The sequence below is a fragment of the Lissotriton helveticus genome, chromosome 9, assembly GCF_964261635.1.
Source record: "Lissotriton helveticus chromosome 9, aLisHel1.1, whole genome shotgun sequence".
NCBI classification, from domain to species: domain Eukaryota; kingdom Metazoa; phylum Chordata; class Amphibia; order Caudata; family Salamandridae; genus Lissotriton; species Lissotriton helveticus.
Window position 1 is genome coordinate 212,768,352 of NC_136070.1, and position 144,179 is coordinate 212,912,530.

The 144,179-nt window shown below is 42.3% G+C and overlaps 1 non-coding gene across 1 annotated transcript; it reads right to left on the reverse strand.

Moving 5' to 3' along the window:
* Nucleotides 1-120,719: 120,719 nt before the first annotated feature.
* LOC144783510 (5.8S ribosomal RNA) lies at nucleotides 120,720-120,873 on the reverse strand. Its single transcript, XR_013601482.1, has one exon. It is a non-coding gene; the product is annotated as a 5.8S ribosomal RNA (ribosomal RNA).
* Nucleotides 120,874-144,179: the final 23,306 nt, after the last annotated feature.

Consider the following 144,179-nt stretch of genomic DNA (forward strand, 5'->3'; position numbering starts at 1 on the left):
AATTGTTGCATGTATCTGCAATAAGATCTGGATCGCGTAGCGAATATGATATTATGATATATGTACACATAATACATCTCAATGGATTGCACCACAGTAAGGCAGTCAAATCATTAATCCTTACACGGTTATACAGTAGAAGTAAAAGACTGGAAGATGTGTAGGTATGCTGCACATTCATAATGTACATGACGTTTCCGGCTGTTTTGCCAGTGCACAATTAACCCAAACCCAGGCAGTGTCTAAATTATGTGCTTTCTGTATAAACAAAGTAATATATTGTGGTGCATATGGCGATACATGGGGTTGGTGCGGACCCACGTCCAAAGTCTTTCGTAGTACCAAGCTCAGATCAGACCGTTAGCTTAAATCATAATACTATGTCTCTACAGTTACTGACGAGATATGCCAGTCGTCCAAATATCTAAATGATAGGGCTCAAGTTGATTACTGGATCTTGCACCTACCAGTGAACTGCTGGTGAATATAAGTTACAAAGGTGATGTTCAACTCGGAGTAAAAGGGTAGGTACGCCCGTGCTGGTGAATACTTGTGATTGGGTCCCTTCCTTTTATCCTGCATAGACAAAAACATATGGAAACATTATTATTAAAAGATTAAAAACAATTTGTGATATACAGTTATTTTGAGTAGTATATCCAATGGGGACATACATTATTTACGATATCAATATCAAAACCATATATCAAAATCAAGAAAGAAAAACAAGGAAGAAAACATGATTCAGAATCACTCCAGTAGGGACGACAACAGTGAAAATCAGCATGCAGGCTCGCATTGTTATGACCCTTCTTTTAAGTGAATTGCTAATTCTTCATCGGTGTTTAATCCTCCCGGGAATTAAGTTTGCAAATCTATTATGTAGCGTGACTCACGCTGTCTGAGGGTTAGTACTCTATCTCCCCCTCTCGGATGTCTGGGAACATGTTCGAGGATCAAGTAGCTAAGATCAGATACATTGGAAAAGTGTTTTTTTTCAAAGTGGCGAGCAACTGGGTACTTGGGGTCATGGTTGGTGATGGCCCTTTAATGTTCTAAAACCCTCTTTTTTGCTGTACAGGTAGTGCTGCCAATATACCATAAGTTGCAGGGGCACTCAATTACGTAGATAACAAAGTTAGTGCCACATGTCAAGAATTGGGTAATCTTTTTGGTTCTCCCTTTGTAATCAAGATCCCCCTGTATTTACTGTTTCTGCAAGCTTTACAGTGGCCACAGGTGTAACAACCTATGGCTGTTGGCGGGATAATGAGTGATGTCATTTTTGACCACCATGTCACGGGTGTTCCTATTTCGCCTGTACGTGATGTTAGGTCTGTCACGTACACTTGATCCTAGGACATTGTCGCTCTTAAGAATCTCCCAGTGTTTGATAAGTATATGTTTAATCTTCTGTGCCTCTGAGTTGTAGGTAGGATCATGCGTGTTGTTTCACTACCATCCCTGTATCTTCTGAGTTCTCCGTAAGTGTTGTGCTTCTCTCTACACATTCTGCCCTTTCTTTGGCCTTATTGAGTACTCAATTAGGATACCCTCTACTGCAAAACCTTTCGATGATATTGGTTGTCTCTTTTGTGTATGCCTCACTGTTATTACAGTTCCTTTTTGCCCTCAGCAGCTCGCCATAAGGAATGCTCCATTTGAGAGCTTCTGGGTGGCTGCTGAGGGCATGTAGGTCACTGTTTCCTGCTGCGGCTTTCCTGAATTGAGTGGTTCACACTTTGTCATCCTTAATCTCCCAACTTACATCTAGGTACTCAGTTCTCTGTGCGTCAATGCTGCCCGAAAGGAAAATATTGTACCGGTTGGTATTTAATTTGGAAATGAATCTTTCTGCCTCCTCTTTATACCCCTCCAGATGATGAACAAGTCATCAATGTAGCGTAGCCACATGCTTTTTCGAGGTCCTCTTTAAGGGTGGTGCTTGCAAAGATCTCTTGCTCCCAGTAGCCCATAAAGAAATTCGCAAAACTGAGAGCAAAGCATGAACCCATTGCAGTACCATTGACCTGCCTGTAGAGGGCGCCATTAAAAGCAAAAATTTTATTTTTTAGAAAGAATTCCATCATATCAATGATCATTTTACTGTGTTCTCGATATCTGAGTGGTCTATTTTTCAGAAAATGCTCATATGCCTCTAAATCTTGTTTGTGGCCTATGATGGTATATAGTGACTGCACATCTAAAACCAAAAAGAGAAATTCGGCATTCCAAATCAGGTTATCAATTTTGCAGAGAAAATCTTCGGTGTCTCTCAGACAGCTGGACAATTGTGTGACAAAGTCCCTAAGCAAATGATACACATATTTCGAAATGTGCTCACTGACGCTCCCAATAGAGGAGACAATTGGACGTCCCGGTGGTCTAGTGCTGTCCTTGTGTAACTTGGGTAAAAGGAAAAGGATAGGAAGTTTAGGGTGGTCCCTTTTAAGGTAATAGTATTCCTCCCATTCCAGGAGTCCCTTATCCCTCCAAGTGGTCAGTTTCTCCCAAATATCAGTGATACTATGATTGTAAACCTCATTGGTTATGGATATGTAGAATTTGGTATCCCTCAGTTGGCGTAGAGCTTCATTAATGTAATCCTCTTTGTCTAAGATGACAATGTTTCCCCCCTTATCAGATGGACGGATTACAATGTTGGTATCCTCATGTAGTGATTTTAGAGCTTGTCTTTGGGTGATGGAAAGATTTTGCTACATCTCTGTCTGATATCCATAAGTCCTTTAATGGTACAATCATGGAATGTATCTATGTTGTCTTGTGGGAGAAGGGGAATAAAAGTGGATTTGGTTCTAAACTCAGTCCTCACCGTTGCATCTTGTTCTAATTCCATACTGTCTATAACCTGAGTTGTACTGATGTAATCTTCCCTTAACTCACTTCCTTCATCTAGTTCTGCTAACCTAAGCAGATTGTCAGCATCTCCGATAACAAGATTGTCCTCCCTCGCTGTGTTCCTGTATACATTTTTTTTTTTTTAAAGTTGCGGGGTGCACGCACCCGATCGCGCACCCCATCTCAAAATGGCGTTTTACTCGATTTAAATAAAAGTATTAAAACATGAGAAGGAGGCTTGGTAGACAGTCCCTGACCCCCTTGGTATTCTCAGGGGGTCCATAAAGGACCCCCAAGGCCGAAAAAAACCTTTATTTTTTTCTGAAAAGTTGCGGGGTGCGCGCTCCCAATTGCGCACCCCATCTCAAAATGGCGTTTTACTCGATTTAAATAAAAGTTTTAAAACATGAGAAGGAGGCTTGGTAGACAGTCCCTGACCCCCTAGGTATTCTCCATTAAGGACCCCCAAGGCCCAAAAAAATCTTTATTTTTTTTCTAAAAAGTTGCGAGGTGCGCGCACCTGGTCGCGCACCTCGATTTACAAGACTGTTAAAAGCTATAGCGGAGATCGTGGAAAGGGGTCAGGGTGGAGACTCCCTGACCCCCTAGGTTTTCGCAGGGGATCCATTAAGGACCCCCAAAGCCAAAAAGAAAAAAAAATGTGTTTTCTCCTCGCAAAAAAGTTGCGAGGTGCGCGCACGGTGGGCGCACGGCGACAAAAAAAGATTTTAAAAAATGGAGTTAAATTACAAGTTTGAGTGTTTAGATGTTAGATGGCTCTAAAAAGAGCTGTTGTGTTTATTGGGTGTTTTTGGTACTTACAAGTAAGTACCGATGCAGAGTCTTATATTACAGAGGAAGACTCTATTCCCCTCATCGGTGAAATGTACACGATCTCTCCTATATATGCCTTGCATGTTGTAACGCAAGTTGTTGTGGTATATACTACCCATTCCATAGTATCTCATGTAAGCAGAAACAGATTTATTTACATGTTTCCTTGCTTTCTCAATCTGTGGACAAAATTGGTTGGACCAGTTCCATTTTTGCCTTTGGCATGTATTAGAATATACCAAGGCAGTTTTGGGAAAAAGTGACATCAATTGCCAAAAGATGTCCTTTAAAAGCATTTCCAGACCTACACCAGTCAATGTGCCTAAATCATTTCCACCACAGTGCACAATTATAAGGTCAGGTTGTGGAAAATGCATAAAGGATTTTACCAATGGTATCAATTGGTGACATGTCAATCCTCTCTGTCCAATCCATACAATGTCCACATTTGGTAAATCAAGGTTGTAATTACCTCTGTTAGCTGTGTATTTTTGACTCTAGTGGACAAAGCTATGACCCACAAACCCGACTTTTGGCATCTTGAAGGTAGATGTGCTTGTATTCAGATGAGTTGTGGAAATGAAATGGCAGTTTGAAAGTAGGAGTTATGAAAAAAACTGGTTGAGATTCAGTGCACTTGAAAAACAAGAAATGATTGGTGCTTTCTTAAAATTCAGCACTGAAAATTAGGGTGCATGCTTTTTTTTTTTTAAAGAAGTCATTTCAATGGTTGAGAAAAAGTCATTTAAACAAACATTGGACATGATTAGCTAGTACAGTGAGAGGTCAAACACCCTTGATGGATTCTTTTACAACATTGTATGATGAACTTCTGCACTGTGTGCTGGGTTAGGAGGGAGTTACCATGGTTACAGGGGAAAGAGCACTGGGGGGATGGGTGAATGTTATGTGACTTTCAAAGTGTTCAAATGTACAACCAATTAAAATGTGCAGTTTGGTTTTGAATTTGTGTGGGAATCATTTTTATTGGCTATGTACAAGAATATGGGTCTGAAATGAAAAATAATCTGTGCCATTATTCTCAGGCTCCAGTGTCATAAGCATAATTCAGAGATTCTGCTTACGAAAATCTGTTGACTGTGATTGACACTGTTTTACATCTTCCAAAGCCTTTTTAAAGGTGAGTAATTATTATTTTAATAAAGACAGACTGCTGAATGCACTATGGGGAAGATTAAGAAGCTTATTGTGCTTCTTTATTCTTGTATTTTGTGTCATTTGTTTTGTAATGCTGTTTAAAAATAGAATGGTGCATAATGGAAATGTATTTTGAAAATGAGTTAGATTTCTGCTTTGTTTCTGTAGTGGTCATTTAAATGAGCTGTGCTTTGTGTCAAAAATGATTTAGTATGCAAAATGTTTTCTGGTAAAAAGTCTGGTGTTTAAATTTTGGTCAAGGATTACTCTGAGTGTCTGTTTAAAGTCAGAAATTATATTTTTATAATTTTAATAATGTCACATGTGCCTTGTAACAGTTTGCCTCTTTTAGCTTAAAGGGTATTCTGTGCCTGTGTCTCATCTTACTCTGTGCCTGTGTGGTATCTGAAATATGATTCATTTAATGAAGATACACTGCTGTATGCAGTATGGGGAAGATTAAGAAGCATATTGTGTTTTTTTAATTTTAGCATTGTGTGTCATGTTGTTTTGTAATGCTGTTTAAAAATTGTATGGTGTATATTGGAAATGGATTTTGGAAATGTGTTAGGTTTCTGCTTTGCTTTGTAGTGGTCATTTAAATGGGCTGTCCTCTGTGTTAAAAACGATTTACTATGGAACATGTTTTCTGGTAAAAAGTCTGGCATATATATATATATCTATATATATGCTTATATATAGGTGGGCTGTTTTTGGACAGTAGAGACAGTGAAATATTATGAGCAGAGACACACATACTGCTTGCAGAGACAGAGATGGTAAATTACATGTAACATGCTGGTCATGTGTTTAAGGTGACACTGCGAGTCAAGCTTGATTTTAAATGAATGTGGGTGAATAATATGCTTACTTGATGTCTTTAAAAATATGGAAGTACATGTTTTTTAAAGACATGGTAGATTACATGTAACATTCTGGTCATCTGCCTAAGATAACACTGATGGGTGAATCAAGCTTCAGTCACAGTGTGATCTTAAGCACATGAGCAGGATGTTACATGTAATGAGACATTAATGTTATGTGTTGCTTATATATAGGTGGACTGTTTTCGGCCAGTAGAGACAGTGAAATATTATGACCAGAGACACACATACTGCTTGCAGAGACAGACATGGTAAATTACATGTAACATGCTGCTCATGTGTTTAAGATGTCACTGTGAGTCAAGCTTCATTTTAAATGAATCTGGGTGAATAATATGCTTAATTGATGTCTTTAAAAATATGGAAGTACATGTTTTGTAAAGACATGGTAGATTACATGTGACATTCTGGTCATCTGCCTAAGATCACGCTAATGGGTGAATCAAGCTTCAGTCACAGTGTGATATTAGGCACATGAGCAGGATGTTACATTTAATGAGAAATTAATGTTATGTGTTGCTTATATATAGGTGGCCTGTTTTTGGCCAGTAGAGACAGTGAAATATTATGAGCAGAGACACACATACTGCTTGCAGAGACAGATATGGTAAATTACATGTAACATGCTGGTCATGTGTTTAAGGTAACACTGTGAGTCCAGCTTGATTTTAAATGAATCTGGGTGAATAATATGCTTACTTGATGTATTTAAAAATATGGAAGAACATGTTTTTTAAAGACATGTTAGATTACATGTAACATTCTGGTCATCTGCCTAAGATCACACTGATGGGTGAATCAAGCTTCAGTCACAGTGTGATCTTAAGCACATGAGCAGGATGTTACATGTAATGAGAAATTAATGTTATGTGTTGCTTATATATAGGTGGGCTGTTTTTGGCCAGTAGAGACAGTGAAATATTATGAGCAGAGACACACATACTGCTTGCAGAGACAGAGATGGTAAATTACATGTAACATGCTGCTCATGTGTTTAAGATGACACTGTGAGTCAAGCTTCATTTTAAATGAATCTGGGTGAATAATATGCTTAATTGATGTCTTTAAAAATGTGGAAGTACATGTTTTTTAAAGTCATGGTAGATTACATGTAACATTCTGGTCATCTGCCTAAGATCACACTGATGGGTGAATCAAGCTTCAGTCACAGTGTGATCTTAAGCACATGAGCATGATGTTACATGTAATGAGAAATTAATGTTATGTGTTGCTTATATATAGGTGGGCTGTTTTCGGCCAGTAGGGACAGTGAAATATTATGAGCAGAGACACACATACTGCTTGCAGAGACAGACATGGTAAATGACATGTAACATGCTGGTCATGTGTTTAAGATGACACTGAGTCAAGCTTGATTTTACATGGATCTGGGTGAATAATATGCTTACTTGATGTCTTTAAAAATATGGAAGTACATGTTTTTTAAAGACATGGTAGATTACATGTAGCATTCTGGTCATCTGCCTGAGATCACACTGATGGGTGAATCAAGCTTCAGTCACAGTGTGATCTTAGGCACATGAGCAGGATGTTACATGTAATGAGAAATTAATGTTATGTGTTGCTTATATATAGGTGGGCTGCTTTTGGCCAGTAGAGACAGTGACATATTATGAGCAGAGACACACATACTGCTTGCAGAGACAGAGATGGTAAATTACATGTAACATGCTGCTTATGTGTTTAAGATGACACTGTGAGTCAAGCTTCATTTTAAATGAATCTGGGTGAATAATATGCTTAATTGATGTCTTTAAAAATATGGAAGTACATGTTTTTTAAAGACATGGTAGATTACATGTAACATTCTGGTCATCTGCCTAAGATCACACTGATGGGTGAATCAAGCTTCAGTCACAGTGTGATCTTAAGCACATGAGCAGGATGTTACATGTAATGAGAAATTAATGTTATGTGTTGCTTACATATAGGTGGGCTGTTTTCGGCCAGTAGGGACAGTGAAATATTATGAGCAGAGATACACATACTGCTTGCAGAGACAGACATGGTAAATGACATGTAACATGATGGTCATGTGTTTAAGATGACACTGAGTCAAGCTTCATTTTAAATGAATCTGGGTGAATAATATGCTTAATTGATGTCTTTAACCCCTTCCATGCTCATGACGAGCTCAGCTCGTCATGAGGTACACCTCTCGTACACTCATGACGAGCTGAGCTCGTCATGAACAATGGGTTTTTGCAATCTTCAGCACACAGTGTAAATCTGCACAGCACTAAAGGTGTTAAAAATATGGAAGTACATGTTTTGTAAAGACATGGTAGATTACATGTGACATTCTGGTCATCTGCCTAAGATCACGCTAATGGGTGAATCAAGCTTCAGTCTCAGTGTGATATTAGGCACATGAGCAGGATGTTACATTTAATGAGAAATTAATGTTATGTGTTGCTTATATATAGGTGGCCTGTTTTTGGCCAGTAGAGACAGTGAAATATTATGAGCAGAGACACACATACTGCTTGCAGAGACAGCCATGGTAAATGACATGTAACATGCTGGTCATGTGTTTAAGATGACACTGTGAGTCAAGCTTGATTTTAAATGGATCTGGGTGAATAATATGCTTACTTGATGTCTTTAAAAATATGGAAGTACATGTTTTTTAAAGACATGGTAGATTACATGTAACATTCTGGTCATCTGCCTGAGATCACACTGATGGTTGAATCAAGCTTCAGTCACAGTGTGATCTTAGGCACATGAGCAGGATGTTACATGTAATGAGAAATTAATGTTATGTGTTGCTTATATATAGGTGGGCTGTTTTCGGCCAGTAGGGACAGTGAAATATTATGAGCAGAGACACACATACTGCTTGCAGAGACAGAGATGGTAAATTACATGTAACATGCTGCTCATGTGTTTAAGATGACATTGTGAGTCAAGCTTCATTTTAAATGAATCTGGGTGAATAATATGTTTAATTGATGTCTTTAAAAATATGGAAGTACATGTTTTGTAAAGACATGGTAGATTACATGTGACATTCTGGTCATCTGCCTAAGATCACGCTAATGGGTGAATCAAGCTTCAGTCACAGTGTGATATTAGGCACATGAGCAGGATGTTACATTTAATGAGAAATTAATGTTATGTGTTGCTTATATATAGGTGGCCTGTTTTTGGCCAGTAGAGACAGTGAAATATTATGAGCAGAGACACACATACTGCTTGCAGAGACAGATATGGTAAATTACATGTAACATGCTGGTCATGTGTTTAAGGTAACACTGTGAGTCCAGCTTGATTTTAAATGAATCTGGGTGAATAATATGCTTACTTGATGTATTTAAAAATATGGAAGAACATGTTTTTTAAAGACATGTTAGATTACATGTAACATTCTGGTCATCTGCCTAAGATCACACTGATGGGTGAATCAAGCTTCAGTCACAGTGTGATCTTAAGCACATGAGCAGGATGTTACATGTAATGAGAAATTAATGTTATGTGTTGCTTATATATAGGTGGGCTGTTTTTGGCCAGTAGAGACAGTGAAATATTATGAGCAGAGACACACATACTGCTTGCAGAGACAGAGATGGTAAATTACATGTAACATGCTGCTCATGTGTTTAAGATGACACTGTGAGTCAAGCTTCATTTTAAATGAATCTGGGTGAATAATATGCTTAATTGATGTCTTTAAAAATGTGGAAGTACATGTTTTTTAAAGTCATGGTAGATTACATGTAACATTCTGGTCATCTGCCTAAGATCACACTGATGGGTGAATCAAGCTTCAGTCACAGTGTGATCTTAAGCACATGAGCATGATGTTACATGTAATGAGAAATTAATGTTATGTGTTGCTTATATATAGGTGGGCTGTTTTCGGCCAGTAGGGACAGTGAAATATTATGAGCAGAGACACACATACTGCTTGCAGAGACAGACATGGTAAATGACATGTAACATGCTGGTCATGTGTTTAAGATGACACTGAGTCAAGCTTGATTTTACATGGATCTGGGTGAATAATATGCTTACTTGATGTCTTTAAAAATATGGAAGTACATGTTTTTTAAAGACATGGTAGATTACATGTAGCATTCTGGTCATCTGCCTGAGATCACACTGATGGGTGAATCAAGCTTCAGTCACAGTGTGATCTTAGGCACATGAGCAGGATGTTACATGTAATGAGAAATTAATGTTATGTGTTGCTTATATATAGGTGGGCTGCTTTTGGCCAGTAGAGACAGTGACATATTATGAGCAGAGACACACATACTGCTTGCAGAGACAGAGATGGTAAATTACATGTAACATGCTGCTTATGTGTTTAAGATGACACTGTGAGTCAAGCTTCATTTTAAATGAATCTGGGTGAATAATATGCTTAATTGATGTCTTTAAAAATATGGAAGTACATGTTTTTTAAAGACATGGTAGATTACATGTAACATTCTGGTCATCTGCCTAAGATCACACTGATGGGTGAATCAAGCTTCAGTCACAGTGTGATCTTAAGCACATGAGCAGGATGTTACATGTAATGAGAAATTAATGTTATGTGTTGCTTACATATAGGTGGGCTGTTTTCGGCCAGTAGGGACAGTGAAATATTATGAGCAGAGATACACATACTGCTTGCAGAGACAGACATGGTAAATGACATGTAACATGATGGTCATGTGTTTAAGATGACACTGAGTCAAGCTTCATTTTAAATGAATCTGGGTGAATAATATGCTTAATTGATGTCTTTAACCCCTTCCATGCTCATGACGAGCTCAGCTCGTCATGAGGTACACCTCTCGTACACTCATGACGAGCTGAGCTCGTCATGAACAATGGGTTTTTGCAATCTTCAGCACACAGTGTAAATCTGCACAGCACTAAAGGTGTTAAAAATATGGAAGTACATGTTTTGTAAAGACATGGTAGATTACATGTGACATTCTGGTCATCTGCCTAAGATCACGCTAATGGGTGAATCAAGCTTCAGTCTCAGTGTGATATTAGGCACATGAGCAGGATGTTACATTTAATGAGAAATTAATGTTATGTGTTGCTTATATATAGGTGGCCTGTTTTTGGCCAGTAGAGACAGTGAAATATTATGAGCAGAGACACACATACTGCTTGCAGAGACAGCCATGGTAAATGACATGTAACATGCTGGTCATGTGTTTAAGATGACACTGTGAGTCAAGCTTGATTTTAAATGGATCTGGGTGAATAATATGCTTACTTGATGTCTTTAAAAATATGGAAGTACATGTTTTTTAAAGACATGGTAGATTACATGTAACATTCTGGTCATCTGCCTGAGATCACACTGATGGTTGAATCAAGCTTCAGTCACAGTGTGATCTTAGGCACATGAGCAGGATGTTACATGTAATGAGAAATTAATGTTATGTGTTGCTTATATATAGGTGGGCTGTTTTCGGCCAGTAGGGACAGTGAAATATTATGAGCAGAGACACACATACTGCTTGCAGAGACAGAGATGGTAAATTACATGTAACATGCTGCTCATGTGTTTAAGATGACATTGTGAGTCAAGCTTCATTTTAAATGAATCTGGGTGAATAATATGCTTAATTGATGTCTTTAAAAATATGGAAGTACATGTTTTTTAAAGAAATGGTAGATTACATGTAACATTCTGGTCATCTGCCTAAGATCACACTGATGGGTAAATCAAGCTTCAGTCACAGTGTGATCTTAAGCACATGAGCAGGATGTTACATGTAATGAGAAATTAATGTTATGTGTTGCTTATATATAGGTGGGCTGTTTTCGGCCAGTAGGGACAGTGAAATATTATGAGCAGAGACACACATACTGCTTGCAGAGACAGACATGGTAAATGACATGTAACATGCTGGTCATGTGTTTAAGATGACACTGAGTCAAGCTTGATTTTACATGGATCTGGGTGAATAATATGCTTACTTGATGTCTTTAAAAATATGGAAGTACATGTTTTTTAAAGACATGGTAGATTACATGTAGCATTCTGGTCGTCTGCCTGAGATCACACTGATGGGTGAATCAAGCTTCAGTCACAGTGTGATCTTAGGCACATGAGCAGGATGTTACATGTAATGAGAAATTAATGTTATGTGTTGCTTATATATAGGTGGGCTGTTTTTGGCCAGTAGAGACAGTGAAATATTATGAGCAGAGACTAAGCATGGGCGGATCTAGCGGATCTCGCGTACGCGAAATTGCGGATTTACGGATTCGCAATCCGCGAAGATACGCGAACTCTAGCGGATTTGCGGATTTCCCGTTTTTTGTGTTGGCGCGCGTTCGCGCCGATTTTGGGACAAGTTCGCAATTGCGAACTTACTTTTCGGCTCGCAACGGCCGCGACTATGTTGTTTCTACGTCTGGTTTATCATCACAGGTTCACAGCACCCTCTGTTTCACCACTGCCACCCTCTGGGACACCCATGCCACCCTCTGGTACATCCTCACTGCCACCCATTAGGTTTATTTATCACTGTAGATTATGGTGGTTGAAAAAAGCAAGCACACCTGCCCTTCTTCAACTGCCATCAATTAATTTGTGGGTCATTAATGTGTCAGTAATTTTGAAAGTTCAAGTCTGGCTGGCACCTGCTTCCTTCCTTATCTGTAATTTGCTTTTTGTTGCAGTGAAATTTTTTTTCACAGGACCTTTATGGTCTACTTGTAGCTATTCTATGAGCCTGCTGTTTGGGTCATAGCAGGGTCATAGAATAGTTGCAAACTCTGGAGGGGCCCCTCAGGAAGCACTACCTTGAATGTTACTAATGTTAAGTTTGAACTTTTGCACCTGCTCATTGCTTTCAGTTTAGCTAAAATCGTTTTTTCTGCAATTTCGCGCGTTTTTTGGGGCGCGAATCCGTGCGAGATCGATTTGGGAAGCCGCGAATGCGTGCGAATACAAAATTGTTTTTTTTGCGACGTGTATGTTCGCGTGATCTTGCGCGTGTTCGCGAGGCGCTTCTAGCTATACGTTTGCCAAGTTACCCTATCGGTCGTACACGGGCGCGGCCATCTTGTTTGCGTGACGTAATTCCGTTTCCGGCCGCTATGTGTAATCTCGCAAAGTGTGCTGCTCGCTAGTACAATTTCGCGCGTGCTCGCGAGGAAAATCTCGCGCGAACTTACCCACGCGGTCGTGAACGGGCGCGGCCATCTTGTTTCTCATTCATTGCTATGGTTCTGGGCATGCTTTCTCTATCCTCTCTCAATCTCTGCCATCCTTTGCTTGTTTGAAGTTTATTTGATCTAATTTTACTTATTATCTATCCCTCTATTTTTCTAGCTCTATATTTTTGTGTTTTCTGCTTCTTTTAGTTACTTTTAAACTACTTTTTTAAACTCTTTTCTTTTCTTCTTCACTATTCTATTTCTTGTTTATCATTTAACTGTATTTCTGCCCGGACCATGGTAAAGGGAGCCGGGAAGCACCCTGAGAAGGGGAAGGGTCCCGCACCCCGTGCCCGGCTCCCGTGCGGGCGTTTGAGGGGCGAGCAAGTGGTCCCGCAGGAGATCTTCAGCGCGGAGGAAGTGGCGGCACTCATCTTCCACGTCCAGCGCCGCCTCCCCAAGACGATCCTGGGAGGCGGCAAGATCGCGACTGGCTATGGCATCCGGGAGCGCCGCAAGCGGTGGGAGAAGGTGTGCCGGGCCATGTATAAGCTCTCTGGGGTCCGGCGCACATATAACCAGGCCACCCACCGCTGGACCGATGTCATGGACCGGGAACGGGACTTGCTGGACGCGCTCGGCGTAGAGGTCCCCGGGCTTGGTGAGTAGTAGTAGCTATTCATTTACTACTCTGTTTTATCCGGCTCTGTTATTTGCAAATCTTTGTTCTTTACCAAGAGCAATAATGCTGCCGATTACATTGAGGTAAATTATATTTCAAAATCTTCTATGCATTTCAGGTGCACTGCTCTCCTTCTCAGTAGCCTTGCTTGCTACTATGCTTCTTTGTTTTGTATGTTGTGTTCAGAAGCATTTCATTGGCCTGAGAAATTATGTATGAGTGTAGTGTAAAGATAAGAACTGCGTAATGCTAGACACTAAGGGTCATATTTTCAATTACCGGCGCATCCCTGCAAAGTAGCAGGGATGCGGCAGTAATTGTGTGCCATGCCACCACCACCCATTGGCCCAAAACGTCACAGAAGCCTTACGCATCTGTGCCGTAAAGGCAGCGCATTGCTGGAGTTGCGTGCCAACGATGGCGCAGCTCCAGCAATGCTCTGGGGTACCCTATCTCCCCAATGCTGCATCAAGCCGTACGTCGGCTTCAAGCGCGCAGGGTTTGAGTCATGCATCATTGTCCTAAAAGTGACTGATTGACATCTTGTAGATTTCCCTCAGCCACTTTTAGGATTCGTTCCTGCGCAGGTACGCCCTCCCTTGCGCCGGAACGCCCCCTGATGGCGCAGGGCTTTACAACGTGATGCATCGCCCATATGCCCATATGTGTTTTTTTTTAATATATACGCCGCACCAACACCATGGCGAGTCTTTTGTTCTGCCGCTGCGTCACAAAAGGCACGCAACAATGGAGGAAAATGAGCCGCAAGGGACTTCTAAATCAGCCCCAATAGACTGAAGTCCAGTCCTTCCTTTAGACACATGGCTATAAGAAGAAATAGTGGCGGTGGTGGGTGGATTGATAGTTTGAGTATTCACTGATCTGCAAGCAGGATGGACTTTGTCTGTCACTTCGCGTGCTGCGGACTGCTGCCTGCAGTGCCAGGCCTAGGCAAACCTCTTTAGTAGTCTGTTTATTGAGTTACATAGGAACTTTCTAAGTCAACGTTCCGCAAATCAGGCAATACGAATAACGTAGTATACCACATGAGATAGATCCCGTGGAATAGTTGTCTATCTATTTGCTATTTCTCCAAAATATTTTGTTATTGTTCTTTTGAAATGTTTGATTTGGTTGAAAAATCTCATCCATGTTTTCTGGTTTTTCTTTCTTTCATGTTGTACATCAGCTCCCCCCAAGGGCAAGAGGACACAGGAGGAGGGTGCTGAGGATGCAGGCCAGGATCGGGCAGGTGAGGGCTCCTTTGCTGGCCCCAGTAAGTTTACATTTTAATAAAGAGTACCTATTTTTTCCTAGCGTTCCTCATTCGATTTTTTCTAAATCGTCTTTGATCTTCTTGTAGACTGGATATAAATTCTTATCCTGCCTCAAATATGACTCCCTGTGGTATTACTAGACTATTCTTATTAGTCTGTCTGTGTAGCTAACTAAGATTGGACATTTGGCAATTCCATTGGACTCCCATTCTATTCAGCAATAGCTCTATGCACTGTCTCCTTACTGACTAGATAGTGTGGCAGAGTCATTCAGCTCTCGAAGTCACCGATTATTGATCCCCAATGATCTCTAGATTATCGTACGCAGGACAAGAGAGTACGGAGTCACAGCACAGTCAAGAAGTGTCAGAGGCACTCGTGCTTGCAAAAATTCCAAAACCTTTAGCTCATCCACTCAAGTCTGGAGGAACAAAAACCACAGAGTCTATTTAAGTTTAAAAGCTTTATTAAAAGTAAACACATTTATTAAAATCTACTTTGTCATAAAACTATTTAACTGAAAACGGAAAAGTGGTCAGTGCTGACGATTAATTGGACACATTTCTTGTGGTCGAGCCGAGCTCTCACCTGGTTTGAACTTGATCCTGGTCGTGTTCTTAGGAGTCAAGCTTCTGTCTGTTAGGAGAAAAAAGTGGTGCGTGTTAAAAATCAAAAGCAAGCATTCATCAGTTGTGCATAAAAGTGCAGCAAGACAACAGCCTTCCCTGGAAAATGGGACATTTTTACTTTGGAGTAGACAGTCACAAATTATTACATTGTATTCAGTTTTTTTAACATTTCTCCTAGACCAAATATTATATAGTAGTGAATGGTGTATTCTAACATTCTTAAATGTACTTTGTAGGTGTAACATCTGGTGACGGGGCCAGCGCGGAGGTGGCTGTGTTGGGCGAGGACTCGGCGGATTCTGGGGAGGAGGCGGTGCAAGAGCCGGCGGACGGTCTTGTGGGGGTTCAAACGGTGGTGGCGGAAACAGGTAAGCTATATATTCCTTACTTATTGAGATTGAAGACTGCATAGTGTGCTTTCTGCACGGGTGTATTACAAATCAACCAGGTAGTAGCCTCCTCGAAATGTACTTCGACTTAGCTGTGAAGTTTTTGGTGAGAAGAATCCCAATAAGTTCTTAGACGAACGTGATGGATGGGATGAACGAAAAGCGAAAGAAGGGTGTAAGTAAGTGGGACGCGAACTTGTATGATGGCTGGCAAAGAAGAACGATATGTGTTTGCTTGGCCCCCGAGGTGGCTGGGAAGGAAAGAATATGGTATGGTGCATGGCTGGGTCAATGATGAAGCAAGGATGGGTGGAAGGACAGCAGCCTGGGTGGGTGAAACAGAAACTGTATGTGTGTGTATACTTTGACTGAATGGATGCCTGGAGCATGGTATTCTCTGACTCTTAGATAGCACATGTGTATCTAGAGAGAGTAGATGGTCGCCAGATGAAGTAAGTGTTACCTTGAAGAGCATGTACCACCGCACCCGCACGTCCGTTCCAGTGCAGGGAAGGCAAGGAAAAGAAATTGTAAATGTGTCCAATACTACCATGAATAGTAGCAGTACTTTGTATTGCGTCTGCAATCACAGCATATATCTGGTTATTACGGTGGACACTCCGTACCTCTCTTAATAACTTTAGTTTACTTGTAGTACGTCATTCATGTGTGGGTGTATCACTGTTCACTCAATATTAAGCAAAGCACCTAAAGTCATCCCATATGTCATCAAATACGTCCCATGTGAAGTGATAGATAATCAAATTAGTTAGCTTCTTCATTTTCCTTTTCTAGTACTCATTTGCACTGTAGGGTGAAAGGTAAATTAATTAAGCAGTAGCCCTTGTAACAGAGTATTCTCAGTGCCACCCGTAATAGAAAAGTAATAGCTTCACCACCTGCATGTACTGGACCGGTACAGTAACGCAAGTCTGTCTCACTCATCATGGTGTGCAACTTTTTTTCTCGGGTGCAAGTTCACTGTGCTGTCCATGTCATTCTGCCGGCTTGCATAAGATAACGTACCAATTTCCCTAAACAAGAGAGAAGAAGAAGAAGAAGACTGGTGTACTGTCATAGTCGACTGTAATGGAAGTCCATAGTGGTCGTAGAATTTGTTCTTTAAACTACCACTAATGTTAGAGCAAGGATGCAGAAGTGGGAGGTTACATAGATACTGTCCTCAATAGTTATGTACTGTGCTTTCAATTTGCTACTTGTACTGTGACCCAACTTTCGGCTCAATCACTTTGTGTTATTAATGCTAAGGAGCATTGGTTACAGACTATGTCTTTCTTTCTTCATATAGTTGCTCCTTCCAAATCAACAACACGGAGGGAGCAAGCTAGAATGGCCCGGCAACGGAGCCTGGAGGCCACTGTCGCCGAATATCGGCGGCTGGTGGCCCTGGAGGAGGAGGAGGACACGCAGTCGAGCGGGGCAACAACAACATCCTCGACTGTGACCACTGCATCCTCCTCCGTGACTAAGCCAGCGGGACCGAGCCGGGCTAACAAAGACAACCGCCACCGCCAAGCAACAGAAATACCAGCTGCCCCCCACAGGAGCTGCAAGGAACGCCAACGCCGCCTACGAGTCCGAATGTCCAACCTGGAGCAGGAGGTCCTGAAGTATAAGAACTTGGTTAAGGGCCTCCGCTCCGAGCTTGCCACCCTCCGCAAGGAGTATGATGCCCATGCCGCAAAATGCACCAGCACCAGCACCCTCCAGTAGTGGAGTGTCCCTTGCCCTTTTTTTATAGACTTTTGGGGGTGGGATTTGGGAGTTGGGATCGTTTTGGGACGTTTCAAAGACAATCGTTGGGCTTAGGGTTGGTGAGGGAGATTATTTTGTTAGGGCTACATAAATATATTTTTAAACTTTATCTGACCATACCTGTTTTTTACTGCTTTTCAGTCTGGTGGGTGGGGGGCGGGGGTGTAACAGTAACTTTGTTTTCCTGAACAGTCGTAGGACTTTAGTAGTACAACCGTCAATCTCTTGTCTACTCCGAAATAATACTCCATTATACTACCTCCCACCAAACGCTTATCTTACCTGTAATTTGTGTTAGAAATTAGGGCTAGGCCCAGGGCTGGCTCCACGTGAAATGGGGATTAACGTTGTCAATCCTGGGCGGGTGACATTTCCTCATTGCGGTGGTACTAGTGGTGTGACACAGTGGCAGTTGCATGCCTATGGAAAAAAAGAAAACGAAACCTTGTTTGTCCTTACTGTAGCATTACAACGGTTACGGTACGATCGAGAATATAGCAGGTGACAGACAGAACAGTGCCATAATGTAGCCTAACAAATGGTAAAGTATTTGCTTGCAAGTATAACTAGTACTTGCGTTGAATTTATTTGACATTGGCTACTACTACTAGAAGATATAGTACTGAAGCTGAGTAAGTCTAGAAGATATCCTCGTATTCCTTCACCAGCCTGTTGCTATGACCTTATCCTCCCCAGCAAGTGTGTGGAATTATTGATGTCATTTTAGTCAGATATCAAGCAAAACAACACAGCCCGGGGGAAGAGGGTTAGGGTTTGTAAAATGGATGGGAATGGGGGTTTCTTTTTGGGTAGGTTTTGTTGAGAGAAGAAAAGAAAAGCAGAGCATGGACAAACAATAATTGAAGATAAAGACAATCTTTGGTTACAAAGTAAAGCTAAGCACATGCAGTCACACTCATAGAATAAAACAATGGATACTGTATCTGTATTGCGTATGTTGTTGGAGTTGTCCTTGAATTTGGTAAGTAAGTTGCATGCAGCAAACAATTCCTCTATTGGCGGCACTCCTCCATTCCAGCTGACGCTTCGTCCATCAATGTTGGTGACCACTGACAGAAGACACCCTGTCCACTGCCTGCCTGGCGGATGTTGACTGAAACCCGGCCTGTATTTATTGAACGGAAAACAGGAAGTGCTATTACAATACCACTGATAAATAAATAAAAGGTATGTACGCTGTGTGGTTCAAAATGTGACACTTTGATTTCCCTAATAGACAGTACAATATTTTTGAAATTGCGTGCTCTGTCTGAGTCACCTTTTTAAGGATAAATAAGTATGGCCAAAATATTATAGCGGATCTTTCCCCTCAAGGTAGGTGTACTGTAAACTGTGTTTTAGAACAAAATTTGACCTTCCCAGCAATGCTCCCACCAAGACCCTTACTAAAGCCAGTCGCAAAAATGTAGAAGAACCCCAATCAGATCTCCAAAAACGATGCCTAGCAGAAAAATGGTTACAAAACGTACTTTGAAAGTAACAGTAGGCCCAAATACAGACCGTGGATTGTATTCAAACCACTTGCAAGCAAGCAAAAGTATCCATAGCCAGCATCGCTCCAACAGTGCTCTACAACACCAGAACTGCGTTGCAATAGAACCCCCCGAAACACATGCAATCCTGCTGCTAGGGCTAACCCTAACGAACCCTAACTTACAAAAAGTGCCAAAACTGGTGTTTCCTTCAGGATTTTGTCCAAAACACTTCTATCCGGTATTAGACCTTCCCAGGAATGCCCCAGGCAAGACCCGCCAACCCACCCGGAAAAAACCACCCGACAACACCCCCAAACAGCGAAAAAGCTAAATCTCATACTTACAATATCTCTCGGCCTTCGGTCCAAACGCGGCGCTGTGCAGCTAGGTCATCATCATCATCAATCATCATAACTCCTGTTTTCCACCACGGATTTCCTGAAAAGCAAATGCAATCAAGATTAGATTGTCGCAGCAGTGCTTCGACAGAGACCCCGGCCGCAACCCACCCACGAACAGCAGGAAGCCCCCCAAAACGCTACATTGAGCAAGATGACAGAAGAAATAGCAAAAAAAAGGCTGTTCCTTCAGGATTTTGTCCAAAACACTTCTATCCGGTATTAGACCTTCCCAGGAATGCCCCAGGCAAGACCCGCCAACCCACCCGGAAAAAACCACCCGACAACACCCCCAAACAGCGAAAAAGCTCAATCTCATACTTACAATATCTCTCGGCCTTCGGTCCAAACGCGGCGCTGTGCAGCTAGGTCATCATCATCATCAATCATCATAACTCCTGTTTTCCACCACGGATTTCCTGAAAAGCAAATGCAATCAAGATTAGATTGTCGCAGCAGTGCTTCGACAGAGACCCCGGCCGCAACCCACCCACGAACAGCAGGAAGCCCCCCAAAACGCTACATTGAGCAAGATGACAGAAGAAATAGCAAAAAAAAGGCTGTTCCTTCAGGATTTTGTCCAAAACACTTCTATCCGGTATTAGACCTTCCCAAGAATGCCCCAGGCAAGACCCGCCAACCCACCCGGAAAAAACCACCCGACAACACCCCCAAACAGCGAAAAAGCTCAATCTCATACTTACAATATCTCTCGGCCTTCGGTCCAAACGCGGCGCTGTGCAGCTAGGTCATCATCATCATCAATCATCATAACTCCTGTTTTCCACCACGGATTTCCTGAAAAGCAAATGCAATCAAGATTAGACTGTCGCAGCAGTGCTCCCAGACACCAAAAATTACCCACAAACACCCGGAACCCCGCCAAAGAGCACCTCAAAGGCAAGCAAGTCAGCAAAAACGGCAAGAAATTTCCACCTCATATTTGGTCCAAAACACTTTTGTCCATTATTAGAGCTTCACAGCAATGGGCCCAAATCCGTCAACTCACCCGCAAAGAAGTACAACACCCCCACAAGTGCTGAGTCTTTCTTCATTGGGCGTAATCCAGCACTCTGCTTTGAGGGAAATCGCATTCTGGAGGAGGAGGATAGAGGAGCATGTCCTTCAGAACTTGTGAACCTGAGGAATGTAGACTGCGGCACCTTCAAATCAATTAGCAAACAAGTGAAGACAGTTCTGATGATGGTCTTGTTTTTGGGATTAGGTGATTAAAGTTTGAATTAAATTAACTGTGCAAAACAAAGAAAGAGAGACACAAAGCACACAGAAATAAAAGTGAATAAGGACGAAAAAGAAAGTTCTTGATTGATTGTCTCATTTTCAGGGCTCGGTGTCAGGGAATAAGAACAAGATTTCGTCATCATACTCTGCGAATTCAGGCTGGATGAGGTCAGTGCCACCGAACAGAGAACAAATCCCCTCATCTATGTTGCCGTCCTCCTCGTCTTCATGCGGCGTGCTTTCTCGTACTTTGTAATCTGGTGGTATGAGGTGCTGATTCATCTTGATCATTGTCAGCCGCTCCACATTTTTGGGTGAGAGGCGGCTCCGTTTGGGAGTTACAATGCCACCAGCAGCACTGAAAACACGTTCAGAAGACACACTTGCGAGTGGGCAAGACAAATAGTTTATAGCCAGGTTGGAGAGCTGTGGCCACAATTGTTTTTTGCCATGCCAATACTGCAATGGCTCATCATTAAGAAAGACCTCTGTTGAGTCATTCAGATAGTCCTGCACCATCGACTCAAGGTCATCAGCGGTTCCTCCACTTTGCTTACTTTTTGCTGTGCCTGTGACTTTTTTTCGAGAACCATACCCAAGCAAACTTAGCCAATCCTCTACAGCAGCCACTGTTTTTGTTGTGTGTGGTGCAGATGATCCAGTTGCCGGTGTCTTTAACGGCTGAGAGGTCACTTCAGCCACAGGTGCAGAAGTGGATTCTTGTGACTGGGGATGGCCTGCTGATGCTGATGCTGATGTACTGGCTTCTCCTTCAATAACCTGCCGTTCTTTTTCAAACCTCTTGGCTGACCAGGCTAACCAATGTTTGTACTTTTGAACATCTGCATCAGCAAAAGGAAAGAATGCTTCGTCTTCCAGCGCCTTTTTGTAGCGTGGATCCAGAATAGTAGCACAAATGTAATGCTGTTCTGAGTTGATCATTTTAAGACGTTCATCACCACGTAGGCGCTCTAATAATTTCTCAGACAAAATAAAATGGTCTTTTTTTTTTTCATCTTTTTCAAACTCAGAAGACACCGCCATCAGTTGGTGCTCCAGCATGCACAACAATGGGATAGCTTTTCCCAAATTACAGTCCTCCTGGCTGACTGCACGCGTGAAGAACTCAAAAGGACGAAGCATGTCTGTCAGGCTCTTAACCGTCCCATTGCGCCGCACCCATCCGCATGTCCTCCTTCTGAGATGTAGCCTCTGTGAAGAAATAGTGATCGAGTACCGTATACTGCTCATACAGACGCTCAAGCATGTAGAAGGTTGAGTTCCAACGTGTTGCCACCTCCTGGATGAGTGCTTTCACTGGCATTCCACGTTGAAGTAGCAGTCTCCGCAGATGCTTCAGGGCCTTAAAAGAATGGCTGAAATGGTTGCACATTTTGCGGCAGGTGGCCATTACCTCGAACGCTGGACTCTGTTTATCACTCAAGAATTTTTGAACTACCAGGTGATACTCTAAAATGGTCACCCTTCAACATGGCCTTAACTACATTGGCGCCATTATCCGTGGAAACATAACCAATCTTGCGTTTTAGGGGGGATAGCATTTTCAAGACCTTTTTGTTAAACTCTTCCAAAAGGTTTTCTGCTGTGTGACTTTTCTCCAAGCCAAACATGGCTAGTGTTGCATGTTTCCAAGCAGCTTTGAAAACTTTGTCCGGGTCAACACCTGCGTTTAGCTTTGCTTTAACACCTGAAAAAGAGACCCAGTGTGCAGTGATGCACATGTAATCAGCGCCTGCGCCACTGGTCCACATGTCTGTTGCCAGATGTATTGTGTGAACAGCACTCTTCTGCAAAGCTGCCCCAATCGCCTCCAGCACATCTTCATGTAGTGCTGGAACCGCAACTCTGGCAAAATAGAACCGGCTCGGAACCTTCCATTTAGGGCAGAGCGTTGCCACTAATTCAAGAAAACCTACCGCTTCTACAAAAGAAAAAGGTAGAAGGTCCACAGCTAGCATTTTAGCCAGCTTAGTGTTATACAGACGCGTCAGTGGGTGGTTGCGTTCATATGGCACGTCTGAAGTAAGCATTGTTCTAATGTTGCCCTGGACCAAGCATTTACGGGCTGAGAATGACTTCGTTGACCCAATTTTGCTCGCTGGTGAACTTTTGTGCGTTGGTGTCTCACTCGCTCCAACACTCTTAGTGTGCCTCACATTGGGTGTGCTGCTGACAGGGGTACTGGGTGTAAGGGAAGTGTTTGACACGTCTTCTTCCTGCTCGTCATCATCAGATGAAACATCAACGTTTCCTTGAATTCGGCCTTTCTTGATCGCATCTAGGTGCGCAAACCATTTGACAGTGTGCTGTCTCCTAAGATGACCTCTCTGGCCTCCGCTACCATAGTTGGTACCTGGCTTACCACGACTAACTGCTTGCTTACAAATGGTACAAATGGCAAACTTTGGATTTTTTGGACAAACAGTAAAGAAGTCCCAAACTGGGGACTTGAAGTGTCTGTGGGACATGGAGGAGGCGGCGATACTGGTGGTGGTGGTCATGAAGCTAATGCCAGATGAAGTGGAGGATCTGGATTGCCCAACTTGTGTACGTTTTGCACTTTCACCGCCACTAATTAAGGTCGAGGTTGACGGAGGTCTCTTCTTGCCAGAAAGAAATATGGAAGCGGGACGAGTTGGTGTACTACTTAACTCCAATGATTGTGGTGTTTCCACTGCCTCCTCATCGACAACATCATCATCATCATCACGCTCAGCAGCTCTTTGGGCTAGGGTCAAAATGTCTGTTTGCTGCATGCCCGCTGGGGCTGCAGTGACCTTTATGATGACTGGGTCGTCGTTGGCAGAGTCTTCATCAGCAGCAGTATCCGCCACTTCTTGTTGAGACTCATCACACTCCATAACTCTGAGACTTTGGACGAGCTTCCTTTTACGCTTAACTACCTTTGTCGGATCATGGTGTGCCTCACTCTCAGACGGCTGTGGTGCTGGTTCCCAAGTTTGATCCGTATCATCAGAAGGAGGTGTGCTTGAAGAAGATGTAGACACCACCCTTGATCTCTTCCTTGCTAGGGGTGTGGAAGACAATGAAGGATCATCAGGAGGAGTGGCTTCCTCAAATGATACCTCGCCTTGATTGTCGATTTCCTGATGTGCCCCTACTTCGGGAGGAACAACTATTGTGGGCACTTGTGACCCTCCATGCACCTCTGCTTGCGCATCTCCTTGCGCTGCCTCTCCTTCCACATGTACTTGGGCTTGTACTTGCACATGTGATTGTTGTTGCGGCTGTGGTTGTTCAACACTCGTCAGATGAGCTACAACAACCTGTGTTGATTGAGGGACATTGCTGCTGCTTTCTTGCGATGAGCCAACATCACTGGTCGATGGTGATTGAACAACTATACTGGCTGCCTCTGCAGCACTCAAGGGCTTGGACTTAAGTTGGCGTGGTGGTGGTGGTGGCACTGAGCCCAATGGAGCGGGGGTGCTGCTGCCAGCTTGGTCCCCAGCAGATCCCGCTGCTGCTGCTGCAGGCATACTTTTTTTTTTACTCCCAAAAAAAGGGGCGGGCAGCACACCAGTGTCCTTGGTAACTTGCTTCTTCTGCTCCTTACTGGCACCTTTCTTGCTAGAGGAGCTACGGGTTACTTTTTTTAGGGCCATCTTCTTCAGAGCAGGTCAGCAGGCAGCAGTTGCACGAGTTGCAGAGGGTTCTGTGTCCAGACGTGACGTCGCGTGACGTTATGCTGCACACACACACCGCTGCAGGACTTCTTCCTGGCACTGGTGGTTCTCTTGAGTCTTCTTGTGCACCTAAAAGCAATGGAAGACAGAGGAACATCAGTTCAGTTATACACCCCAAAAAATCGAAAAAACACAGAAAAATGAGCACAATCCCATGCCATCCATGATGTTTACATTGAAGACACCCCACAGAAAGACTAGGGACATGCAAGTATGCAACACTCACTACCCCTGGGCATAATGGATGAAAAGTAGGCAAAATAAGTGCAGGCCTCAGACACTGCCTCTTCTCAAAATGGCCCCTTACACCCCAAGCACATGTTGCCTGTACCAGCCAGCACTCAAGATGGCCACCACCACCACCCACATGGCCAGTCCACATCAACAGTACACCCCCAAAAAACAGAAAAACAGCCAGAAATCACCACAATCCAATGCCATCCATGATGTTTACATTAAAGAGAGTGAGACCACACCACAGGCACACTCAGTCCATGCACCACCACCCCTGGGCAAAAGGCCACACCAGCAGCCCCCCAAAAACGACAAAAAACAATAAAATAAGCACAATCCCAGCCCATCCATGGCCTCAATTATGTTTAAATTCAAGAAGACACCCCACAGAAAGACTAGGCCCATGCAACACTCACCACCCCTGGGCAAAGGGCCCCACCAGCAGGCCCAAAAAAACGACAAAAAACAATAAAATCAGCACAATCCCAGCCCATCCATGGCCTCAATGGTGTTTAAATTCAAGAAGACACCCCTCAGAAACACTAGGCCCATGCAACACTCACTACCCCTGGGCATAATGGATGAAAAGTAGGCAAAATAAGTGCAGGCCTCAGACACTGCCTCTCCTCAAAATGGCCCCTTACACCCCAAGCACATGTTGCCTGTACCAGCCAGCACTCAAGATGGCCACCACCACCACCCACATGGCCAGTCCACATCAACAGTACACCCCCAAAAAACAGAAAAACAGCCAGAAATCACCACAATCCAATGCCATCCATGATGTTTACATTAAAGAGAGTGAGACCACACCACAGGCACACTCAGTCCATGCACCACCACCCCTGGGCAAAAGGCCACACCAGCAGCCCCCCAAAAACGACAAAAAACAATAAAATAAGCACAATCCCAGCCCATCCATGGCCTCAATTATGTTTAAATTCAAGAAGACACCCCACAGAAAGACTAGGCCCATGCAACACTCACCACCCCTGGGCAAAGGGCCCCACCAGCAGGCCCAAAAAAACGACAAAAAACAATAAAATCAGCACAATCCCAGCCCATCCATGGCCTCAATGGTGTTTAAATTCAAGAAGACACCCCTCAGAAACACTAGGCCCATGCAACACTCACTACCCCTGGGCATAATGGATGAAAAGTAGGCAAAATAAGTGCAGGCCTCAGACACTGCCTCTCCTCAAAATGGCCCCTTACACCCCAAGCACATGTTGCCTGTACCAGCCAGCACTCAAGATGGCCACCACCACCACACACATGGCCAGTCCACATCAACAGTACACCCCCAAAAAACAGAAAAACAGCCAGAAATCACCACAATCCAATGCCATCCATGATGTTTACATTAAAGAGAGTGAGACCACACCACAGGCACACTCAGTCCATGCACCACCACCCCTGGGCAAAAGGCCACACCAGCAGCCCCCCAAAAACGACAAAAAACAATAAAATAAGCACAATCCCAGCCCATCCATGGCCTCAATTATGTTTAAATTCAAGAAGACACCCCACAGAAAGACTAGGCCCATGCAACACTCACCACCCCTGGGCAAAGGGCCCCACCAGCAGGCCCAAAAAAACGACAAAAAACAATCAAATCAGCACAATCCCAGCCCATCCATGGCCTCAATGGTGTTTAAATTCAAGAAGACACCCCTCAGAAACAATAGGCCCATGCAACACTCACTACCCCTGGGCATAATGGATGAAAAGTAGGCAAAATAAGTGCAGGCCTCAGACACTGCCTCTCCTCAAAATGGCCCCTTACACCCCAAGCACATGTTGCCTGTACCAGCCAGCACTCAAGATGGCCACCACCACCACACACATGGCCAGTCCACATCAACAGTACACCCCCAAAAAACAGAAAAACAGCCAGAAATCACCACAATCCAATGCCATCCATGATGTTTACATTAAAGAGAGTGAGACCACACCACAGGCACACTCAGTCCATGCACCACCACCCCTGGGCAAAAGGCCACACCAGCAGCCCCCCAAAAACGACAAAAAACAATAAAATAAGCACAATCCCAGCCCATCCATGGCCTCAATTATGTTTAAATTCAAGAAGACACCCCACAGAAAGACTAGGCCCATGCAACACTCACCACCCCTGGGCAAAGGGCCCCACCAGCAGGCCCAAAAAAACGACAAAAAACAATAAAATCAGCACAATCCCAGCCCATCCATGGCCTCAATGGTGTTTAAATTCAAGAAGACACCCCTCAGAAACACTAGGCCCATGCAACACTCACTACCCCTGGGCATAATGGATGAAAAGTAGGCAAAATAAGTGCAGGCCTCAGACACTGCCTGTCCTCAAAATGGCCCCTTACTCCCCAAGCACATGTTGCCTTAAATTCAAGAAGACACCCCACAGAAAGACTAGGCCCATGCAACACTCACCACCCCTGGGCAAAGGGCCACACCAGCAGGCCCAAAAAAAGGACAAAAAACAGCACAATCCCAGCCCATCCATGGCCTCAATGGTGTTTAAATTCAACAAAACAGTTGTATCATGCACCCCTAACCAACCCTGGTCCTACTGGATACTGTGGCTACCCACAATATAATTTATTTAATGTTCTGAAAAAGTTCCAAAATTTTACTTGCAGCAACTGTAATGCCCCAAACAAACTTACTTGTGAAAGTTGATTTCTAATCCAAAAGTGATCCAAAGACAGTCAAAAAGGCCTCAAATCCAAATATCCAGCAGCACCCACAAAAAGTAATCCTTCCAGCTCCAGATCCAAATGAAAGTGACCAGGAGATGGACAAAGCACTGGGAGGAGCCTGCTGGACAGGAACAGGAAGTTGGAGACTGTGGGGCACTTCCTTCCTCCCCCCCCCCCAAAATGGACTCCTTGCAAAAAAAAAGGCCATGCAAATGTCAACCTGAGGAGTGATTCTGATAAAAATCATAATTTTCTGAAGGTTTATCCTGTTTGCTGGTGATTTTCTTGTGCGAAATTGCAAAATCTCTATTTCGCAAGTGCGAGATTGTTCCTTTCCGCCGCAACTACGTGTTCGCAATTGCGAACTCTCGCGAGTTGTGCTGTGCAAGGTGGCAAGCCGCGAGTACGTATTCGCGGGCGCCAAACTCCCGCGGGAACACGCAGCAAGATCTAAAATGGCGCGTCACTTGCAAAGAAAAACAACTCGGCAAACGCTAAATGACGGAAAGTGAACGCCGTGCACCACGCCGCGCGCCGCAACCAAGCAAAAAATCCGCCGCGAGCGGATTCACGGATTTTCGACAAATTCGCGAGCGTTCGCGGATTGCGAATTTGCCAAAAATCCGAAAAATCCGCGAGCGGAGCGGATTTTACGCCCATGCACACATACTGCTTGCAGAGACAGAGATGGTAAATTACATGTAACATGCTGCTCATGTGTTTAAGATGACACTGTGAGTCAAGCTTCATTTTAAATGAATCTGGGTGAATAATATGCTTAATTGATGTCTTTAAAAATATGGAAGTACATGTTTTTTAAAGACATGGTAGATTACATGTAACATTCTGGTCATCTGCCTAAGATCACACTGATGGGTGAATCAAGCTTCAGTCACAGTGTGATCTTAAGCACATGAGCAGGATGTTACATGTAATGAGAAATTAATGTTATGTGTTGCTTATATATAGGTGGGCTGTTTTCGGCCAGTAGGGACAGTGAAATATTATGAGCAGAGACACACATACTGCTTGCAGAGACAGACATGGTAAATGGCATGTAACATGCTGGTCATGTGTTTAAGATGACACTGAGTCAAGCTTGATTTTACATGGATCTGGGTGAATAATATGCTTACTTGATGTCTTTAAAAATATGGAAGTACATGTTTTTTAAATACATGGTAGATTACATGTAACATTCTGGTCATCTGCCTGAGATCACACTGATGGGTGAATCAAGCTTCAGTCACAGTGTGATCTTAGGCACATGAGCAGGATGTTACATGTAATGAGAAATTAATGTTATGTGTTGCTTATATATAGGTGGGCTGTTTTTGGCCAGTAGAGACAGTGAAATATTATGAGCAGAGACACACATACTGCGTGCAGAGACAGAGATGGTAAATTACATGTAACATGCTGCTCATGTGTTTAAGAGGACACTGTGAGTCAAGCTTCATTTTAAATGAATCTGGGTGAATAATATGCTTAATTGATGTCTTTAAAAATATGGAAGTACATGTTTTTTAAAGACATGGTAGATTACATGTAACATTCTGGTCATCTGCCTAAGATCACACTGATGGGTGAATCAAGCTTCAGTCACAGTGTGATCTTAAGCACATGAGCAGGATGTTACATGTAATGAGAAATTAATGTTATGTGTTGCTTATATATAGGTGGGTTGTTTTCGGCCTGTAGGGACAGTGAAATATTATGAGCAGAGACACACATACTGCTTGCAGAGACCGATATGGTAAATTACATGTAACATGCTGCTCATGTATTTAAGATGACATGTAACATGCTGCTCATGTGTTTAAGATGACACTGTGAGTCAAGCTTGATTTTAAATGGATCTGGGTGAATAATATGCTTACTTGATGTCTTTAAAAATATGGAAGTACATGTTTTTTAAAGACATGGTAGATTACATGTGACATTCTGGTCATCTGCCTAAGATCACACTAATGGGTGAATCACGCTTGACTCACAGTGTGATCTTAGAGACATGACCAGGATGTTACATGCAATCTTTATGATATGTACTGCTAGAAAATCTTAGGCAGCATGTCTGTTAGGCCTCTTAGTTGCCAAAGGAACCATGGTGATTCCTTTTGGCAACTAAGAGGCCTAACAGACATGCTGCCTAAGATTCTGTAGCAGTAAATATCATAAAGATTGCATGTAACATCCTGGTCATGTCTCTAAGATCACACTGTGAGTCAAGCGTGATTTTAAATGAATCTGAGTGTATAATTTGCTTACTTGATGTGTTTAAAAATCATTTCTTGAAGTCAGTTAGGCTTTATGATATGTACTGCTAGAGAATCTTTGGTAGCATGTCTGTTAGGCCTCTTACTTGCCAAAAAGGCTCTATGCTGTGTAATAAAGATGTGTGTAACATGGTAATAAAATGTGTGTTTTTTTGTTTTTTTAGTGTTTGGTGCTCAAATCCAAGAATCTAGAGTGTAATTGAGAGTGTTCTGAACCTTCAAAACAATTTTTAATGGTGAGTTGCTAATTTGTAAAGGGGATCTATTTTTGTGTAGTTTAAAATAATAAGAAAAAATTCTTTCAATGTTTCCACCATTTGTTCTGTGTTGTACCATTTTATCTTTTATGTGCACCATGTCTGTATCTGCTTGCACTATTTATGTATGTTCTCATACTATTTTACTGTCTCTCGGCACTATCTTTTTATGGGACTGCTCCATGTGTTGTATTCTTTGCAGTCCTGCTTTATCTATCCTCTGCTTGTAACAGTTTACTGTCTGCGTGCATTATTTCTTCTAAATCTGCATTATCTCTCTAACTCTGGCTGTACCATCTGTCTGGAACCCATTCTTGTGTATTTGCAGAGGCCTATTATGATATGGCTGTTGGTGTGTGTTATGCAGTTCTACCATGATAAATATTTTCCCTCTCTGTCTGTAGTTTCGCACTCTCTGGTTGTACTGTTTTCTCTCTGTCTTCTCTATCTGCGCCTCTGTGTGCTTTTTGTAGCCTCTGGATGTAACATTTCAGTGTCTGTTTCTAGTATGATTTCTCTATTATACTATTTTATCATCTGTGTCTACCATGTCTGAGTGTGCTTGCACTATCTGTGTCTGTTTTCATACCATTTCACCGTCTCTACTGGCAAAAAACAGACCATATACATGTAAGCTAGAAATAACATTCCTTTTTCATTTCAACAGCACGCCCTGGATCTTTATTGCACAACATAGAGCCTTTTTAGCAAATAAGAGGCCTAACAGATATGCTGCTTAAGATTCTCTAACAGTACATATCCTGAAGCCTAATTGTCTTCCAAACATGATTTTAAAACACATCAACTAAGCAAATTATTTGCCCAGATTAATTTAAAATAAAATTTGACTCACAGTGTGATCTTAGACACATGACGAGCATGTTACATGCAATCTCCTATGTCTGTCTCTGCCTGCACTATGTGTCTCTCTGCTCATACCATCTCACTGTGTCTCTACACCTTCTTTTTTGTAACTGCTGCATCTGTTCTTTTACTTGCAGCAGTGCACCATCTATTCTCTGACTGTAACAGTTTACTGTCTGCCTGCGTTATTTCATTTTTCGTCAGCACCATCTCTCTATATCTGTGCCTGTACCATCTCTCTACACCCTTTTATATGCATTTGCAGAGGTCTATTATGATATGATTGCTCATGCTTAGCATGAAATTTTGTACATGCTGTGCAATTTAGATGCTGAGTGTGCTGTTCAAAGGCAAAAGCAACTGTCTCTGTGGCAAGTGTAATCTTTTTAGTGAATTTACATTTCTGCACTGTGAGTTCCACCTTCAGTCTGTACACAGTTTAAACACCAGTTTATTGTGCTAAACTCAGAAAATCCATCCCTAGAAATAAATTATAACGTCTTTCAACAGTTCTATAAGACCTCCTTTGACTGCAGTAATTGCAAGGGATAGTGTTATGTGACTAGGATCACAGTGTGAGTCTGTTTTCAAAAAAGAGGAAGGTGGCAGATTAATTTGTGTAGTTAATGTGTTTAAAAGTATGGTAATGTATGTACTTAGAAAATTGGTAAAGGTAGTTTTTAATTATCTATTTGTGAAAAAGATATAAAATCTTTATATTTTTTTGGAAGGACCAGCAACATAATATTATTGATACAATGGAAGAGCATCAAGAAAACGTTGCTTTGAATTTTGACATCTCAAGTGATTTATTGGAGGAAGTGAAAGATGGACTTTTTCCAGAGGAAAATGATACTGGAAATGAAGATTTTATGGATGAGAGTTTGGACAGTGCTTTTGTTGAAGTGGTAGAAGATTTTGAATTGGAAAAAGAAAATTTTGTTTATGATGAAAATTAAATACCGGATGAAGTCATGTTGCAAGTTTTTTGGGACTATGAAATGTTTGACGAATACATTTTTAATTTATAATAAAACATTTTTCGAGTCAGTCTTCTTGTAGTATTGATCGTTCATGTTTTTAATTAACATGAGATTAAATGTTTTAATGAAGTGTGTTAGAGATTAGGGTCAAAAACATTAATTCCACTATGACCCCCTACACCGCCTGAAAACTACTGTACTATTCTTAACCCTGAAATATTATTCTCAGCAAATACGTCTATAATGTTGACACACCAATGCACTGCCATCAAGTCACAAACAGCACTCACTACATGATTTCCTACTCTGTTCAGAGACTGTTGCTATGCCTTAATTTTACTTATAAACTGAACCAGTGTTTACATTATTTAGTGGTTATAATTTCTATGTTATATGTTAGTAGAGGTCTATATTATTTTTTTTCTTTATTCATAACAGATTATAATTTTGAACAGAAAGAAAAATCAACATGCTGAACAAAAATGAAAAAAGAAAAAAACAAAAACAGACATACTATTCGAAGAGAAAACAATAAGAAGAATTACGTAATCAACAAAGGACGGACAAAAAGAAGAGTGCTCCTGGTAAGACAACCAAGGATTTTATTAATAAAATATGTCAAAGTAAAAAAAAAATTGGATAATGTGGGAAAGGAAAAACATTTGGCAGTATCTACAAGGAGAAATCAGAGAAAAAAGAAAAATGTTTCCCAACTCTGCGGTGAACAAATTAATAGACGTACTAATCAGTTTGCGGAAATCAGGAAACGTATGTTTTATAATAGAGTAGTTTCGAATTTATTAAAAAATGAAAACATTTCTCAAAGGAAATCTTCTATTTATATGAAAAAAAGTATATTGAGAATATTGTTGAACGCGCATTTGAGACAAAAAAAGTTATTTGTTTTAGTAATTAATAGAATAAATACACTGAATAAGGGAATCAAAGTTCTAAAAGCTAAGTGTAAATGGAAAAGAGTAATTAATCGGACTAATTTTTGTGATGTTTTTTCTGGAAAATGGATGCATAGTTCAAGTTGTGAGCCATTTTTTAATGAAGAGAGTTACTTTCAAACTAATGATTTGTTGCATGCAGTTGACACCAGTGGTCGAGCATATGATGTGAAGGACGGTTGTCCTATTGAAAAAGAGAAAATTGTGCCTAGAAATACAGAATAGGTGATAGCTGATGAAGTTTTAGGGAGACGTCCTAAGGCTCCTGTGTACACTTGGAATTGTAGTAGTATTTGCAGTGTACGACAGGATTCAATTGATTTCTTTCGCAATTTCTTACGTAAGTGTGCTAAGAAAAGTCTTAAACAAAAAATTAAAATGTTGCAAGAATTAGACCCTTGCAGAGTGAGAGAAAAAACAGGTCTGCAAGGGCATTCTCTGGCTTGTCTTTCTAAAAAAGTATGCCAGAGTGTTTTTCACCATTTCAGGATGTTAGCAGTGCATCACACCGAAGTAAGGAAATTAGTGAGAAGGTTGTATTATGCAAAAAGTCCAGCACTTAAGCTCAAACAGTTAAATAGTGCTCTTTTGCATGGATCTGAATTAGATGTTAAGAAGATATGTGAAGAAATTGAGGTTAGTTACTTTGGTCCAGAAGAAGACAGTGCAGAAACTGATACAGTAATAGATAGAAATGTGGTAGAAAATGTACGGAATTTTAATACTGAAAATTTTGAACAGATAATTACAAAGTTTAAGGTTATTGCAGGTGAAAAACCAAATTTTCCTTGTGTGTTGTCGACACACTCATTACAAAAATCAAACCAGGTTAGTTGATTTATATTTAAAAAGTGAAGAGGAAAATAATAGTGAGTAGAAACATTTTGCAACCTATTTGTTGGTAGAAAATTGTTTTGATTTGGGTTCTGTAAATATTGTTATAATAAATTAAGTGATAATAGAATGGCTGCTAGAGCTGTACATAATAATCTTGAGTTGGTGAGTATTCCATCTGAACTGAAGGATTTAAATACCTATGAGACTATTCTGATTCAATGTGTGCATCCATTTCAGGCTATTGTTCCTATGGAGCCTAAGACAGGGAAATTAAATCCTTCAGATTTACAAAGAGGATTAAAGGGAAGAGTTGTATATTTGCCTCTTGATTTAAAGAAAAACATTGAGACAATTGGTGTTGAAAATGTAGGAGAGGAACCTTTAGTTATTGTAGTTAATGGTGTGCCTACAAAGAGTAAGAAAATCTGGCAAGATTTAGTGGATGTTAGAAAAGTCAAAAAGGCAACGTTGTATTTGGTCAAAAACAATAAATACTATAAAAATGTATACGTAGGACAAGAAGATATAAATGAAGAGGAAAATGATGTGTCTGCTGGACAAATTGAAAAAGTGGATGTGTCCAGAAGTGAAGAAATTTATGAACATTACAGTGTTCATCCACTGCATTCTAAAGAAGCAATGGGGAATGCTATTGAATGATTTCAGATGAAAAAAGCAGAAGGAACTCCCATTAGTGTATGGGAAGAGAGCTTGGAAGCTTATTGTTTTTCTCAGTTATTTCCAACAGGTCAAGGTGCACGATATGATGACCGACCTATGCAGATTCCTGCATCTGAATACTGGACAACAAGATTATATGCAGAAGATCCGAGATTTCGTCAATGTATTCCATATTTGTTTCATCCTGTGTTTGAGAGTGACTTATCTGGACTTTCTTATGCAGTAAACCATATACTAAAAAGTGGAGTGCATCTGCAAAATGTTTCAGCAAGGGAGTTTATGGATAAAGTCCAACAGAAAGACACTGTTTTGGATTCTCACCTAATTAATCTAATGGCATGTCAGAGTGGTACTAATGAGTATTGGTACCGTCGTCATGGGGATTTGAAATGTATGCTAAGAAACTTAGGAGCACCTACATGGTTTCTAACTCTAAGCTGTGCTGAGTATGCTTGGAAAGATTTACTTGAATTTCTTCGAGAGGCAAATGCAAATATCGAAAGTATAGAGTACAAGACACCTGGAGAACTGTGCTCTTTGGATCCAGTTAATGTGTGCAGATATTTTAATCATAGATTTGAAGCTATGATGTCTTTTATTACAAACAAAGAAAATCCTTCTCTTGGCGAAGTTCTGGATTTCTTTTGGAGAAAAGAGTATCAAGCGAGAGGTGCTCCTCATATTCATATGCTATTATGGATCAAAGATGCTCCCAAATTTGGAAAAGACTCAGATGACACTGTACTGTCTTTCATTGAAGAATATGCAACATGTGATATACCCAAAAGTACAATTGATAAGGACTTAAGAGGGAAAGTGTTACGATTTCAAAGCCATCGTTGTGGCAAATATTGTCGACGAAAATTCAAATCAAAGGATAAATTTCTATAACAAATGTCGTTTTGGATTTCCACGAGCAGTAATTCCAAAAGGAAGAGTGAACAATTTTATGTCGTCTTTGCGACATACTGTCACAAGAAAATCACCAAAAAATACGTACAATGTAAGAAGAAACGAAGAGTCAAAATACATAAATGACTATAACCCAGTCATTTTGTCCATGTGGAATGCTAACATGGATATTCAATATGTTTCAGACAACTCTATTGCTGTGGCTCGATATGTAACGTCTTACATCACCAAATCTGAAAAGACGGAACTAAAGGATATGTGGGAAGACATTTCTCATGAAAAGAGTAAGTAAGAAATTGTATACCTACAGTTTGAAGATGTTACCTCATCGAGAAATTGGAGCATATGAAATTTGTGATCGATTATCATCAGCAAGTCTTTACGCAAAATCTCGAACAATCATTTGGGTGAGTTTAGGTCTTGCAAGAACACGAAACCGAGTTTTGAAACCTGTTCAAGAAATTGAATATTTAGCAGAGAAAGAACCAAACAGTACAGACATTCTGAAGACGAACATGTTGGATACATACTATCCAAATAGAAGTAATCTGCTTGAAAACATTTGTCCGTATGAAATACTACAAAACTACACTTTTAAAAGGAATATTACAGAGGATATTGATAAAGGTGTATATGATGTGGTTGGATGTGAAGGATGTCTGGTGAAACAAAGAAAAGGATATTTGATTAATCACCGAAAGCTGAGTGGTGGAACTCCTGACAAAAGAGAATTTTACTATTTAGCTCTTTTGCAACTCTTTAAACCATGGCGTAAAGAAGAGGAACTACATGGTGACTTTGACAGTTATGAAGATTCATTCAACGCATCTAAAAATAGTATAGAATGTCCTGTTTTTAGTAATTATCTGCAAATGTTGAAGGACGAAATAGAGCAAGAAGCAACAATAGCAGCGGAGATGACTAGGGACAGTTCTCAAGATAGTCAAAGTTCTGCTTTGTTGAGTCAAGATCCACTAGGACAACCAATTATCCAAAATGAAGCAGCCACTGCCATGGATGAGGTTGAAAGAACAATGGAACAAGTTAAAGAAGATGTAATAAACTTAGAAGAATTGGAAAAGCAACTTAATCTTGAGCAAAAACAAATATATGATGAAGTGACAGAGCAGATTGAGCATGGTTTTCGTCATGAGAAAAAAGAATGCTCATGTATGTCATTTCAACCTGTCCAACTATATGTGAGTGGAGAAGCTGGAACAGGTAAAAGTTTTCTAATTAAAGGAATTGCCACATATCTACAGCAAAGAGTCATCACTCTCTTGTGTTGTTACTGCTCCAACTGGGTTGGCAGCACACAACATTAAAGGGATTACTTTACATCGTTTATTGATGCTGCCAGTTGAACATGAAAATAAATTACAATACCACAAGCTATCTGGAGAAGTTTGCTGTGAAGTTTCTAGAGTCCTTAAAAAAATGAAACTTCTCATTATTGATAAGGTAAGCATGGTATCAAATTTAATACTTGCCTTTGTGCATTTAAGAATGCAACAGATTCTTAAAACAGAGTATGATGTGTTATTTGGAGGCAAACACGTCATAGTTTTTGGAGATGTACTGCAGCTAACTCCTGTAAAAGGACAACCTGTACTTAAAACTGTTACACATGAAGACACCAGAAAGAGCCTGGGAAGTATTGGAAACGTTAATATATGTGTGGATCTCGCGGGAGTCAAGATGGCAGATTGACACCGCCAGGTGAAGGAGGCAGCATGTCGGCGCTCTCCTACTCGCCGAACAATTTTTGAAGAAAGTGACTTGGCAATAATGGGTTCGGAGCCGCTATTGAAGGGAAGGGAAAGTAACAATGGGCAAGTTCTACGCCGGATTTGAGCCGCTTTCCATTTTCGCTTTAAAAAACTCTGCTTGGAGTCAAAAAAGACTTTAGGTACTAACTACAAAATAACGAGCTCTAGCCTAAAAACGCTACATTGTATCTAGCGTACTTATCGTTACCGCCGCCTCAGATGTTTCAGATCTTCACTCGACTGGGCGGGAGGACTCTGCCGGCTTGGAGATTCCTGCGGACTTGCTCGCGGCGACCTCTTGGGGCCAGCTGGGCGGGTCTAGACTCAACATTCGCTCAGCTGTGGAGGGACTCGGCGGATCACCAAACACAGAGAGGTGCGGTTAAGCTGGAGCGGGAGCTGCAATCTGACACGATGGCTCCGAAATTGAACACTCGGTCGATGAGGGCGGGAAAATCGGCGAAATCAGAGACTCTTAACGCCACTGCAGTAGCCCCATTGAAGACACCAGCAGGAGGTACGAATTCTCCCATAATTAAGCAACTGCTTCGCCCTGCTATGTTTGACTCTAATAAGAATAAGAATTCTAGCAATATCCTCTTTGAAAACGCTGAGGAGTTGCTTCACGATAATGGCAAGGGGGGCGAAAGAGGGCTAACAGAGCAAAAGAGCAAAGTGCCTGTTTCTGCCCCACTTAAAGATGACACGGTAGCGCCTGAGAGCCATGGCTGCTGCGAGAGGCGGTAATCGATTGCACGCTTTGCTCTTCAATATTGCTTGGTAAGGAAATGGGGATGGCTGCTTTAGGAGAGCTGGTCTTCAATGATCTTGCCTTAACTAGTGTTGACGGAAACGGCACTCTCGAGGGGCAAAGAGGCGAATGTGGATCGGACTACAGCGGTGAATGATTGTGCTTTAGCTGAGCATCTAACCACTATGGATATTATGGAAACTACTGGTACCAGCTTACTTGGTACCGATTCTACGGATTCAAGTTCAGCTATTCAACCATCAGCACAACTACAATTGGAAGGCTGTTCTGTGCACCTTGGGATTGATAAGGGAGATGGGAACTGTTCTACAGAGTACTTCAGCCCCGAATTGACTCAAGCTCACTTGGTAATATCAGAGGATGAAAGCTTAAATGCTGAGTACGAAGAACTATCAGAGGAGGGCGAGAGTGAAGCGGAGATTACTGGCAATAGATTCAATACGATTAAACCACCTGGGGGAAGGAAAACTAAATATAAAACTAAGATCAAAATAAAGAGAAATCTTGGCAACTTAATGGCTCAGGACCTATCAGTTAATCGATCAATTAATAGACCAGTTAGAAAGGTGAATGTCGATGACAGTCCCCTGTGCAAATGGATTCAAGCTAAGGGCGGGGTCAAGAACATGGCGTTGAGGCTATCTGGTAATAGTCTCGAGGAAGACGTGGCTCAAAGGAATAAAACAACTGTTTTGAGAAGCGATAAGGATAAATCGCCAACGCCTGAAAATGCCGATGTATTAATCCTATACACAACTGAGAGGCCTAGTAATCCAGATGTGGGGACAACTATAGTATCCAGTACTTTAGTTTTAGACGACTTGGTGGGCACTACTAGTAATTTGGCAATTAATTCCTCCACTAACCTAAATTTGAGTGGTACACTAGAAGATTCAACAAAAGACACTAGACTGCAAGACACGCGGGTTACCTATCAACTTGACTTGAATACAACAGATTGTGCACCTCCAGTTACTATTCCACTCTCTGGACCCGACTTATGCCCATCACCAGAGCTGGTATCTGAGCAGCTAAAGACACAAGATATAGTTAAAGAAAACTATCAAAGTATCTTAAATCCATCTTCTATCGATTTGATTTGATTATGTAGACTCTTACTGCTCAGAGACAAGAAAGTCAACAAAATGTTCTACATTTAAGAGAGGATAGTTCCAAACTTCAGATGTCTTTGGGCGAAATATGTAAGAAGCTGGGGGGGGTCACTCAAGAGGTGGAGGAATTAAAGCAGAGAGTGGGGGTAGTGGAAGAAGGTGCCACTCGATCTGAAACGCTTACTAATTCTCACGCATTAAGAATATCTAAATTGGAAGCTAAGGTTGAAGATATTGAAAACAGGGCTCGGAGACACAACCTCAGAATTTTGGGGATCCCTGAGGGGGCTGAAGGTGCGGATCCTATGTGGTCAATTTAATCAAAAGGGCATTTGGGGACCTATCCGATTGGGATTGGGATTCCCAGCTATAGCGAGTTCATAGGCTGCCCCTTTTTCAAAAAAACAAAGATAATACATTTCCAAGACCTTTTTTGATCTATTTCGGGAACTTCGTGCTGAGGCAAGCAGTAGCATTCAAAGCCAAGCCCAATAGACCTGTGACAATGGACAACATTACTTTTTTTGTACGCTCAGATTTGAGCAAAGGTACGATGGATAGACGCTGGGAACTGCGCAAGCTGATTGATTCATTTAAAGGTATAGGCTGTGTGGTTTACCTTCAGAAGCCTGCTCGCCTAAAGGTGATTAGGGATGGTCAGTCATTTTTCTTTACGGACCAAGACGAGGCAGTTCTGGCTTTAGAAAATTTCTCTCAGGGAAGGGGAAAATGAAGATGAAAATACCTAAGGTTACAATGTGATTATTCTCTTCTTGCAATTGCAGCAGGACATAGAGGGGGACTCCCCCTCCATGGACGGGAAGGGAGGAGGGGTGGGTGGAGTCTTGGTTTGGGGGGGAAAAAAAGGGGGAAAAACTTTTTATTGCGAGAAGGAAGGATTGTTTATGTATTTGTAAACTATATTTGTTTGTCTTAATAAACATTTTTTTGCAGAGGATAGACGATTGTATGACTATAGGAAATGTCTATAATTAGATTTTTAGTTTGGAATGTTGCTGGTCTCAACAATAAACAGAAAAGAAAATTGGTACAAGAAGAAATGGATTTGACTAACCTCACTTAGCACTTATGTCTGAAACACATATTAGCTATCAAGACAGAAAGCTATTGTCTCAGATGGGCTATGATCTGGTTGTTTGTTCGTCTTTAGCAGCTTCGATTCGTGGGGTTGCTATACTCAAACAAAGAAGATTAGCGATTGAAATTATCAAAACGGCTTCTGATATGCGGGGAAGATGGGTGATTGTGCAAATCCAATTGGAAACTAAGAAATTTGTTTTGTGTCTGGTTTATGGGCCTAATATTGATGATCCGAAACTGTATGAGCAGCTAAATATCGAGCTATTGGAGTGGGAGGGGGAAGTTTTGGTAATGGGAGACTTTAACTGTGCAATGGACAATAGAATGGATACTACTGGCTTAGGTAGTGCAAAGAGGATGCGCAAGGTTAGGGCTGCTATCAGAGACTTGGGTAGAATTCATAATTTGAAAGATGTATGGCGCTCAAAACACCCTAATGTAGCTGGTTTTACTTATTATTCTGCGCCTCATCGATCTTGTTCTAGAATTGATATGGTGTGGGCTTCAGATTATATAACTGAGAACTGTACAATAGAGTTATGCCCGAGGGTGACCTCCGATCACAATCCGATACGAATGGAACTCAAAATCACTGAGCATAGCCCGGCAGTACGACTTTTTACATTCTCTAGGTACTTGTTTGGTGACCCACACTTTGTCTTACTTTTAAAGGAACATATCAAGGAATATATAGAGTTCAATACCGACACGGCTTTGATAAGTTCAGTCTGGGATGCCTGCAAATGTAGTATTAGGGGCTTCGCTCAACAATATATTTTTATTAAAAATGCTGAAAAGCGCAGAGAAGCTAAGTCAACTACTTCTAACATCTTGCGGGTTGAACAACAACTAGCAGAAGCTGCCACTTTAAAAACACCAAATATTGAACCACTAAGGATGGAGCTGTTAAAACTACAATCTTCCATTAAAAAGTCATTAAGAGAAAGATACAGTGCAAAAATTCATAAATATAAATTGGCTCAATATGAGAGCAGGGATAGAATTGGCAAAGTACTTGCATACAAAGTTGCTGATAAAAAAGCCAGAACTAGGATTAAACAAATTAGAGGCCCAGATTTATGCAAATACGAACAAACAGATCAGATTCTAGACCAATTTACTAAATATTACAGTCATTTATATACTCCCGACATTGCCCCTACTACAGCTAAAATACTTCAGTATCTTGATGAGTACTCGCCTACACCTATAGATAAGGAAGCTCTGCTCAGCAGCTTAATTCTACAATAACAATGTCCGAAATAAACGAGACAACTCTCGCCCTACCTTCGGGCAAAGCTGCAAGAGAAGATAGTTTGCCTATAGAATTATATAAGGTATGTGCGCAAGAACTACTCCCTCTTCTGAAAACAGTGATGGATTCTACAACGAAGTCAAGAAAGGCCCCCAGTTCTTGGAAAATCGCTAAAATAGTTTTCTTTTTAAAGAAACACAACCCCCCGGAAGAATGTGGCTCATACCGGCCGATCTCGTTGATAAATTCTGATTTGAAAATGTTCGCCAAAATTCTGTCTAAACGCTAAGCCCCTATCATGCCGGCTCTAGTTAACTCCCAGCAGCATGGTTTTGTGACAGGGAGAGATACTACAGCCCATGTAAATATGGCAATCACGGATTTTGATGTCTCCTCAACTGCTCTCACCCCACTCGGTATGGTAATGTTAGATGCAGAAAAAGCATTTGACCGAGTGGGGTGGGAGTATTTGTGGGAGGTTATGAAGAAGATTGGCATTGAGGGCCCCTATCTTGACTGGGTATGTTCGCTTTATGATTCACCACGGGCGAAGATTAGCTATGGGGGAACTAAGTCAGCTATGTTCTTGATAGAGAGGGGAACAAGGCAAGGTTGCCCTCTGTCCCCCCTACTCTTTGCACCATCTTTGGAGCCTTTTTTAAATGCTTTGACAGCTCAGGATAGTATTATACCTGCACAACATCATGGTAAAAGTTTAAAGATAACTGCTTTCGCAGATGATATAGTGATTTACACTACTGATTTGGTTACAGCAATTCCGGCAATAATACAAGAAGCCGGAAAATTTGGATATGTCTCTGGGTACAAACTGAATGTAAACAAGACACAAGTTATTGCTAACTACAAACCATCTGAACCAATTCAGGGCTTATGTCAAAGCGCGACCTATCTTGGAATTAAGTTGGCAGCTAACATAGATAAGGTGATAACTATGAACTATGACTCCATGCTAAAGGAAATTACGTCAATTTTAAAAAAGTGGCACGTGATACCGCTTAGTCTAGTGGGGCGTATCAACTTAATCAAGATGAAGATCCTGCCCAAATTACTTCATTTATTTAGATCAATACCTTTACAAATTAATACTTTTTTTTTAAGAAACTAGAAGGCATTTGTAGCAGCTTTGTGTGGGGCTATAAAAAAGCGCGTAGATCTATCAAATTATTGGAATTACCAATTGAAAAGGGTGGTTTGATGTTTCCTGATTTTAGACTATATTATTTTGCTACTTTTTTTCAACGTATTCGAAGCTTGCTGAAAAATGAGAGTTCTTTATTCTATCATGAATATATGCTGGGACTTGATTGCAATCAATTTGTGTTTCGCGTACACGATCCTAATTACTTTAAAAGAGTACAATTTAAGACCGCAAGGCATATTAAGAAAATCTGGGACCACATCATGAATATAGATAAAATATCTAATTATAATGCTGAGCTTAGACTGTGGGGTAATCCTGGACTACCGGGTATTTTCTCAGATGGCTCAGGGAAGATATGGGCTAGGCACGGAATTACTGTTTTGGGAGACTTCTATGGCCCTAATGTCTTTTTAGATTTTGGCATACTTAAAACCATCTTCGAATTAAACGACGATATGTATTTTAAATACATTCAAATCAGGGATTTTTTACTTCGTAAAATGAAGATTGTAAAAGTGCCACATTCAGATGTGTTAACTTGTCTTTACTCATACAAAGTTAAATCAATTATAAGTCTAAGCTATGGCCATTTGATTGCAAGCAAAAGGGACGATAGTGGGAATCTAGCGGCTAAATAGTCAGCTAGACTAGGAGTTAACATTAATCCCAAACAGATTTCAACTTCACTATGCCAAATAAACCGGGTGCTCCAATCTTCTAATCTGAGACTCCAGCTATATTGCACAGTCACTCAGCTATACTATACCCCACAACGAATATCTTGCTGGATACGTGGCAATCAGACCAATGACCGAACTAAGTGTCCAAAATGCGATATGGAAGCAGCGGGTATTGAACATATGTTGGTTCTATGCCCAAAGCTATCAATATTTTGGAACGGGATAACTGATGCTCTTATGAGGAAACAAATTAACACTCCGCTGATATCGCCACAGCTGATATTACTTGACTTTATAGATAATTACTATCTGCATAGGGATATATTAACGATATTATATGCTTGTGCTAGGTTAGTTATAGCTAGATCCTGGATTCCAAAAGACCCTCCTAGCGTGATGGAATGGTGGTGCTTGATAAACGAAATCAATGTTATGGAACTCTCATTAGCAAGACTTAGAGGTCCTAAAGCCTTGAAAAAGAGAGAAAAAATTTGGGGAATTGTTTTTGAGTTGTAAATATGTCTTGAGACCAATGCTAAATTTGTTGTTTTAATTATGCTTTGCTATGCAGTGTTATTGGATCTACATAAGTCTGTTTTCTGCTCTAGCTGTCAAAGGAGAAACTGAATTATTTTTGTCTTTCTGTATGTAATTTCGATTAAGATGTTCTTCCTGCAATAATAAAAACTTTTTTTAAAAAAAAGGAAATGTTAATATATGGTCACATTTCAAATATACTGAACTCATTCAAAATATGCGACAGGCAAAGGATGCTAAATATGGAAATATTCTTCAAGATATAAGAATTGGAAAACTAAGTGAACATGCCAAAGAAACTTTCAAACACGATTACTTTCCAATTTGTTTCCAAATGAAAATAATGTGGTAGAGAAAATATATAGTAAAGAGGCAGAAGATAAATCAGTTAAATGCTTGATGCCAACTCCACAAGAATGTTCTATGTTCAATGAAAAAATGTTGAAGTTAGAAAATCAAGAAATTAAGAAACTGGAAGCTAAAGATAGAATAGAGCATGAAGGAAGTACTATTATTTTGTCAGAAAGGTTGAAGTTAAAATTGGATTCTTTAGAGAAATCAATATCTAAAACTGCTGGTTTAGAAAAGAATCTGTATGTATGTTTAAAATGTCGGATTATTTTACGAAGAAATTTACATGTGGAAAGAGGTTTGGTGAATGGAGCAATGGGTAATGTTGTTGGTTTTGTGAATTACCGAAATAGAGATGAGATTGAATTTTTAAAAATCAAATTTGATGGAATTGAAGAGGTACAACAAGTCAGTCGTTGTTCAAATCGATCTTTGCTCGTAAAAAATGTATATGTCCGACGAAAACAGTTTCCTGTTTGTTTGGCATATGCGGTGACTATTCATAAAGCTCAAGGTTTAAGTGTAGATAGTGCTTTGATAAATATTGGAAGTACTGTGTTCAAAGAGGGTATGGCTGTTGTTGCTTTATCTCGTGTTAGAACTTTATCTGGATTGTATCTGATTGATTTTGATGAGACAAAGATTAGTGCAGATCTAAATTGTGTGAAGGAGTATAACAGGTGAAGAAGAGAATATGCTCCAAGTTTACCTCAATATCCTTTAATTGAAAAGTGTGTGGTAGGTCGAAAAAGTAGATATGAGGAAAAATGTACTGAAGTAGCAGAGAAACGAAAAAAAATAGATGAACCTGTGATTGGTAGCAAAAAGCAAAAAGTTACTACTGAAGAGATTGTTGGATTTAAATTTGAAAACAGTTCTGGTGGCAACTGCTATGCAAATGTAGTGGTTAATGTTGTTTTTTTTCTTAAAAGTTTACAGTAACAGATTGTTGAAAAAACTTTTGTAGCTGCTGCTGTGTTTTTTCGTGTGAATGGATGTACATACTGATTGAGTGAATAGGTAGGTAGCGGCAAACCCTTAGATTTCTGGAGGAAGTGCTAATTCTAGAGGGACATTTCCGGCAAAAAATCCTCCACCATACAATTGTGTTGAAAAATCAGAACTGTGGATTCTCCTGGAGATTTATCATTTTTGCCGTAAATTGGAAAATGTTCTATTTCAGACAGAGTCTAAATAAGATCCTCATGTATTTTAAAGTGGTATAATTGATGAGAATTTAATTACGTGCTGAATGGAGTCCTGCTGCAGGTGGCTTAACCCAATAACTTTTGTGTGATGGCATCCCAAAATACAGGGGCCAGACTCGCAAAGATAATATTTTAAGTTGCCATGACTTATTCTTCACGCAGTCTTGAGTTACTCTTGAGCAGGGCCAATAGATTTATGAGGCATGAGAAAACTAAGTTATTTGGCTTTGTTGGCTAGTATATGTGGCAAAAAAAGGCAAATTGTGTGGCGTAATGCAGGATGTTTCTGTCAGTATCCATTATTGTATCGCTTTTATGCCTGGTAAAATTGTATATGAAAACATTTGACCTTATTGACCAGTTAAATACCCAAACACAGCCATCGTTTTCATTTCTCTTTCACGATTTGGCCACAGTATCGTGAGAGCTCGAATACAGGAGATAATAAGAATGACCTGCTATGGCATTCTCTTTTTTGTTACATGCTATCTCATGATATGTTACGTTACATTGTGCTGTAATAAAACACATTACAGTAAGATAGCTGTGATGTCACCTAGTATTATACTGCTTTACGTTTCATTATATCACCGCCCTTATGCTATCTTGTTACAATATGTTAAACTGTGCCATGCAATATTGTGAACATGCAAGTACAACACTGAGTTACCATATTGTATCGGTATTGAAAATGCACTGAACAGTACAATTAAAATATTGTTTTGAACATGAGATTGGTGGGCGGGTTGTAATGCCTCACACTGACTGGAATAAGATAAATGGTGAAACATGTACAACTGTACCCTTTCAGGGCGGGCATTATGCAGCCGTAATTGGGTTGTATTCGGACCCTCACATCGGAGGTCTCCGGTGCCACTACACCTGCTGTACTAATGATAGCAATACCCATGCTTAGGCAGAGGATTGGTACTTGTTGAAGTGTTGTTCATGCAAGGTACTCAGAGATTGCCTGTACAGTACAATTTGCTTACCTGTAAACCCATAAAATATAACCTGTGTTACTGGAAAAGAGTAGGGAAGCAAAATGCTACGCCAATTGAACACAAGGAACTAAAAAAAAAATAGTGATACATGCATATCTTTAGTTAATCACCTAATTTCTGCTGGTTAATCTTCACTATCGCTGGGGCATATATATTGCACTCTCCTTGCAGAACTCTAATCATTGAGTCAGTACCCAAGTACTCATGCAGTGACCCAGACCTTAGCACATGGACTGCTTCAAACCACTATCCACTATGCATGTAGTCCTGTAACCACATACACACTTGTCTTCACACCTTCAATTTCCCAGTCAGTATCCATACACTCAAGAAAACACCATGACCCAATCAGTACTATGTACTAATCCATTCACTACACCAAAACTCAAACACTTATAAATTCACCCAGGCACTCTCCTTGCAGTATTCTAATCATCAGGCAGTACCCACGTACTCATGCACTGAGCCAGGCCTTAGCACATGGACTGCTTCAAACACCTATCCACTATGCATGCAGTCAGTCCTCTAACCACCTACACACTTGTCTTTCACACCTTCAATTCCCCTGTCAGTATATATACACTCCAGCAAACACCCTGTCACTCCCCTTGCACTCCTCCAGTGACCCATTCAGCACCATGTACTAATCCATTCACTGCGCCAACACCCAAACACTTATAAATTCACGCAGGCCCTCTCCTTGCAGTACTCTAATCATTCAGTCAGTATCGAAGTACTCATGCAGCAAGCAAGGCCTTATCACATGGACTGCTTCAAACCCCTATCTACTATGCATGCATTCCTCTAACCACCTACACACTTGTCTTTCACACCTTCAATTCCCCAGTCAGTATGCATACACTTCCAGCAATCACCCTGTCACTCCCCTTGCACTCCTTTAGTGACCCATTCCGCACCACATACTATTCCATTCACTGTGCCAAAACCAAACCACTTATAAATTCACTCAGGCACTCTCCTTGCAGTACACTAACCATTCAGTCAGTATCCAAGTACTCATGCAGCGAGCCTGGCCTTAGCACAAGGATTGTTCAAATCCCTATCCACTATGCATGCACTCCTCTAACCACCTACACACTTGTCTTTCACACCTTCAGTTCCCCAGTCAGTATGCATACACTTCCAGCAATCACCCTGTCACTCCCCTGGCAATCCTGTAGCGACCCATTCAACACCATGTACTAATCCATTCACTCCGCCAAAACCCAACCACTTATAAATTCACCCAGGCACTCTCCATGCAGTACTCTAATCATTCAGTCAGCACCCAAGTACCCATACACTGAGCCAAGGCTTAGCACATGGACTGCTTCCAACGGTGCACAGTCAAAATATTGATTCCTAATTATCGACTTACATTAATATCGAGTTTAAAATATCGAAGGTGAAGAATATCGAGGTCAAGAATATAGTTGGACAGAATATCGACCCTAAGGTAAGTAATATCGACCATTTTTATATCGGTGTAAGTAATATCGAAGTTAGTAATATCGATATCTATTATATCGATGTTACTAATTTCGATGTTACTAATATCGATATTTGTTTGTTGTTATGTATTTTATATCTATGTGTTATATGTTTTTTAAGTATTTTATTTGTTTTAAATTATATGTGTACTATTTTTTGTATATTAAAAATGTTATTTTTAATTTAATTTTATGTTTTAGTACTGGAGCGGGTTGTGGGTTTATAGGGGAATAGGGTGGGAAGTAATTTAATATACTAAATTAATTATTAATTTTTAGTAATTGTAATTTAATTTTAATTAAATATTGCGTTTAAGTTCTGTAGCGGGTTGTGGGTTTATAGGGGAATTGGGTGGGAAGTAATTTAATTGTAATTAAGTAATTATTTATTTTTTATTGGTATTGATAATTTTTTTATTTCTAATTAATTATTAATTGGTTAATAATTATTTTAATTGTGAATTATTGTTTTTTAATTGGTAATTAAGGTTTGTAATTGGTAATTACATTTTGTAATTGGCAATTCATTTTTTTTTTGATAATCAAATTTATTGAAGTTTTCAACACAAAGTTCATTAATAGTAGATTACACAGTCCAATCAAATACGCCTGCCCCTCCCACCTCACAGTACATATTGTGGCAGACATTTAAAAATAAGTAACTAGTACCCCCATCAGTATATTGAAAGAATGAGTTAGGTCAAGAAGTTAACAAGCCAAACCATTTACCCCATACTCTACCAAACATCTCTGGGCATCCCCGGGCCTCATAGAGGGCGTCCTCCTACACCCCGCACCAGTCCACCCCCCTTCTCCACTTTCGTAGTGTCGGTGCCGCAGCCTGGGAATATTGAGCTGCAATGTCTCGTTTCGCTACTGCCAGTGCTGTCCCCAAGAAGCGCTTATCAGTACGGGAGCTGTCCAGGCCATCAAACACTCCCAACAACAAGTGTCTCGGCTCATGGGGGACCTCCCAGCCCAAGGCCCGCGTAAGGTCTGAATACACCCCTCTCCAGAATGGAGCTAAGGCCGGACAGAGCCACACCATGTGATAGAAGTCGGCTGGGGTATCAGCACACCGGGAACAGGCCGGGAAGGTTCTCCCACCAGCACGAAAGAGGCGGGCAGGCGTGAGATACGCTGTGTGGAGGAAATAGAGCTGCACCAGGCGTAATTTTGAAGATGTGGTTAAGGATTTGGGAGCCATAAGGGCATCCTGTCAATCTGCTTCTTCCAAAGGGCCCACCCAACCCTCCCATCGCTCTCTAAGGCCATCTAGGGAAGCAGGGCTAATCTAATGAGCTGCAGATGTGGACGTAAAAGCCTCTCGCAAGCCATCTAATGTGCAAGCTTGAATTGCTGCAAGTCAGAGAAGCTTTACCAAGCAGTCATTGCTCCATCTATCTTCACTTATTGCTAAACCCCCATCTCACTCTCCTTAAGGTCAAACTCTGCCAGGCACACCGCACGCTCCTTCAGACCCCTCATTCTATTCCCTTCACTCAAACTGACAAAGCCAGAAACCCTTCCCCACACTTTTTAAGCTTCAAAAATCAACCCTATTAAAAAAAAACACATGTGATATAAATCTTCTTTCAGGGATAAAATTCATTTAGTCCTATATTATAAAACATTTACTGTAAACAAGTTGCAGAACATAATAACATAGCAGACCAACTTTAAATTAAATGTTCGCTACCACCCTATGCGATGGTACTCATTTATCAACTCTAAAAAGATGAAAGAAAAAATAGGCCCCGCCGAAAATTAGAACCTTCAACTCTGATATTAAACATAAACCTCTGCATCAGGCACAGTGGCTCACTGAGCTATGAAGAACAACCTTGACTAATAACAACCCACAAGTTTGTAATATACACAAATATGCATCTTCTGAAAGCCAGAAACACTGCAAAGCTATTGTAAATGGCCAGAAAGCTGTGTTAAAAAAGGCCATTTTACTCAATTTCGACTTTTAACTTTGGGTCCCTTAAAAATGAAAATCCTACAATTGCATTACATAATAATCATCCTCAGAATGTGCTGTACATGTTGCAAAGAGCGAACACGAGGCATATCACATGTAATGCCTTAGAAAAATGAGCTTTTACGCCTGCGTCAAGTGAAAACCCAACATGCAAATGTCCTAATTATGCAGTCACACATTACTTAAATCAAATTTTAATTTTAGGGGGTCATAGTATGAGTACTAAGCTTTATAAATATCAAAAAACGATATTGAAAAGCACTTATTTTTTTCCCAGATAATTTTTTCATAATTAATAATTTTTCTTTCAATGAGACCAATTATCTTTTTATGAGAATTCCACATATAAGGATAAGCTGCATCCATGCTTATCATTTTAGATGCATTCATTTATGCGCCGAAGCACCAAAATCCTAACTTTAAACATGACATGTTTCGCGCCATAAAATTCTTTCATTTTAAAAGGACACGCAGTATTTTGCTAAAAAACGCAGTTATACTATGAAAAAAACAATGCATAAAAAGTTTAAATGTCTGCCATTGAAACAAAAAGGGTGAACCTTATTCATGTACGCCTCTAAGCCACTATTCTGAAATGTAAAAACCCACTGCAATTAACTACGGGCTCAGTCCCAGGCTAAGAAAAACATTCCATGGCTCTTGAACAACAACATCTGCTGCCTTTAACGGCAGGAAACAAGGCTCTCTGAAACGTGAGCCTTTTCAGTGTTACTGAAAAACAGACATTCCCAGAAAAACGTGTGCCACAAGATGCATTTAAACGTAGCAAAAATTCACTTTAGCTGAAGTTTTAGCATTTTACATATAGGAAAATGCATGTAAGTAAAAAAAAAACTACAATTCGTTTTCCCTACAGAACGCACAATGTAATTTTGAGGCCTTTCATATTCCCAGTGAATGTAATTTTAACTGTATCTAATTTAAGCCTGTAAAAAATTGGCACATATGCATTTTGCTTAATGTATAAATTAAATAGCAACATATAGCCATTCTAGCATGTCGCATGGTAAAGTGCTGCATGTTCACATAATTTCCACCAAATTTTAATTAATCTAACATTTTACTTAATAAACTGAAAAACATTAAGAATTCACGATACACACATTTTGAGCTCATTTCACACAGAAACATAAAGTGTTCAAAACATTCAGGACACGCAGGACAGCGCTGTAGACATTTCGTTTCATAAATTTGCGCCGACGCTATTCACAACAGAACTTACACTAACAGAAAAACCCACAGAAACATTTAGACACAATTTGAACCCACAAATCAACACATAGAACTGAACATAATGGACAGCTACAAAGACTGTACCCAAACCAAACCACTTTGTAAATATGAAATGTAGATCATATTTACAAGAACCATTTCTCAATAATGTTCCAAAAAACTGCAAAAAACACAGCCCAACAGACGGCTGTATAGGCACAGAGCCACAATACTCTTAATGCACTAACTGTAAGTGGCAGAACACCAAAAATCGTTCTGCATCTCTGCCATTCATAAAATTACGCAGAACAAAGGATCCTGACATGTAATATGTCATATTTTAAATTCCCTGTGGATACGAAATCACCAAGGAAGAAATATGTTTCATACCTAACCTATTTAGGTATCCCTTCTAAGGGAAAGCCGGCTAATTCCTTAAGTCAAAACTGGCGCCCATCAAATCAAGCAGCACATCCTTCGAAGTGCGCGGCAAACAGGCATTGCTTCAGAAATAGTGCAAAATATACACTATTTATATGGAAAGAGCGCTTAATCATTGCGCTATACAAACATTTTGAGGAAAAATCCTCGCATTTACCTGCCTATATGAGTTGCAACACATACATTTCAAATTCAAATTCAAATTCAAAAAGACTAGTCCCACAAATTCAAATCAAATAACCATAGCAAGCGTATCCTAAAACTGCCTTGCCAATCCCAGGCTTCAAAAAGCTCACAGCAAGTACCTTAAAAACGGTTCTTACCAATCAAGAGCGTCCAAATTCTAACTGCCAAGTTCTAAATGACCTAACGGTCTCTCTTTTTATTTTTTTCATTTTGTTACTCACGCCAAAAATGTTCTCAGTCAGGGGTGACAGCATGTGGAGGATCCAAATCAGGGATCAGAAACACAGTGGTGGGCTGCAGACAAAGAATCCTCAGAATCTCCTGTGCACAGGGTACCTCCTTGGCAGAATTCAGTCCTGAGCCCCTCTGTAGATATTCTGTCTCCTGACACCAGATCACCCCAGCAGACAGTCACCTCTCTGATGAGTCCCTTCGTGGTCGCCAATTGTGGTGTTTCAAAAACTGCTTCTCAGGGTAATAAGAAATTGGCAGACAAATCTGGAATATCAAAGTACAAGTTTATTAAACTTACATGAGGTGAGGCTGCGTCTCACAATAGCCGCAGCCATTGTAGGAGGCAGTCTGCCAGTTTCAGAAAGCTTCAGCGTTATATACATTTCAGAGTTACATAGGAACACAAAGTAAGGGGCGGTCCTGGCTCATGTGAACACACAAAACTACCTAATATGGACATGTAAGATCTGCTTGCTCAGCCAAGTGGGAGGAACTAACAGCTTCAGCACGAAGTGAACACATTCCTATTTGAGGCTAATTAGTAACAGATGCAGACCCTACCGGGCACTTCTGAGCATGCGTTAAAGTGGAGGAGGCTAAACATATCCTGTTACTGGGCAGACTTCAGGCGCAGCTAACAGAAAGGTAGGACAAAGCACATGGTGAGCACATGGCAGCTAAGATGGCTGCCAGAAATACAAAATGGCTTCTATAAAGCGGACAAGATAACTTCTAAATCCAAGATGGCTTCTGCTAACGCTAATCCATTAATGCCAAAATACAACATCATAATATTGCGCAAAGGTTTGCGCAATGGCCAGAGATGTCACATGGCGTGTCCCATGGGCCGTTCGGATCTCAGGAATGATGCGGTGGGCTCTAGGGTAGGATACCAGATTGTGGAGCAGTTTGCCGTTCTTGTCGCCCCAGCCGTAGATGCGCACCAGAGAGGAGCGCCAGAGCATTTTGGCCGCTTCCATGGAGAGCTGTAGAATCTCGTCCCGAACCAGCACGAGCTGTCTAGAGGAGTCAGCATCGTCATCAGCCAGTTGAGCCTGTTCCAAGTGAACAGCTCTGGATTCCAGCTGCGCCAGGTGGGCGGTTTGGGCTCCGCGCTTGGCATGTACGAGGCCCTTGGAGACTCCACAGAGGACAGCCTTGCCCGCCTCCCAGAGTGTTCCCTGTGAGGGGATCAACCCTACATTGGCAGAGAAGTAATGTCGGAGCTCCTGGCCGAGGGAATCCACCAGTTCGGGATCCTGCAGAAACCACGCGTTTAGATGCCAAGTTGTCTTAGGGCCTGTGGACGGGACCCAATGTGGATCAAGATGGAGAGTGATCAGAGATTCCCCTGGGAGAATCTCTGCCCCTGACATCAACTGGCAGTCCGTGGCAGGCATCAGCATCAAATCCACGCGTGAGTGGGTGTGGTGGGCGGCTGATGTGTGAGTGTACTGTTCCCTCGGGGGGAGTTCCACACTCGCCACACATCGCAAAGACCCAATGCCGAGGTCCATCTCACCAAGCTCTTCGCAGAGGCAAGCCGATGCGTCGAGGGAGGACCTGGAGGGTTGGAGGACCGCGTTGAAGTCTCCCCTGACGACGGTGAGGTCCTGGGGGAGGGAGGAAACTACCTGCGTGAGGCGCCGGAGAGTGGGTGATAAGAGCGCCGGAGGTACGTAGGTGCAGAGGAGATTCAAGGGGTTACCCTCAAGCAGGCCCGATACAGCCACGTATGTTCCCTGGGTATCAATGACGGTTTCAGTTACAGTGAAGGGAAGCCCTCGCCGCAGAAGAATGGCCACCCCGAGAGCCTCTGGTAAAGCCGGAGTGCCAGACACGTTCGAACCCGTGTCGGGCCAGGAATTGGCACTGGGTGCCCAAAAGATGTGTCTCCTGGAGGAGAAGGGCATCAGGCATGTGGCTGAGGGCTGCCCGCAGCACCGCAGTCTGTTTGATATGGTTGAGGAGACCGTTCACGTTCCAGGAAAGGATATGGAGGGGTTTGTCATAGGCACGAGTCATGGTTGGAAATGGGGTCTATCGTGTGGAACGTGGGCAAAGAGGAGCCCACCCCGTCAAGAGGAGGGACCCTGTTAGATCCTGAGCTTTGGGGCCTAGTGAAGGAAGACAGGGGTGTGTGCGTCATCTGAAGAGGGTAGTAGGACATGTGACCACTCCTAAGAACAAAAACAAGGCAGCCCGTGGGCGGCCAACAACAGCCAAGTCCAGAGAGACAAGGGAATCTCAAGGAGAACTGGGGTGTATGCGACAGCTGTAGATGAAAGTAGGACCTATGACTACACGTGAGAACAAAACAGGGCAGCCCATAGACGGCCAACAACAACCAAGGCTCGAGAGACAACGGTCTCTCCCCCCACCCTTGTCCCCCAACTCCCCCCACCCTATACTTCAGAACGGGAAGCATCTTTCGCCCTAAACCAAGTCACTAATTGTTAGTCGAAGAACCAATTTCCACGGGAGCGAAGAAGAATCCCCACACCTCCAGGACACAGAAGCAAGAACGCGAAAGGCACACACTCTTGTCTACTGTCCCCTAAAAGTATGAGGGAATTACCCAAGGAGTGTCCACCACTCTCCTCATACGAGGGGGTTGGCAGGGTAGGCAGGGTCCAGCAGGAATCTCAGGTGTATGTCCAGGCTAGAAAACAAAACAGTAATACACGTAATAATACCCTTGTTATACTGACCCCAATACAGAACACATTGACATGCGTGAGATACCAGACAAGCTTACCCCAACTGCAGGTCGGGCGCGTCTTAACGACGAGTTCAGATAAGAAGGGAACAGGATACTCAGTCCAAAAGGCAGGAGGGTTAGAACTCTCGTGGGACACACACTCCAGTCACAAAAATAAATAATAATGGGAGTGAGGAGCACCGACCGGCTGTCTAGGGCTGTAACAGCAGAGCAGCACTCACACACGTGGAGAGACACCCGGCCCTAAAGGTAGGCAAGGGCAGAGCGCTCACTCTCAAAGGAGACACCAAATATCAAAGAAAAATGAGGGTAAGTAAGAGCCTCAAAGAAGCAGCATCCTAACAGAAAATCGGGCAGAAAACACCCGCGAAATGCGTGAGATAAAGCAGGGTAGTCGCGAGGGCTTACTCGCGCAATGACAGAGAAATGCCGAAGACGGGCAGAAACACTCATACAGTGTACCGGACTTGCGGGAAGCTGCAGGACAGGGGGACAGCAGTATGCCAGCAAGGAAACTCCAGAAACACACGGAGGGATCCGTAGGACGCCACGGAGGACGCTAGCACACAACCAGGAAGTGAAGAGGGGGCGTGGTACCGGAACAGTAAGCCAAGCAACGGCTACGTTCTGCCGCGCCTCTTTTCTCAGCTTAGGGAGCGTCAACAAAGGGTTTGATGAGTAGGTAGTTTCAGGGATAGGGGCTAAAGGTCGCATTGCCAGCATTCTCGCATGTCAAGGTGTCTAAATCCTAACAGTACCCCTCCTCAAAGGCCTATTCACGGGACCAGGCTTGGAGGGATGGAGTCTATGAAATTGTTTAATTAGTCTAGCTGCATGAATGTTTTCCGCTGGTTCCCAGGATCGGTCTTCTGGGGGGTATCCTACCCAATCTATGAGGTACTGGAGTTTGCCTCTGGATTTCCTGGAATCCAGAATTCTGTTCACCTCGTATTCAGTTTCCCCATCGATCTGTACAGGCGGGGGAGGGATTTCAGGGACAATGGAAGGTATATACTTCTTTATCAAGGAGCTGTGAGAAACAGGATGGATTTTCATGCACAGGGGTAGTTGCAATTTCAAGGTGACAGGGGATTAGACTTTCTCTATGGTGAAAGGACCTATAAATCGGGGTTGGAATTTTTTCGACCCTTCCATCTTGAGATTTCTAGTGGACAACCACACCTTCTCTCCTATTGTATACAAAGGCTCAGGTCTTCGTGTTTATCAGCTTGTTTTTTCATGGCTTCTTTGGCTTTCCCTAGCTCTATCTTTGTTTGATTTGGGCATGATGTTAATCTAAGGAAGGTACAGTGGAATCCTTGTGATGTAATGTAATATAAATCATTCTAGGGTGTTGTGCCTGCAAAAAGAAAAAAGGAGAGACATGTGTTGCAGAATGGCTAGAATTATTGTAGGCGAATTCTGCTAAGGGTAGGGCTTGAACCCATGTGGATGGAAGGGAGGTCAATAAACAAAGTAAAAACTGTTCTAAAGTTTGATTGGTCCTTTCTGTTTGCCCATCCGTTTGGGGATGATATGCAGTGGAAAGTCTGTGCTCGATACCTAGACTAGAACACAACCCCCTGCAGAACTTCGAGACAAACTGGGGACCTCTGTTTGAGATTATGACAGTGGGTAAACCATGTAATTTTACGATATTGTTCAAAAATACAGAAGCTAAGTCTTTAGAGGAAGGTACTTTCTTCAGGGGAATGAAGTGTCCCATTTTGGATAGTAAATCAACAACCACATAGACAGTGGTAAAACCTTGACAAGGGGGTAAATCAGTCATAAAATCCATACTAATCGTGTGCCAGGGACTTGGAGGAATGGCTATGTTTTTTAAGAGTCCTGTAGGAGCACAATGAGACGCCTTTTGACGTGCACAAGTAGCGCAGGTTTGTACATAGGCTACCACATCTTTGGACATAGATTTCCACCAAAACCATCTGTGACAGAGTTCATTGGTTTTTCGAATTCCGGGATGAGCTGCTAAAGAGCTACTATGACACCATTCTAGGATCTTTTGTCTCAACTGGGAAACGGGAACAAACAGTTTGTTATCATGATAAAACAACCCTTCTCTGACAGTGTGTAGAGGATCTGTCAACCAGTCTTCAGGTGAAAGGTCTTGGAGAAGAAGCTTGAGATCCTCAAGGAGGTTGTGGTCTTTTTCCCCCACTCCCAGTATCTTGTTAGCAGGAATTATAGGAAGAGGTTGTTCCTTGTCCATACATTTGTCATGACCAAGACGTGACAAAGCATCAGCCTTCCCTTGCTGTAGCCCTGGACGATAGGTGATTAAGAAGTCATATTCACTAAAGAATAACAGCCATCTCATTTGCCTTGGTGTGAGGGCTCGTGCTGATTTAAAGAACTGAAGGTTCTTGTGGTCTGAATAGATGGTAACCACATGTGGGGATCCTAATGAATGATGCCTCCACTCTTGAAAGGACAGCTTGATGGCCAACAGTTCTCTTTCACCTATAGTGTCATTTCTCTCTGCAGGTAATAAAGTTTTAGAAAAATACGCTATAGGATGCATTTGTCCTGTCTCAGTGTTTCTTTGCGAAAGGATACCTCCAACTGCGTATTGAGAGGCATCTGCCTCTACAAAAAATGGTTGGGTATTGTCTGCGTGATGAAGTATTGGAGCGGACGTGAACAGGGTTTTTAGGTCACAAAAGGCTCTTTCAGCTTCGTCCGACCAGATAAACGGTACCCCTTTTTTCAGGAGTCGAGTTATCGGGGAAATGGTTTCGGAAAAGTGATCGATGAACCGGCGATAAAAATTGGCGAACCCTAGGAATGATTGTATTTCCTTAACGGAAGTAGGACTTTTCCATTTGACCAAGGCCTCAACTTTCTTGGGATCCATCTGCAGGCCATCAGGTTTGATGGTGAAGCCCAAGAAGTCCACTTCAGTAGTGTGAAACACACTTTTGTCCAATTTAGCGAATAGCTGGTTTTCCTGTAATTTGTTAAGGATCTTTCGGACGTGTTCCACATGATCCGTCTCGTTCTGAGAGAATATAAGGATATCTTCGATATAGACGATGACAAAAATGTCGATATATTCCCATAGTATGTCATTGATAAAGTATTGGAACGCTGCAGGTGCGTTACACAGACCGAATGGCATCACGCAATACTCATATAGCCCGAATTTGGTACGAAAAGCAGTTTTCCATTCATCGCCCTGTTTAACGCGTATCAAATGGTAAGCACCTCTGAGATCTATCTTAGTGAAAATCTTTGCTCCTTTTATCTGGTCAAGAAGGACCGGAATCAGGGGAAGAGGATATTTGTTTTTTATGGTGATCTTGTTCAAAGCTCTATAGTCTAGACACGCCCTGAGCCCACCTTCCTTCTTATCAATAAAAAACAAAGGAGAAGACACGGGGGAAGTAGAATGTCTAATAAATCCCTTAGCCAGCATTTCATCCAAATAGTTTTTTAGATAATCATTTTCTGCTGGGGTTAAAGCATAAATACGACTGCAGGGCAACACTGCTCCTGGTATTAAGTCAATTCTGCAATCATAACTCCTGTGTGGAGGTAGTTTGGTTGCTTCTTGTTCGCAAAAGACATCTTTAAACTCAGAATATTGTTCAGGTAACGTCAGGTCTGCCCCTGTTTGGACTGCACAAAATAAAGGGAGTTCAGATTCTCTGGCTTCTAGGTAACAGTGTGATTTACAACACAGAGATATCAAGGTAACAGTTCTTTTAACCCAATCTATAGTTGGGTTGTGAATTTGTAACCACGGTACTCCCAAGATGACACCAAAATTAGGTGCGTCAATAAGATCAAAGACAAGACTCTCCGAATGCCCGTTATTAAAAACAATAACCACAGGTGGGGTTTGATAGCTTATCAACCCAGAAGATAGTTCAGATCCATCCACTGCCCATATAGATTCAGGATGGGGTTTAGCAACAAAAGACAGGCCCAGTTGTTTAGCAAGTTGAATGTCAAAGAAGTTCCCTGTAGCTCCAGAGTCTAGGAGGACAGACATTGTGTACTGTTTGTGGCCACTATAAGTGAGCGTGATGGGTAACGTGAAATGTTTTACTACTTGTATCTTGCTGGTAGAGATCTGTTGATGTGTGTAGCCTGAAGAATCGACCTCTCTGTTCTTCAAGCTTGCTAGTTTTCCGAACTAGAAAGACTGCTAACTGTTTGTCTTGGTGTCTTTGGGTGTACTGGACAATCTCTAGCAAAATGGCCCCCTTTACCTCAGTATAAGCATAGGTTCAATTTTCTTCTCTTATCTTTTTCTTCCGTGGTTAGAGGTCCTCGTATGCCTCCTATTTGCATGGGTTCAGGGACATCTTTTGGCAGGGGTTTCTCGGTTCTGGGTAACACGAATCTAGGTACGAGGCCACAAGTCTTTTCCCCCTTTCTCTCATGCAGTCGATGATCCAATTTAACGACAAGATCAATGAAGGAGGCACAATCTTGCGGGGGGTTCACTATTTGGGAGAGCAGATCTTTTAACTCTTCACCTAATCCCCGATAGAACAAGGAAGTGCGCTTCTCTTCTGGCCAATGGGTTTCAGCCACTAACCGGTTGAAATTTGTAATGTAAGACAAAAGATCTTTAGAGCCTTGTTTGAGATTGAGCAACTCTGTATCGCTTGCTTGCATATATGAATGTTTAGCAAAGAGGCTTCTCATCTTTTCCTTAAAGAGTTCGAGATCATAAAACAACGGATAGTTATTCTGGACCAGTGGAACAGCCCATTTCGCTCCATTCCCTGAAAGATATGAAATTATGAAAGCCACTTTGGCAGAATCGTCGGGAAAAGCAGCCGCTTTACATAAAAACTGGAGCTGACATTGGTTCATAAACACATTATATTTAGCGCTATCCCCTGTGAATCGTTCAGGCATAGCTAAAGGAACTGGGCTAGGAGTATTCACAGTGACTTGAACAGGGGAAAGGGTAGCCTCACCACTGGCCTCTTTATCTGTGTCTGGGGGAGTTAAGGACAATTTGGCGGGTTGTATATAGTTTTTTCAGGTTTTTGGTATGGTACCTGTTCTCAACTGGTGTACCTCTGCTAATAGTCTTTGATTTTCTACCCCCAATCTACCTACTTCTGACTGAAGGGCCACCAATGCCGCAGTGAGGTCGTCTATGGTATGCTCCTGGAGGTCAAGAGCACTCCACGAAGGGTCAGGATTCATCTTCGCTCGGGGGAAGGGTAGTTCGTGGGCTTGGCTTTCTGTTAGTCGAAGAACCAATTTCCACGGGAGCGAAGAAGAATCCCCACACCTCCAGGACACAGAAGCAAGAACGCGAAAGGCACACACTCTTGTCTACTGTCCCCTAAAAGTATGAGGGAATTACCCAAGGAGTGTCCACCACTCTCCTCATACGAGGGGGTTGGCAGGGTAGGCAGGGTCCAGCAGGAATCTCAGGTGTATGTCCAGGCTAGGAAACAAAACAGTAATACACGTAATAATACCCTTGTTATACTGACCCCAATACAGAACACATTGACATGCATGAGATACCAGACAAGCTTACCCCAACTGCAGGTCGGGCGCGTCTTAACGAAGAGTTCAGATAAGAAGGGAACAGGATACTCAGTCCAAAAGGCAGGAGGGTTAGAACTCTCGCGGGACACACACTCCAGACACAAAAATAAATAATAATGGGAGTGAGGAGCACCGACCGGCTTTCTAGGGCTGTAACAGCGGAGCAGCACTCACGCACGAGGAGAGACACCCGGCCCTAAAGGTAGGCAAGGGCGGAGCGCTCACTCTCAAAGGAGACACCAAATATCAACGAAAAATGAGGGTAAGTAAGAGCCTCAAAGAAGCAGCAACCTAACAGAAAATCGGGCAGAAAACGCCCGCGAAATGCGTGAGATAAAGCAGGGTAGTCGCGAGGGCTTACTCGCGCAATGACAGAGAAATGCCGAAGACGGGCAGAAACACTCATACAGTGTACCAGACTTGCGGGAAGCTGCAGGACAGGGGGACAGCAGTATGCCAGCAAGGAAACTCCATAAACACACGGAGGGATCCGTAGGACGCCACGGAGGACGCTAGCACACAACCAGGAAGTGAAGAGGGGGCGTGGTACCGGAACAGTAAGCCAAGCAACGGCTACGTTCTGCCGCGCCTCTTTTCTCAGCTTAGGGAGCGTCAACAAAGGGTTTGATGAGTAGGTAGTTTCAGGGATAGGGGCTAAAGGTCGCATTGCCAGCATTCTCGCATGTCAAGGTGTCTAAATCCTAACACTAATGCCTCTCAAGGAGGCGAACAGCTAAACTAAAACAGTTAGCAACCACGAGATTGGGACGTGGCTGAGTCGGAGCCCCTCCATGTGTTCGGATATAGTGTTAACAGCAAATTAGAGGAAGGAAAATAGACAATTATCTGCGGACCAAGGTGTCTGAGCTCAGGATTACAGCATTAGAGATACCCCAACAAACCAGTTTGGCAAGCTCCGAGTGAGTCTGTGTGTGAAGTCAGAGGCGTAAGCATCAGAAGAGAGTTCCAGGATGGAGCCACGGTCTCCAGTGGCAGCGCCAATCAGGGCCCGGTTTCCACATCTGAACCTCGGATCCCAGGGCTTCCGGATAGGTCCGAGTCCGACACGGCCCGCCTCAGAGTCTCACCTGGGCCAGGGACACTGCCCATGTCAATCAGGGAGGAGGCCAACGGTGGGGGAGACGCCCCCCGCTCCTGGGTCTGGGACGGGGAGTTTTGGGGCCATGACACCGGTGACTGGGAACCACCTCCCCGACGGGTGTCCCTCCTGCGCGATCCGGTCCTGCATCTCCTGGGTCGCGACGTGGTCTGGTCCAGTTGCTCCAGGGCCCGCTGGGACGGCGGGGGAGAAGCCCTCAGCAGGAGGGGTCATTCTTCCATGAGCCAAGTCCAAGCAGCTTGAGGGGAGTCAAAGAAGAAGGTCTTATTCTGGAAAATCACCTTCAGTCGGGCCGGGAAGAGGAGTCCGTAGGCAGGCCTAGTGCCCTTAGTTTTTGCTTGACTTCATCGTACGATCTGCGCTGCGACTGGACCTCCCTCGAGTAGTCCGGAAACACCATTATTTTGGAGGCTCGGTAGTGCAGCGGTCTCAGGTCTCTGGCTGCCCCCAGGATGGCGTCCCTGTCATGGAAGTTGGGGACACGGAGGATGATGGGACGGGAGGGGCGCCAGGCGGCAGTTTAGGGGCGAGGGAGCGATGAGCCCGCTCCACCGCGAAACAGGGCGAGAGTTTGCCCTCGGGCATCCAGGAGCAGATCCAGGTTTCCATGAAGGTGGAGGTGTTGGCCTTCTCTACCCCCTCTGGAAAGCCCAGGAGGCGCAGGTTGTTGCGGCCTGTTTTCAGCATCCTCTGCTCGACGATGGAGTTCCGAGCTCCGTGAACAAAGACGGGACGTTTGCGACTTGAGGGTGTTGACGTCGTCCTCCACGGTAAAGAGTCAGGATTCAGCCTCCGTGATGCACTCCGTGGCCTTACGAAGGTCTTGCCGAATTAGGGCCATGTCAATCTGGAGCTCCCCTATCTTATTCTCCACGGATGCCTGGGACGCGTTGATCGCCTGTAAAATGGTCGAGAGGTCTCCTCCGGCCGGGTGTGGGCCGGCCGCCACCTCCCCACCGGGCCCCCGAGCTGATGTCGCAAACTGGTCCATCTTCGTTTGAGTTGTGGAGCTGGAGGATGGGGGGCCGCGGGGTTTGCCCATAGCCGCTGGCGATCAACCGGCAGACGCCGGAAAGGAGCGGGTGGGAGTCGAAGCTGTGTCATAGCCACCCGATATGGTAGTCGAGCCTTACTCCAGCCCCCGGCTATTTCAAAGCAGAGTGCTCCAGATGGGTGTCCGGGGGAGAGGGGGAAGTAGCGTTCGAGGCACCAGGCAGACCACCCGGGGTGAGACAGCACCCCGACAATCCACTCTAGGTGTGGCGTCACTCTGCGATGGGCCCCAGGCCGGGACGCTGCAGGACCAGGAAGTCTCAGGGACGATGGCGGGTACAAGCTTCACCGCCGGCGCGCAACTCCAGGCCAGACAGGGCCCCAGGGAATCCCCTCTGGAAGGACCCCTCCGCTATGGCATCCTGCGGCGTCGCCGGATTGCAGGGTTTACGTGGGTGTGCCTCACACGGGAAGGACTGACCGAGGGGCCTCCATTCACGGTCTCCCGGATGTCCGCGCCTCCAGAAGGGGGGCGGCCCCAGGGGCCCAGCCCAGGCCTGGGCCAGGGGGGAGAAACGGGGCAGTCAGCGTGAGATGCAGGGTCCAAGAAGGAGCAGAGGGCCAGCCTCACCCCCCGCGGCCACCCCAGCAAATGTGGCACCTCCAGTCAGCAGGCATAGGCTTTATAGGAGGATCCTCACCTCCAACTCACAGCAGCAGCGTCACCGTCCCTTAGGCAGTGCAGGGGGGGTCAGTCGCTGCCTCCCCGGATGCCGTCAGCCCCACACAGGGCGCCAGGGGGACAGAGGTATCGCCATGTAGTGGGAGAGGTGAGTCTCAGGACCGCCCCTCGCAGACGCCTCTGCAAGCCGCAATCCTCCGCAGGGTGCCCCGGGGCCCAGTCAGGAGAGAGGCACAGGAAGATCTCCGGGCAGCCAGCAGAGGCCCAGGCCCCAGACAGCAAGCACGGGCCCTCGCGCCCCACCCCCAGGGCCCTCACCTCAGCGTTGGCTGCAGCTCCGTGGGGCCTCCAATGCACCCTCCCGGCAGTCGCCACCGCCACCTTCCAGCATGCCCAGATCGTCACCGCCGGCCAGGCTCGGGCTGCGGGGACCGAAGGTGACGTCCGCGGTCACCCGCACTCGGCAGCTCCGCACCTCACGATGCCCGGGGAAGGATCAGCGGCCCCCCGGATCCGCGGTCCCAGCCTTTCGCCACCGGGGGAAGAGCGTCGCGGACCCCAGGACGACCGGTCGTACAGACTTGGGGGGACAGCAGGCAACACCAGGGTACCCACACGGGCGGTGGATGTCCGTCAGGTAGGTTATACAGGGCGGATGGCAGGCGGATGACGGAGGGGGTCCCGGAGTACTCTCAAAGAGCGACCTCCATCTTGTCCATCTTTTTTAATTGGTAATTAAGGTTTTTAATTGAAAATTACATTTTTTATTTGGAAATTAATTTTTTTAATTGGTAATTAAGGTTTTTAATTGGAAATTACATTTTTTAATTGGCAATTATTTTTTTAATTGATAATTAATTTTTTACAATTGGTAATTGATATTTTTAATTGTTAATTACTTTTAATTAATTGGACATTTATTTTATTAATTGGTAATTAATTTTTCATAAAAAAAGTTTTACAAATAAATGTAATGTTTACCATTTTTTAATTGTTAATCAATTTTTAATTATCAATATGTTTTTTGTTTTGAACAATATTTTAGTGTTCAATATTTATTATTTGGCAATTTATATGTATTAATTCATATTTATTGGTAGTTATTGTTAATTTAGTGTTAATTAATTATTCAATTTTAAATATGTTTTTAGTAATTATTAATGGGTATTTGCAAATGATGTCTAGTTATTTAAAAATGTAATTTTTAAAAATGTTATTTACAACAATTATTTACAAGTATGTTATATTTAACTTCTACACTATCCAATGCTTTCCCTACTGTTGCACTCTCTGGAGTGGGAATAGTAATTTTTACCCCTACGCTATCCAACGCTTTCCCTACTGTTGCACGCTTTGCAGTTGGAATAGTAATTTGTACCCCTTCGCTATCCAACGCTTTCCCTACTGTTGCACTCTCTGGAGTTGCAATAGTAATTTTTATCCCTACGCTATCCAACGTTTTCCCTACTGTTGCACTCTCTGGAGTGGGAATAGTAATTTTTACACCTACGCTATCCAACACTTTCCCTACTGTTGTACTCTCTGGAGTTTGAATAGTAAATTTGACCTCTACGCTATTCAATGCTTTCCCTACTGTTGCACTCTCTGGAGTGGGAATAGTAATTTTTACTCCTACGCTATCCAACGCTTTCTCTACTGTTGCACTCTCTGGAGTTGAAATAGTAATTTTTACCCCTATGCTATCCAATGCTTTCCCTACTGTTACACTATCTGGAGTTGGAATAACATTTTTACCGCTACGCTATCCAATGTTTTCCCTACTGTTGCACTCTCTGGAGTGGGAATAGTAATTTTTACCCCTACGCTATCCAATGCTTTCCGTACTGTTACACTATCTGGAGTTGGAATAGTAATTTTTTCCTCTACGCAATACAACGATGTCTCTACTGTTGCGCTCTCTGGAGTGGGAATGGTAATTTTAAATCCTATGCTATCCAACATTTGTATTACTGTATTTTTTTTTAACTTATGGATTTTGAATAGTATTTTGATTTATTTAGGTTTTTTTTCTAATAAATTTAGATAATGTAGTATATAATAAATTTTAAAAATATTAAAGGTATATTTAATTTTTTTAATTTATTTAGCGTAATTCTTTACTTTTTATTTATGTTTTTGTTTTATGTTTGTGAATGTATTTGTAATTTATAATATTGTTTATTAATTTATAAATTATTAAATTAATTATTACAACTTATTAAGTATGTATATATTATATATTTTATGTATATGTTTAATGTATTATTATTATATATGTATTATTTATTAATTTTAAACATTATTAGATATTTTAATTATGTTACTTTTATTTATTGGTGTTATTTACTTTATTTTACATTTATATTCTTACAGAAAAAAAACGATATTTTTAACATCGATATTTGTGTACTTACCATGTTGTAGATTGGAAGTCGATATTCTTGCCTTCAATATTTCTGCATCGATATTCCTGTAGATCGATATTTTGTAGGTCGATATTTTGACAGTGATTCGCTTCCAACGCCTATCTACTATGCATGCAGTCCTCTAACTACCTACACACTTGTCTATCACACCTTCAATTTCCTAGTCCGTATTCATACACTTCCAGCAAACACCGCTGTCACTCCCCTTGCACTCCTCTAGTGACCCATTCAGCACCATGTACTATTCCATGCACTGTGCCAAAACCCAACCACTTATAAATTCACCCAGGCACTCTCCTTACAGTACTCTAACCATTAAGTCAGTATCCAAGTACTCATGCAGCGAGCCAGGCATTAGCACATGGATTGCTTCAAACCCCTATCCACTATGCATGCAGTCCTCTAACCACCTACACACTTGTCTTCCACACCTTCAATTCTCCAGTCAGTATCCATACACTTCCAGCAATCACCCTGTCACTCCCCTTGCACTCCTGTAGTGACCCGTTCAGCACCATGTACTAATCCATTCACTGCGCCAAAGCCCAAAGACTTATAAATTCACCCAGGCACTCTCCTTGCAGTACTCTAATCATTCAGTCAGTACCCAAGTACTCATACACTGAGCCAAGCCTTAGCACATGGACTGCTTCCAACGCCTATCTACTATGCATGCAGTCCTCTAACCACCTACACACTTGTCTATCACACCTTCAATTCCCTAGTCAGTATTTATACACTTCCAGCAAACACCCTGTCACTCCCCTTGCACTCCTCTAATGACCCATTCAGCAACATGTACTAATCCACTCACTGTGCCAAAACCCAAACACTTAAAAATTCACAAAGGCACTCTCTTTGCAGTACTCTAATCATTCAGTCAGTACCCAAGAACTCATGCACGGAGCCAGGCCTTAGTACATGTTGTGCTTCAAACACCTATCCACTATGCATGCAGTCCTCTAACCACCTACACACTTGTCTTTCACACCTTCAATTCTCCAGTCAGTATTCATAGACTTCCAGCAAACACCTTGTCACTCCCCTTGCACTCCTCTAGTGACCCATTCCGCACCATGTACTAATCCATTCACTGCGCCAAAACCCAGCCTCTCATAAATTCACCCAGGCACTATTCTTGCAGATGTCTAATAATTCAGTAAGTACCCAAGTACTCATGCAGTGAGCCAGGCCTTAGCACATGGACTGCTACAAACGCCTATCTACTATGCATGCAGTCCTCTAACCACCTATACACTTGTCTTTCACACCTTCAATTCCCCAGTCAGTATTTATACACTTCCAGCAAACACCCTGTAACTCCCCTTGCACTCCTCTAGTGAGCCATTCAGCATCATGTACTAATTCATTCACTGCGCCAATACCCAAAGACTTATACATTCACCCAGGCACTCTCCTTGCAGTACTCTAAACATTCAGTCAGTACTCAAGTATTCATGCAGTGAGCCTGGCTTTAGCACATGGCCTGCTCCAAACCCGTATCCACTATGCATGAAGTCCATTAACCACCTACACAATTGTCTTTCACCCCTTCAAATCCTCGGTAAGTATCCATACACTTCCAGAAAACACCCTGTCACCCCCTTTGCACTCCTCTAGTGAACCATTCAGCACCAGGTACTAATCCATTCACTGCGCCAAAACCCAAACACTTATATATTCACCCAAGCACTCTCCTTGCAGTACTCTAATCATTCAGTCAGGACCCACGTACTCATGCACTGAGCCATGCCTTAGTATATGGACTGCTTCAAACCCCTATCCACTATGCATGCAGTCCTCTAACCACCTACACACTTGTATTTCACACCTGTAATTCCCCAGTCAGTATCCATACACTTCCAGCAAACACCTTGTCACTCCCCTTGCACTCCTCTAGTGACCCATTCAGCACCATGTACTAATCCATGCACTGCGCCAAAACCAAACCACTTATAAATTCACCCAGGCACTTTCCTTGCAGCACTCTAATCATTTAGTCAGTACCCAAATACTCATGCACTGAGCCAGGCCTTAGCACATGGACTGCTTCAAACACGTATCCACTATGAATGCAGTCCTGTAACCACCAACACACTTTTCATTCACACCTTCAATTCTCCAGTTAGTATCCATACACCTCCAGCAAACACCCTGTCACTCCCCTTGCACTTCTCTAGTGATCCATTCAGCATGATGTACTAATCCATTCACTGCGCCAAAACCCAACCACTTATAAATTCACCCAGGCCCTCTCCTTACAGTACTCTAATCATTCAGTCAGTATCAAGGTACTCATGAAGGGAGCCAGGCCTTAGCCCATGGACTGCTTCAAAACCATATCCACTATGCATGCAATCTTCTAATCACCTACACATTTGTCTTTCACACCTTCAATTCTCCAGTCAGTATCCATACACTTCCAGCAATCACCCTGTCACTCCCCTTGCACTCCTGTAGTGACCCGTTCAGCACCATGTACTAATCCATTCACTGCGCCAGAGCCCAAAGATATAAATTCACCCAGGCACTCTCCTTGCAGTACTCTAATCATTCAGTCAGTACCCAAGTACTCATACACTGAGCCAAGCCTTAGCACATGGACTGCTTCCAAAGCCTATCTACTATGCATGCAGTCCTCTAACCACCTACACACTTGTCTTTCACACCTTCAATTCTCCAGTCAGTATTCATAGACTTCCAGCAAACACCCTGTCACTCCCCTTGCACTCCTCTAATGACCCATTCAGCAACATGTACTAATCCACTCACTGTGCCAAAACCCAAACACTTAAAAATTCACAAAGGCACTCTCTTTGCAGTACTCTAATCCTTCAGTCAGTACCCAAGAACTCATACACTGAGCCAAGCCTTAGCACATGGACTGCTTCCAAAGCCTATCTACTATGCATGCAGTCCTCTAACCACCTACACACTTGTCTTTCACACCTTCAATTCTCCAGTCAGTATTCATAGACTTCCAGCAAACACCTTGTCACCCCCCTTGCACTCCTCTAGTGACCCATTCCGCACCATGTACTAATCCATTCACTGCGCCAAAACCCAGCCACTCATAAATTCACCCAGGCACTCTTCTTGCAGATGTTTAATAATTCAGTCAGTACCCAAGTACTCATGCAGTGAGCCAGGCCTTAGCACATGGACTGCTACAAACGCCTATCTACTATGCATGCAGTCCTCTAACCACCTACACACTTGTCTATCACACCTTCAATTCCCTAGTCAGTATTTATACACTTCCAGCAATCACCCTGTCACTCCCCTTGCACTCCTGTAGTGACCCGTTCAGCACCATGTACTAATCCATTCACTGCGCCAAAGCCCAAAGATATAAATTCACCCAGGCACTCTCATTGCAGTACTCTAATCATTCAGTCAGTACCCAAGTACTCATACACTGAGCCAAGCCTTAGCACATGGACTGCTTCCAAAGCCTATCTACTATGCATGCAGTCCTCTAACCACCTACACACTTGTCTTTCACACCTTCAATTCTCCAGTCAGTATTCATAGACTTCCAGCAAACACCTTGTCACTCCCCTTGCACTCCTCTAGTGACCCATTCCGCACCATGTACTAATCCATTCACTGCGCCAAAACCCAGCCACTCATAAATTCACCCAGGCACTCTTCTTGCAGATGTTTAATAATTCAGTCAGTACCCAAGTACTCATGCAGTGAGCCAGGCCTTAGCACATGGACTGCTACAAACGCCTATCTACTATGCATGCAGTCCTCTAACCACCTATACACTTGTCTTTCACACCTTCAATTCCCCAGTCAGTATTTATACACTTCCAGCAAACACCCTGTAACTCCCCTTGCACTCCTCTAGTGACCCATTCAGCATCATGTACTAATTCATTCACTGCGCCAATACCCAAAGACGTATACATTCACCCAGGCACTCTCCTTGCAGTACTCTAAACATTCAGTCAGTACTCAAGTATTCATGCAGTGAGCCAGGCTTTAGCACATGGCCTGCTCCAAACCTGTATCCACTATGCATGAAGTCTATTAACCACCTACACAATTGTCTTTCACCCCTTCAAATCCTCGGTAAGTATCCATACACTTCCAGAAAACACCCTGTCACCCCCCTTGCACTCCTCTAGTGAACCATTCAGCACCAGGTACTAATCCATTCACTGCGCCAAAACCCAAACACTTATAAATTCACCCAAGCACTCTCCTTGTAGTACTCTAATCATTCAGTCAGGACCCACGTACGCATGCACTGAGCCATGCCTTAGTATATGGACTGCTTCAAACCCCTATCCACTATGCATGCAGTCCTCTAACCACCTACACACTTGTATTTCACACCTGTAATTCCCCAGTCAGTATCCATACACTTCCAGCAAACACCTTGTCACTCCCCTTGCACTCCTCTAGTGACCCATTCAGCACCATGTACTAATCCATGCACTGCGCCAAAATCAAACCACTTATAAATTCACCCAGGCACTTTCCTTGCAGCACTCTAATCATTTAGTCAGTACCCAAATACTCATGCACTGAGCCAGGCCTTAGCACATGGACTGCTTCAAACACGTATCCACTATGAATGCAGTCCTGTAACCACCAACACACTTTTCATTCACACCTTCAATTCTCCAGTTAGTATCCATACACCTCCAGCAAACACCCTGTCACTCCCATTGCACTTCTCTAGAGATCCATTCAGCATGATGTACTAATCCATTCACTGCGCCAAAACCCAACCACTTATAAATTCACCTAGGCACGCTCCTTGCAGTACTCTAATCATTCAGTCAGTATCAAGGTACTCATGAAGGGAGCCAGGCCTTAGCCCATGGACTGCTTCAAAACCATATCCACTATGCATGCAATCTTCTAATCACCTACACATTTGTCTTTCACACCTTCAATTCTCCAGTCAGTATCCATACACTTCCAGCAAACACCCTGTCACTCCCCTTGCACCTCTCTAGAGACCCATTCAGCACCATGTACTAATCCATTCACTGCGCCAACACCCAACCACTTATAAATTCACCCAGGCACTCTCCATACAGTACTCTAATCATTCAGTCAGTACCCAAGTACTCAGGCACTAAGCCAGGCCCTAGCACATGGACTGCTTCAAAACCCTATCCACAAAGCATGCATTCCTCTAACCACCTACACAGTTATGTTTCACACCTTCAATTCCCCAGTCAGTATCCATACACTTCCAGCAAACACCCTGTCACTCCCATTGCACTCCTTAGTGACCCATTCAGCACCATGTACTAATCCATTAACTGTGCCAAAATCCAACCACTTATAAATTCACCCAAGTGCTCTCCTTGCAGTACTCAAATCATTCATTCAGTACCCAAATACTCATCCAGTGACTCAGGCCTTAGCACATGGACTGCTTCAAATCCCTATCCACTATGCATGCAGTATTCTAACCACCTACTCACTTGTCTTTCACGCCTTCAATTCTCTAGTCAGTATCCATACACTTCCAGCAAACACCCTGTCACTCCCCTTGCACACCTCTAGTGACCCATTCAGCACCATGTACTAATCCATTCACTGGGCCAAAACAAAAACACTTATAAATTCACGCAGGCACTCTGCTTGCAGTACTCTAATCATTCAGTCATTACCCAAGTACTCATCCAGTGACCCTGACAAAAAACAACATTTCAGTTTCAATATTTTAAAACACATTTTTATTTCTATTTCTATTAAAAATATATAATGTAATTTATAAAATAAAATATGTAAAAATAAACAGTTAACGAACTGTAGAAAATCTGTATAAAAATACATATAACTATTATTACATTTAAAAATTATCATTTAAAAAACCTTTGAAAATCACTGAAAAAACCGTAGGTTTTAGTCATGTTACAGTTAGGAATTAGCATTTAAAAAACCTTAGAATTCCACTGAAAAAACATAGGTTTCAGGGCTGGTATAGTTAGCTGGACATTTCACTCATACAAGACCATTAAAATTCCTCCGTTATAGTTAGTTCTGCTAACTATAACTCGTGCACCCGCAATCCACTGCTGATGATGTCACATATCACATCATTCATGACAAGGTCAGTGACATCACTGATGACATCACGGATGACATCTCACATGACATCAATAGCGATATCACTGATGACATCATCCACGTGACAATCAGATATTCCTCATCATACACTAGTATAACCTTTCATCAATCACTGTAAAATAAGGAGTACCATATTTGAATACATTGACACACCAATACAAGTTTCTAAACCCACTCAGTGATTCCTAGATCTACACACACATCTAATCACTTACCTATAGATTAGCTCAAACATGCTGTCATTGATCAAAAGAGCACTATCAAATATACTTATAACACCTATATCGACATTATACGGCAGCACACATGCTATTCAGTTATGCAGTCATCCTACTCACGTATGCAAACAATGGATCATACTTACATTTAGTCAGCTGCACACTTATACAAACACCACTTCATTTATTCATATAGATTTTAACTCATACTTATTGTGTTATAAAATCACTATTACAAGTATACAGTTATCCATACAGTCACTCATACAATCACTGAGTCTTATGTATACTTATTTATATACAACAACTGTCACATACAATGCCTTTTATTTTCCTAGTTTGTTTGACAGGTACCATTGAGAGATATATGTACTCATCACCACACCCATAAAGATATTCACTCATCCAAATAACTGTTCTAACATGCAGTCTTAACCTCATATACCTACTGAATCAACTATTCACCCATCTTTGGGAGTCACACCCCCCCCACTGAACCACACACACATTCATTATTCCACACAAATACTCAGTTAACTAATCAATAACTAATATAGACTTTCACGTAGCTAGTAACCAACTGGTGCAGCAGTTTACACAACAACTGACAAAGTGATACAAATATTCACATAGTTTAGTCAGTATCCAATATATTTAGTGAGACACTATAAATTAGTCAAGTAAACAGTCAATCACACTGCTACTAAATCCTACATCCAGATATTTATATATACACTTATTCTTCAATGCAGATTGCTATATATATAATACATATTTAAATAACAAACCAAACCACATTCACTAGATGATGTAAGCAGTAATGTCGTCAGTGATGTCATTTGAGATGTCATCAATAATGTCATCAGTGATGTCACTGACCATGTCATGAAGGATGTAATATGTGACATCATCACCAGTGGATTGTGGACGCGAGAGTTACAGTTAGTACAACTATAATGGAGGAATTTCAATAGTTTTGTATGAGTGAAATGTCCAGCTTACTATAACACCCCTGAAACCTATGGTTTTTCCAATGAATTTCTAAGGTTTTTTAAATGATAATACCTAACTATAGCCTGCCTGAAACCTATGGTTATTTCAGTGAATATATATATATTACCTACTGGCGGTCGCCAGTAGGTAGTTATAGTTAGGACCTAGTTTCCATAGGAAATCCGCAACATTCTATTTGGAATAACTTTGGACCTGGTGGATGAATGTTTGCGAATTTCTCAAAGAAGATGGCTCGGTCCGCTCTGCTCATTCTGTGAAAGATTTGGGGGGATTGGTGAAGTGGGGGCTGAGATAGAAGGGGGGTCCCAAAACGTGTTTTTTCCATGTTATTTTCCATAGGACGTTTAGACACGGCTACAGCTCGAACGGCTGAATGGATTTATAAGAAATTTAATAGAAAGGTAGAGTGTGGGTCGCAGATCACGCTTTTGTTTAAATGGTGTAAATCCGTTCAGTAGTTGCTGAGAAAATTAAAGTTGAAATCAGTTATATATCTGTAAGCGCGCACGAGTGCGCGCACTTATGCGGGTGTGCGTGAGCGGCATTCTGATTTGCTGTTTAACGTCTGTCAACATTCGATTCGGAGGAAATCAGGAAGTGTTGTCCTCCATTTTGTTAGTGCGAGTGAATATATAATACAGAACAAAGGGTTAGTACATGGAAAGGGGAGAAGGTAGAGATTGTCTCGCCAGGTAGGTTTTCTAAGGGGGTGCAGTATGGACCCTGAACGCGAAAAGACCATTTTTTTGGGGGAGAAAACATTTGGGGGGTGCATGCATTCGGTCGCACACCCCTATTTACAAGACTGTGAAAAACTATAGTGGTGAGAATGGAAAGGGAGCAGGGTGGAGAGTGTTTGATTTGGTAGGTTTCTTGAGGGGTTTATTAAGGATGAGGAAAGTCTAAAGGTAGCTTTTTATCGTAAATAAGTTACGAGGTGTGCGCACTCGGTCGCGCACGGCGATGAAAAAACATAAAGAAAGATGGAGATAAATTACAAGTTTGAGTGTTTAGATGTAAGGTGGCTCTTAAAAGAGCCCTTGTGTTAATTGAGTTTTTGTAGAACTTATAAGTATGTTCCGATGCAGAGTCTCATGTTACAGAGGAAAATTCTATTTCCCTCATCCGTGAAATGAACACCATCTCTCCGATAGCTGCCTTCCATGTTGAAACGTAGGTTGTTGTTGTACATAGAACCCATGTTATATTCTCTGAGGAAAGCAGAAACAGATTTATTTACATGTTTCCTTGCTTTCTCAATCTGTGGACAACGTTCATTGGACCAATTCCATTTTTGTCTTTGGCATATATTTGAATACACCAAGACAGTTCGAGGAAAAAGTGACATCAATTGAAGAAAGGTGTCTTTTAGAAGCATTTCTAGACCTACACCTGTTAATGTGCCTAGATCATTCCCACCACAGTGCACAATTATCAGGTTAGGTTCAGGGAGATGCATAAAAGTTTTCACCAATGGTATCAATTGGTGACATTTTAATCCTCTTTGCCCAATCCACGTAATCTGCACATTTGGTAAGTCAAGGTTATAAATTCGTCTGTTTGCAGCATATTTTTCACTCCAGTGAATATAACTGTGTCCTACAAGCCAAACCTTCATTTTCAAGGTAGATGCAGTAGTACTCCGATGGGTTCTGGAAGTGGAATGGCAAGAAAATGGTGAAAGTCACGATAAAAAAGTGTGTGAGGTTTGGTGTTAATGAAAAACTGAACATGATTGGTTAATTGATATACATCAAGATCGAAGACTACGCTGTATGTTACAGTTTTTTTTACAAACAAATCTTCTATTGGTCGTGGAAAAAAAAGAAATGTAAAATAAGAGTGGATAGGCAGGTGTGTTTGGAGGGAAATTACCGTTTTTGCTTGGATTTAGAACGTTGAGATATGAACTTTTGACCTGTGCCTTCAGCCAGGTGCAGAATGAGCTGTTACCATGGTAACAGCCAGAGAAGGCAGAGGGTGAAGGGTGACCGTTATGTGACTTTGAAAATATTGAAAGGATAACCAACTGAAATGTTATTTTGAATATGAAATTGTGCGGGCACAAATATGATTGGTTGAAGAGACATATATGAGTGTGTATTGACAGAAAACCTATGCCATTATTCTTTGGTTGCAGTGATAGAAGTATTATTGAGAGCTCCGTCAAACGACTATCGTATTACAACTATCATTGTTCTACATCTGATAAAGCATTGGTAAAGGTGAGTGTATAACTGATTGTTTCATGATGTACCGTTAAATGTGGTTTGATCACTATATTTGATTTTTTGAGTTTGTGTGTGTGTAAGGAAGCACATTTTTGAGTTACATACAGTTTGAGATAATTTCAACTAATGTTCCATTTTATAATATCAATGTTTTGGAACATTGTATCTTTGTAATTATTACATAAAAATTACGATTAATTAATTTGATTAAGGATAGTGGAGTTCAGTCATGTTTTTAAGTTATGAGGTACTGTTAGGTCTATGAATTAAATGACACTTAGAGACTGATCTGCAACGAAATTAGGGGGGAGGGAAGGACGTAAAAAAATTATTTTTTGTAGGGGAACATGAACGTGTAATCAGTAGGTAGAGTAAAGGTGGAGGGGGTCAAATAATGGGTAAAAGAAGTGCAAGGCCAAATTAATATTGGAATAGTTCTTTATAGAGGTGTGAAACGCTCAGGTGCGGCTCTGTGTGTATCTGGGATGTGTGTTATTTTGGGTTTCCACAGCAGACTTGAGGGGGGGGTGGGTTGAAGTTCTGTAAAGTTAATGGAGGTTGTGCGCCGTTTCTTCACTTTCTTTTAAGTCTGAATTATAGTTTAGGATGTATTTGTGGTAAACTAAATAAAAAGAATATAAAATGTAATGAAATAGACAGAAATTAATAAACATTTGGGAGCGTTTAGACATAATTTGTAAAGTTGGTTACCGATCAAAAAAAAAAGGAATTGGTAGAGCATTGATAATGCATGTAGAGAGAAAAATTGTTGATTAAATGTAATATTGTTGAAAAAAAGTGGTAAAGCTTTAGGTATTTTAAAATGTAAGTTTGATGAAAAAAATTACAGTATGGCTTAGAGCCGAGGGATGCAGTGGTGGGGGTGGGGTGAGAAGGAAAGGTGACCCAGTATAATCAAATAAAAAATTGTGACCATGAGGTTGTACAGAGGTTCGTGGAGTATATGCTTTTAATAAATTGAAGTAGAAGACCAAATATATATAGAGGTTTCTGTGTACCACAATGTGAGAGACCATTTTTATCTGACTCTTGATTTCCATATCAGTTGCTTTGTGTTATCTTAGTGTGTGTATGTGTGTGTGTGTGTGTGCGTGCGTTCAGTCTGAGCTGAGGAAGTTTGTTCTGCAGGCAGAGACAGTTGTTACAGTGGAGATGAAAGGGTGATACGTACTGAAATAGGATATAGCGTGTGCTCTGTGGATGCGGGGGATCTGTGATTAATACACTGAGTGAACCATAACTGCGGCCAAGTTTTGTTACAGTAATAAATAATTTTTTTGTCAGAGGTACGATTGATGCTATGGTTCACAACTCGTAAAGAAAGGCTTGAGTGACCGTTGCAGGCCAGCGGGTTAAAGTATGAGAAATTCAGGTTGACAAAAGAAAACAAGATTTGTGGGCGTCAAAAAGAAGACTTTTGGTCGTCAACTATGGTTACCAATTGATAATTGGATTTAAATTGTATGATGATTGTTTTTTTTTTCCTGTAAAGCATTATGATGGTTTCCTCACTTTGTTTTATCCTTGTATGTATTACCTCTGCCAGAAAATAATAAAAAATATAAAAAAAAAAAAGAAAACAAGATTTGAGTGCAGTTGAGATTACGTGAAACACATGAATACAGTTTTAGAATATATTATTTCAGTTGTAAATATGAGTTAAAAGAGGGAACGTATATTTTTCAAATTTTTATTCAATAATGCAGTGTTTTGATACTAAGATTTTTATTTAATACAAGTAAACATAATATAAAGAAAATAGTGGGAAAAGTTAGTAGTTCATAGAACACAAATGATGGAAATGTAGTATGAAGCAAAATGAATAACGTATATAAAAAAAAATGAAAAAGCCTCGCAATGAAATATATTTAATTATATTGTATGCAAGAAGGTGTGCTTTGATTTTAAATTCTGTAATCATATATGAAAATATAATTGGTTAAATATCACTTCATTAACAGTTAATTTTCAATATACGAAGCAGTAATAAGCTTGTTGTATGGTATTGTCAAAGGAAATGAAAAACGCGCCAAAAGGTAGATTTTGACTTGAGGTGCATGTATGTTATCTGTAGGAACGTTCGAAAATCAGGACTCAGAATAACTATTGTTTTGATGTAATTTTTTGAAAGGTTTCAGTACACAATGTGTGATACAGGTTGATAAGCAAGGGTAATATCAGGGTAATTATAAACTTTTCAATTGTGAATGAAAAATCTTTCAATAGCCATCAATTAAAAGCAGCACATGTGCGTGAGGCGGAAATAAGGAGTAGAAAGGGAGAATGGTGATAAACCATATACAATCATACAAAAAGTCATTGTAACTATAGACATTTGTGAAGGCACATTTAATGATATTTTACGCAGCCTTGGTACGACAACATTTTAAATCGGATAAGATAACATAAGATAGTGATTTGTTGTAATTAGAGCATCATGAAATGTTTTGAATAAAATCGAGGAGGTGTGGAAAGAAAATTAAGTCCACATAATTAAAAAAATTCACACCAGCCGGAAATTGCAATGTCCAATGTTAGTAAAGTCAATAGGTCATCTTTTATATAACATATAAGAATAAAAAAAAATAAGTAAAATTAGGAAGGTAAAAAAAAGTCAAGACGTCAATGGTTTGCAGAACAGCTATACTTCCATTGAATAGGCAAAGTAAGTGGCAACTGCTTCTAATAGAAAGTCATTGTTATCATCCAAAAACAAGTCAGCCATCCAATTTAAAAGAGGAAATGAACAAACATGGTCATTAATTAGTGGAGCCTCTAGTTGCATCAGAGGGCAAGTCGGTGAATTTTCAATGTAGCTGTGTGCCAAGAAATCTTGCGCCGCTGCGAATATATTCCAATGACCCAGAACTCCATGTATCGCTGCAAAGGCCATAATCCCTCCGTCGGAACAAAGCTGTTCATGATCAAGTAACGGATTCATGAGATGATTGTAATTCACTTCAGGAGACACCGAGTTGCAGAGACATAAGTCCAGGGCCCACATGAAATCACAGCTCAGGCAATGAAATACAGGTTGCACACAGGTGAAATAGGAAAATCGAAATGATAATCCATATGATGCACTCAAAGTCGCGAGTGGTAGGATGCCATAGTATTCAAGCATCTTGTGGCGAAATAGTTCTAAGTGTTCCAGCTCGTTTCCAAAGGCGGGGCGGACCTCCATTTTGTAATAACGAAAATAGGAATAGAAAGGTTGCAGCTGCTGGTAATAGATGAGGATGTCCAGAAACATAGATCAGAGAGTATGGAGTGAGAGTAGCAGAATGTCTTTAAATAATTTGGTGGAAAAAAAGCACAAAACCATTGGTTAGTAGTTGTAAAAAAATTAGTGCAGCTGGGAAGTGGAGGAGAGTTAAAGATTATGAGAGTCACCTTAGAAAATTGTAAAGCAAGGTCACTATTTAATAAGATATGCAGTTTTCTACGAGTGTTAGCTAAGTGAATGAGATATGTTTGTGAACAGATGCTCGGGTAGCTTGATTTTGGGACAATAAGGCTGTTGTTCAAGTTTTGGGATGGAACTTTGAGTTCAAGGTCGTTTTTTGCGCCCAGATGCACACATGAAGGTTCTCATGCGTGGGTGGGTGAAGTTAATTTTTAGAGAGATACATGTGCAGAGTGGCTACTTCAGACTAAAGCTTGTCGTTTAAAAAGTCAAACTAATTAACATTGCTTGAAAATAAATAGCTACTGTTGAGTGTTATGGTAAAAGTAAGCATTCTAGGGGATACCGGTGTACCTTTGAAAACACATGCAATATTACAGCGCTTTATGTTAAACAAGTTATGCAATTGGTAATGCTTGGATGTGTACGATTATGTGCGACATTGATATTTTTGACAGTGTGGGCCTCATTTATGAAAATTTTGCACTATAGATGCGTTTCTTTTTCTCATGTTAAAAGTGACACACCGGTGGCGCAAGGGCTTCATAAATAAGGCTCTGTGGGGCAGATTTATGAAGGCCCTGCGCCGCCGGTGCGTCACTTTTTCCCATGTTAAAAGTGACGCACCGGCGGCGCAAGGCCTTCATAAATCTGCCCCTGTGTACTTATGAAAAATGGAGAAATGACGTAATGAAATGATGTTAGGTGAGTGTAGTGTAATTACGGGACGAAAAACCTTTAAAGAGAATTACATTTAGTATGGAATAATTTTTAATTTTTTCCACAAACTAAGCTATAAAAATATAGTAACTGTGTTAGCGGAACTGTAAGTTGAAGTTTGATAAAGATTAATGAAATAAGTAAATTTTGGGGAATTTAATATGTGCAGATAATAATCTTTGAGAAAAGGTAATAGTCTACAAACTTGAAAATAGAGGTACGGAATCCAATGCGCGCACTAAGTAACTTTTTATGGAGAAAAAAAAAGTTTCGTTCAAAATCAGGGTCTATACTGGACTACCTGATAACACTTACTCGGTTACATAATCTGTACCTTCTGTCCTTTCCATGTTCTAACCCTTTGATCAGTACAATACATTCACTCGCAGTTACAAAATGGCGGCGAACACTTTCGGATTTCCACTGATTCTAATGTTGGCAGATGTTAAACAGCAAATGAGAATTTTATAAAGTGTATATTTTTGTAATTTAAAAACGATCTTTAAGTGTCGTCTGCCATTGCATCATTAAATTTTACTTATAAAGCATGTGAATCACAGTCTTGTAAATAGGGTTGCGCGATCGAGTGCGTGCACGACGTAACTTTTTACTGAAAAAAAAAAATGTTGTTTTGGCGTTCAGGGTCTATAGTGCACTCACTGAGAAAAAATAGTCGCTTAGATAATGTGTACTTTTTTCTCTTTCCATGTTTTCACCGTTTGTTCGGTAGAATATATGCAGTTGCATTAAGAAAATGGCGGCAACACTTCTTTATTTCTTCCGATTGGAATGTTGACAGACGTTGAGCAGCTAATTATAAAAAATGCTAGAAAAAACGGCTGTAATGCATGCATATTGTTAAAAAGTCAGCGATATTCATGCAATACCGAGCTAATGCTCTTAGCCATGTTATCTAGGTCCCATTGGATAACATGACTAAAAACTGCTAAGGGCAGATGTTTGCTTTTGGAGATATTCATGCTTAGCGCAAATATCTGCAAACTTCGTAATAGGCGATAGTAATGTTAGCACCTGTTTCCAGTTGCTATCATCTTGCCACGTTCACTTTAGGATATCATTAGTGATAATTATTACTGAGAAGCAAAGTGGCGCACAAGATGGTTGCTATATGCTAATAGGTGTTGCAAACTGGTGTTAGCGACAGCTACGTAATAGGGAGATAATTTTATCTTCGCTTTGTTGGCTCTTGAAGGCAAAAAAGTGGAGATAAACTCCCTTGATAATATGCCCTATTTGGGGGAATTCAGAAAGTGTGAAGCGTTATTATGTTAAAAAATTCCCTGCACATAATGTATATGTATTTACATAATAAATATAGAAAGTAAGGTTGTGTTGTAGTGCTTATCAAAAATATTGCATTTAGTTTCTTGGTAATGTTTGTTAAATTACATTGTATATAGTGATTGATTTAAAAAAAATGTAGGGGGAAAAATTTGATAAAAAAATGTGGTTCACAAAGATATCTTGGGCTATATTTATGAAGGTGTTGCGCCGCCCGTGCGTTATTTTTAACATGGAAAACAGTGACGCACCGGTGGCGCAAGGATTACATAAATAAGGCTTCTTAAACATAGACTTTATGATATATATTGGATAGAAAATTAAGGAATGTATATGATAGGTATGATATTTGGTAAAATGGGTGTATGTTGTGAAATATATATGTGTGTATTATGTTAACTAAAATTCAGTTGTGTATTTTTTTTAGAGAGTGTTTGGTGCTGAAAAGCAATAACCTGACGTTGAACGTGACAGTATAGAAACAGAAAATCTTTTTTTACAGGTGAGTTGATAAAATTAAAATGATAAGTTATTTGTGAGAAGATTATCATAATATGCATGTTTTTTAAAAAAAATTAACACTGCTTCTGTTATACATAACGGTTTTAATTTGTACTTTAAACATATCTAAACATGCTTGTAGTACATATGTATTTTGAAATACAATTTTATACTCAATTGTTACCATCTTTTGATTGGCCAGGTTCATGTGTTATTTTATATACAGTTTGGGTTTATCTATTCTTTGACTGTAAGAGTTTGCTGTTTACCTTGGTTAATTTTTGCTAAGTCATCATTAACTCTCAACTTTATGCTGTATCATTTGTGTACAGTAATGATTGAGTAATTATAGAGGTATATTATGATATGGCTGTTGGCGTGATGGACAATTCGGATGCATTTTTGTGACTGTACTATCTATTTGCATTCTATTATATGCATTTGCAGAAGTGTATTATGATGAGGTCAGTCGGACGCCATCGAGGGAGTAATGGTAGGGCCTGGGAGCGAGGGAGGGGGAGGTGTAGGGTACAGAGATCTAAAATATGATACATAGATAAATGTAGGAAAGTATATATTTTAATTAATAAAATAACTTTTCCAGTGTACACAGCATCGTAATTTGGAATGTAGTGCACACTGCAAAATTTATTTAAATAATTAAATTATGTATTTACTACATATTATCTGTATCCTGTTTTTTAGGTCCCTCCAGCAAAGATCTTTCTCTCTTTGTCTCCCTGACGCACCATAATTGCCTCCACGAGTTGCGACTCATTGTGGTTTCATATGATTATGATGAAATGTTTTACATTAGATGAAATTTACATGACGAGTATGTTGTTAAAGGTAAAAGCAACTGCCTCTGTGGGAAGTAGCAATCGGTTTAGTGATTGTTTAATTGGTATACTGTGAGTTATTCTTTCACTTTGCATACAGTTTGAATGACAGTTTATAGTGGTAAAATTAAAAATAGATCTGTACAATAAAATTAGAAAGTGTTTAAATAGTTCTACAGCCTGAAATGCAGAAAGCAAATTTCACATTGAAATATATTTCTGTAGCACAATTGTAATTTACAAAATTAAATAGAAACCTGTTAATCTCTTGGATAAAAGTATCTGTTTCTTAATAAAATAAAGATGAAGGTATTATAATAATAAATGTAGTTAATGACTTTAAAAGTATGAAAGGGTATGTAGTGAAAAGATTACTCAAGGTAATCATTGGTTAACTAATTATAAAAAAACTATAATCTAGTCTTTATATTTTTTTAAAAGGAGACAGAAGATAGAAAATTAATAAAAACATGGAAGATTTGAATGAAAATGAGAATATCAATTTTGAAATGGCACAAGAAGTCCTAGAAGAAATACTTGAAGGAGTATTTGAGGATGAGATTTCATCTGAAAATGAGAACTTTTTGGACAGCACATTTGACAGTGCATACTTAGAGATGGTGGAAGAAGAGAATGTGGAAGAGGAAAATAACAATGAAACATCAGATGAAATAATGCTAAATGTGATTCTAGAATATGAATTATTAAATGGATAAAATTATTTATGATTAAATAAAAAAAAATATATTATTGTTGTACTCTTAATAATTATTCTCTTTTTAGGAATGACAGTAAAAGTTGTGCAAAGGTGGATAAAAGATTAAAGTTATACAAAATAAAAAGTATTAGCAACAACGACAATGCTTGAAAGTCAGAATAGTACTTATATGTCTCAAGAAAAATAAATAAAACAAAACATGTGTAAGCATAACATAGATATGGAGTGTCACAAATTTAGAAACAATATTCAATTTAGGATTTGCTACTCTGACCAGAGACTGTTTCTTTGTCTTTATTCAAGTTATAAAATCAAGTATTGCTTATAATTTGTATGGTATATGAAAGTAGGGGTCTATAATATTTTTTAACTTTTTTCAAAACAGGTTATCATTGACATCAGAAACATCAATCAGTATGCCGACGAGAAATGAGAAAAGAAAGCTGTATAAAAAGACATACCATTTGAAGAGAAAAGAGGGACAAGATTTACGTACACAACAAAGGACGGACAAAAACAAGAGTGCTCCTGGTAAGAGCAGTAAGGAATTTTTTAAAAAATTGTGTCAGAGAAAAAGTCAATTGGATAATATTGCTAAGGAAAACAGTTTTCAGGATCTACAAGGAGAAATGGACAAAAAAAGAAAACTGTGTTGGAAAAGAGTGGTGAAGAAAATATGTACAGTAAAAGACGTACAAATCAATTTGCGGAAATAAGGAAACGTATGTTTCGTAAGAGAGTTGTTATGAATTTATTACAAAAGGAAAAAGTTTCTAAAAGAAAATCTGCTTTTTATAAGAAAAAAATATATATAGAGGACGTTGTGGATGATGCGTTCGAGACGAAAAAAATTGTTTATTTTAGTGCTGAAAAGAATAAATACACTAAATAAGGCAATTAGAGTTTTAAAAGCTAAGAGTAAATGGAAGAGACACATAAATAGAAGTAATTTTTGTAAAATCTTTTCTGGTAAATGGATGCATACTTCAAACTCTGAGCCATTTTTTAATGAAGAGAGTTACTTTCAAAGTAACGAGTTGTTGCATGCAGTTGACACCAGTGGTCGAGCGTATGAAGTAAAGGATGGCTGTCCTATTGAGAAAGAGAAAATTGAGGTCAGAAATACAGAAGGGGAAATAGGTGGAGAAGTTTTACAGGGATCTGTTCATGCTCCTGTTTATAGTTGGAATTGTAGCAGTATTTGCAGTGTGCGACAGGATTCAATTGATTTCTTTCGCAATTTCTTACGTAAGTACACTAAGGAAAGTTTAAAGAAAAAAATGGTACTGTTGCAAGAATTAGATCGGTGCAGAGTGAGAGAAAAAATAGGTTTGCAAGGACATTCTTTGGCTTGTCTTTCAAAAAAAATATGCCAGAGTGTTTTTCACCATTTTAGGATGTTAGCAGTGCATCATACCAAAATGAGAAAATTAGTCAGAAATATGTATTATGCAAAAAGTCCAGCACTTAAATTGAAAGAGTTAAATAGTGCTCTTTTACATGGATGTGTATTAGATGTGAAGCATATTTGTGCAGAGATTGAGGTAAGTTATTTTGGTCGAGGTGAAGAGAATGTACAAACTGATGTAGTTATAGAAGGAAATGTGTTAGAAAATGTTGGACATTTTAATACTGAAGAATTTGAACAGGAAATAACAAAATTTAAGGTCATTGCAGGTGAAAAACCAAATTTCACTTGTGTGTGTTGTCGACGCATTCATTACAAAAGTCAAACTAGGTTAGTTGATTTATATTTAAAAAGTGAAGATGAAGATAATACTCAGTGGAGAGAGTTTGCAACTTATTTGCTGGTAGAAAACGATTTTGATTTGGGGTTTGAACAACGTATTTGTAAATATTGTTATAATAAATTAAATGAAAATAAAATGCCTGCTAGAGGTGTTCATAATAATCTTGAGTTGATAAATATTCCATCGGAACTGAAGGATTTAAATACTTATGAGACTATTTTGATTCAATGTGTACATCCTTTTCAGGCTATTGTTCGTATAGAGCCTAAGACTGGGAAATTAAATCCTACAGATTTACAAAGAGGATTAAAGGGTAGAGTTGTATATTTGCCACTTGATTTAAAGAAAAATATAGAGACAATTGGTATTGAGAATGTAGAAGAGGATCCTCTTGTTATTCTAGTTAATAGTGTACCTACAAAGAGTAAGAAAATCTGGCAAGATTTAGTGGATGTTAGGAAAGTGAAGAAGGCAACGTTGTATTTAGTTAAAAACAATAAATACTATAAAAATATGTATGTAGAACAAGAAGATGTAAGTGATGAAGAGAATAATGATTTCTCTACTGGACAAATTGAAAAAGTCGACATGTCCAGAAGTGAAGAAATGTATGAACATTACAGTGTTCATCCACTGCATTCCAAAGAAGCATTGGGGAATGCAATTGAGTTATTTCAGATGAAAAAAGCAGAAGGAAGTCCTATTAGTGTGTGGGAAAAAAGTTTGGAAGGTTGTTGTTTCCCACACTTATTCCCAACAGGTGAAGGTGCGCGATATGATGATCGTGCTATGCAGATTCCTGCATCTGAGTACCGGACAACAAGGTTATATGCAGAAGATCCCAGATTTCGTCAATGTATTCCATATTTGTTTCATCTTCTCTTTGAGAGTGACTTATCTGGTCTTTCTTATGCAGTAAACCATGTCTTAAAAAGTGGAGTGCATCTACATAATGTTTCAGCTAAGGATTTCAGAAAGATAGTGTTTTGTATGCTCATCTAATTAACTTAATGGCATGTCAGCGTGGTACTAATGAATATTGGTACCGTCGTCATGGAGATTTAAAATGCATGCTACGAAACTTGGGAGCACCAACATGGTTTGTAACTCTAAGCTGTGCAGAGTACGCCTGGGAAGATTTACTTGAATATCTTCGAGAGGCGAATGTAAATATTGAAAATATAAACTACAAGACACCAGGAGAATTGTGTTCGTTGGATTCAGTTAATGTTTGCCGATATTTTAATCATCGATTTGAAGCAATGATGTCGTTTCTTACAAACAAGAAGAATCCACCGCTTGGTGAAGTTTTGGATTTCTTCTGGAGAGAAGAGTATCAAGCTAGAGGTGCTCCACATATTCATATGTTACTATGGATCAAGGATGCTCCCAAATTTGGAAAAGACTCAGATGAAACTGTACTGTCTTTTATTGAGGAATATGCCACTTGTGACATACCTAACAGTACAAGTGATAAAGACTTAAGAGGAAAAGTGTTACGGTTTCAAAGACATTGTTGTGGAAAGTATTGTCTGCGCAAATTCAAAACAAAGGATAAGTTCTATACAAAATGTCGTTTTGGATTTGCACGACCAGTACTTTCAAAAGGAAGAGTGAATAATTTGATGTCATCTTTGCGACATAACATCACTAGAAGATCACCCAAAAATACTTATAATTTAAGAAGAGGAGAAGAGTCCAAATATATAAATGACTACAACCCTGTAATTTTGTCCATGTGGAATGCCAACATGGATATACAATATGTTGCGGACAACTCTATTGCTGTGGCTCGATATGTAACGTCTTACATCACAAAATCTGAAAAGACGGAATTGAAGGAGATGTGGGAAGATATTTCTCATGAAAAGAGCCTAAGCAAGAAATTGTATACATATAGTTTAAAGATGTTATCACATCGAGAAATTGGAGCATATGAATGCTGTGATCGATTGTCATCAGCAAGTCTTTATGCGAAATCTCGAAGTATCCTGTGGGTGAGTTTAGGTCTAGCAGGAACACGAAACCGTGTATTGAAAACTGTGCAAGAAATTGAATATTTAGCACAGAAAGAACCCAATAGTACAGACATTTTGAAAACAAATATGTTGGATACATACTATCCAAATAGAAGTACTCTGCTAGAAAATATTTGTCTGTATGAAGTTCTTGAAAAATACACATTTAAAAGGAGTATTAGAGAAAATGTTGAAAAAGGTATCTACGCTGTAATTGGACAAGAAGGATGTCTGGTGAAACAAACAAAAGGACATTTGATTAATCACCGAAAACTGAGTTGCGAAAATCCAGACAAAAGAGAATTTTACTATTTAGCTCTTTTGCAACTCTTTAAACCATGGCGTACCGAAGAGGAACTACTTGGAGAGTTTATAAGTTATGAAGATTCTTTTAATGCATCTAAAAGTAGTATAGAATGTCCTGCTTTTAGTAATTATCTGAAAATGTTGAACGATGAAATAGAGCAAGAAGCAACAATTGCAGCGGAGATGGCTAAAGTAAGTTCACAAGAAACACAAAGGATCCACTGGGAGAACCAATTATCCGAAATGAAGCAGCCACTGCCATGGATGAGGTGGAAAGAGCAATGGAGCAAGCTCAAGAGGATGTAATAAACTTAGAAGATTTGGAGAAGGAATTTAATCTTGAGCAAAGACAAATATATGTGGAAGGGACAGAGCACATTGAGCATGGTTTTCGTCATGAGAAAAAAGAATGCTCATGTATGTCATTTCAACCTATTCGACTATATGTAAGTGGAGAAGCTGGTACAGGGAAAAGTTTTCTTATAAAAGGAATTACTGCATATCTACAGCAAAAAACTCAGTCATCATTATCTTGTGTGGTGACAGCTCCAACAGGATTGGCAGCACATAATATTAAAGGTATTACTTTACATCGTTTATTGATGCTGCCAGTTGAACATGAAAACAAATCACAATATCACAAGCTATCTGGAGATGCTTGTTATGAAGTTTCAAGAGTTCTTAAAGAAATGAAACTTCTTATTATTGATGAGGTAAGCATGGTATCTAATTTAATGCTTGCTTTTGTACATTTAAGAATGCAGCAAATACTTAAAACTGACTATGATGTTTTATTTGGAGGGAAACATGTCATAGTTTTTGGAGACCTACTGCAACTAACTCCTGTAAAAGGACAATCTGTATTTGAAACTGTGACACATGAAGACACCAGAAAGTGCCTTGGCAGTATTGGAAATGTAAATATATGGTCACATTTCAAATATACTGAACTGATTCAAAATATGCGACAAGCAAAGGATACTAAATATGGAGATATTCTTCAAGATATAAGGATTGGAAGACTAACTGAAGATGCAAAAGAAACTCTACAAACTCGATTAATATGTAAGTTGTTTCCCATTGAAGAAAATGTAGCAGAAAAAATATATAGTAAAGAGGTAAAAGATAAGTCAGTTATATGCTTGATGCCAACTCTAAAAGAATGCTCAGTTTTCAATGAGAAAATGTTGAAGTTGGAAAATCAAGAAATTAAGAAACTGGAAGCAAAAGATAAAATAGAGTATGAAGGAAGTACTATTGTTTTGTCTGATAATTTAAAGTTAAAATTGGATAGTCTACAGACATCTATATCTAAAACTGCTGGTTTAGAGAAGAATCTGTATGTATGTTTAAATTGTCAGATTATTTTACGGAGACATTTACTTGTAGAAAGAGGTCTGGTGAATGGAGCAATGGGTAATGTTGTTAGTTTTGTAAATTACCCAAATAGAGATGAGATTGAATATTTACGAATAAAATTTGATGAAATTGAGGAAGTTCAACTAATCAGTCGCTGCTCAAGTCGTTTTTTACTTGTAAAAGACTTGTATGTCCGTCGGAAACAATTTCCAGTTTGTTTGGCATATGCAGTGACTATTCACAAACCGCAAGGTTTAAGTGTAGATTGTGCTTTGGTAAATATTGGAAATAGTGTATTCAAAGAGGGTATGGGATATGTTGCTTTATCACGAGTTAGAACTTTATCTGGGCTTTATCTAATTGATTTTGATGAGACAAAGATCAGTGCAGATTTAAAATGTGTACAGGAGTATAATAGGTTAAGAAGAGAATATGCTCCACATTTACCTCAATATCCTTTAATTAAAAACCGTATAGTTGGTCAGAAAAGGAGAAATGAGAAACAATGTAGTGAAGTTTTAGAGAAAAGAAGAAAAAAAGATGAGACTGCCATTGATAAGAGTAAGAAAAACATAAGTTCTACAGAGATTGTTGGATTTAAATTTGAAAATAGGTCTGGTGTCAACTGCTATGCAAATGTAGTGGTTAATGTGTTTTTTTTTCTAAAAAGGTTACAGGAACAGATTAGAGAAAATCAGGAGCAGACATTGTGTTGTTCTTTAAATTCTGTGCTTGAAAAATGTACTAGTGGTAATAGTGAAGTAGCAAGTGTTTCAGAAGTAAGGAAGGTTTTAGACATATGTGCAGAACTAAATCAATTTTCTCAGAATATTCAGCAAGATTGTCAGGAATTCATTATGTATATGCTTACAGTTTTGGAAGAAGAAGGTGTAGGTATTGATAGTCTATTCGGCCTTTCTTATGAATGGGAACATATTTGTGATAATTGCTCATTTACAAGTAGTACTGACATACACACAGAAAGATTTATATATTTAACATTACCAGATTGTAAAACAGTGTCCTTTAATAAACTAGTTAAAGATGCATATCAGAACATGGTCTGTTCTCAATGTAATTCAGAAATGTTATCTACGTTATTTATTCATAGATATGGACAATATCTTATTTTAATGCTTCAACGATGCAGAGCTGACGGAACTAAATTGTCAACTTTAATTCAAAATTTTGTGGCTTCTCAAATGTCTATTTCTAGAAGAACATTTGAAACTGTAGCAATTATTTTTCATGAAGGGGCATCTATATCATCAGGACATTACATAGCTTATTTGAAGAGTGCAACTGGTTGGACGCTGTGCAATGATAGTCAATTAAGTTTTAAGAAACGTTTGCCTTCTGAGTTAAGAAATTCTTATCTGATATTTTTGCAACCAAAATTTCAGTGAAATTAGTTGGACGACTCAGAGTAATACTGTAAAGATATGAAAATGTGTCCTTTAGAAATATGATGTGATTAAGGGTGTTCAAATATGGAAATGAAACTATTATGTGACAAAGTGATAGCATCAGGTAAGCTTTCATTAATGTTTCTGGAAGACGAGACGTTGGAATTAACTTATACTATTTTGCAATACGGAAAACAATGAGATATGGAAATGTTGACTTAAGATAAATGTTTTTAGAGTATACTTACTTGGAAGTTTGTGGAGATGTACTCCAAAAAATGATTTAACTCATACCATTTGGCCTTGCAGAAATGTATGAGATATATTAATGTGGAATACAGATAAATGTTTCTAGAACATACTTACTCGTGAGTTTGTTGAGAGGTACTCAAAAAAAAAGGACTTATCTGATAGTATTTGGACATGTGGAAAATAATGAGTAATCAAAATGTTGACTTCAGATAAATGTTTTAAGAACATAGATGCACGGTTATTTGTGGAGTGGTATTTTAAAGTAACTGCTATACTTTAGTTAGTTTATAATTGTGAAATATGTGGTGTACTTACTCAAAAAATTGTGAATTAGAGAAAAACATTTAAGACATGTTTTTTTCTAGGTATTTATAGTATGTATAGAGATCTTTTATGGGTTTTTTAAATACAATCATTTTGATTGTGGTTTTTTTTCCCCGCTGTTACATGATGATTACTATTAAAATCACTGTTTATAGTGAAAATCAATTTATCTGAAGACAGCAAAAATAAACCAGTAAATATGTTATTTAAGATATTTTGTTACATTTGATTTAGAAGTATGTATTATAACAGATTTCTTTATTGTCTTCCACAGAAATTAAATTTTTAAGGTAAGCACAACTAATCATATCTGAAAGTTTTGGGTATCTATCTCTTACTCTAATTTTCTTCATCCTCTTCCTTTGATAATGGTGTTTAGATATGGTTATTTTCTTTAACTCATGCTTTTACTTTTACATCTTTTTTGTTAGCATTCTATTCAGTCTTTCTATGTCTTCAGTTTCTAACTTACGTTGCTTTACAGAGAGTGACCTTCATTGATCTTTTATTGGCTTTCTTTCCTGAATCTTAATTTCTTTCTCTTACTATATCTTACAATTTTTTCCCTTACTCTGCTATCTTTATTTATGAATAATTTCCAATCTAAAATCTATAGTTTAATTTTCTCACCCTACTTTATTTTTGTTTATATGTCTCTGTTATACTACATGTTTGTTTGTATTTTATTCATCTTCTGTTACTCTACCTTTTGACTCTTTTTCTCTTAGTGTTGATTCTTTATTTTATCCTTCTCTTTAAGATATTTAGGTACTCTTACTCTGTTTATTTCAGAGATTGTTTTGTTTGTGTATTATCACTAATCATACTCTCATTTTGGCTATCAGTTTACTTTGCTTCAGACTGTGATTCTTTGAGTGCTTTTATTTCTTTCAAAATATTCTGTCTCGGTCTCTTTCTGTCCTTCTGTTTTTTGTTTTTTCACTTTTTGGTTAAATCAATTCTACTTAGCTTTGTTTAATGAAATAACACTATAACCATATTTTTACTTTTCTTTCACAGATACCATGTTTTTCAAATATTTAAAAATTTTCATTTATTACTATTTCTTAGGTAAGTATAAATAATAAAAATTATTTTTAAACCCTGTGTTATTTCTTTGAGTATCCTGGTCATACTAGTGTTGGGTTTTATGTAAGCATTTCCATGGAGGATCAGCTGCACAGTTACAAGGAGTGTCTAAACAAATTACTGTAAGAAATGAGCAACATTTCAGTCACTCAGTTTACTAATGTTGATGTGTAAAAAAATTGCTGGTAAATGTAATGTATTACAGAACTTTTCAGGAAATTATCAAGGGAGTTTTATTCTGTATTTTTAATTTTAAAAGGCAAGATAGTGCAAATAAAATTGTCTCAGTAGTATGTAGCTGATGCTAACACCAGTTAGTGACAATTAATTATAGATAATAACTATATTGGGATTTGCTTTGTTTTTCTGTGAAGTTTAATATAATTGACATATAAAGATAACATTGCAAAATGTGAATGTAAGTGTTGTTGTTTTCATGGCTTTACGTAGGGTCGGATTGGGATTTCATATCTTCCCGGGCAGTGACAAAAACGTGGGCTAAATTCATGAGACGTGGTCCATATTTAATGGGTGTGGTCCACATTCAAGGGGCGTGCCCTTTTATGAAACACCATTTGCATATACAAGGCATGAAAGTGGGAGGAAACTGTTGTTCCATAGGACACAAGACCAAGGTGACAATGGTAACATGGTGAGCAACTAAAACAAATAGCAAGGCCCTTTTTACTGTCACAAAATGATTTCAGCCCTTTAACACAGAAGCATTTGAAAAGCAAAGAAGCCGGCGCTATTACTAACCGACTTAGGGGCATATTACCAAGCAATAGCGATAATTATCGCTATTGCTTGGTTAGAGACAAAGATTTACCGCTGAGCTGCGGCGATTTTTATGGCAGATAAACCTTGGTATTACCAAGGTTTATCGCAAATGTGATAAAAAACTGCCGCAATGCATGAATATCGCTGAAAAGTCAGCGATATTCATGCATTACCGAGCTAATGCTCTTAGCCATGTTAACCACCTCCCATTGGATAACATGGCTAAGAACTGCTCAGTTATCAAAGACAAGGGTCCTTAGCTTACATATTTTGCAAGGAAAAAGATAAAATATAGACCATGATAGGCGACTATATGTGTCACTGTCCAGCCGGACAGGATATTTTTATTTTCAAGAAGTAATACTTGTATTTCAAAGATAAGTCAACAGGCACAATCCTGTACCAAAGAGAACATACAAGGTGTTCGAAAGTTTTAAAGCAGGCAAAAAAATGAAAAAAGAAATGAGCAACATTGGCCACTTTTAAGTCAGTGTTCAATTGAAGTAGTGCCAAAGGAGGCACCAGACACAACAGAGTTTAACATAATAGTTTGGTTGTGAAGGTGCTTTACAAAAGTCGACGTTTCGATCCCCTATGCTCAAATGTTTGGGATCATCATCAGGACTGACATATTATACAGCTTTTGCCTGACAAAAGCTGTATAATATGTCAGTGTTGCCTCCTTTGGCACTACTTCAATTGAACACTGACTTAAAAGTGGCCAATGTTGCTCATTTCTTTTTTCATTTTTTTGCCTGCTTTAAAACTTTCGAACACCTTGTATGTTCTCTTTGGTACAGGATTGTGCCTGTTGACTTATCTTTGAAATACAAGTATTACTTCTTGAAAATAAAAATATCCTGTCCGGCTGGACAGTGACACATATAGTCGCCTATCATGGTCTATATTTTATCTTTTTCCTTGCAAAATATGTAAGCTAAGGACCCTTGTCTTTGATAACAGTAACTACCCATGGTCCTCAGCAAACTAGTCGGGTTCCCTTGTGTTAATTTATAAAATAAGAACTGCTCAGGGCAGGTGTTAGCTTTTGGAGATATTCGCGCTTAGCACAAATATCTCCAAAAGTTGGTAATAGGAGATAGCAATGTTAGCGACTGTTTCCAGTCGTTAACATCTTGGCACGCCCACTTTGCATGTCATTAGTGATAAATATCACTGACATGCAAAGTGGGGCCCAAGATGGTCGCTATCTCCTACTAGCTGTCGCTAACTGGTGTTAGCGACAGCTAGGTAATAGGGAGATAATTTTATCTCCGCTTTCTTGGCTTTTAAAGCCAAAAAAGCGGACATAAACCCCCTTGATAATATGCCCCTTAGTCCTTCCCAGGCCTTCAGCTTAGAAGTACTTGAAGAGAGGTAAGGCTCCTGCAATTAGTTAATTAATTAGGCCTCCAGGGCTCGGCAAAATATCCTGGCAGGGGAGCACAAAACATAGTCAGGTAGGCAGGGGAAAGTTGAGGTGTAGCTGGTGCATGGGAAGTGCCCTCCCAGTGTGTTGTGGCATATTGAGTGTTTACCATTTAATGTAGTATTATCTATGTATTTGTGGATAGTACTCTTTTGTTACTAGTACACTTCACTTTTTGTTGGCATCACAGTGTATGCAACCTCTCATTTTTGTTTGTTTTAGAAACTTGCTGCATGGGCCGCTTGAGCCCCAGGAGGGCCGAGGTGAAAATGTCTGAAAGGTCTCAGAAACAACTGCCCACCAGGGAGGTCGATTCTTGGTAACAATGAGCTCTCCCCAGCCCAGCATCAGCTTCATTGTTTGGTAGGGCAGGGGTGTTCGGTCGCACAGGGAGGCTGGTTTCATTTTCGCAGTCTGTCTCTGTGTACTCTGTGGGTCGGCTTTTTATTTTCTCCCCTTTTCAAGTGTACTCTAAGTGGACTGGGGCAGGGGACAAAAAAACGGCCTACAGAGGGTCACGAGGCACTGGCCTTTCGGCCCATGTCCGCATGCCCACTTTGGTAATCCGCCCTTGACTTTCAGCACTGTTTTTTAAAAGTAAGGAGTTTTTTTAAAGAAGGTGTTGGATGTTATTCTGTATGCAGATGAAAGCACCTAAACTAGAAATATGCGTGTAGTATAGTGTGGTGCGCGACTGGAGGTATGTTGTATGTCTTATTGCATGTAGATATGTAGTTTAACAAATACTTTCATACAAAGAAGAAGCAAAGACTATTGCCTTTCAGAATAGGTGCTAGTACCTTTAAGTTGAAAAGCAGTAACCATGGAATTGTTGAATATGTTAATTAAAGTATTGCTGTGTAAAATTTATGAGACAATGAAAGAACGTTAATCTGATTTAATATTTTCATTCATAGACTTTTTAACAGAAACTGTTTCATAATAAGCCTTGATAGTGTTTTTACTTTTTTTATCTAAAACAATGTCTTCTGTTCATTGAGGTAGGAAGCTTTTTTTAGGATTCCAATGCGTGGGAGGGGTGCTCCTGCTGCAGTAAAATTCAAGGCCATTTTAGCATGGACTGTCAGCGTTATCATAGGGGAGGAGCGCGCAGCTCTCTGAGATGGATATAGTTACACATAAAAGGGTAGTGACGTCTGTGGAATTTACAGACGGTTAGGCAACCTTGAGTGCGCCGTGCCCTTGGCACCTTACTACGCGGAGTAGGGAGCCGCGGTGTACAGTTTGGGAATCATTAGTTTTAGAATTAAACTTTGATAATTGTATCACTCCTAAGCGTTAAAAGTCGCTGCTGGTCTACGAATAATTATTGGAAGTAAGCTAAGATAGTGATAATTTTTGTTAGTAGTATACGGTAAGTAGATTTCTAAAGGAAAAAAATGGGACATTAAATGAAAATAGAAGGAGCATTATGCTTTCACTTCTAATGATGAGAGTGCATGTTAGCAGAGAATTACAAAACAGGCAGTCTGAACATAATTTGAATAAATATGTAATACTATCCCTGTCACAGTTAACATTACCGCGTGAAAACAAGTGTTCTTTTTATATGCACTAATGTGTGCTATGTAAATATGAGAGGGGGTTGATTTAGTTTCATTTTCACACCTCCACGTTAACACTGCCAAATGCTTCATCATTGTTGCCCGTGGCACTCGTACGATAAATAAGTTTATTTAAACTGTTTTTGTAACAGGAGCCGTGTACGAGATAGTATTTTTGCCTTTTAACAGGATTTCTAAGTAGTTTAACATACGTCTACTATGCATGTCATTAACTGTCTGTGCGCAACACATGTAAAGTGGTTTTATCGCAGGCGGTGTTATGACTTTCTCGTAATGTTAGATATAAACGCATATAACATACGTTTCAATTTGAATTTTGAAAAACATAGGGGCATATTACAATGAACAGTGAATGCATTTTCATCGACAGGAACTTGGCGATAAAGCGGCGATAATGGGTTTCATAATATGCCCTATGGAAATCCTATCGAAGCCCATTTAAGATGCGAAAACATGTAATATGGGCTACACTACGAATTTCATACAGCATATTATCAAGTCCATTATCGCCGCTTTATCGGCAGTTTCCAGTCGATAGAAGCGGCGATATTGTATCGTACATCCTTGATAATATGGCTCATATTATGAAGGCAATTATCGGCGCATTTTAAACTGCGTTATGCCGATAAAAGTGAAGTGAAATTATCACGTCTTCATAATATGTCCCAAATATTGCCGCATTTTTTAATTATTGTTCCTAAAATGCGGCAATAAATAAACTTATGATTAGAGCTTTTTTTGGTACTATGAGGGAGTTCTGAAAATAACAGTTTTTTTTTTTTTTAAACGTTTTTCGTCCTTTAAAATTTGTGAAATAGGAATCCAATTTGTGAAATGTAAAACAGGAACATTTTAAGTTGATAAAAAATTAGATGCATTCCAACCTTTTATGCTCATTAAATCTTCTTTGAATAAGAATGAGGCTCTGCTCTCCGTACACAATCAATCCGTTGCCCTTGTTGCATTTTATATGCACTTCCTTTAAAAAGGGTTTCAACTCCATATGTTCAAGTGATGGAGATATAGGTCGTCCGGTCGATGAAGTACTCGCCACAGATGGTGGTAGTTCAGTGGCTAGAGCTCTTGTCGCTGCCTGTGCATGTTGCACAGGGTGCACTTGGCTCATATGTCTCTTCATCGTATGAATTGAAAAAGAATATTTTTTGGATGGATTTCTTCTGGAAAGTACTGAGCCACAAATTGTGCACGTTACTTTCGGAGCATTTACTTTTTTTTGACCTTGTGGAAAGGTAAAAAATTGCCAAATAAAAGATTCCTTTTTTTTTCTTAAAGGAGGATAAAGATTTTCTTCGGACTCCGAAGAAGAATTGCGTGCAGTCGCCATTTCTGGATAGTGTCCGGAAAGATGAAAAAGGTTGTTTTCGCTTCAGCGCCAAATAGATAGTGAGGGAAGTTGGTGGTTTCTGCAAAAATTGCGGAATAGAAACTACTGTGATGTAATATGTGACGTCATCAGCAGTGCATTGCACGCGCAAGTTATAGTGAGTCCAACTAACTATAACGTGGGAATTTCAATGGTTTTATGTGAGTAAAACTTTCAGCTAACTATAACTGGTATAAAACCTATGGTTTTTTCAGTGAATTTCATAGGTTTTTTAAATGCTACTTCCTACCTATAACGTGTGTAAAACCTATGGTTTTTTCAGTGAATATATATATATATATATATATATATATATATATATATATATATATATATATATATATATATATATATATATATATATATATATATATATGTATATAACAATCCAGCCTCTCTCCGATGTGCTTGCCGCACGGAAAGGCACACAGACAGCAGAATAAGCACTCCAAGGCAAGATGGTATGAAGTTGCTGTACTTTATTTTACGACAACATGTGGGTAAAAAAATGCCATCAGACGCGTTTCGGGCACGTCCGTGCCCTTGCTCACTGATAATAGACATACGCCGCACATTCATTTTAAATAACATTCTGGCGCCAAGATTCACTAATAGTAGAAAGAGTGGAAGGACTCCCTGAGTACATAAGCTCCTATGGGGATCACAATTCGGGCGCCATTTTGTAACGGTACTTATACATCAAAAAACGCAATAAATCACATGTGGCAGAAAGTCCTTGTGACCATCAACAAACAATACACAATTGTAAAGTTATAAAGATTAAAGTTTACAAAAACATGTATGTACTCCCTTGTACAATTGTTTACTTCAGCTCAAATGCCTAAGTTGTGCGTATGTTTTGTGTCTGAGATAGACCAAACCTAATACTGCCCCCGTGTGAACTATATAAGTACTGTGCCCGAATTGTCCAAAAAGATGCGTGTGCTCATAAGCCTATGTTTCTGTATTCGCTATGAGCATTGACCCTCTACACAAACATTAGTTGTTATAATCCATGCCTCAAAAAATATGTCACTGTACAAATACATTTACAAGCAACGAACATTCATAATCATTTGCATCATAAAGATATATTTACATGTAGGTAAGTTTCTATGCGTCCTGCATGCAAGTACGCCTATGGGTTAAAGATCATACTTGGTTATTTCTCTCTCCCCATAAATCAATCCATTTCAAATTCATTTTTTTAGGATTTACTCTACATATGTGCAAATGCATTAAATGCATCCTGCGTATTTACGTACAAATCATATAAGTCATTTGCAGGCAAAGACCTCAAAACAAAATACTGTTGTGATGCCCATTAGTTGGTTGATCAGAAACAGACTATACTTCCTTGTGCCATCCCTCCATCCTCTTCTCTTAGCATATCTAAGGTCTTGGCTGTATAAGAAAATTAATGAATAAAATGTGCGTCGCCTAACTGGGTGCTCTAAAGGTGAATCTAATGCTAATGAGAGAGAAGGAAAAAGGAATAAATATGATTCAGATGTGGCAAAGTGCTCGTGCATCTTAAAACTGTCAGGTACGATAGTGGGGGCTTTATGGACCATCTCATTTTTCAATTCCTATATAGATAGGGATGCTCATGTGGTGCTCCGGAGTCAACTGGACCTAAGATCTCCGCCTACTGATACAACCATTGTGATATAATAAACCCTAGGGTCAGGATCACAAGAAATTGTGATCCTCTTCAACCATATTGAGACCTCCCGGGCTCTTACTGTTGAGTAACACTATATATTGTGACTCTAGTTGCCGCAATTTCTTCTCATAGTCACCTCCTCTTTTATTGGGGATCATCGCGTCTATGACAAAATAAGTAAGATGTGCCAGATTTTTGTTATGCACAGATTGAAAATGGCGAGCTACCGGGTAGCTCTGATCAGCATGCATAATAGCGCGCAAGTGCTGTAGAATGCGCTGGTGCACCGGTAACTTTGTGCTACCAACGTATTGCAAATTACAGCTAGATGTGAGTACATAGACGGCTAGTTCAGTGCGGCAAGTGTAGTGATGGCGTAAGGATATAGGATTGTCCTCAAACGGGGTTGTATAAGTTCTAGTATTCACTCCGAACTTACAGGCTCTACAGGAGCTACAGCGGAAAAAACCCTTACGGGGGCAAAGCCAATCCTTGGTCTTACTGGTTTCAGGATTATTGCTGACCAAGTCATTCTTCATTGCATAAGCTCTTCTAAATGTGACGGTTGGCATTTTGGGCATAATGTCTCTGAGAACTTGGTCCGTCAGAATGATGGGCCATTGTTGCTTGACAATTCTAGTGACTTGTCTTGCTTGGCGACTATAACATGTGATGAGCCTAATAGCATTGCCTTCCTCTAGATGCTTAGCATTTTTCATTTTATCCCTTTCTGGGTTCAACAGATCTTGCCTGCTCAGTGAGTTAGCTTTTCTCATGGCTGACTCTAACAATGTTGGTTTATAGCCGCGGCTGATCAATCTAATTTTAGCTTCCTGCTGACATTTTTCCCTCAACTCAGGGCTATTGCATGACCTATGTATTCTCAGGAACTCCCCGTAGGGGATGCTTCTGATGGTGTGCTGCGGGTGAAAGCTTGTCGCGTGCAAAATAGAGTTGCCTGACGTTTCCTTCCTGAACATGCTAGTGACAATATTCTTGTCCATAATCTCAATCTTTACATCTAGGAAGCTATCTTTGGAATTGCTGATGTTAGCTGTGAACTGAAAATTCAATTGGTTGACATTAATTGCCCGCATAAACATCTTTGCAGATTCCGCTGTCCCTTTCCAGATGATACACACGTCATCTATGTAACGCCAATACTCCATCACATTATTGTGCCAAAATTCATCGTGTTCCACCCTGAGGACGTGTTCCTCCCACCAGCCAACGTGGAGCCTCGCGTAGCTGGGGGAGAAACACGACCCCATGGCAACGCCCCTCTCTTGTCTATACACCTCGTTATTAAACAGGAAAGTATTGTTAGTTAAACATGTCTCTGTCATATCTAATAACATTTTACTGTGCTTATACAATTCAAAAGGGTGTTTATTTAAGTAAAATGTCATTGCACGAAGACCATCATTATGAGCAATGCTTGTGTATAGTGTTGATATATCCATCGTGATCAGCAATAACTCATCAGACCATGCACATTGGCTCAATTGATACAAAAAATCCATGGTGTCTTTAATATAGGCCGGTAATGCGACCACATATTCTTGCAAAAAGAAATCGATGTATTTCGATGTATTTTCAAACACGCTATTGATGGCGGACATATATATATATATATGTGTATTCACTGAAAAAACCATAGGTTTAACACAAGTTATAGTTCGGGAGTAGCATTTAAAAAACCTTGTAAATTCATTGAAAAAACTATAGGTTTCACACATGTTATAGTTAGCTGGACATTTCACTCATACAAAACCTTTGAAACTCCCCCGTTATAGTTAGTTCAGCTAACTTTAACTCGCGAGCCCGCAATGCACTGCTGATGACGTCACATATTACATCACTCGTGACATGGTCAGTGACATCACACATGACATCACTTATGACATCTCAAATGACATCACTGATGACATCACTGATGACATCATCCAGTGAATGTGTGTCTTTTTGAAAAATAAATATTTTTTATATATGTATATCTAAAGTTCGATAGAATAATAAATGGGTAAATAAGTGTCTAAATGGATGTTTTTTGTAAAATTGATTGTATAACTGACTTATTAAGTGTATCTTAGTGAATACATGTATTAGCGAGTAATGTTTAAATATGTTAACATCTGTATCAGTGTCTCATCTTGTGTATAAGTGGCTGCATGGGTTGGTGAGTAGCTACATGCGTGTCTATATGGGTTATTAGTTGGTTTTTCGAGTATCAGTATGACTGTCTGTATGGTTTGGTGGGGGGTATTACTTAGCGCACAGATGCATGAACGACTGACTCACTGTCTGTATGTGTTTTGAAGACAGCATGTGTGCAGGACTGTATGAGTGGATGAGTGTGTGTATGGGTGTGTTAGTGAGTGAATGTCTCAATAGTGTCTTTATAACTAACTACATATGTTTTAAACTGGTATATGTGAGTATTGATGTATATAAGTGAGTATATGTGAGAGTGAGAGTGCATAAATAAGTATGTGTTTCTATAAGTGATTGTTTAAGAGAGTAAGTATATTTACTTTTCTGTAGAAGTAAGTATAGTGTTGTGTGTATAACTGTATATACAAGTAAATGGATGTTTGATCTGCATGTGTGAGTATGTGTGTAAGTAACTCTATGGATGAGTATCAGTGTGTAACAGGATGTATAGGTGTATGAGTACATATGATGAGTGACTATATAGAACTGTTGGTGAATGAGTGGATGTGTATGTAGATGTTGGAATTACTGAATAGGTTGTTGTAACTGTTATTGGTATCTCCATTTTTTTTTAAATATTAGTTTCTATTTTTGAATGTGTGTATCAAAGGCTATATTAAGCTGAGAGGAGATCTGCCACAAGGATGATGTCATCAGTGATGTCATTTGAGATGTCATCAGTGATATCATGAGTGATGTCACTGACCATGTCATGAGTGATGTAATATGTGACGCCATCAGCAGTGCATTGCGAGCGGGCGAGTTATAGTTAGCTGAACTAACTATAACGGGGGAATTTCAAAGGTTTTGTATGAGTGAAATGTCCAGCAAACTATAACATGTTTGAAACCTATGGTTTTTTCAATGAATTTGTGAGTTTTTTTTAATGCTAATTCCTAACTATAACGTTTGGGAAACCCATGGTTTTTTCAGTGAATTTGCAAGGTTTTTTAAATGCTGATTCCTAACTATAACATGAGTGAAACCTATGGTTTTTTCAGTGAATTTCAAAGGTTTCATTTAATGAACTACACACTCATTCTGAGAAACTTTTATACACTAACATAGAAATATAGTACTTTCTTTGACCAGTGAAGGTAGTTCTAAAAAGAACTGGGTTTTTTGTGAATTTACTTTTCTATTTTTTTTGTGTTTTGTCAACACGTTTTTTTTTAAACCAAAACAGGAACAAAAGAATGAAAAAAAAACAACTAATGTTGAGGACAGCGATGCTCCTGCTTCCTGCATTTTATCGGGTCAATAGACTGTTCCCCATAACACAAAGGTTTATCGCAATAAATGCATGGAATTTTAACTTCACCAAAATCAGGATCAATTTGTGGGTGTGGACTGCTTGCTGAAAATGCTGCTGCAGCAGTTGATGTGCTTGGTGCAGTAGCAGGTGGGTTGTCCTGCAACCTCCGTGTTGCAGCTCGACAAAGTTGTTGGGGTTCAAGTTCTTCACATGTCGCACCATATTTGCTGTGCCAAATGAGTATTTTTTAGATGGATCACGCCTTGAAAGACTTGTTTGGCAAATTGTAAAGGTTTTTGGAGCATTAACCTTTTTTTGCCCTTCTGGAAAAGTAAAAAACTTCCAAATTAGAGCTTCTTTCCTCTTCTTTGGAGGTTCTTCAGGAATGAAATCTCCCTCTGAAGAATGGCTGGAAGATGAGTCCATTGCTGTTATTATGGTGATCTTCCTTCGATTTGACATTATTCTCAGAAGAGATGCTGCTTCTTAGAAATTCAAAGTTGTATTATTAAAATGGGACGGAACTTTCAACAGTTGCAATAGGAAGTGTTAAGAACCAATCAAATCTCTTCTTTTAAAGTCACATGGCTTTGCGTATGCTTATGGTGTGCTTACGGTGCTCTTACGATGCAAGTACGCATGACGTTCCACCGCGATTTGTGTAATTGCTTTTAAAAGTAATATATGATTGTTAAAAGTTAAAAAAAACTTTTTTCATAATTATCCCAGATAATGTCTTCCCTTAGTAAGTACATTAAATACATAAATATATGTTTTTAAACAATTAAATCAAAAAGAAAAGTTCCCTGGAACACTAATCAGAAAAACACTGTATTTAACAATACTACACACCTAAATTATGTATAACAATCATAATTTTATTAACAATACATGTTAAGATAAAAAACACAAGAAATCCTGTACATAATACAATTACTGTGCTACACAATACAATGACTTAAAATTCACCAAAATAAAACACAATCAATAAACAATTATGACCAGCATAATTATAACGACAGAAAAGGGGGAATGACTTCAGATTTATCACTACAATTTGTATATCCAATGTGCCTTTTGGTAACAACAATTGCATACACTTCAATCAAATTAATGTTTCGCAAGAGTGTTCTTCTTAGAATTATACGACATTAAAAACATTTGTGCCTTTTGCGTACAGGGCGCCGTACATGACGTTACACGTAAGCTTTGATGCGACGCGTAACGTCGAAGCGTATTCGTAGCATATGCGCGGGTACGCCCTGAGTATGATTAGCAGTACAAAGTATGGTGCGATCACCCTCTCAGTGTCAAATCAGAGCACAGGGTGCGCTAGGAGAATGATTAGAAGTGGTCACTCATTGGAGATCCGATTCTGGGCCTGCCTCTGTGCACATGATAACTCGGCCCCCGTCTCTCTCTGTTGTTAATTGTTGGTGCACACATTCACACTTGCACATGCATGGTGCACGCCTGCTCACACTCCCCAGATGCCACCACCTAGCTTTCTTGCTATCACTAAGCCTGGAAGCCAATACATTAGCCAATGGGAGGTCCCTCAGGGCCGTCATTCTTGTAGACCGCAAAAACGCTTCCAATGACGGTCCTGGGCTTGGTTTGGTCAGCCCCCGTGGTTCCAATATAATACAGGCACTGATGTGAGCATGCTCTCTTTTGCCTGCCTGTGCTGCGGTGACAGACAGACTGTCGTCGTCGATTTTACTATGAACTGTTTGTTCGAGCGGCGGAGGACTCGTGACACTCGACATGGTGTCATGGTGTCAGTGCTGTTGCCGCCCAGACAGACCACCATAGGCGCGGAGGCGGCGGCGCCCGCGCCCAGTCCACCCCAGGCCCAGACAAAGCCCCAGCCTTTGAAGACAAGACAAAAGATGACAGAAGCATAGGTAAGAGAAGCCGTGACAACATCAGCCTCCGCTGTAAATTGTACCTGCATGATAGTATTTTTTTTACTGCGTGACGTGGCCCTCCCACCTCTGTGTTGGTTTATTCGTGCTTCTTCGTATTTGCTCCCTTCTAATCCTCCTGTGACTTTTATTATTTATTGCTGCCTCATGTGGCCTTCCTAGGCCTCTATTCTTATTGATAGTATGTGGTGGATCAGAATATTTCCTTCTGCATCACGGGGCCCTCCTAGGCCTTTTTTTTTTATATATATTTTTATTAATTATAACACAAGAATAGAAATACACATATCGGGCATCATTTGATGGAACATATCATAATAGTGAACGGGCAGATCAGTCTAGGAATACACAATAGTTATAGGCATCTGAAAGACATCGATATAAATTGGAACTGAGATAAAGCAATACGGTACAGATAGCCTTGAGCAAACATCATCGGATCCCGCCCAGCCAGAATACAGAATATGAGACTCCAAAACTAGACACCCGGATATGAGGATTAAATGATCAGGAGAACATGCCACATTGCTTGTGAAGAAGGAAAAAGGGAAATAGACAGGTCATAGAACAAAATAAAGGAAAAATAACCCCCCCCTCAAATCCCCACCCTGCACCCCTGCGGATGGCTACGACCTAACCCCACTAGCAGCTTGCCTGTCGCCCTCTAAACTAACCCCAAGGAAGGGAAAAGATGGAGGAGGAGAATCGTAAAAAGCAAAGCAAATACACCCCTGGTCTCCCGTACCCCTCGCCAGAAGCCAGCACCCCGAGATACAATCAAACCGACATAAGCACTTCACAAACCAATCGGGGGGTATAGCAAGGCACCACCCAACTCCCTTCCCGTTACAGGTACAATCCCGGCATTATATCAAGCTATTTTATAGAACCCAAGCCCTCAAGATCAACCCTGGCCAGTACGGTACTTCATGAAAGTCTTATCCACTTGAACCACCATCTCAATCGAAAATGCAAGACGATCGTCAAAGTTCACTTCGGTGTTGCAGGATCGGCAAACGGAGAAAATTTCACGAGTTCCACAAAACGAGCAACGGAAAGTGTCCAGAGATGTCAAGTCTTTCCAACAGTCACTGAGGAATTTGTAACAGCACAGAAAACTGTCCATAGCTGAATGAGGCGGCAGCAGGAGCAAGCAGGGAACGCTAGCGACAAACACGGGCTCGCTGACTGTGAATTGGGAATCGTAAAAGCACAGTAAATCCGGGTTATGCCCGGGGACCTCGGGCTCAGGTGTACATTGCACCGCTGGTATCGCAGGTGGATGAGAACTTAACGGAAAGTCAGAGACCGGTCCCATGATACCGTCCACTCGCACACTCAGTGTCCGGAATACAACGGTGAACTGTGAATGGAGCGCCTCAATGGCGGCCATGACGGCCTGCAGCGATGGCATACCTTCCGTCCGCCCCATCTCCTCTCACGAAGAGGCAGTGCTGGATTCGTACCCCGGGGCAACAGGTCACGCAAATCCAGTGATCACAGTGGGCGCTCCCCGTCTCGTAAGATCGACACCGATGCCGATAGCGAGGGCCCCGGCCCGTCAACCCCGGGAGGTCAGCAGGGTCTCCGGGCGTCGGACCCCCAGACACGGCAGCCGGCGCGATATGCTGTTGTGTTCACGGTGTAGACCGTTCACAATGCCACCGTCTGAAAACAAACAGGTTAAGAGACACTTGGGGGGACCGGGCTCAGTCCAGGTCCAGCAGCCGTTGTTGATCAACTCCAACCCGGATAGTCAAGAAATCGAGGCCCCGGCTTCCACACGATGTTAGGCCGAGAATGGGAACACGGCATATCTTCGGAGTCCGATAAGATAAAAACCTCGGGATTACGCCTTTAGAAGCAGAAATACTTCATGAACCCGGGAGTCTGGTGCAAATTCAGGATTAACAGCAGGATATACGAGTGGAGGTCGGCGGAGCCGGGAGCCTATGCGGCCATCTTGGTTGCTGGCGTAGCTCCTCCCCTCCTAGGCCTTTTTTAAATAAATTGTGGGTGCATGAATGTCTGTGTCGTATTTTTGAACTGTTACGTGCTTTAGCTGCATTGTTAAAAATTATACTTTCATATAGTATTATTTTTTTACTACGTCACACGGTCCTCCCAGCTCTGCTTTACTTTATTTTTGTGCGCCACATGCTTTGTGCTTCATGGTATTTGCTCCCTCCTAATCCTCCCGTGACTTTTAATATTTATTGCTACCTCACGTGGCCTTCCCAGGCCTCTATTCTTATTGATCATATATGGTTGATAGTAATATTTCCTTCTGCGTCACGGGGCCCTCCTAGGCCTTTTTTAAATACATTGTGCGTGCAAGAATTTCTGTGTCGTATTTTTGAAGTATCAAGTGCTTTAGCTTGTATTGTTATAAACTGTGCGTTGATAATATTATTATTTTTTTACTGCGTCACGTGGCCCTCCCAGGTCTGTTTTGCTTAATTTTTGTGCACCACAGGCGTTGTGCTTCATTGTATTTGCTCCCTTCTATCCTCCCGTGACTTTTAATATTTATTGCTACCTCACGTGGCCTTCCCAAGCCTCTATCCTTATTGATCGTATATGGTTGATAGTAACATTTCCTTTTGCGTCATGGTGCCCTCCTAGGCCTTTTATAAATAAACTGTGCATGCATGAATTTCTGTGTCTTATTTTTTTACTGCTACGTGCTTTAGCCTGTATTGTTACAATTACTGCGTTCATATTAGTAATATTTTTTACTACGTCACGTACCCCTCCAAGGTGTTTTGCTTTATTTTTGTGCACCACATGCTCTGTGTTTCATCGTATTTGCTCCCTCCTAAACCTCCCGTGACTTTTCATATTTATTGCTGGCTCACGTGGCCTTCCCAGGCCTCTATTTTTATTGATAGTATATGGTGGATCATAATATTTCCTTCTGCATCACGGGGCCCTCCTAGGCCTTTTTAAAAAAAATTGTGCGTGCATGAATTTCTGTGTCGTATTTTTGAACTGTTACGTGCTTTAGCCTTTATTGTTATAAATTGTGCGTTCATAATAGTATTATGTTTTTTACTGCGTCGCATGCCCCTCCCAGCCCTGTTTTGCTTAATTGTTGTGCGTCACATGCTTTGTGCTTCATGGTATTTGCTCCCAACGGTTGAGACCCCGGATTGAAGCTCAAGACAGTAACCATAAGACCTGTCATTGGGGAATGTTTATGCAAAGGCCATGACAGAACCCATGTGCCGAATAGCGGGCCAAGCTATGTGCTTCCTCTAGCCCCAGTCTCCCATAAATTCTGGCTAAAGAACCAGATACCCTCCCAACCCCTTCTACCCTGACCCCTAACTCCACATGCTGCTTTTTAAGTGAATTGTAGTAAGCTCTCTGTTTGAGGTGCATTTATAGAATTAAATACTTTCCTTGAGGAGTTATGTTACCCAGTAGGAGGAGTCTGGCTAGTGTCTCAGAGTGCTCGGGTGTATCCCTCCCTTCCGCTCCCACCCCTCGAAGACATGTATCATTGTTTCCCAGGCCCCCTCATAGTATACTTGAACACTCATGTCGATGTAAATCTCTGCCAAAACATGTGAAGACTTCTGCCTTCAGAAGTACAGTAAGAAGAACAAGAAAGAGGAAAGAGAAACATAGCAAGAGAAACCAACTAAATAAATGATCTGCCATCCTACAACAATGTTTCACACTATCGTACATGGGTCCATGTGTCCGGTAGTCGGTCATCGCACTCCAGGGTTTGGGCACCCCTCACCAAGCCAGAAGTCACTCACTCCAGGTTTTCAAACTGCCGTCTCCATCTGTGGGCCCCAGATTTGCGTCAGTTGGGAAGCTGGGATTAGTCATTAGGCGGGTCCCCCACGTCTTCACTGGTTTGTTTCTGCTGCAGAAGGGCTTCCCTTTCTTTTTGGCATTCTGCTTCTGAGTGTTTTGTGTTATTTCCCCATTTGGGAACTCGTCTTCAATTCAGCTTGTGTGGTCGCTTAGTTGCAGGGCCATCCTCTAGCTGTTCAGAACCTCCTTCATCCTCCAGGTCAGTCCTGAGGATATCCTGCACTTTCATAAGGGTTCGCACCACTCGCAGCTCTTTATCCCAGATAAAAGACAGTCTGATTGGGTGCCCCCATCGGTAGCGAATACCTTGGTTTCAGAGATACGTCGTGGCTGGCTTCAGGTTTTTGTGGTGTTGAAGAGTGAGAGACCCTCGAATGCCATGGTCGTATGGTCGCTGGTGGCACTCATGATAATTGATTTCTGCCAATATGAGTGAAGGCAGGTGAGGATACCGTCCTGCTGTCCCGAGCCAGAGGTAGGCCTCCCAGAGTGATGGGTGCGATCCAAGACGATCTCATTATTGCCTAAAAATGGCGTAACGTGACGGAAGAAGCAGAGCACCCATTCCTCCAGATTGCCACCATCTGCTTAAAGTGGCGCCTCAAACAATTTTCAATATCTTCCAGCTTGAGATAAAGCTCCTCATTGCGCTCCCGAAGATCTACTAGCTCCCGGGCCTGTTCTGTGATTTCGTCCTCCCTGTGGCCTCCACTACATTCCAGGGAGTCCATGCGGTCTCCAACCTCTTGAATCTCCATTCTCAGCTGCTTGATGTCAGAGACCACATCTTGCTGCATGCTTGCAAAGTCCTCCCTGAGGGTACTAAACAGTTTCTCCATGAAGCCCCCTGTGATTAAATTGTCTGCATGTTCTCCAGCCTGGTCTACATCTTCTCGGAGGATTGGGCCATCTGGTGCTCAGAACAAAGACTCCCGGCATTCTTTGCGCCTGGCTTCTGAAGGGGTTCTTTAATTGTAGCGTCCTTCTTGGTCTGTGCATAGTAATTGCTGTGGGTCAGCCTCACTTCGGCCAATTCAATTCTCAGACAAGGGATTACAGGGTGAGAATTGTCTACTTCCAGCCCGTCTGTGCGTCGATAATCCTTGATACAGCTCACTGCCAACTGCTGCCTGTCACCTGAAGGGTGCAGGAGGGTTAAGGACCACACCCAAGTCTCCGGGGGTCTACCACGCACCACCTCACTGGCAAAAGCTACTTCATGGCCCCCGCGGGTTTGCCTTGAAATATAGAAGCAGGCCTCCATGTGGTAGTCAAAATGGCAGGTTAACCATACCATTACTAAGCTTCAGAAGCACCTCCCAAAGCCAATCATAACGCCTAGCATTCACACGTCTCCAGCTGGCAAACAACAGGGGAACTAATCCAGATGAGTTACTATGTGACAGCCGCTCCGCTCATGCGGCCTCAGCACCTGCCCAGAGCCTCAGTTTCTCCGAAGCCGATCTCAGCTGAATAGGGAAGGCTCTTTCTGTTCCACCTAGTCCATTAGAGCCAGGGCAAAAGGGCAACAATTTCCCCACCACTGGAGTCACAGGATAGCTGTGTGGATGTATTGATTTGCTCTGGCGTGCTCCGGAATAATGGTGCTACTCCACCGCCATCTTGGCCACGTCTCTGGGACAATCCTTTAAAAGAGTAAGCTCGATTAACATGCAGAAATAAATAGGTGCTTCCTATCAATCTGATGAGGCTAAGCCCCTATCACCATGAATGTCTCTGTATGAAGGTGATAAAGGAGCTTTGGGCACATGCAAGGGTGTGTGGAACTCCGTGAGTTTCACACTGTGGAGTTACATAAAAACTCCATGAGATTCAGCGGAGTTCCACAAGTGGGCAGAATTTGGCATGTTGTGTGGCTTGCTCTGATTATTTGCCCCAGGAGCTGTTTCTTCACTATGAAATCCACACAAATGGCACTACATTGTGTGCCAGAGAGTGCTATTTCTCCAGCAGATTTTCTAATTGAGTGGCAACTTTTTCAACGTGAACGGTCGCAACCTGCCACAACTGCCCACATTTAGAAAATCTCCCTGGGTGGCATTCTATCCCCAAAAGTCGCATTAGGGGAAGCAAATTTTTGCTTGCGCGTGAGACAAGAAGAAACTCTACCAAGCCACGGTTGGTGAAGTTTTTCCAAGCATAACACAAAGTGCACAAAACTTCTATGAACTCTGCCTGCGGAGCAGAGTTTTTTGCCCACCCCTAGAATTTAATAGGACTTTGTATTATCTCAACAAAACTTCGCAATATAGAGTTTGAGTCTCCTCATATCATTAGTACATATTGGTCTGGCTAGCTCACAGTACTACATCTAAACTCCTAACCTTCTAGAGTTATAGATGCTGTCAGTAACCTCAAACATGACCACTCTGATTCCCAAGGAACTCATGGAACCGATCTAACCTTTTTGTTTGTCACTTTTGCATGAATGAGGTGTCACAAAGACAAGACACCGAAATCAATTTTCTAATTATTATTTAAAAGATATATTACTTGTAACTATAACGCGAGCTGCAATTACTAAGAAGATGAAACACATCACTGTTAAAAAAATTACTAGAATAGCAACAAACACAAATAATTCAACTATCTTCATTGTTCTTAATGTTACTCATACCTATCAGGATTACTCAACACTAGTGAGAGCATATCGGGTGTACCCGTCTGCCAGAGCTGTTAGAATGAACTAACCCCATACCTTGGTATAATGTGTCAGGAAGCTGACCTCAGTGCATTAACAAATATACCCCATCTGATTGTGCAGACCTGCATACCTCTCTTGTATGTATTTCTTCCTTCTCGGGATGAAGGTTGGGGCTTCAGAGCTGCTTCTCTGTCACAGCTCACAGCAGGTTCATGAAAACTTTGGCACTAAGTGCCTCTCACCAAATTCAGCATGGAAGCTGTTTACATAATAAAACACCATCCTTATCACACAGCATATTTAGTCTGGGGAGAAAGAGAGATGGGCACAATGGCAAACATGTACAATTAAGTTGAACATATCTGCAGACAAACCATGCACCAGCCACCAACTCACACCAAGGGGCATATTATCAAGAAACGGCCTTAACATTATCGCCGCATAGGCTTGATAATACCCCTTATGAAATCCCATAGAAGCCCATGTTCTGGTGTGAACAAGGGCTTCTATGGGAATTCTCTACGGCGTATTATCAAGCCCATTATGGACGCTTTAGTTGCAGTTTTCTGCCGCTAAAGCGGCGATAATGTTAATGCTGTGCTTGACAATATGCCCCCAAGACACCAATGTACCCAAGTATGCAACATCCCAGCACTGTAGAAGCACAAAAGTCAAAGGCACACCGCATGAAAGGGATAAGGGGCAGCAAAATCAGAGCTGCAGGGGTGACCCCACCAAAATGCAGCACACACACTTATTATGCAGAGCACATCAACACTGACAACAATGTGATACAAACCGCAACACGTCCACAACAGAACACAGGACACAACTGGTGAGGCTTAGGTGCAGACACTGGCCAATCACATCTAGCATTGCAGGGAAATGTGACTTCATAATGTACAAGTACAAACACACACACGTCTGTTGCCAAAATGTTCACTGTCCCCCTTCAAATAGGCAGCCCCTCCAAAACAGCTACAATATACACAGTCATGCAGTCTGTATGAAAACATGTACAATGCGACAATATACATGTGGAGACACTGTTAAACTGCATCTCCCCTCCCCATTGCAGAGGGAGAATCAACACTTCCTGCAGAGCAACCTGAACCTCTCTTCTCAGATTATGAAGAGGACCACCACAGCTTTGACTCCGATGCCCTCCAACAGCTCGTGGACAGCCTCTGCAGCCCAGCTCTAGCAGCAGGGCAGCCTAGCTGCTATGAGGAGACCCCACCTCCTGCACAGACCACATAGCAGGCAGCACCCACCACCACGGCTGCCTCTAGGACCCCCATGAAGAATACATGGCCTTCCAATGCTGTGTGTTGGGGTACCAGGAGCACCTGGCTGAACAGTTGTGAGTGGGCTTCGACCGCATGGTAGATAAACTCGATGCCATACGTGGGTGTCTTAGTCCCATCAAGGACCACTCACGGTCCCTAACAGACACCCGCAGTCTGCTCCATGCTCTCCAACTGACCATGGCTGACATCACAGGAACCCTGACTCAGAGAATCGAACAACTGGCCAGTCAGAGTGGCTTCAGCGATGTCACATGGGAGTTGGGAAACATGCAGAGGTTAATAGTGACCATGGAGCAGGCGAATGCAGAAAGAGCGGCTGCCAGGGCTGCAAACCAGCGAGTGGTAGCAGGGTTCCTCAATGACCTGAAAACCATGCTCATGGCATTGCTGTCACAAGGTCTGGCGCTGATGCATGCTGCTGCAACCACTAAATCCACTTCTCCGCCCCCTGAAGTGTCAATGCCACACAGTGGCGCAGTCATTCCTACTCTGGTCCTTGAGGTGTCAATGCCACACAATGCAGGAGCCAGAACACCACCACCCACATGTGAGGCACATGAAAGAGCAGAGGACGATGATGTGGATGATTCTGCCTCAGTGGAAAGGACGCAGTAGTATTGATCTCCACCATATGGCCGGTTTCTGCTTGGTTCTGCCCTCTGCATCATCACCTTCCACTGTTCCCTGATGCACTCTGCGACACACACCTTGGACCGTGACATGGACTGCCATATTCTGTTTGATTGCCAATGACACAGCAATTAGACTGTGGACTGAACTATTCCCCTTCCTTTGGACTTGTCATTCCCTGAAGGACTCTGGCTGGCCCTTCACGGGCCAACCGCGTCATGTGTGGTCTGCACGGCCCTGTACTGCTCCAGATGCAACACTCCACTGAATGTGCATTAAACATTCATAATCACACAGATATGTTAATGTATATGGTCTTTCAAGTGTGTAAGTATGGATGAATGTGGACTCTGTGAATTTCTCTTACATCCATGTGGCTCATGTCGTTGGACTTGGGTCACAGGGTGACACATTGCCGAATGCGGTACTGGTGGCACCAAAACAACAACAGGGACACCCACATTAGTAACTTCTTTGTCCAGCCCCGTATTGAACCACAACCAGAGCTATGGAGTCATTGTTCAAACCCTTACTCTGGGCCAGCCCACTCTGCTTACGCTTACAGGGGGGACGACAATGCTACAAGTCCCTGGTCTTCTCTGTAGCGATCTGATGATCTCAGGTCTAGTTGTCAGCATGCCACGGCCACTCCTTCATGGCTGTTATACACCCACACCACAGCACACCCATCGAGCACATGCATCACAGGACATGTGACCTTGCCAATTAAAAGGCCTGGGAGCAAGTGCTCAACGCCATTTCCACTCTCTATCTGGGTGTATCTGTGTGGTGTTCATGTAGGCCTGAGGCCCTAGGTCACTGCGACATTACATTCCCCCGGACCGAGGTGGCATAATGGTGTCCGCACCACAATACCCGATCATAGAAAATCAAATGACTTGCGGGCCACAGACTTGGTGGCACAGGCACACCGCCACGGTACGGGGACTTTTGGTGCACTGAGGTAGGGGCACCTTAAGTGCTGAGTGGGTGTGCAGTAATGGTGGGCGTAGTTCACGAAGTAGCGCTACGCGAAGCTACACGAAGTGCACTTCGCACTACGCGACCTTCACGTAGCACTACGCGAGCTGCTTAGTAGCATGTTCGCACTGTGTTAGATGCATTTTCAATGATTGCACAGTGCGAACAAGCATCCGGCATTGTGCAATCATTGAAAACGGCATCTTGCACAGTGCGAGCTGTAGTTTTCTGCCGCTCGAGTAGATTTTTACTCGAGCGGTACTCGAGCGGTAGCTTTCTCCACGCGAACTGGTAGTTTCTCATCGCGAGCGGTCGCGAGCATGCACGACCACTCGCAATGAGAAACCTGACCTCCCCGTGTTGAAAGTCTCGCCGGGATGTCATTTTGCTTGATTGCGGTCGCGAACATGACGTTGAGGACCGCGAACAAGCAAAAAATGACCACTGCACTACGCTACGCTACGCGTGTTCACACTGTGCTACGTGCAGCTCGCGTAGTGCGAAGTTGTACAAACTTCGCAAACTACGCGAGCGTAGTGTAGTGCTTTGCCCAGGGTTAGTGTGCAGCCTGCCATGACCCGGTGGACTGCACTACATACCGGCACGTGGTTAGAGACACACTGGTGTCAGCAGGTGAGCAGTGAAGCCTGGGTGCACAGTGTGAGCACTCTCTCTCCCTGTCCATCTCTTCTGTTATCTGTGTCTTGCTCCCCCTCCGTCCGTCTTTCTCTCTTTCCCCCTCTCTGTCCGTCTTTGTATCTCCCCCCTCTGTCTGTCTTTCGCTCTCTCTCCCTCTCTGTCCGTCTTTCTCTTGCTCTCCCTCTCTGTCCATCTGTCTCTCACTCCCCTTCTCTGTCCATCTTTCTCTCGCTTCCCCACTCTGTCTGTCCTTCTTTCGCTCCCTCCCTCTGTCTGTCTTTCTCTCGCACCCCCTCTCTGTCCATCTTTCTCTTGCTTCTTCTCTTTCTCTCTCTCTCTGTTTCGCTCTCTCTCTCCTTCACTCTCTCTCTGTCCTTCGATGAGTGCAAGTCACACCTCCTCATCCGGATTGTGGTCTTGCTTGCTGTGACCTACAGATTGTCCAGAGGAGTGCCGCCATGTGTCTTCTCTTCTGTTCTGTGTTTATTTCAATAAAATTACAATTGTTTATTCGAAGATGAATGTGATGCTCATTTTTGTGATGACACATGGATGTCTCCAAATGTGATTGTACGACATCAGGCTGATTTTGTGTTAAGTGTTTTGTGTAGTTGACGTGGCATGACTTTGGCTGAGAAGGGGTGGGTGACTAATGAGGGAGGCTACTGGGTGTGGTGGCGTTGGGTTTTATGGCCCTGTTGGGGCTCCCAGCTGTATGATCTTTGGATCCATGGCTCTGGGCTGGCCTTCTTGTGTGGTGCAGGCTGGCATTTGACTTTACACCAGGTCTGAGCAGGCTTATCACGTTTTGGGATCTTATCGCTGATCTGGCTGGTTGTTATGAATGTTGCGGAGTGGTGTTGTCGCCACTTTTGGCATGGGAACACCTATTCTGCATCTCATTAGCGATAGTTGCCAGGTCATCTGTGGCGATGTTTTTTGCAGAGGCTATCACAGGTAAACTGGTGCTATGGGCTGTTACCACCAGCTTGTGAATGGTGCAATATATTTATCACCAGTTTGGCTGCGATAAAATGCTGTTAACTCAGTGATAAGTCCTTGAGAATATGCCCCTCAAGGTAGCCAACGGAGATAATGATCTCCCTTCACAGAAAGTGGTAATTAGCCATTTTATGTGTTGTAGTACTTGCTTGCTGCCAATACAGGCGGAAAAAAGCCCTCCTAATTATTGTATTGATGTTAATGCTCTACAGAGCACTGAGTGCTGTTGGGATAACATCACCTTCATCATTAGAAACTGAGCTGATCTGATGACAACAGAGGACGTGTGCATCATAAATTCCTTTATTTTAACAGATTGACAGTTGATGATCACATAGGTTTTCATAGGTATAGGGATTTTGGGACTCAATTATTTTCTTTGCAAGGGTTTAATACCCCAGTTTAGAGAATAGGAGAGGAGGGAAATCCTCACCATACTTTACACACACAGTAGATTAGAGTAACAGAACAGCACAGAAAGCAGAAGGCTTGTGCATAAGTTAAAAGCAACATTTCTGGTTTCAGTGATTACTAAGGTATATCATTAGCAGGTGCAAGACACCTGCTAAGGGTTCTTAAATAAGTTTCACGAGCATCTGAAAATCACACTTCACATATTAATAAGGTGATACACTGGGTACACAGTGTCATACACTGCTATTCAGTGAGTAGATCAGACATCCTAATTGTTAAATGAGGCACTATTGATCCATCTTCAGGTGACCATATTGAGCTTAAAACACTGACCAGGTAGAAAACAAAAGTTCTTCTGACATGAACTTCCTACTCTTTACCATCAAATAATTGTCAAATTCAATTAAATCTATTCCACAATGTAGAGCTATTGGTGAAATTATACATATGCCGTACTACTGCCTCAGTGACTAGGGTAGAGCAATGCATGAAACAACACTAGAACCAACACTCTAAACAAATGAGGACTGAGCTGGAGGCGTTTTGCTGACTGCCTGATACAGTTCAAGAAAGAAAGATAAAACGCCAATGGTGGCTTACTCCATTGCAATGTGTGCAGTGTAACCTTAATAAAAACGTTATGATACTTTCCTGGAAGACAGAAGGTCTCTGGACAAAACCAAGGATCCTAAATGGGTGTCATTTATAAAACCTGTTGTATGTGTGTTTCTGGAAACCCGGTCAACAACACTGGCTTGTCCTAATGGATTTGTAAATCAAAGCATTGAAGCCATACTTTTGACTAAAGGTCGGGTTTCAGGTTTCCTAGCACCTTGGCGCAGGAAAAATCTTGACTGTATGGTCATTGTAAATGATTGTGGCAGTATTGTCATGATAATTTGCTAATCAAGTTTCACACTGGCTTACAATGTTATACTTTTTACAATAAGGGACCTGTAATTGTACTAAGATATCCCCAACTCATAAGCTCTTGGATAGCCTCCTTAATACTATCACTTATGTACTAGCAGTAGGATATGTTAACATGGTGTTTGAGTTATTACCCTTAATCCAGCCTCTAATCAAATCTGAAGGTTCTATCTGGTGTATTCTTGAGCCAGAGACACTTACTTTAAAGACTATCAATCCTTTTGCTCTGCAGTTTGCAACCTTACTGCAGGACATTGGCACCATCCTGGCAGATGATATCCTGCATAGGATATGCCAGCGAAACAGACTTCTAGGAATGGCAGGTGGTGATCTCACATTGATATTCTTATTTCCTGATACTCGTTAGCAGAAGGAAACTTTTAAGTGACTTTGAAGTTCTTACTAGAACTGAAAGTGACCATGTACCATTAGGCCTTTCCATATGGAAACCATTGTCTTTACTGATATTAATAGTGTTGAGTTGCTACAATTGAGTAGGCCTGGGTGGAATTCAATGAGTTTCACTGCACAGAATTCCACAGAGTTACAAAACCACCTGCGACCATCCGCATTGGAGAAATCTATCCTGGGGCTCTCCTAATGACCGGAAATCATGAAAGGGTACAGCAAATCTTGTTTGGGCTTTCCAAACTACCATTTTTGAGCCATGCTCAATAAAAAAATCTACCACACGGCTGTTGGTGGAGCTTGGCCAGAACTCTGCGTTACAAGCATAACATGGAGTGGCCAGAATTCCGCCAATTCCCCTGGCGGATCAGAATAAATTACCCGCCCCTAATCTACAACTGAGATTTTTATCATAGTTTTCTGAATGATCTTGCAATTATGGATTTGCACCATTCTTTATTTTAGGAAGTAATGGTACTCTGTGCAAGGGGACTAGGGATAAAAATTAGGAAGATAATGAATCTTTGGCACAACAGGGATTATATGGATTCCCATTAAACATTTACTTATGGCAATCCGGAGTGGTGACAGAGTTAGTAAGAATTTCAAAAAACACAGTTGATGGACAGAATGTAGAACAATGTCATACATTCACCCCAGTACAAGGATCTGGGACTAAATCCATCCTTCTTTTGCACTCTACACCACGCTGGGTTAGACACTGGCTATATGCAAATCAGCTCTGACCCTGTGCCTCATGGGAACAGTCCAGTACGAACTACCAAGCCATGTCTTTCCCAGACCAGAATCAAGCATCCAAGGACCGGTTTCTGGCTATCAGCCTTCATCAGCCTGGATAGCTTGATTCCAGTGGTGTGGAGAGCCTGGGACTCACGTCTGAGCATACCCAGCCCACTCGGGGTGAAAATTGCAAAAAACACAGTTGATGAACAGAATGCGAAACCATGCCACATAGGACCACCAAGATTTTAGGTCAGGTACTTATTTAATAGGTCTCCTGCTGTTTTTCTTGTGTGCGACTAAGGCTCCTTTTTTACCTCTACATGGAAACATCCATGTTGAAAAGGATTAATCCTCCAAGCTTAATTGGAAGCACCTCATAATGTCTGTTGGTTGTTCAATCTTGAAGCGTTAAAAAGGATTACACCACTGTAGTGTTACCTTTCTTTGAATACCATTCGTTAAACATGGGGCAACCCATTGTGATTCCTGTTAACTGTAGACAGGAAGTATCAACACACTTGAAACTTGGGTTTGCCAATAGTGGGGATAAGTTACCTTCATGGTTGAGGCACACAAAGCCTATAAATGCAAATGTTACTATTCCTGGGTATACTTTCCTACAGTCTATGCTAACACACAAACATTGAATACATACACTGAGACAGCAGTAGCGGCTACATATAAACCTTATGAATACTTAGAAATATAATTAACATAGCAGAAACATCAAAATTGGTTCCAAGGTGCCCTTCCACACATACTACAACATGTAATAGTGGGTCCTCTCAGTAATAATGGCGCAATCTGGCCAGTCCTAGCCAGGCACATACCAATTCCAAATGCAGGCACATTAAATATTCACAAATTCTTCGGTCTCTGCACTCACTTGGTTAAACTGTATCAATGTCTGATGCAGTTTATTATGCATACAATACCTCATTCTATTGTAAGGGCTGTTCAAGATGGAGAGCCACAGTTAGCAGTGCTTGCCAGTTACTATCAATGTCATTATGAGTAAAGTGCCCACCAAATGGGAGGAAATTCCAATTTGTACAAATAACGATGTCGAGAAGCACACAAAAATCCAAAGGTTCGGTTGTGGTTTCAGTTGTCTTTTATTCAATCATATTAGACACGCCCCTTTGCCAACACATATTTCGTCTATTTCTGTTCCAATCACAGCAGACTTCATCGGGGCTTTGTATTCAGTCTAATACGGACCAACATACAAGTGCCCAGACCAAGATTTTGCATATATAATTTTCATGTGTGTTCTTATAGCCTTTATTTTCTGTTGCAAGTCAATAGTGTGGTGGTCATTTCTTAAATTCTTATTTATAACTTTCTCTATACATGTCGGGTCTGCTGAGTATGCGCCAGTGTTTCCCCATACAGGTTCTCAAGATCAATTTCAAATATACATTATGTGTCTTTCAAATGGATCTTTGCAGCCATATATATTAAAATACACAGCCGTTGGCGATATACCAGCAGCTCACATTGGCTCCTACGGTGAACACAAGCTATCCTAAAATTATTTCTGAGACATAGCCTGTAGAGGCTGTGATATTCTGGGAACCAGGCCTGGTAAGCCACAATTTTTAAAACAAAATCTGATACAGATACTCTTAGAAACTGGGTCTCTAGTTGGCAGAGGTTTGTACCATATCCAAAGAGATGACAATCCTAGTCAGGATAAGTCAGATACATACCCTAAATTAACCTGTGCTCACCTGATAGTTTGGCATATAACAGCAAGGCGTAAATTAAAAGGCATTGTGTATAGTATATGTACACACAACACACAGTAACACCACAAAAAGAATCCACACCAGTTAGAAAAATAGAGAATCATTTTATAAATGAAACAAGACCAAAATTACAAAAATCCAGTCAGTAGAAATCAAGATATGAATTTCGAAAGATAAAATACCAAAACAGCACTTAGTAGCAAATAACGCTCAAGGAGTTAATTACTCCAGCTGAACAAAGTCAAGAGTTTACACCACTTGTGATGGATCAGAGGCTGGTTAAAGGGACCCATGCAGGGCCCGCTGAACAAAAGTACCTCAATCCTTGTTACCGTACAAGATGTGTTGATGATCCTCATTCAGTCACTGTGTTGGGCTGGATTTCTCCACGCAGCTGCTGTGATGCGTTGGTTCCAGTGGGCAAACAGCCGGTTCCGACTACAGCAGATCCAAATGCATGGCATCTGATTAATCTATGCTAGAGGGGCGATGTGTCAATGGAGCACAAGCCCATGGCCCGGTCCCAGCTTCCGAACCCCAGCCAGGCTGGAGAGAGCCTCCCCGGGCCCCGGTGGAACCCCGTCACCAGCGCCATGACCCTTAGCTGGTTTCCAAGATGGGGGCTCACGTACCCTGGGACGCAGCATGAGCCCCGGGCCCGGTCCCAGCTTCTGAACCTTAGCCAGGCCGGGGAGAGCCTCCACAGGCCCCGGTGGATCCCCATCACAAGTGCCCGGACCCTCGTCTGGCTTCCAGGATGGGGAGCTCCTGCAGCCTGGGACCCTGTGATGCAGCACCAGACAAGTGCCCGGTCCCAGGTTCCGAACAGTAGCCAGGCCATGGAGAGCCTCCCCGAGCCTGGGTGGACCCCCCGTCACCAGCGCCCAGACCCTCAGCTGGGTTCCAGGACAGGGCGCTCTCGCAGCCTGGGACTCTGGGAATCAGCACAAGCCCAGGGCCCGGTCCCAGCTTCCGAACTCTAGCCAGGCCGTGTAGAGCCTCCCCGGGCCGCGGTGGAACCCCGTCACCAGCGCCCGGACCCTTGGCTGGATTCCAGGATGGGGGCTCACGCACCCTGGGAGGCAGCATGAGCCCCGGGCCCGGTCCCAGCTTCTGAACCTTAGCCAGGCCAGGGAGAGCCTCCACAGGCCCCGGTGGACCCCCATCACCAGTGCCCGGACCCTCGTCTGCCTTCCAGGATGGGGAGCTCCTGCAGCCTGGGACCCTTGGATGCAGCACAAGTCAAGGGCCCGGTCCCAGCTTCCGAACAGTAGCCAGGCCATGGAGAGCCTCCCTGAGCCTGGGTGGACCCCGTCACCATCGCCCAGACCCTCAGCTGGGTTCCAGGTCGGTGCGCTCCCGCAGCCTTGGACCCTGGGAGGCAACACGATCCCCGGGCTCGGTCCCAGCTTCCAAACCCTAGCCAGGCTGGGGAGAGGCTCCCCGGGACCCAGTGGAACCCCATCACCAGTGCCCGGCCCTTGGCTGGCTTCCAGGATGGGGGTTCCTGCAGCCTGGGACCCTGGGACGCAGCTCAAGCCGCGGGCCTGGTCCCAGCTTCCGAACCCTAGCCAGGCCACGGGAGAGCCTCCTGGGCCCTAGTGGACCAACCCTTCCCCAGCGCCCGGACCCTTGGCTGGCTTTCATGACGGGGGCTCCTGCACCCTGGGACGGAGCACGAGCCCCGAGCCTGGTCCCAGCTTCTGAACCCTAGCCAGGCCGGGGAGAGCCTCCCTGGTGGACCCCCATACCCACCGCCTGACCCCCTCAGGAGGATTGCAGGATTGGGGGCTCCCGCACCCTCACACCCTGGGACAGAGCACGAGCCCTGGGCCCGGTCCCACCTTCCGAACCCTAGCCAGGCAGGGGAGAGCCTCAACGGGCCCCAGTGGACCCCATTACCCAGCGCCCGGACCCTCGGCTGGCTTGCAGGACAGGAGGCTCCCACACCCCGGGGCCACCGGACAGAGCACAAGCCCCGGGCCGGGTCCAGCCTTTCAAACCCTAGTCAGGTCAGGGAGATCCTTCCCAGTGGACCCCAGTCCCCAGCACTCAGACTCCCACCTGGCTTGCATGGCGGGGGTCTCCAGCAACCAGGGAAAGAACACGAGCCCCGGTCCCGGTCACAGCATCCGAACCCTAACCAGGTCGGGGGTTGCATTCCCGGGCCCCAATGGGACCCCCGGACCATCGGCTGGCTTGCAGGATGCAGGCATCCCGTACCCCGGGGCCTGCCGGAGGGAGCTGAAGCTCCAGGCCCGAACCCAGCTTCAGAACATTAGCCAGGCTCGGGAGAGCCTCCCCGGGCACTGATGGGCCCCCGTATCCAGCGCCCGAATCCTCTGATGGCTTGCAGCACGGGGGCTTCCACACCCCAGGGCAATTTATGATCGAGCGACCCTTAGACAGGCATAGCCCAGGGAGGAACCCGCGGCCACAAGATGCGTTCGAAGAGTCGATGATCAATGTGTCCTGCAATTCAAACTAATTCTCGCAACTAGTTGCGTTCTTCATTGACGCGCAAGCCGAGTGATCCACTCCCAAGAGCCACAGGCAACTTTTCAAAAACATTCACTCACCTGCGGGCACAGGAGAGGTGGGAGGAAGGCGATGCCGTACGTCTACAGCCCACACAGTGAGACGGATGGGGTGCCCCATTCAAGGCTTCCCCTCGGGGAGTCAGGCTGTACCATTGGGAGAAAAAAACATTGCCAGGCGCTCGGCCCAGGAGTCCCCCCCCACCCACCCACAGGCGAGGAAGGGGGCTCTCAGTGTGTTAGGAGCAGGCAGTCCCTCCTGGACTAACCGGAAGGGATGGCACGAGTCTTCAAACCCCTTGGCCTGGCCACACAGAACGGGGTTAAACCAGGTACCTGGCAATGAGGGAGGGTCGCACCACTTGCACCTCTGCCGTCCATCGCCGGGCGGCCCGAGCCGTGCACCAAGCTGGCTTGTACAGCCCACCCAACCCTTGCCCGTGCTAGAGGCTCCGGAAGGGAAGAGCCAGGCAGCTCCCCATCCCGCACACCTCTCACCGAGAGGAGCCAGGGTCTGAAGTATTCAGGCGACTGGCCTGCTTTGAACACTCTAATTTTTTCAAAGTAAATGCTTCGGACCCCAGGACACTCAGTCAATAGCATCAAGGGGGTGCCGAGAGGCAGGGGCTGGTACCGCCAGCTCGATCCCAAGATCCAATTACAAGCTTTTTAACTGCAGCAACTTTATTATACACTATTGGAGCTGGAATTATCATGACTGCTGGCACCAGACTTGCCCTCCAATGGGTACTCATTCCAATTACAGGGCCTCAAAAGAGTCCTGTATTGTTATTTTTCATTACTACCTCCCAGAGTTGGGAGTGGATAATTTGCGCACCTGCAGCCTTCCTTGGATGTGGTAGATGTTTCTCAGGCTCCCTCTCCAGAATCGAATCCTGATTCCCCATTACCCATGGTCACCATGGTAGGCAAAGAAAGTATCATCGAAAGTTGATAGAGCAGACATCTTAATGTATTGTCACCGTCACAGGGACGTGCGATCGCCCAAGGATATCTAGAGTCACCAAAGTGGCTGGGCGAGCCCGGATTGGTCGTGGTCTGATAAATGCACGCATTCTGGTAGGTCAGTGCTCATCGGCATCTATTAGCTCTAGAATTACCACAGTTATCCAAGTAACAGATGGAGCAATTAAAGGAAACATAACTGAATTAATGAGCTATTTGCAGTTTGATTATGCAGGCCGTGTGTACTTACAAATGCATGGCTTAATCTTTGAGACAAGCTTATGCTACAGGCAGGATCAACCAGGTAGTGGCACCTGCTGACGGGGTGGGGCCGCGTGTCTATCTCCCTGACAGGCAACCTTCACGCACCCCTAAATCTCTTGGGAGCCTGCCAGGGGAAGGAACCCACTAGAGGGGTGTGGAGAAGTGTGGTTGCATGGGCACCGGCCGGCCCAGCTGTCTCCCCCAGGAGGGAGAGGCAGGCCGAGGTAGAGCCTGAGCGAGACGCAGGGGTGCTGGAGCCTGGCAGTGGTGGCAACCCTCAGAACGGGCTGCTGTGGAAATTTGCTGGGCAGAGGGGGCCACGCCGTGGCGCACAGGGCCTTCGGACCTGCCGGGCAGCAGCATACGAGGGCCTGCTGCCACACAACCCTTTCCCCTCGGGTCAGACCACCGAGGGCACAAGCTGCAGGGGCCACTCAGCCTTCGCTCTGCTGGGTAGGGTCTCCTGCCAGGCGGCCGGCCCTTGAGTTAGACGGCCCATGCGGGGTGGAAGCATTTTGCTAAAAACAACAGCCGAGGCTGGCCAAGCAGTCCATCCCCGAACGGACAGAGAGCGCCCAATCGATCAGAGTACAGCTGCGACATTCCCTGGCAGGCCACCCTGCGTAGGGGGCATTCTGGCTTAGCGTCCCTGCCTTCCCCGTCTCAGCATTGCCGGACCTTACGGAGGTCTAACTGAGCAAACTCAAAGAAAAAGGACCCTCCAGAAGGTGCTTAGAGGCAGGTGCGTACCTGGGACCCTGGGGGCCCCAGCGGTCAGACCCGGGTGCTGCTATCCCCCGTCTCAGGATCGATGGACCTCACAGAGTTCTAACTGAGCAAACTCAGGGTAAAAGGACCATCGGGAAGGGGCCGAGAGGCAGGTGCATACCCGGGCCCCTGGGGGCCCCAGCGGGCGGGCCCAGATGCTGCCGTCCCCTGTCTCAGCATCGCCGGACCTCATGGAGGTCTAACTGAGCAAACTCGGAGAAAAGGGACCCTCCAGAAGGTGCTGAGAGGCAGGTGCGTACCTGGGACCCTGGGGTCCCCGGCGGGAAGGCTCGGGTTCTGCCTCCCCCATCTCAGCATCACCGGACCTCACGGAGGTCTAGCTGAGCAAAATCAGAGAAAAAGGACCATTGGGAAGGGGCTGAGAGGCAGGTGCGTAACCGAGCCCCTGGGGGCCCGGGGGGCAGCCCCGAGTACTGTCTTCCCCTGTTTCAGAATCGCCGGACCTCACGGAGGTCTGAATGACCCGCTCCCTAGTAATCCAGAAGAAAATTACCCCCTTTCTTGTAATGCTTGCACATGAGGTGACAGATGGGACCCAAGTACCCGACCTCCTGGAGCCCTCGCTGGGATCGGGGAGGTAAATGAGCCCTCATCGAGACTTCCAGGTAAATCCAGCCATCCATCTGGTCACCCAATAGGAAAGCATTGCGTGTGACGAGATGGCCGAGGGGCTAGGTGCTCCCATCTGCCTGCCCCGAGCCAAGCCTTTCTGGTAGGGCTCCTGCCTGCCCACGCAGGGCTCGGAGGCTTTGCTTCCTGGGGGCTCGGAGAACTCGCCTGGGCCCCAGGCACGGTGAGGCCAACAGAAGCTCTCGGGCCCGCACACCTGGGGGACGACTGCCCGGGACCCATGGAGCCCGTCCCGGGCACTGTGCCATGCTGCGTGCCGGAGGAGGGATCCACAGATGCCTGGGAGGTGTTGCCCGGGCTTAGCCTATCTGGTCCCCAGCAAAGAACCACCAGCCCGGGAGGGGTGTTCCGGCATACCCTGCCCCTACAAATCCGGAGGAAAGCCACCCCTCTTTCTGGGAACCTGTGTGCACTGAGTGATGGAGGGGACCCAGGGCATGTAGGCGCCTGACCTTCTGTAGCGCTGGCTGGGATCTGTGAGACAAATGAGCCCTCATCTGGACTTTCAGGCTGGCCCAGCCATCTGGTCGCCCATCGGAAAGCATTGCGTGCAACCAGATTGCCGAGGGTAGAGTTGCACCCGGATGGCCGGGACCGAAAGGACTCCCATCTGCCCACCCCAAGCCTTCGCAGTAGGGTTCCCGCCTACCCACGTAGGGCTCGGGGGCTCTGCTTCCTGGGGGCTTGGGGACCCTGGCTGGGCCTCAAGCCTGGGGAAGGACCACCGGAGCTCTCAGGCCCGGATGCCCGGGGGAGGACTGCCTTGGAACCATGGAGCCCATCCCGGGCACTTTGCCACGCCATGGGCCAGAGGAGTGAGCCCCAGATGCCTAGGGAGGTGTTGTCCAGGCATAGCCCATCTGGTCTCCGGCAGAGAACCGCCAGTCCAGAAGGGGTGTCCCAGCATACCCTGCCCCTAGTAATCCGGAGGAAGACTACCCTTCTTTTTGGGAACCCGTGTGCACCGCCAGCCTCAGGGAAACCCTAGGCGCGAACGTGCCTCCTGGTGTGGTAGCAAGCCTCAGCCAGGCATACAAGTGCAAGGGATTTGCCCTTCTCTGCTTAGAGTCCTTAGACCAATAGTAAGAAGTTGGCACAGAAACTGGAATAGTAAAGACAGAGTTTATTAAACCTCAAGAGGTGGAACTACATTTACACAATACCTTTCGGTATAGTATGAGGTAGCACACTAACTGAAAGGAGCTTGGTCCTTTTATACCCACACAGGGGCTGAAATAAAGGTGGTACAAGGCACAGAGTGTTGGTTTCAAATACATATAAGGTCATACAGAGAGTATGCTAGCAACAAGTGGGAAGGGCTGACAGCTAATTCTGGTGGACACATCTTGACAGTTACAAGTTGGAGACAGCTGCATGCTCAACTGAGCATGTGCAAAGCAGAAGAGGATAAATATATCTTGTCTCTACGCAGATTTCAAGAGCAGTTAACAGGAAGGTAGGACAGAGCACATGGCAAACAAAATAGCCGACAGAAATACAAAATGGAATCCGTAAACGGACAAGATAGTCTCTAAATACAAGATGTCTTCTGCTAATGCTTAACCTAATCATTGCTAAATTATCACACTGGAGCCATGTCCAAATACATTTTTACAAATCAACCTTGTTGTAGTACACCATACAATACATGTTTAGTGAGTCTTTGGTCACGTGCACTCGCTCTTTCTTTCCCAAGTAAGTGTTTATCTGTGAAAAGGCCCTCTCAACATTGACACTTGAGATGGGCAATACCAAAATAGTAAGTATGGACGAAATTTGCGAATTCGCGATCTGCAAATTCGCGCGAAATCGAATTCACAATCCGCAAAATCCGTGAATTTCTGCGAATTTGTGGATTTTTGGTTTTCTGCGTGTTCGCGGGGCTTTTTGCGTTTTCGCGAACCGCTTGCACGGCGAAGTTACCCATGCGGTCGTGTATGGGCCCGGCCATCTTGTTTGCATGATGTGTTTTCGTTTCCGGGCGCTAGTTGAATGCTCGCGTCGTATGCGGCGCGTGATTACGTGTTCGCAGGCGTTTTTGCGTGCTCGCGGGGGAAATATCGCGCAAACTTACCCACGCGGTCCTCAATGGGCACGGCCATCTTGTTTTTCATTCATTGCTATGGTTCTGTGCATGCTTTCTAATCCTCCTTTCATCCGTGCAATCCTTTGTTTCTTTGGACTTTTTTAAAATCTTTTCTACTCTATATCTATACCTCTTTTTTTCTAGATCTATATTTTGTGGGGTTTTTTCAACTTTTCGTTACTTTTAAAGCTACTTTTTTAAACTTTTTTTCTTTACTTTTTCCCTATTCTTTCCTTTTTTTTTCTTTCTGCTGTACAGGACAATGGCAAAGGGAGCCGGGAAGGAGAAGGGGAAGGGTCCCGCACCCCGTACCCGGCTCCCTTGTGGGCGGTTACGAGGGGAGGAAGTGATGGCCAGGGAGATATTCAGCGCGGTGGAGGTGGCCGCAGATATCTTTTATGTGCAGCGCCACCTCCCCAATCCCGTGGGAGCAGGGGGCAGGCTCGCGTCAGGGTATTGCCTCTGGGATCGTCGCCAGCTGTGGGGAAAGGTGTGCCGGGCCATGCGGAGGGAGTCAGGGTTCCGGCACACCTACCAGCAAGCGACGCACCGGTGGTCAGACCTCCTTGACCGAGAGCAGGACCTGCTCCACCTGCTCGGTGTGGAGATCCCTGGCATAGGTGAGAAGCTATTTAAAAACGGTGTTAAACAAAACTCTGATCCAGCAATAGGTCTAGAGGCACTCAGTGCAGTCCTCTGGGTTGCCCTTGCTGTCTATTCCAGTCTTCTTAATGTTAGTGCTTTGACAATTTTCAACATCAAAATGTCAATGTCCACCAAGAATAAGCTAGTAGTTGTCTTTTTGATTGTAGCACATACCATACCGGTAGTGTTTCAGGGACAATTCTGTACATACAGATGTATGGACAAGAGAAATAGGACATTGTTGATGATAGGTGCAGTTCGACTTTCAACATACCTCAGTCAGAAGTAACTGTGCGGGACTTGGGAGCCCTCACCTTGTCGGAACTTCAAGTCCTCCTGGTGGTGATGAGGAGTAGTTGGTTCTGTCTGTAATTATAAAAATGTTGCACATTAAAGAGCAAGCATTCATCAGTTGTGCCAAAAAGAGTTGCATGTTATGGCTAAGCATATAAGTTAACACCCTCCCCAAAACCGTGACTTCTTTTCACTCCCAATAATTAAAAATTGTTTAACATTTTCTCTTCCATTACGAGATGAAGTAAGGGGTGGTTATGGCATCTAAAAATATGACAAGTTTTTTCTAGGCGTCACAACATCTGATGCAGCACTTGCCACCACCTGTGCTGGGGCCAGCAGCGTGGAGGCGTCCTCTCAAGCGGCGGCGCCACCAGGAGGAGCTGAGGGGGATGGCTCAGCAGCAGCGGACGGTGGTAAGTTTTTATTATACTCCTTACTTATTGACATTGTAGTATAGGCTTGCAAAGGAGTGTATGATGTACTGTACAGTAGAAAGTACACTACTACAAGTACACTGTACTGTTAAGAACAGTTACTGATTTAGAACTAAATTTCTTTTTAGCCAATCACGGAGAAGACAGTCACCCTTGACTTAGCAATAGCATTAGCGGCAGTAGTTCTCGAGTAAGCAATGGCCCCCTCTATTTGACTTCAAATCAGCTGGGAAACTTTTATCGTGAAGCCAAGTCATATCAGATGAACTTGAGGGATGTGATGAATGAAAAGGGAAAGAACTTAGGGTCAATGGAAGGACGAGCGAGTCGTAACATTTATGACTAAAGAATGATACTTGTTTTTGAATGCAGGCAGAGGTGGCTGATAGGATGGAATTAGATGCATGGCTGCTTGAAGCAAGGATGGTTGGAGGAGAAAAAAAAATGACTGCCTGTGTGGGTCAATCAAAAAATTCATGTGTGGGGTGCATTGCAATATATCATTTGTGTGAAACTCAAATTCAAGTCAAGACGGTGGTTTACCAAATAAAATGAAAAGGGTGTTATTTGGTTGTTGAGAAAAAGTAAAGTTGTTCCAGTTGAGACATTAAGAAGAATGATAGACGTTTACTTTGGAAGCCTGGATGGTATCTTCTTCCTCATACATACCAGAGGTGTATGTAGAGCAGATGCTCAGTGCATGAAGAGTGTTACTTTGTTCGAACAGCATGTCCGTGCCAGAGTAGCAAAGCAGAGGAAATCCAAATACTACAAGTTGTGATTGTTCTGAAACTCTCCCTTGCCTAAAGTAACAGTACAGTACTTTACTTTGCAAGCCCAGCATATATTGTGTATGTATTGTATAGTTGACAATTATATCAAGTCAGGTCCCTTCCTCTGGCAATTATGGTTACCACACTCACTCCCTATGTTCATAATTTTCTTTCTGCTGTGTTAATCATGGGTGGACTATCGCTGTTGTTCACTCAATCTATCAGAATAAAGCACCTAAAATCATGCATCACATAAGAGATCATGTGATCGGCTGGATACATGATCAGAAATGAATAATCTTAATTTTCCTTTTGTAGTACGGAAGGCCCGGGGGGGGCAGTGTGAAATATAAATTACATTGAGCAGTAGCCCTTGATGTAACCGAGTATGGCCAGTGCCACCCCTATACAAAAGCAAGAGCTTCCCTATCCCCACCTGCATATACTGCTTAAAGTAATGCATGCAAGTCTGCATCATCATGGCTTGTGTCTCTTTTTCTTGGATGCAACGCGTTTCGAACCCGAATGTTTTTTGGAGGGTTCTCCTGTCCGCACGCAGCTTCCGCGATGGACGTCGAACGCGGAAGCTGCGAGCGGAGAGTTCCATCGAGTGCCAAACATTAAGCAGACACCCGGCAGGCAGGATTACGAATGAACATCATCTTGAAAACCACGATTCGATCGAGTTATTTCCATCTGCAATCACCGGGCATCATTAAAAAACCGTAATCATCCGAGGACACTTCTACTGCAAGAATTACAGAATTACAGTGCCCCTGAGAGAGATAAGACAGTCGCTCCACCAAGGCTCTATTTCAGTACAGGACAGTTTCCAGTCCAGGTCCTGAGGAGTACCCCCCAAAAAACATTCGGGTTCGAAACGCGTTGACTGACTCTGTGTTGGAACGAGATTCAGGAAGGGCATATCAGGACTGTAAACTCAGATAAGGTCTACCTGAGATTTGACCCTTGAACTTAGAAGGTTCCAGCACAGTCAAGCAAGCAGGCCAGCAAAAAAGTGAACGGCCCCTTGTTTGTTTGTTCTATATCAGGACTGGTGCCCCAAGCATTGAGTGAATATTGGCATCTTCTGTCTGTTTTTTTCATATATGGTGTAATTCTAAATATGTCTCATTTATTTTGTTTGTAAAATTTGTGTTGTGAATATAGTATTCTATGTGCATTTTGCTACTGAAAAGGTGTCAATGTTCGGACATATATGAATGTTTCTGTGAAAATGATGAACTAAGTAAAAAGTACTAAATGAAAAGTGTGCCAGCTTAGATCTTTTTGGATAAGTGGTGCTTGATTAGGTTTTTCCAAACAATCTACCTGGCCATCTGTTTTGGTGTTTCAATTTAGAGTGGTCTAGGCCAGTTAGTATATAGACCCAAGCCTTCTTTGGTTTCCCCGTGTCCACCAGCCAGCAGCCTCCATCCCAGCGCCGTGCTCGGACAGCCCCCCCGCCGCCGCTCAGCTGCAAGACCATCAGCAGCTGGCCCCCTCAGAGCCTGGAAAGCACGCGTGTGCCGCCTAACCTTATGAGTGGACTTCCTGGAGTGCAAGGTGGACGACCTAGAAAAAAAGCTCCAGGACCTCCGCAAGGACCGCCTTCCCAAACACCGCCGGAAGTGACTGTGTCCCTTGCCCCTTTTTTAAAGACTGTTGGGGGGGTGGGAATGGGGAATTGGGGATTATTTATTTTTGGACTACTTGAAATGGACAATTGTTTGGGTTAGGGAGGGGTGGGACTAGTTTATTTTTGTTAGGGGAAATACATCATTATTCATTTTACATACTTCAACATAGTGTACGCTTTGATCTAATTTTGTGGGGTGGTGGGCGGGAGTTACCGCACGTTTGGTTTTCCTCAAACTTACCAGCATGAATTATCTAAAACGTCCAAAAATTTTCAAAAGTGCCACTAACAGAGTTAGTGAATTCAACTGGCCTACTAGTACTTTACTTGTACAACTATCAGTCTCTCCTCCGCATCTTAGCCCATCTTTCTACCTCCCCAAAATGCTTATCTTACCTGTGATTCGTGTTTGAGAATAGAGCTAGGCACGGCGCTGGCTGCAAGGCAAATGGCGATTACACCATCCCGGACCAAAATTCCGTTGTTGTGGTGTTAGTAGGAGTGGTACCACACTAGCAGTAGCAGCATATGAAAAACAAAGTTAAAAAATGTGACATTGAGTGGCCTGAGAGGAGTATTAGAAGGAACAGTAGCCTAAGCAATGCTCAAGATAAGTATGGGTAGAAAAGAATTGCATGGATGATTATGGCTACAACAAGAACAGTGACACAGCAGCGTAACACAACAAGTCTTCTTGACATGTAGGAGGATGAGACGATGAATGTAATCGATGGTGGGCATGAAATTCAGAATTTATTTTAAAATACTCTTTGTTATTTTTTTACCCAGAATTACAATATCCTAGGATTCTTCTAGCTGCCTTAAAATTGAGTTAAGGAGGTTGCTTGCACCTTATCCTCCCAGCAAGTGTGTGGAATTATTGTTGTAATTTACTCAGCCTCAATGAAAACCACACAGCCCGGGGGCAGAGGGTTAGGGTTTGAAACTTGGATGGGAATGGGGTTTGTGGGTTAAGTTTTGTTTAGAGAGAAAAAAAAACACAGCATGGACAAACAACAAATGAAGATAAACAAATCTTTGGATACAAAGCTATTCATAAATCTTTTAAGGGACATAAAGGAAGTGCATGCACTACTGCATGCATGAAGTTGTTTGCTAAATGGATAGGTTTCTGTAAAGTAAGTAGTACTTTCTACAATGTACTATGAAGAAACAACAATGTGACAGTACAGGGCTGCAGTAATTACGCAATTTCACTTGCCCATCTGCCCTCAGAGAGAAGAACCACTTAGTACATTAAATTAGTTTAAAGAAATAGCAAAGAAAAAAGTATACAATGGCTGGAGGGATGAATTCAAGCAGAGAGCAAACAAATGTACAGTGTCACACTCACAGAAGTTCACAGCAATAACATTACTTAAAAGATAAGTCAAAATGAAGATGGATATTGTAACTGTATGTTGTTGTAGTTGTCCTGTTGAATTTGGGAAGTTGCATGCATCCAGCGATTCCCCTTTTCGCTCCGCCGATCAATGTTGGGGACCAGAAGACACCTTGTCCAAAGCCTGCCTGGAGGATGCTGAATTTCGGGTAAAAGCCGGCCTGTAATTGTTGATGGAAAAACAGGAAGTGATATTAAAACACCACGGAGAAAAAAATATAAGGTATGCTGTGTAGTGCAAAAATAACACTTTCAGTTTTCAGAGTCGACAGTATTACAAAACATACAAGCATCATTTCGAAAGTGCGTACTCTCAGTCTCCTTTTCAAGGATAAATAAGTGTGGGCGAAATTTGCGGATCTTTCCCCTCAAGCTATGTGTAAAGTGTAAACAGCAATTTCAGAACCCTAACCCTAACCCTAACTCTAACCCTAGGCTCTAACCCCCCTTTTCACCATGGATTTTGTCCAAACCACTTGTGCCCGATATTAGACCTTCCCAGCAATGCCCCCAGACCCGCCAACCCACCCACAAAAAAGTAGAACTCCCCCAAACAGGCAAAAAGCAAAAATGCAAAATCTCACATTTAGAATATTTTCGGCCTTCCTTCAATTCTGTCCAAACGCACTCTGCAGCTAGGCCATAACTCCCCTTTTCCACCATGGATTTCCTTAAAAACAAATGCAATCAAAATTAGACTGTGCCAGCAGTTCTCCCAGTCCCCAAATCCCACCCCCAAAAACCTAGAACCCCCCCAAAACAGCCCCCCAAAAACAGGCAAGTGAGCAAAAACGGAAACACGTTTTCACCGTGGATTTTATCCAAACCACTTGATTTTAGACCTTCCCAGCAATATCCCAAGAGCCGCCAACCCACCCGCAAAAAAGCAGAACCCCCCAAACAGGCAAAAAGCAAAAATGCAAAATCTCATACTTAGCAAAATTTAGGGCTAGTTCCCACATCACTCCATGCGCGCTCTGCAGCTAGGCCCTAACTCCCCTTTCCGACCATGGATTTTCTTCAAACCACTTGCACCCAAAATTAGGCATGCCCAGCATTGCTCAAAGACCCCCCAACCCCCCAAACACCAGGAACCACCCCAAACAGACCCCCGAAAACATGAAAGTGAGCGAAAAGTCTGAAAAGTGAAAAACTTTTTCAACATGGATTTTGCCCAAACCACTTGATTCCGATATTAGACTGTTCCCAGCAATGCCCCAAGAGCCGCCAACCCACCCGCAAAAAAGTTGAAGACCCCCAAACAGGCAAAAAGCTAAAATGCATAATCTCACACTTAGAACATTTTCGGCCTTCCTTCAATTCTGTCCAAACGCACTCTGCAGCTAGGCCATAACCCCCCTTTTCCACTATGGATTTTCTTCAAACCACTTGTAATCAAAATTAGACCTTCCCAGCAGTGCTCCAAGACCCCCCGACCCAGCATCGCAAATATAGAACACGCCCAAAGAAACCCCCAAAAACCTGCATTACTGGTATATTCAAAACATGGCAAATTGCGCTGTTCACAAAAAACACAAAAAACAAACAGCAATTGGTTTCAACAGAGACAGACAGCCATTGCTGTCCAATGCATGCCATCTTCTCATTATTCATTACCTGTTCTACTTTTTGTCCGCATCTTCCTCGGAAAGTGAGGGCCCACAGGGCAGCCTCTCCTGTCAATTTCAGAAGTGAGTCTATCAACAATCAACAAGCATGTAGTTAGTCAGTAATTTCAGTCCCACTTGAGGGGACTCGTCTACGAAGACAAAGTTTCTTTATTCTCTATAATCCATCCATCTGCCTTGAGGGAAATGGATAGAGGGAGTCTGGGGGAGGAGGATAGAGGAGCATGATTGAGTTTTGTACTTGTGAACATCAGGAATGCAGACTGCGGCACCTTCAAATCAATAAGGAAAATAAGATGAAGACAGTGCTGATGATGGACTTGTTGTGATTAGGTGATTAGAGTTTTGTTGTTGTAAAAGTTGCAAAACAAAGAAAGGCACACAGGAATAAAAGTGAATAAGGACGAAATAAAAGTAAGTAATTTTCAGGCCTCGGTGTCAGGGATGTAGAGCTTGTCCTCAAAGTCAATGAGTTGAGATGGGAGTAGGTCAGGTAACAGAGAAGAACTTCCGTCGGCGTCACCTAAGTCGGTGTCCTCTTCTTCCTGTGCGCAGTCACGTATTTTGTAATCGGGTGGTATGAAGTGCTGATTCATCTTGAATATTGTTAACCTCTCCACATTTTTGGGCGAGAGGCGGGTCCTTTTTGAAGTTACAATGGCACCAGCAGCACTGAAAACACGTTCAGAAGACACGCTTGCGAGTGGGCAAGACAAAAAATTTAGAGCCACGTTGGTGAGCAGTCGCCATACAGGCCTTTTCCTATACCAATACAGTAATGGGTTCTCATTAAGACAGACCTCTGTTGGGTCATCCATATAGGCCTGCACCATCGACTCAAGGTTCTCCAGGGTTGCTCCACTTTGTGTACCATCTGTGGCCTTTGCAGCAGTGGACCGAGCAAACCCTTGCTGAGTTAGCCAATCCGCTTCCGACAATATTTTTTGTTACCCTGGTGCAGGTGAGGATGATGACACGGTTGCTGGTGTCGTTAACGGCTGTGAGGGAAAGTGACTCCCTTTGGCCACAGATTCAGAAGTGGAACTTGACGCCGGATGGCCTGCTGATTCAGTTGTACTTGTGCTGCCTCCTTGAAATTCCCGCCGCTCCATTTCGAACTGAGTGGCTGGCACAGCGAGCCAATGTTTGTACTTTGAAACATCTGCTTCATCAAAAGGAATGAATGCTTTGCTGGCCACTGCCTTTTTGTACCGTGGATCCAGAATAGTGGCACAAATGTAATGTTGTTCTGTATGTATGTTTTAAGCCTTTCATTGTGAAGTAGGCACCTTAATAACTTCTCCGCCAAATCATATGCTTCTTGCTTTTCAGCATCATCTCTGAACATTGAAGACACGTCCTTCAGTTGGTGCTCTAGCATGACCAACAATGGGATAGCTTTGCCCAAAGAACAGTCCTCCCTGCTGACTTCACGCGTGAAGATCTCAAAAGGACGAATCATGTCTGTCATGCTTGCAATTAGCTTCCATTCCTCCAACTCTAGCCTCATGTCTTTCTGAGTAGAACCCAGTTCATAGACATACTCATTTATTACCCCCCACTGCTCAGACAGACGCTCAAGCATGTAAAAGGTTGAGTTCCAACGTATTGCCACCTCATGGATTAGTCCTCTGACTGGCAGTTTACGTTCATGTTGAATGCTCCTCAGCTGCTTCCGGGCCTTAAAAGAATGGCTGAAATGTGTGCAGATTCTTCGGCAGATGGTCAGTAATTTGATGACTGTGTCTTCTTTTTCAAGAATTCTTGCACCACGATGTTAATACTGTGCGCCAAACATGGCCCTCTGAAATATTCACCATCAGACATGACCCTAACTATATTACTGCCATTATCCGTGGAAACATAACCAACTATGCGATTTCTTGGATGCATCCATTCATTGACCTTCCTGTTAAACTCCTCCAAAAAGTTAGCTGCAGTGTGAGATTTCTCCATGGCAAACATGCCTACTGTTGCATGTTTGTGAGTAGCTTGAAAAACTGTGTCCGTGTCAACACCTGCTTGTTTTAACTGTTGTTTGACCCCTGCAAAAGAGACCCAGTGTGCAGTGTTGCACATGTAATCAAGGGCTTGGCAACTGGTCCACATGTCTGTTGTCATGTGGATAATGTGAACAGCACTCTTCAGAATAGCTGCGGCAATCACCTCCAGCACATCTTGATGTAGTGCTGGAACAGCAACTCTGGCAAAATAGGACCGGCTAGGAACCTGCCATTTAGGGCAGACTGTTGCCACAAATTCAAGAAAACCCACCTCTTCCATGAAAGAGAAAGGGAGAATGTCCAGCGCTGGCATTTTAGCCAGCTTTGCGTTATACAGAGGTACCATTGGGTGGTTGCGTTCAAATGGCTCTTCCGACCAAAACATGCTGCTAATGGTGAGCTGGACCGTTTTACGTGATGATGATGATGATGATGATGATGCAGATTTCACACCAGTTAGGCTCATTGATTTAGTTTTTTACATTGGTGTCTGTCCCAGACTCTTAGTGTGCCTCATACATGTTGCAGGGGTAGAGGGTGTGGGCGCTACCACTGCAGTGCTGCTGCCAGGGGTACTGGGTGTACCAGAAAAAATGTTGGTCGGTTCTTGACTTCCCCCTGCACAATCAGCCCCTCGTCAGCATCAGATGCAATGTGAATGGGTACATTTGGATCAGTTTTACTTTGGACTTCCTGCATCTTACTTAGGTGCGCATACCACTGGATAGGGTGGCGTTTTTTGAGATGATGTCTCTGGCCTCCGGTAGCTTACCCCAACTAACTGATACTTTACAAATTGAACAAACAACCATGTTTTCCGCCTTTTGACTAACAGTAAAGAAACCCCAAACTGGGGACTGGAGATGTCTGCTGGTGGTGGAGGTGCTACTTTGACTTTCAATGCCAGATGAAGTGGAGGATTGGCGTGGCTGAATTTGTTTCTGTTGTTCACTTACAGCACCACTACTTGAGGTAATGGAGGTCGAGCTGGATGGAGGTCCCTTCCGGCCCTTCTGACGAGAAAATATATAACCTGTAGGTCGTGTTGGTGTTGTAGTTAACTGCGTTGGTGGTGCTACCAGTGCCACGCCGCCCACATCCCGCTTAGAAGCCTTTCGGGATAGGGTCAAATTGTCTGTATGCTGCATGCCCGCTGGGGCTGGAGTGACGACTGTGATGACTGGGTCGTCGTCAGACTGTTCATCAGCAGCAAAAGACACCACTTCTTGTTCATCGTCATCACCCATAAGTGGAAGCCTTGCAGAAACCTTCCTTTTAGGCTTAGCTACCTTTGTCAGCTCATGGCGTGCCTCCCCCTCAGACTTCATTTGTGGGTTCCAATCAAGATCAAGATCATCAGAAGGAAGAGTGCTTGAAGAAGAACTTGTAGTAGCCCTCCTTGACCTTTTTCTTGCTTGGGATCTGGAAGACAATGGATCATCCTCAGGAGGAGTGGGTTCCTTGGATGATACCTCCGCTTGAATATCAATTTCCTGATGTGCCCCTACTTCTGGAGGAACAAGCGTTGTAGGCGGTTGTGCCGCTCCATGAACCTCTAGTTGCACCTCTCCATGCACCTCTCCATGTGCCTCTCCTTGCACCTCTCCTTGCGCCTCTCCTTGCCCATGTACTTGCGCTTGTATTAGTTGCACCTGTGGTTGTCGTTGCGGCTGTGGTTTTGAACACTCGTCAGCTGAGTTACACCCTGCGTTGATTGGATGGTACTTTCTTGTGATGAGCCAACATCACTGGTCGATGGTGATTGAACAACCAAAGTGGTTGCCGCAGCAGCACTCATGGTCTTGGACCTAACTTGGCGTGGTGGCACTGAGCCCAATGAAGCGGTGGTGCTGCTTCCAGATTGGTCCCCGGTGGACACCGCTGCTGCTGCAGGCGTAGTTTTTTTTTCCCAAAAAAGGTGTCGGTGGGCACACCAGTCTCCTTGGTAGGTGGTGCCACTTGCTTCTTCTGCTCCTTCTTACTGGCAGTGACACTGGCAACTTTTTTCGCTGAGGCGCTACGGCCACCTTTCTTTGGGCCCATCTTCTTCAGATGTCAGAACAGCAGGCCACAGTTGCACAAGTTGCAGAGTTGTCTTGTCTGTGGCCACACGTGACGTCACGTGACGTTGTGCTGCACACACCACTGCAGGACTTCTTCCTGGCACTGGTGGTTGTCTTGTGCACCTAAAAACAATGGAAGCCAGAGGAACATCAATTAACCACCCCAAAAAGTTGAAAAACACACAGAAATCACCACAATTCAATGCCATCCATGCCCTCAATGATGTTTAAAATCAAGACACCCCACAGAAAGACTTGGTCCATGCACCACTGTGTACCCCTGGGCCTAATGGAAGAAAGCAAGGCAAACTGGGTGCAGGCCTGAGCACACTGCCTGGCTTCAAAATGGACCCTTGATCCCCAGCTACATGACCAGGCCCTGCCTGGACCAGACCTTAAAATGGCCCCCACCCACATGGCCAGGCCCCAACACCACCCCAAAAAGTCGAAAAACACACACAAATCACCACAATCCAATGCCATCCATGCCCTCAATGATGTTTAAATTCAAGACACCCCAAAGAAAGACTTGGTCCATGCACCACTGTGTACCCCTGGGCCTAATGGAAGGAGGCAAGGCAAACTGGGTGCAGATATGAGCACACAGCCTGGCTTCAAAATGGGCCCTTGACCACCAGCTACATGGCCAGGCCCTGCCTGGACCAGGTCTCAAAATGGCCCCCACCCACATGGCCAGGCCCCAACACCACCCCAAAAAGTCGAAAAACACATAAAAATCACCACAATCCAATGCCATCCATGCCCTAATGATGTTTAAATTCAAGACACCCCACAGAAAGACTTGGCCCATGCACCACTCACTACCAATGGGCCTACTGGTGGCTTTACAGGCACCCAAAAATAAAAATAAAAATCCACATTTAGTGAGCTAAAATTCAATGACATAAATGAGATTTGAGTTTAACAAAACTCACAGAAACAGTTGTATCATGCACCCATGACTAACCCTGGGCCTACTGGATACTGTGGCTACCCACAATATATTTTTGTAAAAGTTGTGAAAAAGTTTAAAATTGTAGTTGCAGCAACTGCAATGCCCCAAACAAACAACACCAACTTACTTGTAAAATCTCAAATCCAAAAGTGAAGTCTGAAAAGTCCTCAAATACAAATATCTAGCAGCAGCCACAAAAAGTAATCCTTCCAGCTCCAGATCCAAATGAAAAATGACCAGGAGATGGACAAAGCACTGGGAGGAGCTTGCTGGACAGGAACAGGAAGTTGGAGACTCTGGGGCACTTCCTTCCTCCCACCCCCCCAAAAATGGACTCCTTCCACAAAAAAGTGCAGCCAAATCTCAATCTGATTTTCAGAAGGTTTATGCTGCCTGCGGTGGATTTCTTGAGCAGAATTGCAATTTTTGCAATTTCGGGAAAGCGAGCTGTTCAAATCTCCCGCCAGATGTCAGCTGCGCGCCGCATCTACTTGTTCGGCATTGTTTACTACTGCGATGCGTGATCATGGGCCCTTATGACGTACTCGTGTTGTCAAACTCTCGCTGTGCAAGATGGCAAACCGCGATGACGTAATTGCAGTCGAAAAACTCACGCGCGATCACACAGCAAGATCCAAAATGGCGCAGCACACGGAAAACGGGAGAAAAAGAAATCGGCGGACTAAGAATCACGGTAAGTCAACGCCGCGCGCGCGATATTGTATTTTTCAACTGCGAGAAAGCAAAAAAATCTGCAGCTTGCGAATTTGCGGATTTTGGGGCAAATTCGCGCGATTTGAGGATCACGAATTTGCCAAAAATCCGCAAATTTCGCAAACGAAACGGATTTTACACCCACGCTTACAAAATAGCCAGTACATAATTTGCTAACTCTAGCCACTAACATAGCTTTCCATGCCAATACAAGTGCACCTGAAGACTGCAATTCTCTGAGACAGGCTCTGCAACATATGCCATGAACCCTCATGTGCCCTCAATTATTGAAGTGGTCAAAAAAAAGCAGTGCTTTCAAAGTCCAGAGGAAATCCCCCTTTACAGAAGGGATCTAGAACTTGTGCAGAGTACCTCAGTGAGGCTTCATTGACTTAAAAATGCCATGGTTGGTAAAGGGACATTTTTATACATTTTTTTTTTTTTTTTTTTGCTGAGTTTTATATAGCGCGAACTAGAACCGAACCGAATCAGTTATCAGAGCGCTTTACATAGCACCAGTTACGTTACATGAGGACACGTTCATTTTTTTTTTTTTTTAGGCACGGGAGATTAAGTGATTTGCCCAGAATCACAGGGGGTTTTTGGCGTCCTTACCGAGACTCGAACCAAGTTCCCCAGGTCCGAGGTCGAGCGCCCTAGCCGTTAGGCCAACCCCTCTCCCATACATCATTGCAAGTCATTCGTCATGCACTATAAAAATGCATTTTACTGAATTGCTCCTCAGCATTGCTTTGCTTACCAAGTGACCAAGGACACCAAGGGGGTCATTAGAATGGCGGATTTAGTCTGCCCGCCATCCTATCGGATAATGGGAATGCCTGCCATAAGTGCAGGGGTCCCGTGGGGGCTATTTGGATGCGCCGGCCACAGTGGCGGGCGCATCCTGCATTTTTAACATTGTGGTGGGCGGTGCTCTCAGCACCGCCCGCCACAGTGCTAAAAATGCATGTATTTATTTGCGTACACAAAGCGGCAGGCACCGCGTGGTGCCTGCCGCATTGCGTATGCAAATGCAGGGGGGTACCACAGGTACCCCCATGTGCACCCCCCACCTCGCCTTCACCATGGGGGCCCGCTGGGGCCCCCGAAAAGAAGACCGCCTGCCTTTCCGTGGTGAAAGGCATCTGTTTTGGCCCATGATAATATGGCTGGCGGTGTCTGATAGACACCACCACCCTATTAAACCTTTTCCGCCCCGGTTGCAGGACAAGCAGGGGACGGTCTTTCTGTCCACCACGGTCCCCTCCGCCATAGTAATATGGCGGAGGGAAATGGGTGGCGGGCGGGTAAGGATGTCTGGCAGATCGCCACCACCCGCATGGCGGTGGCAATCCACCAGAAATCCTAATGGGCTCCTAAAAGTATCACCCAGCCTACTCTTATGGATATGTTTCACATCTACACTAATTATGCTGAACACTTGGTAGACAAGGGTGTTTTCAGACTCTAGTTAGGTTGAGCATTCGAGACCTCCTGTATATCCTTTAGCATATAGTTATATATACTTATATGTGGATGTACTTTGTGGGCTCTGGAGATCATCCCTAGGACTTATCTGCTTCCACTTAGGGACTTTTTCTGTTCTATTGCCTCTACCTTACTGTCTTGATAGAAAACGACCAGCAGAGGTCAGTAAAATACTAGAATTGCATTCTACTGAGGGACTTTCTTTTTCTTATATTTCTGGCAGCTGCCTCTGTTTAACTTTCTTGATAGAAAAAGACCAGCAGATGTCAGTAAAACACCAGAATTATTTTAGCATTCTCTAGATATCAGTCCATAGAAATTGTCTTCCACAAGCACCCGTAGAGTATAATAATTTTTTCAAATCTTGTATTTTCAGTGATATGACCACCGAAAGCCCTGATTTTATGTTAAAAACAGAGCTTTGGAATGTACCATTTCCAGCTGAAAGGCAATATTTATCTCCATGTGTTCACATACCTGGCATGTCACACAGTTTGGTACTTACTTTCCCTCCATGTTAAAGAATTGTAGATGTTCCAGCACCCAAGCTAATGTGCTGCATAGCTAAATACGTATGAGGTCCCAAAGGCAAGACCGATTGCATTGCAGCAGTTATGTTTTACTGTAAAAATCTAAGAATGCAGTAGAGTGTGGTTTTTTCACATCACTATCAATATGCGACCAAAGATCCTCACATTTCTTGCCTTTGGCATCATCACTAAGCAAAAATTTTGTAAATGGTCACCACATGGATAATACAGCATTAAAGGCCTCTAGGACTGAGAACCACCGGCTAAATAACACAGTTGGAATGACTTTCTTTGATGCCACAGAAACACAAAATGAGGATTATTTGCATTTTAGTTCCTGTGCATAGTGAAACAGTGCCCCAGAATGGACTATACAGTCAATAGCATTCTTCATTAACTCTGAAGATTGTACAAATACTTTTCCAGCATACCATCTAGCAAGTGGCAAGGGTATCTTACAAGGAAGCACTTTAGCTCAGCTATCAATTTTTACAGGTCATCACACAAATTTTTCATATACGTAGCTGAATTACTGTAAATATTAACAATATCACTCCAGTCTTTTTTTAACTTGGTTAGAACTTTTTGTAGCAGCATTCCAAATGACGCTGCGTTCCATTTTTTCCAAGCGTCTGGTATCATGTTTTCACCACTAGCCCAGGTGCTTGGTGACAGCAATCTTTTAACATATATTTGTCACAATACCTTGCATTGAATGTGTAAAGTCTGGGGCGTTTGGCAATTCACCTACTAATAATATTGACTCACTAGAAAAGGGGGCTGTTGTATGAACGGGTTTCACACATTCTCTGTCTGTGGGTAAATGTGATGGTACATATTGGGAAAGATTGCTATGAAACTAACCATTATACCTATCAGTGAAAGAATCAAATATGCCCAAAATATCAAAAACTATTTTGATATTTCCTGATTCTCTGCAGTTTATCCAAACATTGAATAAAACCTAAAACATGCTTCTAAACCATGCATCTTTAGACCAAAGACCACAAAACTGAAAAAAGATGAAATAATATTTTAGTGACATCCCTAAACACCAAACTAAGGCAGAATGTTAGCCCAGTCTTTCGTGTTGCAGCCTTGTATAACAACGTTACATTGTATTGGACCCTTCAGGAAGAAATACAAATTACTCCTTTACTCACCTTTTCCTTTCTTTGAATGGCATTTAGTTAGTGGTTGCAAAGTTTTTTTTGTGTTTACATGTTTACACTGAGGAGGATTAATTTCCTTTCGGTGGGGTTTTATCAGTTATTATAGGTTTAAACCTAAAAATTGATAGTCTAACTATAGACAATTAAACAGTCACCCACGCCCCTTTACAAATCAAAATTCCCACGGCACAGCTTTAATGAATAACCTTGTTTGTAAAAAATACAAAACTACATTGGACATTTCTAGTGGGTTTTTTTTTCGAAATGTAGTGCCTGAAAGCAGAGGCTTGATGGCATGTACCACTTTAGGGACCCAGGGAAAATTCTGTAGGCTTCCACAAGGGTATAAGAACAGTACAAGTTTGTTTCCTGGACAAGTAACATAACTTTTGCTAGAAATTGACTTATAAACATCGTCTGACATTGATGTCGTTAGCCTCACAGATGATGATTTAAACACACACTTTGCTAGAGTAGATCACATTATTTTGGGATTTGCTGAACATAGCTATATATTACATTCTAAGAAATCTAAAATTGCTTTTCTAAACATTCTATTTTTAGGATACCAATTATCAAATTCAGGCAGAAGCCTTGCCCTACACTTCTTAGAGAAGTGCACTATTTTCCAACCACCAAGCTTTTTAAACTTTGGTAGTAATGTAATGTAATTTGTACTTGTAAAGCGCACTAATACCCATGGGTGTCCTGGCGCTGTAACGCATACCGCTGTGGAACCCTTCCTGGCTCTTCCCAGTGAAATGTCCACTCCTGGGCACCCCCAAGGTGAAGCCAGGCATCCCAGCGCTGTTGGAGCCGTTGTGGAGATTAAGCAAGCTATTGCCCAGAGTTGCAGAGTGCGACCCATGATTAGAATAGGCACCGAGGCGAGAATTATCAGGTCCGAGGAAATTGAGCCCAAGACCCGGCGAGGTGGGAATTGAACCCTGGTCCCGGGCCAGACCTCTGCATCAGGGTCTGCCGCTCTAACCATTGAGCCACACTTCTCCATGTATGCTCAATGAGTTAAACTATTTTATGATTTAATTTTTCCTGATTCTTCAGACAGACATTGAACTACAGAACATATTACTGTTCTCAGAGCATTTGAAACAAACATGCTTATATCCAAACACTTGCACACTAATTTAGTCATCCACATCATTGAGTGTTCTAATGGACATACATTGGTAACCTTTAATGAACGTGAAACAGTGCAGATTGCATATAAATCGCTTTTATATTCGAATGCAGAAATACTTTTTTCGTTGCTCGTAAAAATTATACATGCCTTATTGTGGTTTCTCCCATTCGAGTCTTAGAGGCTGTAAAAAAGTAAGCATTCCTAATGTCAAAATGCCTTACATCTATGGTCTACACATTGGGCCTCTTCATTGACAGCTACTGAGGTGGATTACATTTTTGATCCTACAATAATAATACAGTAATTTCTCCAGTATGAACCAAAATATCCCATGTTGAAAGATAGTTTTCCTATAAATGAGTGTGATTCCATAATAAATACTGATGATTCAGCCCAGCTCAAGGTTGGTACAAAGCATGAGTACTCTGTGGCATGTGCTGCAGTGAGGGGTGTCAAAAAAGATGGTGTATTTCAGGTACACAAAGCATGTACATTGGGTGACTGTACCACTCAGCTGACTGAACAGAAAGCTTTAGTTCTGGCACTGCAGAATATAAAACCAGCATTCCAACAATTATTGTGCGTGATTCCTATTGCTGCACCAGTCCCATAATGATAATTTACACTATTGGTGCTTGAATGGATTCAGAGACTTTAAAGTAGACACTATCAAGCATACGTTGCTTTGAGGAAATGTGACAGCTCTTAAAAATGCTCTGTCATTGGCTTATGTCATTCACACTTTGGGCTATCTATTTGTTGATGTACACGTTGTAGGGAATTAATGAAGCTGCCAAAGCAGCAGTTCAGGTGTGGTATCTGTGATTACTCATACTCAGTCACATAAAAGAATAAATGAAGACATTATGGCTGAGGTCACTGCCTCAGACAATGGCACGTCCCTAACTACAAGTAATCCATCAAAATACTGCCATAATGTTGAGTGCCCAAAACATTTCTTTGGTCTGCAATGGGTGATCGAGTGATACCCAGACAGGTTAGAGCTAGTAATGGTTGCACATAAAGGATTAGCATCTTCCCATGCTGATGTGGTGGCTACAGAGTCATTAATACAGAAACACAACTAGTGGCAGTGACTTTATATAAAGACGAAACAATGGTCTGACATTTGCCAACAAATTAAAGGTTCCACCAATGCTCGCCCACTACAGATACCCCTTCTAGTTTTTAACAAGCCACTAAATTGTGTCTATTTGAATCATTGCGGACAACTTCATTTGGATGGTGCATTTAAGTTTATTTTATTGGCTGTTGATTCATGTTCTCAATTTCTACAGATGCATCGACAGCGATTGGCTGATGCTCGAACTGTTATAAAAGATTTGCAGGTTTTTATCAGTACATTTGCAGCAGTAGCATTCCACTCGAATCAGAGGTTGGCATGTGCCTCTAAGGCTTACTGGTTCCTTGGGTCTTGCTGTGCAGTATTCCTCTCCTTATCATCCTGAGGGAAATTGGATAGTGGAGTAGAAAAACAGTGACTCAAAGCAGTTCTTCATGGTAGGCAGACAAAATATCGATTTTTTTAATATCGACCTACCATAATATCTATGTTTTAATATCGAAGGAACAGAATTTCGGAGGTATGTAATATCGATTTTGTTAATATCGATGTAAGTAATATCGATGTTACTAATATCGATGTTAGTAATTACGATGGTACTAATATCGATTT